Below are 137,261 nucleotides of genomic sequence, written 5' to 3' on the forward strand. Positions count from 1 at the left end.
CATTTCAGGCTAAAAACACTCAGAGTGAGAGCGAGGGGCTGAATTATGCACCAACCTGTGTACTTTCAAACCTCCCCATACATGTATAATTCAGAGAGATGTGAATCACGTTCCAGCTGCCATGGACTGACATACTGTTAATCATTCAGTGTATCTTCACCTCACGCCAGGTTTGCACACACACACAGTGCCATACATATGCACGCAACACACACACTAGAGTTGAATGGCAGGGACCCGGTTACCCAGATTTACAGGCCAAAACCACTCCCTTTTCCAGACCTAAATAACTGCAAGGAACCGGTAAATGATAATCTGATTTATATGAACAGCGTAGCGTGAAATGGAACTGTTAAATGATATGCAATGTCTAAATCTGGCTTCTCTGCGGCCTCTGCATGACGAATCAACAGCAGGGTGGGGACAGACCCATCTCAATATGAAGCACGGTTCACAATGCATGTAGACCTAGGTGGACCTCATCTCCTGGTGACTTTTTTTCTTGGTAGGCCCATAGTCTCACTCATAGTCCATAGTCGTATAAAGACTGAATGTGAGTCTTATTTGCCCAAATCCCCCTGGCTTTTGGGGTTCAGCTTGTTTTTTAATTGTACTTATTAAAAAAAGTTTATTGCTGCTGCAGAGTTTTAAAACAGCCTATCAAATCGTACACCGTTGCTTTAAATCAGTGCAAGCACAAGAGAGCGGTCTTTCTCTCTCTCCATCAACTCCATTCAAAATAGATCATCCTGTTCTAAATTGACATATAGCCCTATATATATATATATATATATATATATATATATATATATATATATATATGATGTTCTAGCTTGCCTTTTCCAGGTAATCAATTAAATTCAGTATTAGCCTCATTCATTATGGGTTATGCATAATAAGCATCTAACTTGTAACCTCTGTAGCTTCCAAAATACACAAGCATCTGTGCTCCAATGGCCTCTCCTTTTTAAAAACCCTCCTTGGCTATTGGAGTCCCATGCAGGAAAAACTAGACTAGGATAGCTTGCTGGACATCATTTTTGTTGTTGTTGTTGTTGCATTTCTTATACAAATAGACTATTCGAAGAGGAACGCAAGGTCTTTTGTTGCTGAATGTTAAATGCAGCAGCCAATAGAACTCACGGGAAGTTTGAAAGTAGAGTGAACACGCGATGGAGGTAGGCTATAGCAGTTATTTATCCAGACCCATAGCCCTTCAATCTTTGCGAAGAGAAGTGAAAGCCTTCTGCATCCAATTCTTATCGTATACTATTCAAGGATGCCATTAGAGTGATTAAGATAAGGACAACGAAACGTATTTAATCTAGCCTAACTGTCGAAAGCGAGGAAAGATTGAAGCAACAATAGAGAGAGAAAGAGGAGGTAGGCTAATAACATTAGGGGAAATATTATGAAAAGTATATATGCGTTGGCCTACTAATTATACAAACAGGCCCTATTATATGAAATTAAAATCCAATGTGGAGCCTATACTTGTACCTTTGTAGGCCGCATGTGCTGCACCAGAATCACATGTTTTCTTCTGTTGTTTCATGGTTTGAACGTGTAATTCCTATCCATATAATACAGTATGATACAAACAGTACAGTAATGCAGTTCACACTCAAAAAGATTAGCCTACTGGAGCTAGTTTCATTTATTTACCCAAGAGAGCATATAGCTAGCTACATCTTTGGGCTTTTATGTTTTTATTTTGTGCGTAATGTGAGGTAGCCTATATTAAATATCGATTGGATAATGGCACAATCATTTGGCCTTTTTTTGGGCTAGGGCTCATTAAATGTTGGTAATGTGGGGCTCATAAAATGTATTTAATGTAGGGCTCATCAAGCTCAGGTAGCATCAGGTTTGAATTGTCATGCTGATCAAAGCTCTAATCAAATCCAGACATGTACAGTACCAGACACAAGTTCGGACACACCTACTCATTCAAGGGTTTTTCTTTATTTGTACTATTTTCTACATTGTAAAATAAGACATCAAAACTATGAAATAACACATAATAACCAAAAAAGTGTTTATACAAATTATATTTTATATTTGAGATTCTTTAAAGTAGCCACCCTTTGCCTTGATTGACATCCTTGCACACTCTTGGCATTCTCTCAACCAGCTTCAACTGGAATGCTTTTCCAACCGTCTTGAAGGAGTTCCCACGTATGCTGAGCACTTGTTGGCTGCTTTTCCTTCACTCTGCGGTACAACTCATCCCAAAATATCTCAATTGGGTTGAGGTCGGGTGATTGCGGAGGCCAGGTCATCTGATGCAGCACTCCATCACTCTCCTTCTTAGTCAAATAGCCCTTACACAGCTTGGAGGTGTGTTGGGTCATTGTCCTGTTGAAAAACAAATGATAGTCCCACTAAGCGCAAACCAGATATGATGGCGTATCGCTGAAGAATACTGTGGTAGCCATGCTGGTTAAATGTGCCTTGAATTCTAAATAAATCACAGACAGTGTCACCAGCAAAGCACCCTCAAACCATCACATCTCCTCCTCCATGCCTCACCGTGGGAACCACACTTGGAGATTATCCGTTCATCTACTCTGCGTCTCACAAAAACACGGCGGTTGGAACCAAAAATCTCAAATTTCGACTCATCAGACCACAGACCAAAGGACAGATTTCCACCGGTCTAATGTACAATGCTCGTGTTTTTTGCCCCAAGCAAGTCTTTTCTTATTATTGGTGTCCTTTAGTAGTGGTTTCATTGCAGCAATTCGACAATGAAGGCCTGAATCACACAGTCTCCTCAGAACATTTGATGCTGAGATGTGTCTGCTACCTGATCTTATGGACATCCGGTTTTGAGATAAATATTGTATAGGGTTGTGTTCAGTAGAGCCTACTGCAGCAAAGGGTTTTGCAACAGAATTTATGATCCTCCAATCAAACAGTCCTCCACTGTAGGAGGTACTGCAATCACAAACTTTCATTGTGTGTGTGTGTGTGTGTGTGTGTGTGTGTGTGTGTGTGATATATATATATTTTTTTGCAATATATAATCACAGCTGGACCCTCAACTGAACAATCAGATTGTGTGGCTGGAACTAACCATTTAATAAGAATCAGCAGTAGACACTCAAACTGTATCACAACATGAATGTGTTCACCTCCTACAACCTGTACCTATGTCATTAAAAATGACCTCAATGAATATCATGTGTGCTTTTTAAACCAGTTCCTCTCATCCAAGGTGGCTCGTCCTGCACCCTCTACACACTCCACAACTCTCCAATCACAAGCCATATTAGGTTTCCTTGAAATATAATGATGTTCCTCAGAATTAAACATTCAGATGTGCACAGCCCAAATAAATTTCAGTATGATTTACTTTGGAATCCTTCCTAAATCTCAGTGGCACAGTGGCAGGCTGGCAGCACGAAGCACTGTGCATGAGCAATTTCACTTGACTTGTGCTGGTAGTGGTTAGGTCTCTGCAGTCCTGGATTCCTTGAGATATCCCTACCCCATTGAAGTTGAAATGCAAAATGGTTAAGGTAAGGGTTAAGGTGAGGGTTAGGTAAGGCCAGATTAAGGTTAGGGTTCGGGTAAGGGTTGGGACATCCAAGGATCTCGGATAGCACTGATCCTAGTGATTAGTAGTACATACAGTATCTATGAGGTGACACTGCCCCCTAGTGTTGGCACGTGACAGACAGTGGTGAGGGCAGACTATGATAAAATATTGAAACTGAATTTTAGCACACACAGACACACACGCACATGCACTCTCACAAACACACACACTCTCTCATACACACACACACACACACACACACACACACACACACACACACACACACACACACACACACACACACACACACACACACACACACACACACACACACACACACTGACTGGACTCTACAGCCTAATCTCATTGGCCCAGCAGCAAGAAGACCCATTTGGCTGCTAAATTAATCTCTTTAACATTCACAACTGATGAAGCACAACCTCTAGGTCTGGGAGGATGAAAGGGTTGAGGGACCTGCAGAAGACGGGTGGAACAAGGGAGGGAAGGAGAGAGTGACAGAAGGAGAGGGTGAGGGAGTTGTGTAGCGGGAACAGGAGTGTGTGCCAACGGTACACAGAGTCCCCACACAGCGAGCACCTGCCAGGGAGAAGGCATGCTGAAGTGTACCTGGGGAGTGTGTGTCTGTGTGTGTGTGTGTGCCTGTCTGTGTGCATGCGTAGGACGTCTACCGCAGGGTGACCTGCCAGAAACCTGAGTGTCACTAGTGTGTCCAATGGTGTATTACTGTGCTCTGAAAGGAAGACATTTTATTCTTTTTTTTTTACATGTTTTTTACTGGACACCAAAATGACTGGTTTCTTCAATCTCCACCACACAATTTGTAATTACAGAGAGCCAGCTACGGGCCTATATTTAACTGTGGTCCATGGCACTATATGGAATCGGAGATGGCGGATGATTGTAAAAAGGATTTTCTCAAATCACTGTTTTTCTCCAAACCCCTAGTATGAGGAACTAATATTTTTGTTACATCAATGTCACTACTACTGCAATTATCTGTATGCATTTGTTGACATAAGCCTTCATGAAATGAGCCATCCTCATTTGGTCGCCTGGAACGAGATAGTTATGAAATGCTCAAGTAGGCTACTGTCATGAATGCATAATGTATGGATTATGAATGTGTTAAGTAGGAATCCTTCAAATAAACCCTGTTTTATATGACCGTGGATGGGGCCATTTTGATAATTACAATTTCGGACCTAATTACACCTCGGACCTTTGTTTGGCAGCCATTCATATGTCAGTTCTCCATCAAGTCCATTGTTTGAAATAGCTTTGTCAGGTGCGCCACCGTGAAATGGCATGTCTAGCGAAGTCAGACCACCGTTGACTTGTCTCTCACTTGGCCTTATGAGAATTACTACTCGTTTTTTCCCCCCTATCACCAACATCCGACCTCTTCACGTGGAACCCATAAAGTGGCTACCTCTGTTTTCCTCCCTGTGGCGTCGCTAGCGACACTCGTCCCCAGGGAGTGCAAAGTTTCTCATCCTCTCTAGGCTCCGAGTGAGCGTTGAGAAAAAGACAGGCGGGAAAATGAGCGGCTGAGAGAGAAACAAAGCAGAAAAAGGGTTGTCTGTTACCTCCAACAAGGTGCTGAAAGGAAATTTCACGGCTGTTTATCCATTTGCTGAACTCCCATCTTCCATAGCCTGCGGCGGAATTGCCACAAGCCCCACAAATGACTAGAGACTGTAGTCAATTTCCCGAAGTAGAGCCCCATGAAGTCTGGTAATGCCGCAGTCCAGCACACCACGAGAGGAGTATTCTACTCACTCCAAAACATTAGCCCCTAGACTGCTTCTTACTTCTTTTATCGTCTGAACCCCTTTTTCTTCCCGAGGTAAATCTTTTTTCCAACTTGAGAGTATACAGCGCAGCACATCTTCAGTTGAACCTTAATTAGCTTTTGATTTGTGCTCTCTCGTCTATCTTGAAACAGAATTGGAAATGCAGGGCCCACAGACACAAAGTGATAGCTTTGTTTGAGCTGATTGAAGGTTGAATTAAATGTATTTCTGGAGTTTTTTTTTCTTTCATTGGACTCTCATTTGCAGAAGTGAATTTACAGTAACACAACATAAATCAAAAGCGTATGAAAAAGCATGGTTTATAGCTTGCTATGCTTATATAGCCCTTTTCCCAGACCCAGATTAAGCCTAGTCTTTTCAGTGGTGAATCTCCATTGAACATTATTTTTAGTCTAGGACTAGGCTTAATCTGTGTCCGGGAAACCAGCCCATAGAGTGTGTGGTTGAGGGTCCACCCTTGTGTTGCTGACCATTCTCTTTTTGGAAGGCTTGGTACTAACAGAGAGAGGGAGGCGACGCTTGGTTTCCACATCATTTCAACCAAAAAGGTCTACGTGAGGACGTTGAGTCAACGTGGGAAAATGATTGGATTTGGAAAAAAGCTAACGTCAGGGAATTCGCATTTTTTTTCACCCAACTCTTAACCTAAATTCAATGACATGGCAAATTGTTGTATTTGTTTCACGTTGAATTCACGTCAGTTGACAACTCAACCAAATGTAAGTCAAAAATAGACATTGAACTGTCCAAAATCTGTCCAAGTCAAAAATCTGACCCAGATGCAGACACAGGAGGCAGATGGTTGGAGTCTTAGATGTTTAATAATCCAAAAAGGAGTAGGCAAGAGAATGGTGGTGGACAGGCAAAAGGTCAAAACCAGATCAGAGTCCATGAGGTACAGAGTGGCAGGCAGGCAGAATGGCCAGGCAGGTTGGTACAGAGTCCAGAAACAGGCAAGGGTCAAAACCGAGAGGACTAGAAAAAGAAGAAATAGCAAAAGCGGGACAACCGGGGGGAAAAACACGCTGGTTGACTTGGACATACAAGACGAACTGGCACATAGAGACAGGACACCCTGGGATAATAACACCCGGGGAATACAAGCGACACCTGGGGGGGTGGAGACAATCACAAGGACAAGTGAAACAGATCAGGGTGTGACAGTACCCCCCCCTCCCCCCCACAGGCGCCACCTGGCTGAACGGGGTGTCGACGGTGAAAAATAGGCCATAACCCTCCCAGTCAACCAGGTACTGGAAACCCCTGCCCTGTGGTTGAACCCTCAGAGGTGGTGTCTCACCGTATACGCTGTTTGGCCCTCGATGACCCGGGGGGGAGGAATGGGCCTGAAAACAGAAGACAAAGGACTGTGAGACAAGGGCTTAATCCTAGACACAAGACGGACAGCGGTGGAACTCAGGACTCTGGAGATGGGAAAAGGATCAATGAAACAGGGAGACAGCTTGCGGGATTCCACTCTAAGGGGCAGATCCCGAGTGGAAAGCCATACCCTCTGCCCAATGTGATGGCGGGGAGCTGGGGTCCGGCGACAGCCAGCTTATCGACGATACCCTGGCTCTTCTCCAGGTATGTCGACAGCGGGGCCGAGGGAACGCTGACCCCCTGATAAATACACTGGGTAAAACAAGCAACACTTGGAGTGGATGGAGACAATAACAAGGACAGGTGAAACAGATCGGGGTGTGACAAGTTAAGCAGTGGCGATTTTAGCATGTACATCTTGGTGGGCCAAATTCCCAAAGAGTACAAGGTGGAGCTACTACCATATTGTGCGAATACTCCCACAGTTTTTTCAGATCTACAGAAAGTGCCTTTGATTTAGAGGCTAGGGGTTGTTTTTGGACTGGGCCATGTATCCATAGGGTGGGAAGCCCCGACCGCTCCTATATGGTTACTCAATAATCAGGTCAGAGGTTATGCCCATCTCAAATGACAAAAAATACCCCCCCCCCTCCCCCATCTAGTCAGGAGACGACATCACCGTGTCATTTGTAACTCAGTGGGCCCCTTGGGACCACGTTTTAAGAATCTTTTACTCTCTGCCGTCTCTCCAATGTCACCCACATCAAAGAGCACTCCAGGAGTTGGTACATCTGTACCGCAGTCGTAATCCCTGAGGAGCAGCCGTCAGCGGGGCCCAGTGACATTGACAACGTCAGCGGGGCCCATAGAGGAGCATAACTGCACGCCGTCACTTAACAGAGAGCCAGGGACACCTGCTTGGGCGCTGTCAGTCACTTTACCCCGAACCACCCCAGTCCTCGCAGGAAGGATTTGAGTGACATGGGAGAGAGAGGAAGGTGGTTGTGGGAGAGAGTAGACGGCACTTATGTTTGCAAGGCGGGCTGAACAGGAGTTGAGGGACTGTAGTGCTAATGGTTTGGGGGAAAGGAACGGAGGGAGAGGAGGGGGACAAGGAGGGAGAGAGAGAACGAGAGAACGAGAGAGAGGGAAGGGAGGGTTGCATGTCATTCCCTATCAATTGTGACGTCTCGTACTGTCTGTCGTTATCTGACGTGGGAGCACTCAGTCCTCAAGATGCTTTTTACTGAATAGCTGTTATTTTGGAACACCTCTGGTCAATCTCATCATTTTACAAAAGGGATTGCTTTCCTGGGCATTTAACTACTTACTGTGTGCATAGCCATCATCATAGGGTTCATAGTTTACTGTGGTGTGTGCTTGGGTACGTGTGTGTGTGCGCATGCGCGTGCTTGCACTTTGATATTAACTTTCAAAGGGTTTGTCATAGTTTACTGTCATAATCTCTTCACTTTTAGAAGTCAAACTAAAATGCCACTCAACCAAATTCCACTAACGTCTCTCTTCTCTCTGAAACACTATTTCCCAAACCAATTTTTTTGTTGTCCTTGTTTTGTGTCTTGGTCCCGTAAAGGGCGAAGAATTTTCCTTCACAGCTGAAAGGCAGCTAATGGGGCAGGAAGACTTGTTAGATAAAATGCATTTTAAGTACATGAAAAAGAGGCAAAGAACAGAAAGAGAAAATCACAGGGCTCAATTACAAAGAGATACGAGTCTGAGTCCAAAATGCACCCTATTCCCTTTGTAGTGCACTACTTTTGACCAGGGCCTATAGGGCTCTGGTCAAAAGTAGAGCATTATAAAGGGAATATGGTACATTTTGGGAAACAACCCATCTAAACATCCACAGAGAGCGCTTTCATTTGTGTGTTTGCTTGAAACAGATTTAATAGTTGTGTCAAAAACAGTCAAATCTAAACTGCGGTGACTTCTCAACAAGACTAACATTCGTGTTTGCAAATTGATTTGGTATTACTCGCTCCACCGACTCAAACTCGTCAAAACATTTTCAGAAGCAGCCATGTTTATTATCGAATGTTGTTATCGCTGCAATATCTGAATAATTTTTAAAAGTCTGGCATCTAGAGAACTTCCCCTACAATCTTACCAATTGAGAAATGTTAATGGAGTGTGATCCAATCGAAATGCCTAATTTCTTTCCAAACTATAGTGGAAGGGAGTGAGGGAAAGTAGAAGGCTGTGAGGGAATTTCACCATATTGCTTGCACCTGACATGTCCTTGCTGATTTTATTTGTCTTACTTAAAACTCTACCCAGTATAGCCAGAAGAAGACTGGCCAACCCTTGGATCCTGGTTTCTCTCTAGATTTCTTATAGCTCTGTGCCTTCCAGGGAGTTTTCCAAGCCACTGTGCATCTGCCTCTACATTGATTGCCCTTTGGGGTTTTAGGCTGGGTATCTGTAAAGAACTTTGACAACTGCTGATGTGAAAAGGGCTTTAAATAAAATACATTTGATTGATTGTAAATTGTAATATCAACTAACAAGGAGCCAATACAACTCCCTAAAATGACCATTTATCATCACTGAAAGCATTTAATTGACTTCAGAGTCTCTCCTCTTTGTGACTTTTAAGCTCTGAGAAACACAGCTGCCACAAAGGGCAGGTTGCACAAGCTTCTGTCTCATTAATTTTACTTCCTGACACTGTCATCCAATGATTTATTACCTCCCGTCACAGGCTTCCTGATTGGGCTATTCTTCCTTAATGGGGTGTCATTAGTAAAAACATTAGTTTGAGCGCACCCCTTTCTCGGGAGGTCGATATCTGCTATGGCTCACAGGTTGATTGTTTCAACGAAGACTCTGGGAGGAATTGGTGCAGGAATTTGACACAATGCCATGTACCTGCTAGCAGTCGGTGGAGTCAGTGTATAACTCTTCTGGCACATTGTGTGACGTTGAGCAGCACACATATGAGTGTTCGTTGACGTGGAATACATTTGTGTGTGTGCATTGGTCTGTGTTCATGCTCTCTTTCAGCCTCTCCGGGAGTCTTGGTGAATGAAAAAACAGAACCACGTCTGGGAAGTAATTTACAGTAATTTGCTGGTCAGGGACAGCAGACACACAGTCTATTAAGAGAAAAGCCAAACTCCAGTACCCCTCTGAGCCAGGAGACAGACAGTCAATCTCCCTCACACTCACACTGCCAGCCTTGGCCTGGACTCAGGTAGTTTACAGAGACACACTCTATGTGAGACTGTGCACATGGGCAATTAAGCTGCCCCTTGACTACGGCATGCATGTGTGTGTGTGTGAGTTGGGGTGATATTTTGAGTGTGTGCATTTGCAAGTTTAAGAGCACGTGTGTGTGTGTGTGTGTGTGTGTGTGTGTGTGTGTGTGTGTGTGTGTGTGTGTGTGTGTGTGTGTGTGTGTGTGTGTGTGTGTGTGTGTGTGTGTGTGTGTGTGTGTGTGTTTGTGATTGTCTCTGGCACACTTAGTCTAAAATGTTAGTAGAGGTGCTGACTGCTGACCAACAGTGAGTAAACTGTAGGCTATACAAATAAAGAGAGTCACACACTCTATATAAGCTTCCAGTAATTTATTGGGTAAACCACAAACGTTTTGGCATCAATGTACCTTCTTCAGGGTAATGTCATGAATGTTTGAACCAGGTTATGTAGACAAACAGTGAAATTGTATATATAGTGTGCGACTCTCTGTCACACCTAGTAACACATAATTAGTTACACACCAACTTTTAAATAGCACAAAAGAAAAACAAACTAGGCATTATTCCGAACGTGAACACGTTCAATGTATTTTTCCGAACACATACAATGTAATATATTCTCCAAACAATAGATGTCGCTCGTTTGTTAAGTGATATTCGTTATTACCTCGACGGGCACCGTACTCCCATGTTGTTTTCGTTTGTGTATGTTGTTAGCTAGTTTATCATAATCTGAAGATATGGCTGAATATTCAAAAGTGAAAACAACAAAACTTGTTTTGAAAGGACTGAACAATGGGTGCGTTTATTTCTCAACATCGAATTCAATATTTGTTTTATGTAGAATATGGCGAATCAAGCTGGCTAATAATGCTATCTAGCTAGCTATCATTCATTGACTGACCAGGCATTAACAGTTAGCTACTGGTTAATGATAGCTAGCTAACTCTTTGTTATTTTATTTTTTTCCCACGATTTCTAATTTGACCTTGCTAATGTTGATCCACAATTGTCTTGTAGAAAGAAGAAGAAGCACAAGGATAAGAAGAGAAAAAGAGATGATGCGCAAGATAAACCTGATATTGTTGGTATGTTGTTTGCTGGTCAATCTATGCAGCTAGCTAGCTAGATATGTAGCTAAATTGAAAAATGGTTATTATGATATTCCACAAAGTAGCAAACAACTATGTTTTATTTCTGCTTTTTAGGTGGATGGTGGTGTATCAGTGGCTTTGGGGAGATTTCAGGAACGGTTGCAATAGAGATGCAGACTAATTCCTACATCCATGCCCTGGATACTGGTCTGTTCACAGTTGGTGCACCACATCAAGGTAAGAAAAGAGTGTGTATTTAGCTAAATCTACCCACTATTTCCTTTATAGTGCACCACATCTCATTAGAGCCACGTAGAGCTCTGGCCAAACGTAGTGCACAATAATATAGGGAGTAGGGTGTCATGTGTTTTGTCATTAATGCATGATGATGATGCACACAATTTGCTGTGTGCTATACTAGGTTGTTATGCTACTTGATTGGACAGGGGGGAGTGTTTTGATTGTCATTTTGCTTTTTGATACACCACTGAGTCGACAGGGTTCATTTTGAAGTGTTGGTGGTGTGTGTGTGTGTGTGTGTGTGTGTGTGTGTGTGTGTGTGTGTGTGTGTGTGTGTGTGTGACGTGATCCTAAAATGTTATGCTTGACTAAGTGGTGTTTGGGAGCGTTGTACTGCCTCAACCCAGAGGCTTTTGTGGTACAGTCCGTTAGGCTTTCACCTCGGCACCGCTTGAGTTAGGGGTTTGAGTCCTTGTTACAGTTCTCACTCTCCTGCTCCACCTGTTACTAGGGAGCAGTGAGGGAGGTTTAACGTAGTGGAACTTTTGATTTGTTTACATACAGATTACTGTTTGAGACGTATGAAACACAATGAGTTGGAGAGATTGCAAACCACAGGTATCAAATAGTAGATGTCTGCACAATTCAAGACCTATGGGTAAATCCTTTTGAATTCACTCACTTTTTGACAGCACCCCGTTTGATTTGAACTAAACTTTCCATACCCATTTGCCCATTGTAGAAGTGCTCAGAAAGTGAACACAAATCTTTGGGGTAGGGTTACTCATCACAAGACATGAACACTGAGTAGCCTTTAGTTTGACATTATTCATTACAGAAAAACTGAAAGAAATGCAGAGAAAATAGCATAAGAAAACATTCACTTGGATACATAATACATGGCATAAACATACTGCAGAACACTTGGATACATACACTACATGAGCAGAAGTATGTGGACACCTGCTTGTCGAACATCTCATTCCAAAGTCATGGGCATTAATATGGAGTTGGTGCCCCTCTTTGCTTCTATAACAGCCTCCACTATTCTGGGAAGGCTTTCCACTAGATGTTGGAACATTGCTGAGGTCAGGCACTGATGTTGGGCGATTAGGCCTGGCTCACAGTCGGCTTTTTAATTAATCCCAAAGATGTTCGATGGGGTTGAGGTCAGGGCTCTCTGTGCAGGCCAGTCAAGTTCTTCCACACCGATCTCGACAAACCATTTCTGTATGGACCTCGGTTTGTGCATGGGGGCATTGTCATGCTGAAACAGGAAACTGCCTTCCCCAAACTGTTGCCACAAAGTTGGAAGCACAGAATTGTCTAGCATGTCAATTCTGTAGCGTTAATATTTCCCTTCACTGGTACAAGGGGCCTAGCCCGAACCATGAATAACAGCCCCAGATCATTATTCTTCATCCAGCAAACTTTACAGTTGGCACTATGCATTGGGACAGGTAGCATTCTCTTGGCATCTGCCAAAACCGAGAGAACACGTTTCCACTGCTCCAGAGTCCAATGGCACCACTCCAGCCGACTCTTGGCATTGCGCATGGCTGCTCGGCCATGGAAACCCATTTTATTAGGACTGACGGTTTTTACGCGCTACGTACTAGAGGTCGACCGATTTAATTAGGGACGATTTCAAGTTTTCATAACAATCGGTAATCGCCATTTTTGGACACAGATTATAGCCGATTCCATTGCACTCCACGAGGAGACTGCGTGGCAGGCTGACCACCTGTTACGTGAGTTCAGCAAGGAGCCAAGGTAAGTTGCTAGCTAGCATTAAACGTATCTTATAAAAACAATCAATCTTAACATAATCACTAGTTAACTACACATGGTTGATGATATTACTAGTTTAACTAGCTTGTCCTGCGTTGTGAATAATCAATGCGGTGCCCGTTAATTTATCATCGAATCACAGGCTACTTCACCAAATGGGTGATGATTTAATAAGCGCATTCGCGAAAAAAGCACTGCCGTTACACCAATGTACCTAACCATAAACATCAATGCCTTTTTTTCAATCAATACACAATTATATATTTTTTAAACCTGCATATTTAGTTTAAAGAAATTCATGTTAGCAGGCAATATTAACTAGGAAAATGGTGTCACTTCTCTTGCGTTCTGTGCAAGCAGTCAGGGTATGTGCAAGCAGTCAGGGTATATGCAGCAGTTTGGGCCGCCTGGCTCGTTGCGAACTGTGTGAAGACCATTTCTTCCTAAGAAAGACCGTAATTAATTTGCCAGAATTTTAAATAATTATTACAAAACATTGAAGGTTGTGCAATGTAACAAATTTAACGACTGAGACCGTCGCAGGAAGCTCCGGACTAGGGACCGTTGCCGGAAGCGCCGGACTGGGGACCGTAGCCGGAAGCTCCAGACTGGGGACTGTCGCCGGAATCTCCGGACTGGGGACCGTCGCCGGAAGCTCTGGACTGGTGATCGGCACAGAGCTGTGGAGCGTGGAGCTGGCACCGGTGGTGCCGGACTGGTGACACACACTTCAGGGCAAGTGCGAGGAGCAGGCACAGGACGTACCGGATTGGGGAGGCACACTGGAGGCCAGATACATGGAGCCGGCCCAGGTTTCACCGGACTGATGACATGTTTCTCCAAACGCCTGCGTTGCCGCATACTCCTAGCCAACTCCATTCTCCGGTATCCCTCCTCACACTGTTCCAACGATTCCCAGGCGGGCTCTGGTACTCTCCTTGGGTCGACCGACCACCTCTCTATCCCCTCCCAGGTGGTTTCTGGCTCTCTCTGTTCACTCTCCTCCAATTTCTCCATCTTCTCCCAGATTGGCTCTGGTTCCCTCCTCGGCTCTGCTGACCACCCTGTGTACCCACCCCAAATGTTCTGGGGGTGCTATCCTTTGGGCTTCCATTGTGGCAGCGAACACAGGCGTCGGCGCTGTCCTCCCTTCTCTCCTTGCATCTGCCTCCAAGGAAGGCGATCCTGTCCTGCCAGGATTTCCTCCCAAGTCCAGGATCCCTTCCCATCCAAGATCTCCTCCCAAGTCCAGGATACCTTCTCCTCCTGGGCACGCTGCTTGGTCCTGGTGTGGTGGGATCTTCTGTCACGATCGTCGAAATAACATTCGGACCAAGGCGCAGCGTGATATGGGTTCCAGATCTTTTTATTTGTGAAACGCAAAAAACAATAAAGAGCAAACGACACGTGAAGCTATGGAGTGCTCACAGGCAACTACACATAAACAAGATCCCACAAAAAAAACAGTGGGGAAATGGCTGTCTAAATATGATCCCCAATCAGAGACAATGCTAAACAGCTGCCTCTGATTGGGAACCATACCAGGCCAACATAGAAATAAAACAACCTAGATTACCCACCCTAGTCATACCCCGACCTAACCAAAATAGAGAATAAAAAGGCTCTCTATGGTCAGGGCGTGACACACCTTGTCACAACATAACTGATTGGCTCAAATGCATTAAGGACAGAATTTCCACAAATTAACGAGTCACACTTGTTCATTTAAATGCATTCCAGGTGACTACGTCATGAAGCTGGTTGAGAGAATGCCAAAGAGTATGCAAAGCTGTCATGAAGCTTGGAAAATTCCAGTAGAGACCAAAGGAATTTCCAGAGTTAACCATCCCTGAGACCAGGTGTGGTAACTCGCATGTCTGAAGTTTAGTAATGATGTTAGGTACGGTGGGACTTTTTGTAAAAGGGCTTTAAAAATGAAAACATAGTGATGTATCAACCTACGAGAGCCAACCAACTTTCTGGTAGAGAATGCAGTGTTGAGTCCTAAAATTGCGCTATGATAAACTGCATCTAACGACTTCAATAAAGTGTCAGTTGCATTCATACAGACGAAGTTGCCATATTCTAGGACCGATAGGAACGTCGACTGAATATTCTGCTTTCTACTATTTAGCGAGAGGCAGGACCTATTTCTATCGAAGCCCATTTTTATTCTCAGCTTCATAACTAACTCATCGATATGATTTTTAAAGACAGCTTTTCATCTATCGAGATGCACAGATATTTGTAAGCAGGGACACAATCAATATAGACACCATCCAAAGTACATATGCTTAATATTCAGAGTACTTTTTTTGCACTCTAGAGAACAAGATATACTTAGTTTTACCTGCATTCAATATTAATATTTCAGGTCAATAAAGTGTTTCTGTAATGCAATGAAGGCAGACTGTAGTTCAGGTAGAGCCTGGTCAACCGTGGGGCAATAGCATACACAACAGTATCATCGACATACAAGAGCAGACAAGTCGATATTGTTCAAAAGTACAGGACCCAACAATGGAAGCATAGGCTGAGAGCTCCTGTAAATATTGTACTTAGTTGATTTGTTTGGCTCGCTTGGCTAACTAGCTGACTGTTAGCAATCAAACAAAAGACCCATTATGGTCACAGCAGCATCGGCTTCTTCACCCAGCCGTGGCCGTGAGTGAACTGCCTTGTGTGGTGATGACAGAGGGCTCCCTCGTAGTAAGGAGATCATTATACTCTGGACTGGTGTGTGGTGTGCTTTTAATTAAGCTTTTGAGGTTTACTTTTAGCACCCATAAGGGCAGCAAAATAAGCATCACACAAGTGATTGCCACACATCGCTTGAGGAGGAGTCATCCAGTAGCTACAGTGGGGAGAACAAGTATTTGGCACACTGCCAGCATGTCCGGATTTCCAGACTTTTTCCCGGTCAGGAGCATGTTGTTGGATGTAGCCAACTCATCCAGCTGCTTTGCCTCCAAGCCCATGGAAGTGTCCTCCTGGATGCTGGTTAGTGGTATATGGCTTGGGACAGCCCCACATCATCAGCATACCCAGTGTCACTGAAGACAACTTTTCAGGTGGACATGTGAAGGAGAAACGGATGTGGTGAGACCACGCCCTCTTGTGGCACACCGGAAGTGGCCTCTGACCGGGGGCTAAATTCGCCGTCATCCTTTACCTTCTTCCGCTGGTGTAGCTGTGGAACCAGGCCAGTAACCATGGACACAGTTAAATGTCAGCCAGATGTTGCAGGATCTTTGAGAGGGTAGTTGTGCAAGCTAACGCCCAAACACTCCTTAATCCCCTAATTTCTTTAGAATCCCTAGGAACTCAGCTGCTGAAATCAACTGTGATTCAAGTGACTTGCACCAATGTTACCAACCAGGGTATCTCCAACTTGGGTGGTTTGCACAACTCAAAACAGGTTGGCCCACTAAACTAAAGGCATCTTCGTGCCTCAGAAAAACTAATTGGAGCGAAGTTTCAATTGGAACTTGATTTGGTTATAGTAAGGTTTGGTCTCTCAACTGGTAGCTTGAGCACACATTGTTTGAACTTAAATGGCTTAAGTCGAGGCGGTTCAACCATTTTAGATGGCAACGTCACTCAAGCTGTCAGAATAAGTCACTCTAAAATTACTGTAAATTCTTAAATGATTTCACTTTGTTAAGCCTTGCAATTCAAACTAACAAGAGGAGAGAGAAAAAAATGGTCCTGTTGATTGTTCCCTCTTATCAAGTCATTTTTTAAATGCAAGCCAGCCCAGCATGTCGCTTGCATTTACTTACATTGTCTGCATCGGGGCCTCTCGAGTGGCGCAGCGGTCGAAGGCAGTGCTAGAGGCGTCACTGCAGATCCAGGTTCGATCCCGGGCTGTGGCGCAGCCGGAGACCCATGAGGCAGCGCACAATTGGCCCAGTGTCATCTGGGTTAGGGGAGTGTTTGGCCGACAGGGATGTCCTGTGGCGGCTGGGCGCCTGCACGCTGACTTTGGTCGCCAGCTGTACGGTGTTTCCTCCTACACATTGGTGCGGTTGGCTTCCGGGTTAAGCGAGCAGTTTGTCAAGAAGCAGTGCGGTCCGTATGGGAGTTTCAGCGATGGGACAAGACTCTAACTACCAATTGGATATCACGAAATTGGGGAGAATTTTTTTTTTGTCTGCAACAGATTCTGTAATCCGGCATTATAGGCAGAGTAAATGGAGCTGGAAATTGTCAGGAATAAGTGAATCCCATAAGAGAATGGAAGAAGATCCTAGTTCTCTCATGTTCCATTCTATTCTAATATGAAGAGAGCAAACCTTAAGAGCTGTAATGGACATTGCGTTCCATTAGCGTGTATAGCCTGGCAAAGCGGCAGGCAATTTTTAGTGTCATTAATTTGTGGAAAATAAGGGGGGGAACTCCCTAATTGTTTCCTCCATTTTCTTGCTTTTTCGAAGACCGCCGCATTCGATGGCTGCCTGCGTGAAGTACCAAGCGTTTTGAAATCAAAACCAATTTTGTCCTAAACGGTATAAGATTTAGTGGCGTTTTCGTTCTAAATCAATTTGAAATCACACTCTGAGAGAGTGGACATGTAAAATGAAAGGGAGAACTGAACTACTATGTTGTTCCAGAAGCTATTAGGACATTCATTTCTGCACAGCTTGCTGGGTAATGGTTTAGAGAGGAAGCTGGAATTGCTCCTCCACACACACACACACACACACACACACACAGGCATTAATCCATTTCTTTGTCCTCTCAAGCATGTTATTGGATATCATCAATATGAATCCGGTGCTAGCTACGATTTATGGTGCCCATCCACTTGCAGACAATGAAATAATTTACATGGAGGAAATGTATTGCACAGCTCTGTGATGGGTTAGAATGCAACAAGGTAACAGGCAAAGATCCACATGAGTATCATTGAACTAATGTCATTGTGATTCCTTGCCTCTTAAATGGATAGTTTTGCAGCACAACTTTTAAATTGGTCACGTGTTTTCATACCACCAAATGGAATTGTGTCTGGGGTCCACGATAGATGGCATCTGTTGCGAGTATCCGGACCCACACGGTAGGCTAAGGTGAAAACGGTCATCTAAAATCTAAAATGAACGGGAAAGATCAGCACAAACCATTTCATTTCGATAGTATGTTTACCGTTCCAAGTTGGCGTGCATGACAAGTTAGAGGGACATTGCCAACGTGTGCTGGAATCACATCTTTGAATCAAAGGCTCACAGACGACATGCTTCATCGACATAGCCCCACTGACTAGCAGGCCAGAGCCCCATTACACCAGACCCTGAGCCGCAGGCAAAAGGACTTGACTTGGGGGTGGAGCACCTGACCTAACTAGCCAAGCTAGACTAAATGGGAGTTTCCAGGCAAAGATTTTCTGCCCTAAGGCGAGACATGTTTAAGAAATGTTCAATAAAAACCCCCATCCACCCTCCGAAGACAGAAACGCAGACCTGGGATTCAGCTCACGTTTTTTTTATTGAAGAGGGAGAAAGAGGGGAAAATGCGCCAGGAGATAAAAACATCAACCATTCCTATTCCCTTGGTGAGGCTCTAACTCGGGAGGCAGGCACATTTTAAATGAGATGAAAGAGAAATAGAGTTACAGGGAGAGCGAGAGAGAGAGATGATGCTTCTGCACTTTTATGGGATTTTCAGTAAGAAGGAAACCCATCTAGAATAGTTTAGCCCTCTCAAGCTGAGAAAAGCCCTAGAGGTGCTTAGTCACTGGATTCAGGAGACGTTGTGAATGCCCTCTGAGTAAACTCAAGGGTCACAGGGAGCTGTATGCCTGCTTTAGGGGATGAAATATGATTAGACTATAACCTGTCTGACTATTGTGGTCTGAGAAACATGGAGGTATGTGAGCCTAGGGATTTTATTCGCTATCCCAATGTCCAAATGATTGCACACAGCAGTGTGGTTTCCCAAAATGCATCAATCTGTCCTTGAAATTGACAGACTTTCCCCTCTTTAATTTTCCCTAACGTTGTGAAAACCTGTGACGGTCACATCCTTACGGAGTGTTTCTCTGTATGATTACCTAGCTTCCTTTCATCAGTGGCCACTGATCTAGCAGGGCTCCCAAGTGGCTCAGCGGTCTAAGGCACTGTCTCAGTGCAAGAGGCGTCACTATAGTACCTGGTTCGAATCCAGGCTGTATCACATCTGGCGGTGATTGGGAGTCCCATCGGGCGGCGCACAATTGGCCCAGCGTTGTCCAGGTTTGGCCGGAGTAGGCCGTCATTGTAAATAAGAATTTGTTCTTAACTGACTTGCCTAGTCAAATAAATAAAGGTTATATTTAGAGAAAAACATGATAGGTCAAAGCAATAGGGTAGAAATCCATCCAGAACTTTTATCTATCACTGATGAGAAAGGACACTAGGACATGAAGTTATATTGGGCAGTAATATTTGACATGTAAATATTCAGTATATTATACATCACATGCTAAGCAATTAGCCTATTAAAATGTTTCTGACTCCATAAAGATAATGAATATATATATATATATATATATATATATATATATACAAGCAAGCATTAGGCAATATTCCAAGCATATAGATCCTAAGGTAAACTTACAGGACAACGCATGAACAACGTTGGGCCTAGAAGTCTAGGAAATTAGAATTGATCATACAACCTTCCTCCATGGACTGGATACAGGATAAGAGGGAGAACAAAGGCATTTCATTCCATTTATAACATCTGAAGGTGTAACCTTTCAACCCAAAAACCAACCACCGTTAACCAATCAAACGATACCAAGTTACCAAGGATACCACACTCCCATGCCCAATCTCCACAGTGTCACGTTTAAAAAAAGGCTTGTGTGGGGGATGAGACCAACGTAAATAAGACAGAGGACCATAATCTTTTTGGATATAGTAATTCAGAGTTCACCTTATACAAGATACATCCATATAGTTAGCATCAGAGTTATCCTCAGTGAACAGGTTTCAGATAGATACCAAACATGGATATTAAAGCATTATTCTATCACTCATTTTATTGTCAGTCCTCTTGGATACTGTAACAGATATACATTTTGGCCCCTTAGAGGGAGAAGGGCTGACTTGTCCTTGAGAATTGTCCTTTGTTCCTGGACAATTTGACCATGCAGCTCCAGGTGACAGAGAACACAAATTAGGGCCAAGCCTACAAAGCCAGAGAAGAGTTTTGGAACTCAGGATAAGGATTGCCTGTCATTTTACATCGGTCAGGGTGGGTTTAATCTCGTGTGGATGGACTACGATGACTAACGAGCAATAGTAGTCCCGGTGCTTTGGTTTTCCGTCGCTGGTTATTTGGCCAGATCAGGATTGTGTGACGCCGGTGCTTAAATTGGGGCGGGGAATTTCAAGAAATGATTACAAGTGGAACCATTTCTGAAAGGGTGGATGGAGCCTTTAGCTGAGAGTTTCCGTTTAAGGGGTTGGAGACTTCTCTAGTCTTATAGTATCTGTTCTCATACATCTCACCCCAGAACCTAATCGAGCATCTGATGGAATTACGCAAGATTTGAGGTCTGGGTTTCTGAGATTAGGGTGGGTGTAGGTGATCAATAGCACCCAACAGCAACGTGGTGCAGCCCGAGGTTGTGTGTTTATAAATGACCAGGAAGCATTAGTAAAACATGAAGGCTCTACGTCAGTACGTCTCAAGGGTAGACCCGCTGCTTGAGGAAATTATGCAAATTGTCTGTTTTCAGAATGACACACCGTGATCAAAATGCATTGTATTGGCACCACTGCGACAGATTTTTGTTTTTCTTTCTCAAGATCACGAACCTGGCGAGAGAACGTGAGAAATGCTAATCGTACACAGCGTCTCGACACTCTGAATGTTAAGTCGGCAGAGCCAAGCTCCCAAATGTTTGAAGTGATAGTAAAGAGTCATCTTGTTTTTAATCCTCATTAAACCAAAACGAAGGCTCCTCTGGGATGATAAAGAGAGAATGCTCTGATTTTAGAATATCAAAAAGTGATTTGTGACTCTTTGATATTTGCAGACGACGAAGGGCCAGACCCCCCGGAGCAATTCACTGCCATCAAGTTGTCAGACTCTAGGTGCGTATGAAAGGAGTAAATATCACCTACGCACATTTTATGTTGACTTCCTCTCCCCCCAAATCTGAATGGAATGTATCCTGGTGAGTTATAATAGACTTTGGAAGAACACTTACAAAATTGTATACCTGCAGAGACTGTAAATACAAAATTGGATTTTAATTACAACGTTATAAAGGAGCTTTGCTTCTGTTGTTCAAATGATCTTTGAATAGACTTTGGAAAAGTTGTTAGACACTCAAATCAACTTGCCATTATCCAGGAATGAATTTTGTTCTCCTGTGTGTCCCCCCCCCCCCCCCCCCCCCCAGGGTAGCCCTGAAGTCTGGCTATGGGAAGTATCTAGGGATCACCTCGGAGGGGGTCGTGGTGGGGCGTTCCGACGCCATCGGCTCCCGGGAACAGTGGGAACCTGTTTTCCAGGAAGTGAGTGAGGCAACTGCCAGTCAAAAAAACATCAAAGTCAATGCATACAAAGACTGATATAATGCCATATCATATAGAATTTGTTGCATTGTAACCCTAGATATAGATAAGGCTCGTTTTCCTCACAGCTTGTTGCTTTGTTGATGCGTATCGGAGAGAAAGCTTGACGCTCTCTGCATATAATTGAGCTTTTACCTCGCAAATGGTGTATCAGCATGAGGTGAAACTCATCTGTCAACTAATCTCTTCATTTCATTTCTGTTTTGTCTTCCATTTTTTTTCCAAGGGCAAAATGGCTCTCATGGCAGCAAATAGCTGTTTCATCTCCTACAGTGAAAGTGGGGACATTGAGGCCAAGAGCAAGTTGGCGGGGGAAGACGAGATGGTTAAGGTGATGTATATATTTCACAAGGTCACTCCATAATCCCCCACCCCCCCCAAATCTATAATATAGAAATTACATCACCATCGGGGAGTCTGAAGTTGGTGACGGAATGAAAAAACAAAATGTCTCTGAACATTAGGGGGGAGCCAGGATATTGCAATTCAACATGCAACTGTTTTGTGTTTTCCCCCTCTCTCCTTCTGCCTCTCTAAATGGTGATGAACAGATCCGGTCATGCGCGGAGAGGGAGGTCAAGCGGAACGACGACATTGCCGACGAGGACAGGGGCAACGTGAAGAACTGCGAGCTCAACTACGTGTATGTACCGTCTGTCTACCTATGTCACAGTGGCAGCAACATTTGCAGCGGTAATCATACAAGGTGGTGATTCCATGCCCTCTAGTCTAGAGAGGTTGTAACCCCTGTTGTACGGCTGGTCTTGTCCAAATGAACTTAATTCATGGTAAAGGTTTAGGAAATGCAATGGCCTGTGCTATATCATGACACAATGTTTTATGCATTTATGAAAATCTTGAAGACAGACCTTTGTCAGATATGCCCAACAAGGATCAACACTGAACTGTAACCTAAATTACAGTGCAGTACTGAAATTATACCATATACCAGTTCAGTAATGCATGCATTACAGTTAAAGGAAAACTCCACCCAAAAACTATCTTTTGGTATTTGTTTCATTCGTCTATTGTTAATATAGTCCCAAAATCTTATCAGATTTAAGATATGTAACTTTCAAAATCAGAAATACAGCCGGTGTGATTCATTTTGCATCATATGATGCAAACTGCTTGATTCTGGCTGCACATAAACTTCATTTTCAGCAAACTTAACGTGCAAATATTTGTATGAACTTAAGATTCAACAAAGGGGGGGGGGGGGGGGATCAAAAGTAACAGTCAGTATCTGGTGTGGCCACCAGCTGCATTAAGTACTGCAGTGCATCTCTTCCTCATGTACTGCACCAGATTTGCCAGTTCTTGCTGTGAGATGTTACCCCAATCTTCCACCAAGAAACCTGCAAGTTCCCTGATATTTCTGGGGGGAATGGCCCTAGCCCTCACCCTCCGATCCAACAGGTCCCAGACGTGCTCAATGGGATTGAGATCCGGGCTCTTCGCTGGCCATGGCAGAACGCTGGCATTCCTGTCTTGCAGGAAATCATGCACAGAACAGGCAGTATGTCTGGTGGCATTGTCATGCTGGAGGGTCATGTCAGGATGAGCCTGCAGGAAGGGTACCACATGAGTGAGGAGGATGTCTTCCCTGTAATGCACAGCGTTGAGATTTCCTGCAATGACGACAAGCTCAGTCCGATGATGCTGTGACACACTGCCCCAGACCATGACGGACCCTCCACCTCCAAATTGATCCCGCTCCAGAGTACACGCCTCGGTGTAACGCTCATTCCTTCGACGATAAACGTGAATCCGACCATCGCCCCTGGTGAGACAAAACTGCGACTCGTCAGTGAAGAGCACTTTTTGCCAGTCCTGTCTGGTCCAGCGACAGTCGGTTTGTGCCCATAGGCGACATTGTTGCCGGTGAGGTCCTGCCTTACAACATGTCTACAAGCCCTCAGTCCAGCCTCTCTCAGCCTATTGCGGACAGTCTGAGCAATGATGGAGGGCTTGTGCGTTCCTGGTGTAACTCGGGTAGTTGTTGTTGCCATCCTGTAGCTGTCCCGCAGATGTGATGTTTGGATGTACCGATCCTGTCGGTACATAGTGTAGGCCTCCCGGGTGGCGCAGTGGTTAAGGGCGCTGTACTGCAGCGCCAGCTGTGCCACCAGAGACTCTGGGTTCGCGCCCAGGCTCTGACGCACAATTGGCATAGCGTCGTCCGGGTTAGGGAGGGTTTGGCCGGTAGGGTCTCATCGCGCACCAGCGACTCCTGTGGCGGGCCGGGCGCAGTGCACGCTAACCAGGTGCACGGTGTTTCCTCTGACACACTGGCTTCCGGGTTGGATGCGCGCTGTGTTAAGAAGCAGTGCGGCTTGGTTGGGTTGTGTATCGGAGGACGCATGACTTTCAACCTTCGTCTCTCCCGAGCCCGTACGGGAGTTGTATTGATGAAAACTGCGACTCGTCAGTCCTGTCTGGTCCAGCGACAGTCGGTTTGTGCCCATAGGCGACATTGTTGCCTCTCTCAGCCTATTGCGGACAGTCTGAGCAATGATGGAGGGCTTGAATGATGTCTGTGACATAACATAACTGTAACATTTTTTTTTAAAATCTTCAATAATGTTCCAATCAGAGAAATCCATTGTCTGTAGGAAATGTCCTACAGACAATGGATTTCTCTGATTGGAACATTATTGAAGATTTAAAAAAAAAATGTACCCCCTTTTTCTCCCCAATTTCGTGGCATCCAAACATCACATCTGCGGGACAGCTACAGGATGGCAACAATATATGAGTTATGTTATGTCACAGACATCATTCAAACAGTTTTAGAAACTTCAGTGTTTTCTATCCAATACTACTAATAATATGCATATATTAGCATCTGGGACAGAGTAGCAGGCAGTTTACTCTGGGCACGCTTTTCATCCAAGCTACTCAATACTGCCCCCCTGTCACCAAGAAGTTAACGACCAGTCCACAGGTGCATGTTCATTAACTGTTTATGGTTCATTGAACAAGCATGGGAAACAGTGTTTAAACCCTTTGCAATGAAGATCTGTGAAGTTATTTGGATTACAAATTATCTTTGAAAGACAGGGTACTGAAAAGGGGAAGGTATTTTTTATGTTTATGTATTTTTGACATGCAAAACATTTTGGGGTGGAATTTTCCTTTAAACTTCACCTACTAGTTCTCATAGTGGTGGGTGAAGTATTTTATGTTGGAAAGACAGACAGGAAGGTGGAGGGGTTGAACACTGTGACCTTCCGTAGACAGACAGTGATTTCCCTCCAGTTTTCACCTGACAACCTTCCGCTCCGGCAAGATTTTGACAACTAAATCACAGGCCCGGATGCGCGAGGAGAAGGTGGGGGAAGCATAGGGACGCCACTTCATCAATCCCACTCCCTTAAAAGGCTGATTGAAGGGCCAAAGCTGCGGGGATGGAAACGAGAACGGAACGCCGCTGCCGCTTTTACGGCCTGCGGCGGCCCATTAAGTTCTGAGGGCTAAGCGTGAACAAGGCTGTCATTGTGTTCCGTTTCTCCTCTTCCCCTTTCAACTTCGTTTTCTGTTTTTTTTCATCTTCCCCCCTCTCTCCATCGTTTTTTTTTTATTTTGGAGGAAAACACGGGGGAGATGGACTCATCATGTTGACGTGACGATAATGGCTGCTCTTGAGCCCGTCATCGTGATGTAGTGCTTAGCATCCCCGAGCGTGTTGCATGAACCGAGCACTGCCCGTGAATCATAAACCAATGACAGACTGTAACCACGGCTAGAGGGCCTAAATGTCGTTAGCGCGCCTTGCAAAAATCTAGGCGTTTGTTTGCGGCCCTGTTGCACTCTGTATGTATCTACTTTCAGGACTGTTTACAGTGCCTTGCGAAAGTATTCGGCCCCCTTGAACTTTGCGACCTTTTGCCACATTTCAGGCTTCAAACATAAAGATATAAAACTGGATTTTTTTGTGAAGAATCAACAACAAGTGGGACACAATCATGAAGTGGAACAACATTTATTGGATATTTCAAACTTTTTTAACAAATCAAAAACTGAAAAATTGGGCGTGCAAAATTATTCAGCCCCCTTAAGTTAATACTTTGTAGCGCCACCTTTTGCTGCGATTACAGCTGTAAGTCGCTTGAGGTATGTCTCTATCAGTTTTGCACATCGAGAGACTGACATTTTTTCCCATTCCTCCTTGCAAAACAGCTCGAGCTCAGTGAGGTTGGATGGAGAGCATTTGTGAACAGCAGTTTTCAGTTCTTTCCACAGATTCTCGATTGGATTCAGGTCTGGACTTTGACTTGGCCATTCTAACACCTGGATATGTTTATTTTTTAACCATTCCATTGTAGATTTTGCTTTATGTTTTGCATCATTGTCTTGTTGGAAGACAAATCTCCGTCCCAGTCTCAGGTCTTTTGCAGACTGCATCAGGTTTTCTTCCAGAATGGTCCTGTATTTTGCTCCATCCATCTTCCCATCAATTTTAACCATCTTCCCTGTCCCTGCAGAAGAAAAGCAGGCCCAAACCATGATGCTGCCACCACCATGTTTGACAGTGGGGATGGTGTGTTCAGCTGTGTTGCTTTTACGCCAAACATAACGTTTTGCATTGTTGCCAAAAAGTTCAATTTTGGTTTCATCTGACCAGAGCACCTTCTTCCACATGTTTGGTGTGTCTCCCAGGTGGCTTGTGGCAAACTTTAAACAACACTTTTTATGGATATCTTTAAGAAATGGCTTTCTTCTTGCCACTCTTCCATAAAGGCCAGATTTGTGCAATATACGACTGATTGTTGTCCTATGGACAGAGTCTCCCACCTCAGCTGTAGATCTCTGCAGTTCATCCAGAGTGATCATGGGCCTCTTGGCTGCATCTCTGATCAGTCTTCTCCTTGTATGAGCTGAAAGTTTAGAGGGACGGCCAGGTCTTGGTAGATTTGCAGTGGTCTGATACTCCTTCCATTTCAATATTATCGCTTGCACAGTGCTCCTTGGGATGTTTAAAGCTTGGGAAATCTTTTTGTATCCAAATCCGGCTTTAAACTTCTTCACAACAGTATCTCGGACCTGCCTGGTGTGTTCCTTGTTCTTCATGATGCTCTCTGCGCTTTTAACGGACCTCTGAGACTATCACAGTGCAGGTGCATTTATACGGAGACTTGATTACACACAGATGGATTGTATTTATAATCATTAGTCATTTAGGTCAACATTGGATCATTCAGAGATCCTCACTGAACTTCTGGAGAGAGTTTGCTGCACTGAAAGTAAAGGGGCTGAATAATTTTGCACGCCCAATTTTTCAGTTTTTGATTTGTTAAAAAAGTTTGAAATATCCAATAAATGTCGTTCCACTTCATGATTGTGTCCCACTTGTTGTTGATTCTTCACAAAAAATCCAGTTTTATATCTTTATGTTTGAAGTCTGAAATGTGGCAAAAGGTCGCAAAGTTCAAGGGGGCCGAATACTTTCGCAAGGCACTGTACTTCAATGGAAATAGCACGGTACTTAAGTCGCTATATACACATTTGTCATTGATATTTGTAGTCGGGTTTATGCCCCAGAGAGTGCAATGTTGTTTATATTCTCTGACATTGCTCGTTCTAATATTTCTTAATTCTTTTATTTGGGGGATTTGAGTGTTTTTTTTGTTTTGTATCGTTATGTATTACTGTACTGTTGGAGCTAGGAACATAAGCATTTCACTACACTTGCGATTACATCTGTACGCGACCAATAACATTTTATTTGATTTTTGTTCACTGACGCTATTCTTTGTGTTTGATAGTGGTGTGACTGGTCCTTCCGTGTCTTATCATGAGACTTTGTATGATAACTGCGTGTGCAATAAGTCTCACTGAACACGGATTTCTGATATTACAGAAAGAAGTTCCAGAGTTTCCAGGACAGGCGGCTGAGGGTGAACGAGGAGGACAGCACCACACTGAAGATGGCCCGAAAAGACGGGAAGTTCCACGAAGAGCTGTTAGACAGGTGGGAGAACATCTTCATAAAGAGGCAAATCCTAAACTCATTTTCATTCAGTCTCCCATTGACATCAATATATGAATAACATTTTATTTCAGTGGCTGCCCCAAACGAAACAACAACAAACAAACTGGTTTTAATGATCAACACATTCAAATTTCCTTTCCAAGAAAATCACTCTGGAACTGGTCCAAATGACTGTTGACTTGTCACATGATAGCTATTTACATTGTCTGGTGGATAGTGGTGATGTAAGGACTAAAAATAACCACTTGTGACTTTTTTTCATTTTTTTCACAGGAGAGCCAAGATGAAAGCAGACCGATACTGCAAGTGAAGATACAAGAGTTTATGGACTGTCCACTCGTCTTTGAATTCCTTGTGTTAAAATCAAAAAGGGTTTCATTTTTTATCATGAATAAATGTTATTTGGGTAAGAGAAAGTCATTTGTGGGATTGTGTAATTTCAATCCCTAAACCCTTTCCCTAGCTGGCTGCTCAGAAGACCGATTAGCTTGTTTCACTGGGTTTCCCTGTGTGTTATCTCTCAGATAATAAACTGCAGTTGTGGTTACGGTGAGCTGGATTGTATTTCCTGTAAATCATTGCCAACATGCCTACCACCACTATCTTTGTTTTGCCCAGATCAGCAGACCTGTCAGATGTTTGGGACAGTCCATTGATGTTTGTTTATTAGGGAATACTGTAGGAAAGAGGGGGAAGCCCTAAGTTGAGCCAGTCTTTGCTTACAGCATCACTCCGTCAAGGGAAATATAGTATTCTTTCTAGCAAAGAAATCTACATATTTCAGGATGTTGTGTATCCCTGGAAATAATCCAAATTCATGTGACCATTTAGTTTTGAAAACAGCTTGGCAAAACTTACCACTGGTATGTGGTAAACTGAGCCGCAGGGCAAGATAAGTTAACCTCTATGGAATCGGTATCCCCCGCGTCCAATTTACAGTAGCTATTACAGTGAAATAATACCATGCTATTGTTTGAGGAGAGTGCACAATTATGAATTTAAGTGTATTAATAAACCAATTAGGCATATTTTGGGCAGTCTTGATACATTTAACAGATATGCACTGGTTATATTGGATCAGTCATCTAAAACTTTGCACATACACTGCTGCCATCTAGTTGCCAAAATCTATATTGTGCCTGGGCTGGAATAATAGATTCTAGCCTTTCTCTTTCAAAGATGATGGTACAAAAAAAAAAATGCATGCTTTTTTCTTTATCTTTTAGCAGATCAAATGTGTTATTCTCCTACATTAATTTCACATTTCCACAAACGGTATCAAGAATATACACATTCTTTCTTCAGGTCCTGAGCTACAGGCAGTTAGATTTGGGTATGTCATTTTAAGGTGAACACTTAAAAAAAGGGTTGGATCCTTTAAGCTGCTTGCAAATGTCTACTGAATGAAATATCACCACTACCATTTTAAAACCATGTCTATCTTTATTTCCCAAACACAATTCAACACAATTTCTTTGTCTTTTAATCATTTGAAGTATCTTTTAACACAGTCTTACAAACATGTTGTACTTTTAACATAAGCCAGGCAGGCCCTGTTACCTCATCCCAGCCATAATGCCTTGCATTTCACCTGGGAAGAAAACAAACTTTAATTTTCTCAATTTGCCATTGGCTCAATTTATCCCAAGACAAACATTTTTACTATATTAACCCACACAGCTACAAGGATGTACCTTAATGCTAATGTTATGTCCTCATATTGAAGCTTATAGGAGACACCAACTGATGTGTAGAACAATGATTTACTTTGGTTTCGATAAAAGCATCATGAAACCTCTAACACATTCATTTGACTTGTTACACTTTTTGGGACCTAACTTGCTTACTACTTTTTCCATGTGGTTTCTTCCTTCACAGACTCCATGAAATGATGACCTCTTTCTACATATTTGGTCAAATTTAGAATTTTGTGTTCGGCTCAACTTACCCCACGCTCCCCTACAGCGTCAACGTGTGAATATGACAAGGCTCCTCAGCTTTTCCTCATCTTTTTCAAACTGTTTTAAAACAGGATTTGTTGACAAGCGAATTAGCTTTAAAAAGTCATTTTGTCGCAACCCATTAAATGTGCTTTCAGTTGTTTTATGAGTAACCTGTGCCCAATTGTAACTACAATAATCCCATTCTATTGATATTTAATTGCCAGTCATGTGTGCACTTGTTTTCACTTCAGTATAACAATCAGGAATGTACCAGTATCGTGTGGGAGGACATATCATTCTACATAAGTAGAATCCTATTTATACACTTACATTTGTACATGCAATACGTGACATAAACAAAACTAATGTATCTGAATCAGAGAAAAATGTAAGTATAAAATATGTTGTAGCCGCCCGCACGCTCCCTCTCAAATCACGAGGAAAGAATACACTTCCGTATTTTGAAGCTGACCAGAAATCCGAAGAAGCTTTACACACAAACAACGGGACACAAGATGGATAGGTTGTGTTGTCTTTTGGTGTCCTTATCTGCAGTATCGGCACAGTTTGTGCCACCGGTAAGTGATCCAAATAATGAATATTCTGTAATCGTAAACTGTCTGCCAAATATTAGTTAGTCTGAGTTCTAGCTAGAAAGTGCATTTTCACCTGAACAAAGCTTTGGTTTCTTAACAGTATACCGAAGAATGCCAGACGGGCATGTACCCTCCCAAAGGTCCAACGTAAGTATTTGTCATTAGCTAGCATACTGTGACTAACTAAGTTAGCTAGTTGTCCAAGGTGCTGTCAAATGTCCGTAACATCTAAACAACTTGCATAAGTTTTGTAATACCCGGCCGGTCCCAGATCATGGCTCATGCGTGAGGCGGCACACTTATGCCAGGTTAACAAGAAGTGTTTGTATTGTGTATAACCAGGTGCATTTAGTCATTAGCTACCTGCCTCTGTCCATTGTAATTAGACTGGGGCAACTTTTGACTACTGTAGTGACTACTGTAGCCTTAAAATGAATCTCACATGACACTATTGTGTAATACCATTTGCAGGGGATAGTAAAGTGACCTCAATGTCATTATGCATCCATCTAACATCTCTCATGTCACGATTTTGATCAGATTCAAAGGGCCTGTCACCTGGTACACAATAGACCTGGATTTGCCCCCCAGCGAAAGATGGAAGCTAATCATCACTGACAAGAAAGCTGAGGTGAGAGTTTTACATGTCTTGTTCGTATCAATTATGTAAATGTATTTACTGTAGGATCAATACTCGTACTGTTTTCTTATTCACTATTTGTCTGGTTTTCTTCAGTTGGTCAACATGATCCAGGCTATCAAGGATTTGGCCAACGCATTTGTTCCTAGTGGGAAACTGATAGATTTGGTCGACAAGGACTTGGTGAGAGAGTTTGATCATTTCACTGGAAAACTATTACACCTCATCTCATAAAATAATTTCAGTGATGATTTAATTTGATAATGTAACCGTTTCTAATCCATTACTAATGGTCTTGTGTGTTCTGCAGCCTTTGATAGTGAATACCCTACCCTACCCATTCAATGAGGAAATAAAAGGAGTCGCGACTGCCTCGGGTGTTCCCCTTGGTAATATACAGTAACCCACAATTGCTTATTCCAACCCCTGACCACAACGGCACTATCATTCAGTTTCTAGTTTCTCACCTCCCTCTATTCTGATTCTATTACACTTGGTTTCACTCCAGGCGAGGTTGTCCTCTACAACATCTTCTATGAGATCTTTACAGTGTGCACTTCTCTAGTGGCAGAGGACTCAAATGGTAAGTAGCTCATGTTATGTTATGACATCTGAATCAATACTTTAGTTATGTACATGTCATCATGGTAGGACGTGACGCTTGAAATGTTCATGCACACACAGCATTTTGGTTTCTCTCCTTGCATTGTCATAGGTAACCTTATCCATGGGCGGAATATGGACTTTGGACTATTCATGGGGTAAGAATGTCACTGCTACAGTTTAGTGACAAAGGGATATCAAGGGTCCTACCATGCATTGTTTTGTGCTCCATTGTGTTAATAGGACACTGTAGCTATTACAAACCCAAATTACTAGTCAGTCAATTTGGGTGAACAATACCTTTTAACCTATTTTTAATTATTTTTGCTGGTTTTCTGTAAACGTTTTTCCAGTTGCTACACCTTTAATTCTTTACTGAAAATAAACCCCCTTATTGTTTCTTTCTCTACCAGTTGGGACATGAAGAACAGGTCCTGGTTGATAACAGAGAAACTCAAGCCTATGGTGGTCAACATTGACTTCCAGAGAGGCAACAAGACGGTCTTCAAGTCCACTAACTTCGCCGGCTACGTGGGCATGTTGACCGGTATCAAACCGGTGAGCTCTGGGCTGCATTCAGCAGGCACAAATGGAAGCAAGCAACATTTTCAAATGGGAAAAACAAATCCCTTTTGAACGTGTCCCTGATGTGGTGTCTTTTTTAGCCAATGATGACAAACATCTGTTTTAACATCATGGTAGTTGTGAAAGTGTAATTTGACGAAAACATTTATCATTTTCTTTGAAGCATGCTTTCACTCTGACCATGAATGAGCGCTTCAGCCTCGATGGAGGATACATCGGTGAGCTACCCAACTCTCCCGGTCTCTCAAATCAGTACATTTATAGACCTGTTATGAATGCGGAGGGGGGAATATTAAGTGTGTCTGTTCTCTCAGGGATCGTGGAGTGGATCCTGGGGAAAAGAGATGGGATGTGGATGAGCTTCCTCACTCGCTCTGTCTTAGAGAATGCTACCAGGTATCTTTCTACTTTCATAGAAGAATCAAATGACAATGTCATTTAACTACAGTTGACATGTTTTGTTATTGAAGGCAATAATACACATTCTTGCTTGAATGAGGGCTGTATTATGGAGGAAAACCTGAGCACATTCAAGACCAGCATTATGAAACTGACATTTCTTTGGTCTCGTGAAAACACACCCTTTATTTAACCCTGTGTGTGTCCAGCTACGAGGCGGCAAAGAACCTTCTGGCCCAGACCAAGCTGCTGGCCCCGGCCTACTTCATCCTGGGAGGGAACCAGACGGGCCAGGGCTGTGTCATCACCCGCTCCAGAGTCCTCAGCCTCGACATCTGGGAGTGAGTGGCTAAAACATATTACTATCCAATTTCAACTACTGAAATTAAATACTAAACACACTACTAGTACAGCAGGGGTCTCTAACTTGTGTCATGGTGAAATACTAGCTGTGCAGGGTTCTGTTCCAGCTCAGCACTAGCATACCTGATTTGAAAAGGTGCTGGGGTGGAACAAGATCACCTTGCATCACACTGGTCATACAAATCATACTGTTTAACATTCAGGGATGTGATCCAGACTACAAAAACAGGGAAATCTGAAATGTCCAGCCAGCAGGTACATTTCTATTACATAAGGATACATGTCACAAAATGGGTAAAACAAATCAAATTGGTAGTTAGTCTTGTCCCATCAATGCAACTCCCGTACGGACTCAGGAGAGGCGACGGTCGAGAGCAATGCGTCCTCCGAAACACAACCATGCCAAGCCGCACTTCTTCTTGACACACTGCTCACTTAACCCGGAAGCCAGCTGCACCAATGTGTAGGAGGAAACCAAAGTCAGCGTGCATGCGCCACTAGAGCACGATGGGACAAGGACATCCCAGCCGGCCAAATGTAGACAACGCTGGGCTAATTGTGCGCCGCCTCATGTTTCCTGGTCGCGGCCGGCATCGAACCCGGATCTGTAGTGACACTTCTAGCACAGCGCAACGCAGGAGGCCTAGATATTCCTGATTTAATCAGGAAGCATCACATTCCTAAACACTGTACTCCTGTTGTGAAGGATTGAGCTGAAGCTGGGCCGCTGGTACGTTCTGGAAACCAACTACGATCACTGGAAGGAGCCTCTGTTCTTGGACAACCGCAGGACTCCAGCCATGAAGTGTATGAACCAGACCACGCAGGCAGTGAGTACTACAACCACAGATAAGCCATATAGATGTAGTTGGGCAGACACCAACCATTCCATGGCTGAATAAAAAGTCAACTATAATTTGGCTCTGCTCCTTAATTTGATGTTTCAATTCCCTGTACAAATTCAAAGGAATCTTTGTGCTAAACAAAGTGGTAAGATTCTTTTCCCCTATCCTTTCTCCTCAGAACATCTCACTGAAGACCGTGTACGACGTGCTGTCGACAAAACCAGTCTTGAACAAGGTGAGCCCTTATTTACCGTTTTATCATTATGAACCATTCAAGGCATTTCTAGCGATTCAATAAATCTGTCTAATGCGAAAGTCCTGTTAGCATTTCTCAAAAGACCGCCCGAGTGACTGACTTGTCATTGCAGTTGACCACATACACCACGTTGATGGACGTGAACAAGGGCAAACTGGAATCCTACATCCGTGACTGCCCCAACCCCTGTATGCCCTGGTGAAGCCTCCAAATGGGTTTCTAACAGAACGGTGGTGGGGAGATGGGCTTAACTGATTCAGAAACAACTGGAGAATCCTGTTGTACATATTTCAAGTCTTTGCGCTGTAACTAAAGGCTCCAATCGAAATATTGCCTCAACATTGCTTAACCCTCATACATGGGTTGAAAATGGCAGATTTGGGCACTGTTAAGCACCAAAATTGGAACAGTCTATACAGTGCCAAATGTTTATGATCACGGCTTGATGTACAGTTAAGATGTAATGTCATACCCTTGGTTTTCCTGAAAAAATTGAGCCCATTTGAATTTGTTTTGCTGCCGACTCCTTTCTATGCGCAGCAAAATTACAATGTCTGAATTGCCTTGTGAAAGTGTAACATGTCTTCCCACTGGATGTATCTGGAGTTATTTGTATTACCAAAATCTACACACATCAAATGCAAATCATGTGTAAAATTTGGATTCAGTTGAACTTGTGTACTCCCTTTGGTCTAATAAATTCCACACAGTTCCCTTTCAATTACCATGTTCATGCATATGCCCTTGTGAGAAACATTTCAATAGGCCAATTCCCACAAGTGTAAAGGGTTAAATGGCAACTCAATATTTTGAAAACATTTTGCCATACATGTTCATTTGGAACAAAGTGTGAATTAGCCTGTAATTTATATTAACGATAGAGCCTTTCTACCGCTGGTAGGGGATGATTGGTGAGGAAACGCCTCCATTTACAGGTCACAGAGTAGAGGACAGATTTTTACACAATTGAGAAAGTGCCCAGGACACATGTCAGCACCAGGTATAAACTGGGCTCATGAAAGCATTGATCAATCAGTTTATATCTTTTGCATTCAAGTAATCTGATTTTAGGTCTTGTCTACAGCCTTCCAGTAAACTACACTTGTTAAACACAAAGACAAGCCACCGCTTTGAAAAGTTCCATCATTTTATTCTTAAAACTACATACAGTAGTTATCTTTAATTACATGGAAAACTGCCCAGAGAAAACAAAAAGGAAGGTAACATTAAGAGTGCAGTAAAAGGTGACGACACCCCCATGACATAAGGGAAAAGATGTTAGGTGTCAATGTAGTCTTTACAGCCAAAGGTGAGGAAATGACTCGCAAGCAGCCTGAATCAAGTTTGAAGTCGTACTTGTAGTTCATTAGTGTTGTAGTTAAGAGTTCAAAAGGTCAGATGCTTGAAAAGCATGGGAGCTAGCGAGAGAGAATAAGACAAGGCCAAGAAGATGAACAAATAAAATTATTCAAAATGACAAACCGATTCCAAACTGATCCCATATCCGCAGAAAACAGAACTAAGGCAATTTTCAACAAGTTTGCTAGACTAGAGGATTCAAACGAGGCTTGTAAAACTTTATACGTAACACAGCAGCAGAGTGAGAGAGAGACCCCACCCTAAATCCCCAAATCAAAGAACACATTCAGTAATCAGGGGCTGTATGTATCAAGTGTTTCAGAGAATGGGTACTGATCTAGGATCAGGTCCAACTTGTCCAAACAATCAGTATGTATGATGATCAAAAATACCAAACTGATCTTAGATCATCCGCACTCCTACTCTGATGTGCTTAATAGATACAGCCTCAGGAGTAGAAATAAACAAAACAGTGTTGATTACATTACAGTTGTAGTTGTTTTGAACCATTGTAGTTGGTCAAACGGTTTCGAGCTAAGCTTAGTCACTGGCACGACATTGTCTCGCCAACCCTTGCGACCATCCAATCATTAAGTACCAATAGGAGTCTGAACATCTTTAGGATTATTCTGTAGTGGTTCATTCGACAACGTTTGTACAAGACGGTCTTTTTATGCACTTTGTGCACCTATCGTTTCTGTAAGAAAGATGAGAGAAAAAAAGTAGACGAATCATTGTCTTCCTAGAGATATTGCAAACACAGATGGATACAATCATATTAAATAGTACATAGCCAACATTTACATGTCTACACGGCAGACTAATATCGGTTCTGCAACATACATTTATTTCCCTGGACATTCTGTGAAGTTGCGCTCTACCAGTTTCATGAAACAATTTTGAAATGAAAACTGTGCCAGACAGTGAATCATTTCACTAGATATTGTATGTACCTACCTGGTTCTTTGAGCGTGTGTCCATTGCCCACGAGTCCACTAGTGTCAGTGTTCCCATTGAGGATCTCAACAGACCGATTATTATTCTGCTGTTCCTCAACTACCCTCTTCTGGAGCGCCTCCTGTTCGTCACACACACACACACACAGAGAGAGAACATTACTAGATTTCACAAGACCAATGATCAGACAGTTTGTAAGAAGAGGGGGAAAAAAAGTGGACATATTGATAACAGGGGAAATGGAGTCATTCTGGCTCGTCCCACCTCACATATGACACTCAGCTGCATGGGTAAATCCTCCACTTTCACAAAGTCTTCCTCGTCTGACTTTTGGCTCATGTTTCCTGATCCCACCTCCTGCATGAATTAAATGAAAGCATATACATTATAAAGGGTTTGGAGAAGTAATAAAGACATTGGAATACACATAAATAAATTAAACTATTAAAGAATTTTGTAGTTTAAAAAGGATCATAGGTCTATGTAGTGGTGTTACATCTATGTTGAGCATGACAGGTGACTCGGTGTCAGGGCTGCCGCTGCTGTTTGAGCCCTCCTGGTTGTTGGTGGTGGCTGAGGCTGCACCTCCCTCCCCCTCCGGCCTCCCATTCTCCACACCCTCTTCCTCTGGGGAGTCCACCACATCGATGGACTCAGACTTACTGCTCTTGACTGGGGGTGGGGGCGATAAGCAAGCAGAGAAGTTTAGGATAGAGAGAAGGAAAAAGGAGGGAGAGACAGTATGGGGGGGGGGGTTTATAGGGAATCAGAGGGGCTGAAAACACAGGCATCCATCAGACCAAACATTGCTATAATGAAAACATCTGGCAACCATTTACAAAAATGTGGACTATGTACACAGCAAAAAGTAGATGAAAAACAGGTACTATTTTGGCTGCCTAAAAGCCAAGAGACAGAAAAACAACCGTGAGCGTTCTTACCATCGTTACTCTCAGAGCTTTCTTGGTCAGACTTCATCTCTCGGTTTCCATTTGATGGTGCTTCATTTGCTGCTACCTGAAATACAGGAGAAGACGGTAACTAGACAGTCTAACGGAAGTGTGCGTACTGAGTGTGTGTGTGTCCTAACCCGTTGCTCTCCACCATCATTGCTAACCTGCAGGGAGGTCTGGACGTCCTGGGGCTCAGCTTCAAACTCCTCCATCTCCACCTCGTTCTCATCCTCCCCACTGCCGTAGTTAGTCAGGGCCTGGGTCTCCGCCTTGGACAGACCTGGCAAAGAACACAAAACAACGAAGGGTTAGCACTAGGAGAACAAGTCAAAGGTGTGGCACTCGTCATAATCGTAGTAGGAGTTTACTTTGTTGGAAATAGGTTGGCGACAGTTGTAATGACGTGACCCTAAAGATTCACAACAAAATCCTCCATTGTGAACCTGCAGAACACTCGATCACAAGCTTCCTCTAGTAGCTACGGTCACTAGCAAGGTTGTCCGTGGTTGAACTAACTCACTTTACAGAGTAGCTTTTAGGCTAATTGAGGCGCCTCGCATTGTGTTCACTCACTAATAGAGTGAAGCAGTCCCTCTCTAGCCCCCTCTTCCTCCTCCATCTCAGAGGCCTCGCTGCTCCTGCTGTCTTTCCCCTCTCCTCCGTGCTGCTCCCCCTCGGTCTCTTTCTGCTCCGTCTCATCTTCATCCTGGCACACAGAGTGAGATGTAAAAAGTTAAGACATTTACACGCCTTAATCCCAACCTTTAGACTACACCAGGGGTGTCAAAAAAATAAATATATATTTATATACTCAGCAAAAAATAAATGTCCCTTTTTCAGGACCATGTCTTTCAAAGATATTTGGATTTTTATTAATTAACTTCATTGTAAAGGGTTCAATGAACCATACACAATTAATGAACATGCAACTGTGGCACGAGCTTTAAGAAACTAACAGCTTACAGACCGTAGGCAATTAAGGTCACAGTTATGAAAACTTAGGACACTAAAAAGGCCTTTCTACAGACTCTGAAAAACACCAAAAGAAAGATGCCCAGGGTCCCTGCTCATCTGCGTGAACGTGCCTTAGGCATGCTGCAAGGAGGCATGAGGACTGCAGATGTGGCCAGGGCAATAAATTGCAATATTTGTACTGTGAGATGCCTAAGACAGTGCTACAGGGAGAAAGGACGGACAGATGATTGACCTCGCAGTGGCAGACCACGTGTAACACCCGCACAGGATCGGTACATCTGAACATCACACCTGCGGGACAGGTACAGGATGGCAACAACCGCCCGAGTTACACCAGGAAAGCACAATCCCTCCATCAGTGCTCAGACTGTCCGCAATAGACTGGACTGGGGGCTTGTAGGCCTGTTGTAAGGCAGGTCCTCAGACATCATCGGCAACAACGTCGCCTATGGGCACAAACCCACCGTCGCAGGACCAGACAGGACTGGCAAAAAGTGCTCTTCACTGACGAGTTGCGTTTTTTTCTCACCAGAGGTGATGGTCGGATTCGCGTTTATCGTCGAAGGAATGAGAGTTACACTGAGGCCTGTACTCTGGAGCGGGATCGATTTGGATGTGGAGGGTCTGTCATGGTATCATCAGTATCATCAGACTGAGCTTCTTGTCATTGTCCGTGGTTGAACTAACTCACTTTACAGAGTACCCTTCCTGCAGTCCCATCCTGACATGACCCTCCAGCATGACAACGCCACCAGCCATACTGCTCATTCTGTGTGTGATTTCCTGCAGGACATGAATGTCAGTGTTCTGCCATGGCCAGCGAAGAGCCTGGATCTCAATCCCATTGAGCACGTCTGGGACCTGTTAGATCGGAGGGTGAGGGCTAGGGCCATTCACCCCAGAAATATCAGGGAACTTGCAGGTGCCTTGGTGGAAGAGTGGGGTAACATCTCACAGCAAGAACTGGCAAATCTGGTGCAGTCCACGAGGAGGAGATGCATTGCATTACTTAATGCAGCTGGTGGCCACACCAGATACGGACTAACTTTTGATCCCCCCCCTTTGTTCAGGGACACATTATTACATTTCTGTTAATCACGTCTGTGGAACTTGTTCAGTTTATGTCTCAGTTGTTGAATCTTATATTCATACATGTTAAGTTTGCTGAAAATAAACGCAGTTGACAGTGAGAGGCCGTTTCTTTTTTTTTTGCTGAGTACATACACACACACTTTAAAATGACTAAACCAAATTGAAACTGTAGAAATTATAATGGACGTACATTCATACAATGTCCAGCTTGCTAATAAAATCACTGAAATGAAAGCTAGACAGTTTGGGAGCGTCGACAGCAAAGATATAACACATTTTCTGAGTTTGACACCCCTGGACTACACTAAGTGTAGTCTAAAGAGACATCTGGCTTGAAACCACACAAGAAAATCAGATGTTGAATGTTGATTTCCTCACTTTGTCTTCATCGAGATATGCTGGGGGAAAGGACTTCTCGACCTCCGGAGACTTGTTCTCCTGAAAGTAGTCAAATGTTCACCAGTCTTGAAATGTATTCGCTCATTTCATATTAGAGTGAATGACACACACAAATCCAATATGAAAACACTCACCCACACCCCTATCCCCTCCACCTACCTCATTATTCCTGTGTTCCTGCTTGACTTGGTTATTATTAGGTCTCTTGTGGTTCTTGTGCCTGGCCTGGGAGTTAGCTATAGTAGCAGTACTACTGCTGTTGCTGTCCAGGTCTTGCATGAGTCTGAAGAAGGCCAGCTCGTTAAACAGGATCTCAGAGATCTCCACAAGCAAGTCCTCGCCACAGTCCTTTAGAGTACGTCCTGCAAACTTACTCAGAGAGTCCTTAGGGGGAGGGAAAAACTTAGGACTCCATTTTGAAAATGATAAGCTAAAAACAGTACTAGATAGAATAGGTGTTGAGAAAATCTGTCTAAGAAAGCTGCACACATACTTATTTAAAAAAATGGCTGAATCAATAGATTCACAAGCTCGTGCTTGGCTCTTGCCCCCTCCTTGCTTGTTCTGCCCACTATAGCTCATTTGTTCCCATGGAAACGACAGGCTGTGGTCTATCTTGGCTTAGTTAAAAAAAATTAGCTGATACTAATTTTAAAATGGCTGAACCAATATTTCTGGATATAAATTCTTATGTTAGTCTGCACTTTGTTAACTTGTTTGAGTGGACGTTTTCAGCTCTTACACCAAAATAAAAGTTACCGGACTAATCTGATGTTTGAGTCACAGTGGGGAAAACCTCTAAATTTGCTATATCATCATAAGGCTTTTCATACCTGCAGTATTCCTCCCAGCTGTCGGTGGAAGAAGCGGACAAACTCCTTGCTCTCGTCGTTCTGCTGGGTGAGGGTGAGCACCATGTGCCGTACCGACGTCAGCAGCTGGTAGGAACACACCTCGTCCATGTGCTCCTGACAGACCACAAGAACAAAAACAACCTCTTTCAGTTCTTTGCCTTTAACAAAGTATATTGCTAGCCTGGGTACCTGACTGTTTCTGGATTCAAATCATGCTAGTTTGCCAAATTATTTGTCAAAACAAAAACCAGGGCTTTTCCATTGCCAATAGTGTAAAATTGCTCAAGTCAGTCACAATATTCTTATGTTATCGCACTCCAAATGTAGCATGAGTCTGCACATCTGTAATTATCAGGGATCCCAAATTAGCCGCTGTCAACTCTTCCCGGGGTCCAAACGCATAAAGGCACTTACATCACACATAAAACCAAAGATAAAACAGTACATCATAACATTATTACACCACTACAATACAAAATGTATAATACCACCATACAACAATATTATAACGTACGTGTGTGTGTAGAGTGGGTGTGCTAGCGTGTGTGTGTGCGTATGAGTGTCTGTTCCTGAGTGTCTCTTCAGTCCCCGATGTTCCAGAAGGTGTATTTTTATCCGATTCCACTGCTTGCATCAGTTACCTGATGTGGATTAGAGTTCCATGTAGTCATGGCTCTCTATAGTACTGTGTGCCTCCCATAGTCTGTTCTTGACTTGACAAAGCCAATACCTCATTTGTCAGCCTTTCCTTCCAGTTCTCTGCTGCCAATGACTGAAACTAATTGCAAAAATCCCTTTAGCTGGAGACCTATATCTCCCTCTCTAACTTTAAGCATCAGCTGTCAGAGCAGCTTACCAATCACTGTACACAGCCAATCTGTAAATAGCACACCCAACTGCCTCATCCCCATATTGTTATTTATCTTTTTGCTATTTTGCACCCCAGTATCTCTACTTGCACATCATCGTCTGCACATACAGTGCCTTGCGAAAGTATTCGGCCCCCTTGAACTTTGCGACCTTTTGCCACATTTCAGGCTTCAAACATATAAAGATATAAAACTATTTTTTTGTGAAGAATCAACAACAAGTGGGACACAATCATGAAGTGGAACGACATTTATTGGATATTTCAAACTTTTTTAACAAATCAAAAACTGAAAAAATGGGCGTGCAAAATTATTCAGCCCCCTTAAGTTAATACTTTGTAGCGCCACCTTTTGCTGCGATTACAGCTGTAAGTCGCTTGGGGTATGTCTCTATCAGTTTTGCACATCGAGAGACTGAAATTTTTTCCCATTCCTCCTTGCAAAACAGCTCGAGCTCAGTGAGGAATAGCTGTAGGATCAACAGAGGCATTCAGGGCAATTAGAGGGACACAAATTAAGTTACTTACATTGTGTCTGCCAACGCTGAAGCATTGGGACAACTCTGCTACACAATGGTAGGGATTATCTGAGCTAGGCTTGGGCACATCCAGACCAGTAGCTTTCCAGAATGAGGATTGACCACCCCTAGTATAAATGAAGGACAGGAGACAAAAGGGAGACCACTATAGGGTATTGAGGCAGGTCCTGGGTTCCTACCTTGAGGAAGGGGATGACTTCGGTCATTATGGCCTTAATCTGTCTGTCCAGCTGCTGGGTGTCGATCTGGGGACAGTGGACATCACCTGACCAGACTCCCGCACCTTTACACACACACACACACACACATGTATTATTATCTCCCATCTGAGGTGTGTTTTGTAAGCTGGCACCAAGAGAAATCGAAACAGCTCAGCACACCATTGCCACATCCCACTTTTTCTTTACTAAGTGCGTGAGGGCGCGACTGCACACTTCAAGGACTCTACATGAGACCGCAGACAGCCAAAGTGCTTTGCACTTGGAAACACGTGTGTGGGAGTGTTCACACCCGCCGACCACAACACTGTAGAGTGGGACGAAGCACATGGCTTTGGGGAGCAAGCGTTACGCATTTCTACCAGAGAGAGATGTAGAACAGAGAGAAGTGTACCTTCCAGCAGCTGAGCAGCGCTAGCAGAAGAGTTAGCAGAGGCCTCAGAGGCGGTAGCAGCGGTGGTGTTGGGGCTAAACTCAGCCTTGAGCTTCATGCGCTCGTACTCTCTCATCCTGGCTAGAGCCTTGTCTAAGTGGATCACTGTGTTACCTGGCAGCACAGCATTGCAAGTGGCAGGAGAGGGGAGGGAGAGAGAGCGAGAGAACACAAGAGAAGGATATTAGAAGAGCAACGCGGGACAATAAACTCAACTCAACTAAAAAATTATACCTAAGTCATCGTTAGCGAACGGCTCCAGGTTGGAGGTGGTGGACAGGGTGCTCTCGTTGTCTACCGATTCTGCGTCGTTCCGCCTCTTACTCGGGACATGATGCTTGATGACCCGGATGTTCTTCTCCGACACATCCTGAGAGAGAGGTAAAAAGGGAATTCAATCACACACCACTCACCCATTGGGGGCTAACAAACAATTTAGAAAGAAAAAAAATCCTAAACGAGAACCCATTCATCATTCATTGTTCGAATGAGGAAGAGAGAACAAAAGAAAAACGTTGATTCATTGCAGAGACCGCTCTGCTAAACTCCCTTGACCGATTTTGCGTCTGTTACATCTCGGGATGCAATAGACTAAAAACAATGGGCTGCGCATCTGCCCTTGTATCCTTTTCTCCAAACATATGGGGGGGGGGAGAAAAATCAGGCATCTCATCCATCACTGGGGAACAAAGGAGTGATTTACAAAGACAAAAGGGATTGTTATAATTTAGCAAAACATCCGGGGACCTGGGCTAGAACAAAGACCTGCACAACCACACACATCTAATCTGTCCGGCAGGCAGCAACCGCAACGCTTCGCTCAGAGTGACGGATGGGCCTCAAGGCACAGCCTTACTGACAACGGGAGCACTGGATTTCAAAGACGAGGGGGGGAACAAAGGAGGTAGGGGGAGAGAGAAAAAGAGATGGACGGAGTGTTTAAGATGGATGAGAGTGAAATAAAAATAGATGGACAGTGTTTAAGATGGATGGCTGGAAAGAGCGAGAGATGTTGAGAGAAAGTGAGAGGTGTCAGGAATGAGACATGAGCTAGAGAAAAGAGCGAGAGATAGGGAAAGCTTGAGAAGAGAAAAGAGGGAGTGGGAGATATGACAGGCAAGTGATTTAATGAAGAGGCAGGTGTGTGTGTAAATCCGTCTGTCTCACCCCGTCGCTGGTTGCCAGGCTTTCACTGGGGGTGAGCTCTGACTGGGAGCCGGCTGCCCAGGCCACAGGGCCCAGGGTGGAGGCCTGGTCCTCGGCCGCACTCTTCTCCGTCAGGTGCCTGGTCACTATGTCCTGGAGGTCAACAGCAAAAAGACATGGTTAAACATTAGAATCCAACAGCAAGGAAGAGGGTTACAATCATGAGCTGTACATTTAGAAGAAAGAATCCAGTGTTTTTTTCTATGCTCCTACGGGATTTATCAACAACATTTTGGCACCTCAAGTCTTTATCAGCAGCTCCTTGTGGCTTGAATCCATTCCTATGAGGTTTACCCATGGATTGTATGAAATACTATTTGCAGTCTCAGAGTAGGAGTGCTGGTCTAGGATCAGCAGTAAATCCTCATTCGGACGTGTTTACCTGTAGGGTGTAGAGTGCCCTCTGGCGCAGGTAGTCGGTGTTGAGCAGCTGCAGCTCGTGGAAGAGCTCGATGAGGAAGTGGGGCCGCGACTCGTTCTGGGAAATGAGCGTGGCCACCTCCGAGTAGATAGTCTCTCTCAGGGCCTCGAACAGGGAGAAGTCACTGCTGGCATCTGGAGGTGTTAAAACGCAAGACAGACACTCAAGAAGATGTTGTCGCAAGTATAAGAAGCAGTCATATGTGGCAGTCTATTGGGGAGATATATCTATATATATCCATCCAGTATTGCACAGGTGGCGGTGTAGTCTTTGGCTCCAGCTCTGCTGAAACATACCTTCATCAGGACCTTGATTCGCTGAATCTGATGTGTTAAAGTAGAGTTGGAGGGAAAGCCTGCGCACCTAGTAGTTCTAAGAGTAATGTATCGAAGGAAATGATACTGTACAATGGAACACATTCTAACAAATTCCTAAATGCAAAAGATAAAGCAATTGCATTAAAAAAAAAAAAAAAAAAAAAAGCCAATCAGAATGCCAAACATATTACTCTGATTCAGAGGGGTTGGGTTAAATGCGGAAGACACATTTCAGTTGAATACATTCAGTTGGACAACGGACTAGGTATCCCCTTTTCTCTTTCAATTGTTCGCCAAGTCCATTAGATCAAGCGAGAGACTCGAAGGTTACACTAAGGTTGGGATCTAGTTTGAGTCCGTTAAAAGTTTAACTATTACATGCATGAGGTGCTTGAATGACCGATATTACACAAAGGTTGTGGGAAAAAAACACCTCAAACTTCAAATCAGTGACAATCAGTGTTAGCTGGTGCTTAGCTGTGTGCTAGGGGTGAGTTTACCTGGCGCTTCAGTGCATGCAATTCTGTTAGAGAGGAAAGGTGTTCTCCAAGCATAGGCTGTGAGGAAAATCAAAAATGCAACGACATAAATAAACAAAAAAGTAAAACGTGGTCACGTTACAAAAAGGTGAGGACATAAAACCAATTCAACTCAAATAACAATAATAATGAAACTGAAGATGTGCGTGGACACGGTGTAGTGTGATCGGGTCAAGGTTTTGTACCGGAGGACAGGTCGTTGGGCTTGTTGCCCGTCTTGGTCTTGGTGTCCAGTTTCTCCTGGGTCAGTTTGTCTAGCAGGCTCTGGTTCTGGTCCCGCTGGCGATGGGGCTGCGGCACCCTCTTCTGGACAAAGTCGGCCGTGCTGGACACACTGTCACTCTCCACTCCTGGAGATACACAAGCAAGGAAAGAGAAACACACAAAACAAATAGAGCACAAAAAAATTATCATTTACACACATCGTATGTTTAAAAAAATACCCTATTTGTGCATTCGTCTTTTGAATAGATAGTGTTGACCAAGTTGCCTTGAGCAATACTGTTTCAGTTGTGTCTCCGAAATATTGAGAGGTCTTCAAATCTCTAGTCTTATGATCTTGTAAATGTATCAACAGGCAGGTGCTACAGTGGTGGTGGTTGGAGCGAGTTACCTCCCGGGCCTTCCTAACTGAGCTGCTGGAGAGGAAGGAAATGTCAAGTTCTAGAGAAAAAGCACTCAATATAAATCATTACAGGTACAGTATCCCATGTCGTACCAGTGTTCTTGTGGTGTCCCTTGACCAGCCGGGTCCTCCTCTTGGAGTTGGGCGTCTTGTCGCGGGAGGCCAGGCTTGCCTGGGCAGAGGCCTTACGTCCTGCCCTGAAGGCCTTGGTGATGATGGTGGGGTCAGCCGGGTCCGGCATGCTGCTGAAGCTCTCCTGGGAGGCCTGGTCGAAGGCCTGGGGCCGGGTGTTGTTAGCCCCTCTATGGGGTAGAGGGGAGGGGGATTCAGTGATAGGAGCTGGAGGCTGGGAGACGTTGAGCCAGCCAGATTCATGGCCACGACTGCCGGTTCCTTCATTCTGCCTCTGGGGCCTGGTGGGATGGATACAGAGAAAGACGGTTGGACTAAAGTAGGAAAAAAATGTGTGAGTAAGAGAGAACTAAGTAGCAATGAAGTATGCCTTTCATTCTTTGCACACACACACACACACACACACAGGCCTGGGAATTGCAAGGGACATCACGATACTTAGGTGCCAATACGATATGTATTGCGATTCTATATGTATTGTGATTCGACACAGATTGTATTGCGATTCGATGTTCCAAACATATTGCTCACTATATATGTCTGCTGCAGGCTATATATATATATATATATATATATATATATATATATATATATATATATATATATATATATATATATATATATGTCTGCTGCAGGCTATATATATATATATGTCTGCTGCAGGCTATATATATATATATATATATATATATATATATATATATATATATATATGTCTGCTGCAGGCTATATATATATATATATATATATATATATATATATGTCTGCTGCAGGCTATATATATATATATATGTCTGCTGCAGGCTATATATATATATGTCTGCTGCAGGCTATATATATGTCTGCTGCAGATGGGCAAGAGAAAATGTGTTTTGATCAGTCAGGGAAATATAAGTACTGAAAGCATGTTGGCTCACTATTTAAAAAAGACGGAGAACATGCTATAGGATGAATAAATACTGGAGTTTTGGCACAGGTACAGCCGACTAGCGCTAGCTAACGCTGCCTACATCGATTTTACAAATCGATACTTGGAGTCAAACGTCAGTAATAATCAATACAATATCATCCAAAAATAATATCACGATATGCAACTACTTGATTTTTGCCAATCAATCACTAACACACACCTTTTGTCTACAGTGTTGAGTGGGGAGCATTGTAGGGGCGGAGGGAAGCTCAAGTACTCTGTCTTGACTGAGGTGTTGGGATCCAGCTGCTGCTGGTGGTTGTCTGGGCTGACTTGGCCACCAGCACTCTGAGGGAACTCCCCCATAGCAGAAGGGAACATGGGGTTGAAATTAAACCCTGTGGAGGAGAAAAATAAATTAAGTGAGCACACAGAGGTATATTGTGCAGGTTAGAGGTTTTTCCATCATGAATCTGGTTCTGGAGGCAAATCTGCAGCATGGTCACTAGCTGGCACAGCCACAAAGTCATAAAATCTGATTTTAAACCTAACCCCGCTTGCTAACCCTAATCTTAAACTAAGACTAAAAAGCTTTTACATTTTATGAATTTTTACAAAAGACAATTTTGACTGGCTTATTTAAGGGGAAATTGTTCAGTTCTGCCTCCAGGACAAGACTGATGACAATAAACGTCAAACTGCGTATATTGTGATCTGGAAAACACTTGGTTACAAAAATATCAAATCAGGAATTTCTCCTACTATTCCAGTATGCCCTCTATTCCTCAATAACACTCATATGTGCCAGAGCTTCTCAATTTCTAAAGCTAATCTCTGAATTGAACTGGGTCAAGGTGACAAGTATTTAAAGAAGAGTGCCTTCCATGACATTATTACAAAAGCAATTGATACATTTTTGCACACACAGTCCCTGAAAGAGACATTATTTGAACACTAACTATACAAAAACATTAAGAACACCTGCTTTTTCCATGACAGACTGATGAGGGGAAAGCTTTAAAGAGACAGGTTAAAGGATTTTTAAGCCTTGAGACATGGATTTTGTATGTGTGCCATTCAGAGGGTGAATGGGCAAGAATTTAAGTGCCTTTGAACGGCAAATGGTAGTAGGTGCCAAGCACACAGGTTGGTGTCAAGAAGTGCATTGCTAATGTTTTTTTTTTTTACACGCTCAACAGTTTCCCGTGTGTATCAAAAATGGTCCACCACCCAAAAGGACACCCAACCAACTTGACAACTGTGGGACACATTGGAGTTGACATGGGCGCCAGCATCCCTGTAGAACACTTGACAACTTAAGAGTCCATGCCCTGACGAACTGAGGCTGTTCTGAGGGGGTGTTCCTAATGTTTGGTATACATTCTTGGATTTTTCGTTCCTTTGAGAACTTTCACTCATACAAAATATATGTCATAACATCAACAAGGAAGGGTCGAAAAACAATGGATGGAAGATGTATGTATAAAGGGGTGTTGGAAGGCGTACCGGAGGAGAGGGGTGTGAATCCGGCCAGGCCAGGAGGCAGGTTGAGGGCCTGGTTGACTGAGGGGGGAATGGAGGAGATGAAGGGGAGAAAGAGACTGGTGGGGGAGAAGGGGGGACAGGCACTGCCGGAGTCCCGGGACGTGGAGCCCTGGTTCTGGGCCTGCTGACCTGAGGACGAGGAGGGCGGCTGCTGTTGTTGTTGACGAAGCAGGTCGCTCAGCACCAGTTTCAGTCTGGGGACAAACGGGATAAATACAGGCAAGTCGAGTGTTAAAACCTAACCACATTCTTGTATTCACAAGTCATGTTTAAACCTGATGTCATGTTCACATATACTGCAGATAGTCATTTAACCATGATTGGCTATGCACTTAGAGCTATAAACTAATGTAGACATGACATGGGTGTGAACCTAACAAACGAAAGCTGCAATGAATAAATGTTCAACGGAATTGTAAGGTCTGGAAAACAGACACTGATCATTTCCCTCATGCCATACATTGAGCCAGTGACATTAACATATCAGTAAACTAGTAAAGTATCTGGGGACTTCAGATGAGAATTAGCTACAGTATATAGCTAAAATATGGTGCAATGTTTGTTGTACATTATCTGTGCAAATGGGTCCTGTGTGGCTCAGGTGGTAGAGCATGGCGCTTGCAACGCTAGAATTGTGAGTTCGATTCCCACGGTTGGACCAGTACGAAAAAGTATGCACACACACTACTAAGTCACTCTGCTAAATGACAAAAATGAAAATAAACCAATAGATTCTAGTTGATTTTTTTTGTGTGTTTGTTCTACCTTTCGGCGTTGTTCTGCTGCCAGGCCAGCTGTGTGTAACACTGGCTGAGCTGGTGCATGACCAGGTGGACCTGGGGGGAGGACAGGTTGTTGGGCAGCGCATTGTACGGTCCTGTGAGCAGGGTCTGGAGCATGTAGGACAACATCTGGAGAGGGGGAGGGGAGAACAGGTAGGGACAAGGAAAACAGGTAGAAGAGTGAGAGATGTAGAAAGAGTGTGTGTGTGTGTGTGTGGAGAAAGAAAGTTTGAAAGAGATAGAAAGAAGAGAACAAAATGGTATTCATGAACCTGTCTGTCATTTGGTTTCCCCATACAGGTTCTGACACCCAGTCAAATAGGATCTCAAGCCAAAGGCTGATTTCTATAAAAGGAATAGCAGTGTTTGCATTTCCATCAGGACGACGCACACTGAATAAATTCAAATTCAACACCATGCTCTATAGGTTAAGTGTCACCGTGCTATATCAATGACAATGCGGCGAAAATCCATTTAGGCACCTCTAACACAAGACTGGCATGAGTAATACATTTCTTTATTAACTTACTTTATCGACCCTTAGTGAAATGTAATAGACATTGAACAGAAAGGAAAGTGAGCAGAAATGCCAAACATTATTTGGCAGTGTGCCTAAAGCCTTAGGTTGCTGCTACCTTTTCTGTAGGTTGGGTGAAACCGATGTCCTGACTCAAAATCAGATAAGCTTTGCAATAAATAACTTAAGCCGGACCCCCTCTCACACACAGAGGGGAGAGAATATACTTAAATGCCCTATATTAAGCAAACCAGACAGCACCATTTTCTTGTTTTGTTTTACTTACGGAGAGCCAGAGGTACATTCCAACATAACATAGTTGTAACAAGCCGCCATATTATGTTAGTCCACTCGGGACCTTTTGCTAATGTATTAAGTGTGTATGTTTATCCTGTGTTACCATTTAGTTAGCTAGTAAATAATTAAACTAATTTGTGTAGCACTGAATCATAAGTAAGGCTGGGGTTTTTGCAGATGCAAGGGGTTACAACTGTTCAGAATGATATGATAGAAGGTTATCATTAATACGTTGACCATTTATGAATATGATTGGTAAAGACCCTTAAAGTTTAATTCAGGAGATGGTAACTCTTTCAAGAACCGCTCTCTTGGTGCCCCAATTCCTAATGAGTTAATTGTTAATGAGAATTTAAATTGGGTAACATTTAAACAGTTATTTGATTAGATAAATAACAGTCATCAGATTAATGAAAGTAACGTCACGACACAGACCAGGCGTGAATGCACAATATTCAGAATATTTGAAATACTTGAGGTGTACTTTATTTGGCTTAGCTGGTCATGTACAATGGAAACAAACTCCTCATGTCAGGCAAGCTAAATTAACCTCAAATACCTCCTTTGGTTCGGTGAATTCAGACATGGTTCGATACGTATTCCAAACATTTGAAATACTTGGAGGCACTTAATTTAGATTGGAAGGTACAAAGAAAACAATGGAATAGTCTGAATTGCGCGTAAATCCCTCATGCCAGTCAAGCTAAAATCAATACATTCCAAAACGTTGACATGCGCGGTACCCTTGATATAGCTTCGCTTCTCAGGTACATAGAAATCAAACTCCTCATGCCTGCTTGCCTCATACCTGACAAGCTAAATCAGGCACGCCTCAACCATGTCAAATGTTTTAGATAAGCCTATGTATTGGTGTGAGGTGACTGAACTGCTATACCAACCTGCTGGTCCTGCAGTAGGGTCTGACACATGCTGGTGCTGAAGTCCAGCTGCCTCTGTAGTGTGCCCACCTGCTCCTGCCAGTGGTGTGATGCTAACGCAGACCCAGTGCCAGAACCCTCCTTGAAGGACAGCTCAGCCGCCCAACGCAGGTTCTCCTGGCGCCTCGCACCCGCGATGCCGCCATGGGCTTGGGACTGTTGTTGTTTGGCTCGAGAGGGTCGTCCACTAGCTACAGATGCAAATTGTTGGGGCGGCTTCAGAACGTTGCTGGAGAAAGAAGGGGGAGTGATATATTTGTATTATTGGGTGTCCAACGAGTTGTGGGTGCTGCTGTGAATGCATGACCCAATTTTCCCTCAGAACTTTCATGATGCCAAGATTCAAGATGTATTAGTCTTATAAAAACAGGCTACGTATGGTCAACATCATCCAACAAAGTGCTTACTTGCAGGTTCCTTCTCAACAATGCAACAATAAGAAAATACAAACCAAGTAAATGGAAGAACAATACCGTATGTAACCATATATCAATAGAAACCTATGGGGTGGAACAAAAGCCTGCACACCCAGTATCTCTCTAGGACTGGAGTTGGGTTAGGATTAACCCTAACCCCTCATAACTACTACAACTGATTAATCAAATAAAATATTGTTTGTCACATGCGCCGAATACAACAGGTACAGTGAAATTACTTAGTTACAAGCCCTTAACCAACAATGCAGTTAAGAAAAAAAGGGGGAAAAAAAGCAGTAAATAAGAATAGCGGGGCAATATACAGGGGGTACCAGAACAGAGTCAGTGTGCGGGGGCACCGGTGTCGAGGTAATTGAGTTAATATATACAAGTAGGTAGAGTTATTAAAGTGACTATGCATAGATAATAAGAATGTAGCAGCAGTGTAGAAGAGGGGGGGGGGGGCAATGCAAATAGTCTGGGTAGCCATTTGATTAACCTGTTAGATCTCTAGGGGCGCTATTTCATTTTTTGATAAAAAACGTTCCAGTTTTAAGCGCGATATTTTGTCACGAAAAGATGCTCGACTATGCATATTCTTGACAGTTTTGGAAAGAAAACTCTGAAGTTTCAGAATCTGCAAAGATTTTGTCTGTAAGTGCCCCAGAACTCATTCTACAGGCGAAACCAAGATGATGCATCAACCAGGAATTAGCAGAATTTCTGAAGCTCTGTTTTCCATTGTCTCCTTATATGGCTGTGATTGCGCAAGGAATGAGCCTACACTTTCTGTCGTTCGTCCAAGGTCTTAGCAGCATTGTGACGTATTTGTAGGCATATCATTGGAAGATTGACCATAAGAGACTACATTTTCCAAGTGTCCGCCTGGTGTCCTGCGTGGAATTCGGTGCGCAATTGCCAGCTGCTTGTACTTTTCCATTTGATATAGGGGAGAAACCATGTGTCCAAGAACGATGTATCAATGAAAAGATATGTGAAAAACACCTTGATGATTGATTCTAAACAACGTTTGCCATGTTTTCAGTCGGTATTATGGAGTTAATTTGGAAAAAAGTTCGCGTTTTGAGGACTGAATTTTCGGATTTTTTTTGGTAGCCAAATGTGATGTATAAAACGGAGCTAATTCTAATACACAAATAATCTTTTTGGAAAAACTGAGCATCTGCTATCTAACTGAGAGTATCCTCATTGAAAACATCAGAAGTTCTTCAAAGGTAAATTATGTTATTTGAAGGCTTTTATGTTTTTGTTGAAATGTTGCTAACGCTAAATGCTAACGCTAGCTAGCTACTTTTACACAAATGATTGTTTTCCTATGGTTGAGAAGCATATTTTGAAAATCTGAGATGACAGTGTTGTTTACAAAAGGCTAAGCTTGAGAGATGGCATATTTATTTCATTTCATTTGCGATTTTCATGAATAGTTAACGTTGTGTTATGCTAATGAGCTTGCTGATAGATTTACACAATCCTGGATACAGGGGTTTTTTCATAGCTAAACGTGACGCAGAAAATGGAGCGATTTGTCCTAAACAAATAATCTTTCAGGAAAAACTGAACATTTGCTATCTGAGAGTCTCCTCATTGGAAACATCTGAAGTTCTTCAAAGGTAAATGATTTTATTTGAATGCTTTTCTGTTTTTTTGTGTAAATGTTGCCAGCTGAATGCTAATGCTAAATGCTACGTTAGCCATCAATACTGTTACACAAATGCTTGTTTTGCAATGGTTGAGAAGCATATTTTGAAAATCTGAGATGACAGTGTTGTTAACAAAAGGCTAAGCTTGAGAGCTAGCATATTTATTTCATTTCATTTGCGATTTTCATGAATAGTTAACGTTGCGTTATGGTAATGAGCTTGAGTCTGTATTCACGATCCCGGATCCGGGATGGGGAGATCAGAAAGGTTAACTGTTCAGGAGTCCTATGGCTTGGGGGGGTAGAAGCCTCTTGGACCTAGACTTGACACTCCGGTACCGCTTGCCTTACGGTAGCAGAGAGAACAGTTTATGACTAGATGCCTGGAGTCTGACCAATTTTTAGGGCCTTCCTATGACAACGCCTGGTATAGACGTCATGGATGGCAGGAAGCTTGGCCCCGGTGATATACTGGGCCGTTCGCACTACCCTCTGTAGTGCCTTGCGGTCGGAGGCCGAGCAGTTGCCATACCAGGCAGTGATGCAACCTGTCCGGATGCTCTCAATGGTACAGCTGTAGAACTCTTGAGGATCTGAGGACCCATGCCAAATCTCCTGAGGGGGAATAGGTTTTGTCATGACCTCTTCACGACTGTCTTGGTGTGCTTGGAGCATGTTAGTTTGTTGGTGATGGGGACGCCAAGAAACTTGAAGCTCTCAACCTGCAGCCCTGTCGACGGGAATGTGGGCGTGCTCGGTCCTCCTTTTCCTGTAGTCCACAATCATATCCTTAGTCTTGATCACGTTGAGGGAGTGGTTAATGTCCTTGTAACACACGGTCAGGTCTCTGACCTCCTCCCTATAGGCTGTCTCATCATTGTCGGTGATCAGGCTTACCACTGTTGTGTCATCAGCAAACTTAATGGTGTTGTAGTCGTGCCTGGCCGTGCTGTCACGTTTGAACAGGGAGTACAGGAGGGGACTGAGCACACACCCGAGTGGCCCCCTTTTTGAGGATCAGCGTGGTGGATGTGTTGTTAACAACCATTATCACCTGGGGGCGGCCCATCAGGAGGTCCAGCTTTGAGGGCACTCTGGTGTTAAACGCTGAGCTGTAGTCAATGAATAGCATTCTCACATAGGTGTTATTTTTGTCCAGGTGGGAAAGGGCAGTGTGGAGTGCAATAGAGATCTGCGGATCTGTTGGTGCGGTATGCAAATTAGAGTGAGTCTAGGGTTTCTGGAATAATGGTGTTGATGATATGAATCATGACCAGCCTTTCAAAGCATTTCATGGCTACAAATGTGAGTGCTACGGGTCAGTAGTCATTTAGGAAGGTTATCTTCGTGTTCTTGGGCACAGGGACTATGGTGGTCTCCTTAAAACATGTTGGTTTTACTCGGACAGGGAGAGGTTGAAAATGTCATTGAAAACACTTGCCAGCTCGTCAGCACGTGCTCACAGTACACGTCCTGGTAATCAGTCTGGCCCTGCGGTCTTGTGAATGTCGACCTGTTTAAAGCTCTTACTCACAGCTGATGCTCTCATGCATGTTTCAGTGTTACTTGCCTCGAAGCGAGCAAAGAAATGGTTTAGCTCATCTGGTAGGCTCGTGTCACTGAGCAGCTCTCGGCTGTGCTTCCCTTTGTAGGCTGTAGTTTGTAGTTTGTAAGCCCTGCCACATCCGACGAGCGTCGGAGCAGTACGATTCGCTCTTAGTCCTGTATTGACGCTTTACCTGTTTGATGGTTCGTCAGAGGGCATAGCAGGATTTCTTATAAGCTTCCGGGTTAGAGTCCCGGTCCTTGAAAGCAGCAGCTCGATCCTTTAGCTCAGTGCGAATGTTGCCTGTAATCCATGGCTTCTGGTTGGGGTATGTATGTATAGTCACCGTGGGGACGACGTCCTTGATGCACTTCTTGATAAAGCCAGTAACTGATGTGGTGTACTCCTCAATGCCATCGGTAGAATTCCGGAGCATATTCCAGTCTGCGCTAGCTAAACAGTCCTGTAGTTTAGCATCTGCTTCATCAGACCAATTTTTTATAGTCACTGGTGCTTCCTGCGTTAATTTTAGCTTGTAAGCCGGAATCAGGAGGATAGAATTATGGTCAGATTTGCCAAATTGAGGTGCGAGGGAGAGCTTTGTACGCCTCTGTGTGGAGTAAAGGTGGTCTAGAATGTTTTTCCCCTCTGGTTGCACATTTTACATGCTGATAGAAATGAGATAAAACTGATTTAAGTTTCCCTGCATTAAAGTCCCCGGCCACTAGGAGTGCATCCTCTGGATGAGCGTTTTCCTGTTTGCTTATGGTGGTGTACAGCTCATTGAGTGCGGTTTTAGTGCCAACATCGGTCTTTGGTATGTAGACAGCTATGAAAAATACAGATGAACTCTCTAGGTAGATAGTGTGATCTACAGCTTATCATGAGATACTCTACCTCAGGCGAGCAAAACCTTCCTTAGATATCATGCACCAGCTGTTGTTTACATATATGCATAGGCCCCCGCCCCGTGTCTTACCAGAGGCTGCTGTTCTATCCTGCCGATAGTGTATAACCCGCCAGCTGTATGTTCTTAATGTAGTCGTTCAGCCACGACTTCGTGAAACACAAGACATTACAGATTTTAATGTTGAAAAAGTCTGTAGCGTCGGAACAGTTAGGCCTACAAAACTACTACGACTAATGGAAAGATGCGACTCTTACGATGGTTTTCTCCATTTTGCTATACAAGTGTCACGGGACTCGTCTGAAGGTAACCCATGCAAACAAATAGAAGTATGGAGGTAGTTTAGTAGCAACAAAAATAAGGGGTTAAATATGTGTCCAAAAATAACAAAAACATTTCCTGATCTTTCTTAAAAATCTCCTAACTGTATATATTTTTTTATTACCCAAAGTGGTCCTAAAATTCTAAATCAAATAGCTAAATGAGCCATGGTATGACCATCTTAAAACAATTCCATATGTAGCCTAGTCCCCTCCCACGGCTTAGACTTTTAGAGGTTACGACTATTGTGCCCTGTATCTTTATCCTGAATAGGAAAAAAAATGGCTATCCTTGTATGAATTTTTCAGACCTGCCCAGTGTCTTCCTATTGCTGTAGGATCTCTGCTTCCTAGTGGAGTAGAGATGCAGGTCATCACTGGAGCTGGACTCTGCTCCGTCCTCTTCTTCCTCCTCCTCCTCCTCAGCACCCATCTCAGAGGGGTAGCCGTCCTCGTCTAGCTGACAGGGGGTGGAGCCGCCCCACGTGGCCATGGTCCTGAGGAGGAGGGAAACAAGTCAATTAAGGCCCCACTCAAAGACTAAACCGATCTCTCAAGGCACATCATGCAGATATGAAAGCACACAAAGGCTAAAAGCGTCATTCTACTTGTATCTGCAACATTCAGAATATTTCACATCATGGAACTCCCCCAGATTATTTAGGGGTAACGCTTCGCCCACCTCTCGTCCCTGCTAAGTGGCTGTGAGGCGGCGTGTCCCTCTGGGTCCTCCATCTTGTAGGGGGAGTCGCTGAGGCCGCTCCTCCTCTGGTGCTCGGCCATCAGGGATTCCAGGTGCTTCCTCCGCTGGCGCAGCTCCTCCCGCAGGATCTGGTGGCGCCGCATCTCACACCACAGCTGCTGGAGAACCACGAAGGTAAATGAGCGTGTCATTTTCATGGTTACATCAGCAAAATAACCCACACTACTATACAGCTCCCTGACATCCAGCCATGGCTAACTCGGTTACGCTAACCCTTACCAGTTAACCCTCAAGAAAAGCCTTGCACTGAGCGGGTGATAGAAGTGTTCCATTTGATTTTGGCAAGCAAGCACTTTAAGTCTGTGGGATGAGCATACTATCCTTGATGTTACAGTAAACTGGCCCTGTCAAATCAAAATAAAGAACCCACCTCGTTGTCGGTGACAGAGTCATTAGTAGCGGCCTGGGCTGTGGGTTTGAGCACAGCGGTTGCAGCAGGAGAAGCGTTGGCTTTGGGGGCTGCAGCCGGAGCAGGGGGAGGGGCCGGGGTGGAAGTTGCAGCTGGGGGCTTCCTCATCAGAGCCTGTTGGCTCACTGTGCTGCTGGACACTGACGACTGGAGAGAAGATGGGAGGGAGAGTGTGTGTGAGAGGTTGCCTCAAATAATACCCCATTACCAATATAGAACACTACAGTTAAGAGGGGTCAGAAAGAAGTTCTGACTCCAAAGCCTTTCAACACAATCAATCAGGAAATAGGGTGGTGTGTGCTCAGTTCTCAGTGTCTGTGCGTGCACGTGTTACCTGCAGATCGGGGCAGGCCCACTGCAGGTCCTGGATCTTGTCCTGGATCTCCATCAGCCGCTGGCGTTCCTCGTGAAGCTGCTGCAACTCCTGCTGCTGCTGACAAAGCTTCTCCTCATACAGCTTCTCCCTGAGACACATACAAAATATTTTAGATTCACAAACAGAATCACCAGGTGTGTAATTCACATGCTTAAAAGCACTCACTTAAATATAGACACAGGTACTTTCATACACTTATTATGGTTAGTCTCCTACCTGGCCTTGTCTGTGAGGGTGAGGTCTCTGGGGCTCTTGCAGGAGCCAGCAGCAGCACCTCTGGTGTTGTTGGGCTGCTGGTGGAGACCCTCGTCGGCTGTGGTGGCATCTGTATCGTCACTCTGGGAGGCAGGAAGTCACACGGTTACTATTCCATAAAGCTATCGCCCATAAATGACTCAAATTCCAGCTCTATTTTCTTGGACTGCAAAAGGGTCCTCTTCCACTCTGAACTGTCTAGACCACTCAGCTGCACCATGGTCATTTTAGATTCTTTAGCATGTGTTCTATTTTGTATTATTGGCTTATATGTGTGTGTTGATATGTTTTTACTCCATTTTCTGCTTTTGCATATTTGTTTTATACTGAATGTTATCAGATCTTCAACCAAAACCTAATATGAGATAGAGAACAAATAACAATGACATACTAATTTAATTTATTTCATAAACAAAGTTATCAAACACCCAATGCCTGTGTGAAAAAGTTACTGTCCCCTTGCACTCAATAACAGGTTGTGCCACCTTCAGCTGCAAAGACTGCAACCAAACGCTGCCTGCAGTCTCACATCACTGTGGACGAATTCTGGCACACTCTTCCATGCAGAACTGCTTTAACTTAGCAACATTTGTGGGTTTTCAAGCATGAACTGCTCATTTCAAGTCCTGCACTTCAGCTTCCAGACAGATGGCCTGACAGTTCCCTGTAGAATTCTCTGATACAGAACAGAATTCATGGTTCCTTCCATTAAGGCAAGTCATCCAGTTCTTGAGGCTGCAAAGTATTCCTAAACCATCACACTACCACCACCATGCTTGACCGATGGTATAAGGTTCTTACTTTGGAATGCATTGTTTGGTTTGCGCAAGGAATAAAATGGGACCCATATCATCCAAAAAGTTATACTTCTGAATCATCTGCCCATAGAACATTCTTCCAAGAGTCTTGATGATCATCCAGGTGCTTTTTGGCAAACTTGAGTCAACTTTTTGGACGAGATTGGTCCCATTATTGACTTGCACTATGGGGCCTACAATTTATTTCAGATTCTAGATCTCTCTCATATGCTATGTTTCTCTGTTTCTAGTCAGTCCTCTCACCTGCACCATGGCCACCAGCTCCTGGAGCTGCCGTAGTTTCTGCTTGGCGGTCTGCAGCCGGTGGACTTTGTGGGCGAAGTCCGCGTCCTCGTTCTCCAGGCTGCTCCTTCTGCTCGACCCTGAGCCATCGCTGTCCCGGGCCCCGGCCCCCCGCACCTCCTCTTCATCCTCCAGGGCATCGTCATCATCGTCGTCCTTGACCTGGTTGTAGGGGCGGTTGTACTGGCACTCTGGTGGAGACAGAAACAATGAGGGTTAGTGAGATGAGTGGATTGTGTGTGTGTGTGTGTGTGTGTGTGTGTATATACAGGTTGCACACATGTAATGTGCGTATGTGTGTCACGCTACCAATGGCTGATGGGATGTTGAGGCTGCGGAGGTTGGCTGCTGCAGAGCGGTTGTTGATCTCACACTCGTTGAGCCTCCCGTCAACGTGGTTGTTGGTGCTGCCGCCTCCTCGGCCGTTGGTCAGACTGTTCATTTCTGTCCAGTTCCCAGAATGCTGTGGGTTTCTGACCAGGGGAAAGAAAGATGGAGAAAAGGGGTCAGGTCTCAATTTCACTCCCCGGCGTGATTTGCCCTTGGGAATTATATTATCTAAACCTTTAACATTTCTTATCCAGGAAAGTTATTGAGAACAAACTATATTTTAAATTAACCTGGTAATTTGGGGTACATGAAAGGAACAGATTATATGCTTGGCTCGAAACTAACCAGTTACTGTCCGTGGTTGCCGGTTCAAATCCCAGGTCTGTGATGCTTAGAATCAGAATTGGACATGGTCCACTAATAAACAGATCTAATGAGAAATAATAACGACTGCACCCTACTCCGTCCGTGTCCTTCAAGTACCTGATGTTGGTGATGGGGGGCCGGCGGTTCTCCTGCTCCGAGTCGAACATGGTCTCCAGTATGGAGCCGTCCTCCTCAGTCTCCTCCTCCTCCTCTTCCTCCTTCACGTTCTCATTGACTGTGTCCACCATCATGTCTGATGTCTGCTCATAGTACTGCACCAGCTCACGCAGCTCGTTCAGACGCTTGTGCACCTCCTTCAGCTTGCTGTGGTGGGCGGGGGAGAGAGAGACTTAGGCCTGATTCTGTTTTAAAATGTCTCCACCTCAAGGACTTAAAAGCACCGTAAGTGAGACCTCAAGCAGTCTATTCCTTTTGAGTCACATTTCAGAGAGAGTGTAGAGGAATGAATGGGGAGACATGGAATGGGGGAAAGAGACTAAGGTTGATACATGGACAACTGATTCAATGAAGGAGAGACACTTGACTAATTGGATCTATTGTTCATTCACCAGACGAATGAATGAATAAGAGGGATAAGGGTGATGGATGGTAGAGCTTGTCTGAAGGAACAGTACAGCATGGATATTCAGCTGCCGGTACCAGAGAGATAAAGGGTGCATGCTAATAGACTGAGTTGGTTCCCTCTACTCGTCTCCTTTGCTTCATCGGCAATGGGTTGTATTCATTAAGTCCAGGTAGTCCCAATAGAAAATTGAACACTGGTCACTGGAATAATGTTTACATACCGTTTTAATCATTCCATATACTGTATTTGAGTCAATGCCATCCTATTCAACTATTGCTGAATATATACCCTATTCTACAGACACACTAAAATATTCTATCCACAAACTCAGCAAAAAAAACAAAACGTCACTTTTTCAGGACCCTGTCTTTCAAAGATAATTCGTAAAAATCCAAATAACATTGTAAAGGGTTTAAACACGTTTCCCATGCTTGTTCAATGAACCATAAACAATTAATGTGCATGCACCTGTGGACTGGTCATAAAGACACAAACAGCTTACAGGCAATTAAGGTCACAGTTATGAAAACTTAGGACACTAAAGAGGCCTTTCTACTGACTTTGAAAAACACCAAAAGAAAGATGCCCAGGGTCCCTGCTCATCTGCGTGAACGTGCCTTAGGTATGCTGCAAGGAGGCATGAGGACTACAGATGTGGCCAGGGCAATATATTGCAATGTCCGTACTGTGAGACGCCTAAGACAGCACTACAGAGAGACAGGACGGACAGCTGATCGTTCTCGCAGTGACAGACCATGTGTAACAACACCTGCACAGGATCGGTACAATCGGAACATCACACCAGCGGGACAGGTACAGGACAGCAAAAACAACTGCCGAGTTACACCATGAACGCACAATCCCTCAGGCAAAATGTGGAAAAAGTCAAAGGGTCTGAACACTTTCCGAATGCACTGTATACATGCACACATACATATTCATTAGCCGGACTCAGACATTGCTCGCCCTAATATTTCTTAATTCCATTATTTTAGAGTTGTGTGTATTGTTTGACATTTTTAGATATTACTGCAATGTTTGAGCTAGGAACACAAGCATGTCGCTACATTTCGCTACACCCGCAATAACATCTGCTAAATATGTGTATGCAACCAATAAAATGTGATTTGGGCAAGTACAGGAAGTTCCTCTGCATTTCATTCAGTTTTCTACCATTTGGCTCCTTAGGAATACAACTGTGGTGTGATGTGCACCGACCGATTGTAATAATTGTTTAAGTTTAGTACCGGAGTTTGTCTGCTGGAGCGTCCTCATGCTGGGGTTGCTGGGTGTGTGTGGAGGGGTGGTAGGTGGAGGGGTCCCGTCTCATGGCTGAGGCCCCGTTGGGTTCCCGGTACGGGGCAGAGGGGCGGTCCGAGGGGCCCGCGCCCAGAGCCAGTCTACGCTGAGAGGACAGGGACACACTGCCACCACGACCTGACAGAACACACATTACTCACACATGCACGGCAGCAAACTTACAAGCTTCTATCATATGCACCAGGCTTCCACCGCAAATAACGTAAGATGGGAGCTGCACAAAAAAAAAATACAAATAAATAAATACAAGTTTGTCATCATTAAAGGCAATGTTTTGAAGGAAATGGCATTTGTAGGCGTTTAAATAACCCCCCCCCCCCGACAGTGTTATCCTACTTCTAGTCAGTTACCGAGACAAACCATAACTTACAGGAGTTGTTGTTGAGGGTCTGGTCGCGGAGTGAGTGCAGCTCCTGCAGGATCTTGTCCATGGTCTGCTTCTTGTCCTGCAGCTCCTGCAACTTGGTCAGCTTGGCGCTCGCCGCCGAGGCCGACGTCGGGGTGATGGAGGTCAGGGAAGTGAGAGGGCTGGGATGGAGGAAGGAGGAGGCAGAGCGGGAAGGAGGGGAAGGCTGGGAGGAGCGAGAGCGGCAGACTTCCCGGGAGAGGGAGAGGCTCGCGGCTTGTCTGCGGTTGTCCGGGACTGCTGCCTTGGTCTGAGGAAGGAAAGGCAGACAGGATGTTAGTAAGTGTTAGTAGTTGAACAAACATTCAACTCATCATTTATTACTTTGATGGGTAGCACTTTACATTACCACACAGGATAAAGTGGTAATAACATGGAAACAAGTTCTAATTACTCAACATGAAGACTTCATTTTGCCCAGTTATCCCTTCATTTAAATGTAAGTATTATAGTTACAGGGTTATACACCACGTCTGTAATAGAGGGGTAAACAATACCATGTTATTATAACTTATGACATTTGCCAGGATTGTATTCATTAGGCATCAGGCAGAAGAAAGCGCTAATACTTTTGACTATGGTGTGCCCTAATTAATACGACCCAGTATTGTATGATGCTGGTACCTGGGAGTCGTGCAGCTGGTTGTGGAAGCGTTGAATGAGGTCGTTCAGCTCATCGTTCAGCTCCGAGGTGATGCTCAGCCCTGACACACTGCCTGTGGTCTCTGTCGGCACTGAAACACACACACCAAATGAAATAAGGTTATGTGTGTGTAGCTACCAGCTCTGCATGTGTGCTTGTGTGTCCAGTGTGCGTTTACTCCTCTGCATACGCGCTCTCTTTCTATGTGGCCCGTGTCTCACCAGTGTCAGCCATGGTTTGTGTGGCTTGCTGGGAGCTGTGCTGCATGGTCAGTAGTGCTGCCTGACGGCCCTGTAGAGCCCTGAGCTGCTCCTGCTGCTCCAGCATCTTCTTCAGGAGCTCATGCTGCTTCTTCAAGTTCTCCAGCTCCTCCTTCTGGTCACTGTGGCCTGCAATGCGGCCCTGTTGGAGACACGCACATAAGAAAAATCGCCAGCACAAGCAGAACTGGTTGTGCCTCAGATGCTGACAGTGCAGACTTCCTGGTGTTACACCGGCAAAGGAAGGGATGGAGAGAAGGGGAGAAGGAGGGATGGAGTGGGATGAGAGGGAGGGATGGCAGCAATACAATTAGCCTTGGTCTACTTGGGTGACGAATTCTAGAAGTGTCTTACTATCTGGTAGAGATTGTAATGCGTATCCCTATGCACATATCAGATGATCTCGTTTGTGACCAATCCAAACTCCTCTATAAAACAAAAAACTAGCGGGGGGGTTCGTTGTCAGAACTAGAGGAACGGCTACTTACGGTGGCATTGGAGGCGTCCGAGAAGCGCACCTCCATGTTCAGGGTGGTGCTCCATGGCAACGAGCCTGAACCCAAGGCCGAGTCCAGTGTTCCCACCTCGTCCTCCTCATTCTCCCTCGCCTACAGAAGAGGCAGCGGTCAGTAAAATATTAGGCACGGACTGCAAGCACGGTCACCCTCTTCGGCCCGAACTATGGTACCATTCACACGGAGGGTGTAGTGGCTATGGGAACTCGGGTCTTCCCTTTCTCCACCCCACTTTCAATGTAATACTTGAACAGTGGTTGGTGAAAAAGTTGGTATACAACAATGGAAATAGTCATAACTACTCGCACATAAATGCCGGAGGGGGGTAACCTATGTAATATTGATAGCAAGATGCGCTGACAGCAAGATCAAATGACACGTGCCATCCAGCAGTTCAGAAGAAATGTGTGTCATGTCCTAGATTTGTCTGCCAAATGGAACAAGATACACGACTGTCTTGCCAGCGTTTCAGACGCCTTGGCATTAAAAATACATGACCAGGGTGCAGTGAAAAGTTCCCCCAAGCACAACACCTTGAACTATCAACAGCAATGTGAGAAAAAAAGCAGTGGACTTCAGGCTTCTTTAACAGGGAAAAGCCCAAGGCTGCCGTAGCTTGTTTTTACTATAAATACCATAGAGTGAATTCAAACTAAAAGTCTCTCGAAAGCAGCCACTTTCATCCTCAAATGACAGAAGGATGGAAAGAGAAAAATAAAGACATACAGATCAAGCCAAAGAGAGAGAAAGGAGAAAAACAGAGAGAGAGACAGTGAGAAAGCCTCGATAAGCCAGCGTACTGTACTGACCAGCATCTTCTGCAGGAAGCGGAGGTAGGACCTCTCCTGCTCCTTGAGGTGGGCGATGAGGTGGGTGAGGCGCTCCACGTTGGCCGGGATGTCGTTCTTCTCCACCAGGTCATCCCTCATGGAGCTGGCTTTGCCGATATACTCCCGGATCTGAACCAACTTGCTCACCACCTGATAGGGACACCAGAGAGTGTAAGGGTGTGTGAGAGACAGGGTGTGTGAGAGTGTGTGAGAGTGTGTATGAGATAGTGGCACAGCAGAGAGAAAGCATGTGTGCATGCATGTCTGTGAGTGTAAATGATAGAGAGAGCGAGACAGAGGAATGGTGTGTGAGAGCGCGGATACCAGTCCGCTCACTGCAGACCGAGCTAAACGAGGGCAGAACTCACTTGGGAACCTGCGGTGGTGGCATATTTTTAAATTGCCCTAAATAAGCACTGGTTTCATCATCATCTTGCCTGCCTAGTCTCCCATCCTTGTTCTACCATTTATTTTCTTACAAGATTGAGAGCACAGCATGCCATGTGACGGTTTGCAGACAGTACAATCCGTTCAGGGCAAGCACAGACTTGAGTGGTGAAAATGCTGTTCCAAGGTATGCTATTTATAGATTTGTCCAAAATGGGTTACTGAGTAAGTTTTTCCTCTATGTACCCACAACTAAACTAACTTTATTGTAAGCATGTCCTATGGTTTGTTCTATTTTAATTAAGTATTGAAACTACAAACTTCAATCATTTGCATTGTGAAATAAGTGGCTGATCAAACAAAACAGACTACATACAGAGTATAAAATGCAAGTGCTGAAAAGCCCTAATCCAGTAAACCAAAGTGCCTAGACGTTACCTACCTGGCTACTGTCGATGCTGAGCTCTCCTCTCCCATCCTCCCTAGAGTGAAGGAGCCCTCTCTCGGCCCTTCTACCTAGCCTGGGGGTGTCATTGCTGGGCAGGGAGGGGTTGAACGCTTCCCTGAGACCAAGACCCAGGCCAGGGCTCTGTTTCTTGGCTGTGGCGGCGACGGAGGGGGTTGTGGGGGCCGAGGCCGAGGGTGCCTCCCGGCTCTTGTTGGTGTTGACGTGCAGCGGCAGGAATTTGAAGGGCTTTTTGTTTTCCGCCGCCAGCTCTCGCTGATTGTTGGCTGCTGTGACACGACCCTGGGAGTCGCTGCCCACGCTCCTCTGGGAAAAGAGAGAGCGAGGGATGTGTCATAACCTGGCTTCCAGTCTAAATTACAGTACTCTGAAACAGAACAATGCAGCAGAACCTCTGCGATATAAAAAGCTGGAAAGAAGGTCCTTTGGAACATTGAATAGTTTAAAACTTTCACATTTGTAAAGACAACACACCAAGAAATGTGTGCGTTTTTACATGAACAGTACCCTTCCACAACATCTTCGGTGAACTTTACACATTTCTGGATTAACTATGACCCCCTCCAGATACCAACAATCAGACAAATACTCAAAGAAGAAATGCTTAGTTAAGAAAGCTCTAGGGAGAATCCTCTCACCTCGTCTAGATCAGTGAAGTTGATCCTCTGCCGGAGACGGTCCAGCTCGGCCTGGTCGGGCACCGACATCTGGGTGGTGTACTTGACGTGGGGGAAGGAGTGAGGGGTGTTTGTCCTTCTCCGCCCCGTGCCAGGTGTGGACTCCGGGGAGATGTCATTGGTCAGCCGGCTCTCCGCCACGCCGCCGGCTGAGAATTTCTTCCTGTTCTTCTCCGTCGAGCGGTTGGCCTTCTTCTGCTGGATGCCCCAGTCCTGAGAGGGGACAGGAAGCTTTGAAAAAGGAGTGTTGGGTGAAGTTATCCCTAAACACTGATCTTGGGTCAGTTTTGCATTTCCCCACCACAAATGGTTCAGGTTGGGATTTGGGGTGGGGAAGCTGATCCTTGAAATTTACCTTGGGGAAACTTCACTCTTTAAAAAAAGGACAGAAGGTCATATCCACATATGCATGTGTTTTATGTAATACCATGTACTGTATAATGCTGTACTTGCTTGATGATAAGCACATCGTGGTTCCCCAAAAGGGACACATTACAATAAATTTGTAATACACCATTTCAAATCCATGTCTCGCTTTGGTCAGCATTGTAGGTAGACGGACAGACTCTAGAGCTAGACAGTGAGGGGGCTGAATCCTTACTAAAGCTATAGAGTACCACAGCAAGAGTCATAATACCCATAAAACCTAGCAGTCAAACAGGGAAATGGTTCCAATAGGTTTTTCCACCATTCATTTTTCCCCATAAGGGATTTTAGAAACACTTCATATAAGGGCTGTGTATTGTGTAGATGAATGGTGGAAAAATTATTGAAACCATTTCCCTGATCTCTAGGTTTTATAACACCTCCACCGTGGGGCTATATGCACAAACAACTCATGCAATCAAAGATTTTAATTACTTTCGCAAAACCTTTTAGTGTCCATTCTCAATGGTCCCAAATGTCACCCCATTCCAGTAGTGCACTACTTTCGACCAGGACCCATAGGGCTCTGGTCAAAAGTAGTGCATTGCACTACATAGGGAATAGGGTTCCGTTTGGGACGCAACCATTGTCTCTCTCGTCTCCTCTGTACCATGTTGTTGAGCCTGTCCTCTAGGCTGCTGCCGTTGGTAACGGTCCAGTTGTGCAGCTCCTGCTCGTCTGCGCAGTCATCAAAGGGAGTGCCCCCTGTCGCCATGTCCTCCTCCGCGCCTGTTGGGTTGTTGACATGCAGTCAGTCAACACTCAAGAACGGCTTTGGACTGGAGACAAAAGCATGTACACACACACAGTAGGTCTATTTCAGACTGGAATAGTGTGCACAACTCATTCACGCACACACACCATGGTTTCCGTTTGCAGGTAATTTCCGGCTTTTGGACATATCAAAATGAAAAGCCGATAAAATTGTCAGTCAAATTGACCAGAAAAAAAAACAAAAAATAAACTCCCAGGGCAAAAGAATGCTTTTATTAATTGATGGGAATACAGTTGTCACCAACCGGTCACCAACAAACCTCCAATACATTCCTAGTCAATCGCTAAAACATTTCTGTAAAAAACCCAATGATAAAGCAATTTGTTCCTATTTATTTATAGGTCTCGGGCTGTCGGTGGTAGGTGCACCCAATTCACCTACCCTACGCGCCGGGTAGGCAAACTGTTGCCATTTTGTGTGTCTGAAGCTACAGCAAAGTAGATACTGTGAGATTAAAACTTAAAACCCCAACTAGAGAAACTGTCAACGAATACAGCAGAGCTGCTATTTATATGTATGAGTTCATTTTAAAGTTCTTACTCAGCACTTTTATAGGCCATGAAATGCAGGTTCCCATTTCCACTCAGCGCTACAACAAGCAGTGCAGCAGTAATGAATGAGTAGGAAAGTGGATCTATAGATATGCGTCATTATTAGCAGCTTGGGTCTTTTTTAATACAGAGGAATATTTCACTCTCTCAGTCCATAGGAGTAACATGAATTTGTGCACGAGGCAGAAATAATGTGGTGCGACTCGAGTTTCACCATCAGCCGGAAGACGGTATCTATTTTATGGTCAGTGTCAGTGGAGGAAAGGGAGAGCGGAAGGATGTTGAGGCGGAAGGATCCCTCTGCTGAGACTGACCATCAGATGCAGGCAGCATCAGCCCAGTAGAATTCAAATTACATCAGTAATACATCAACGGCTCCATTACCGGTGTGATCATATAGCCTACCTCAAATTTTGAAATATTTATATTTTTTCAAATGGCCCAAACAATGCGTTGACAGAGCAATTCAAGCAAAGCTAATATGCAGTGACAATGTTTTGGGCCTATAGTTTACTGCACAAACCTAATTGTTCGAGTTTTTCCCTGTTAATACTAACAACGTTTCCCTTTACTGTGGGAAATTGTGATTGAATCAACGCAATATTATCCATTTTCAATGCAACATAACAAAGCAAAAAACTATGCAAGAGATTGTTGTAGGCAGAACGCGTCGGATTAGGATTCTATTGCATTGACACACTACTCTGCCCGTACCTGGGGCGGCAGGTAGCTTAGTGGTTAGAGCGTTAGACCAGTAACCAAAAGGTTACTAGATCGAATCCCCGAGCTGAGAAGGGAAAAAAAATCTGTCGTTCTGCCACTGAACAAGGCAGTTAACCCACTCTTCCTAGCCCTTCTCTACATCTTTTTTTCTTAACTGACTTGACTAGTTAAATAAAACTCTATACAGACTTGTGCGGCATAAACAGTGTGAGCTACAGTAGACCTACATGCAAATAAACCATTGCCATATACGAATCTGTGCCATTTACTTTGAACTGGATTGTGTTTACAGCGGTTGTGAGTAGATGTGCTTGTTTTGAGATCAAAGCAAGAGCTGCATGCAGCCACGTGTGCACATTGTGTTCATATCCTTTGCTAGTTAGTTATTAGTCCAGTTAAAGATAATTAGTAGTCAGTAATAGCTCATTTCTAGTCAGCAATGGGTGAGTGATTGCATCCGCCAAGAGCACAAAACTTGTACATTTCCAGACATCTTTGAAAAGCAAGTCAGTTAAAGAGCTTTGTCTTAAAAAAGGGCAGTGTTGTATTGAGACAGGCTTGAATAAGCTAAGTAGCCAATAGGCAGTGGGTAGCATAATATCTGATGCTCTGTAATAATGGTATGACAATAATGTATTTTATTTTGTAAAGTGGTTTCTTAGATCAAACAGCATTTTCAGTCACCTTGTCTGAAGGACAAGTTGATGAACAGGTTATAGTCAAGCCCTGCATGTTTTTTTCAAAAGTCTCATGGAATGTAAACCTACATTGAACACCACACATTGGTTGCTACTGTAGGCTGAAAGATGGAAAAAGCGGTTCTATGTTACAATGTTATGCGTTGCATTTTCTTCATTGTTTTTGATGGTAGGCCACTCGTAGGTCTACATTATGATCAAATAGCCACAGTAGCCTACATACGTGGCGTGGCCACTGTTCAAACTAACTTAAAGCAGGTACAGCCTCAGTTTTCAGAGTAAACGCACACAGGAAGTTGCACAGAATTTTTACAACTTTCAAGTTCAAGCTCAGCAGACCTGAAATTTGCTCAGTGACGGAAAAAAATAGAAGGAACCTGGGTCGTAATGTATAATTTCTTACCTGCGCACATAGCCTATTTTGAGCGGAATATTGCTCGTCAGACAATGCTGCGCAGCAGCTCCTCAGCTCATTGCTACTGAAGTAAAACATGTACTTTTATAACACCACTCAGTGGGCAACAATTCTGAAAGCAGTCACCTGAAAACAGTTTTGATGGCCACAATTACAAAGAGATACTGTTTTTATTTCTCAACTGGCAATTGAAAAATACTTCCCAATCAAGTGCAAAGGTAGGCATGCTATCAGCACGTCACCCACCACTTTGCAATGTGAGCTGGCAGCAGTATGCATTTTGAAAACATATACTTCTTTATTGTCCAGAAGCAAAAGGCACAATCCCAGTTACATTAGCAACCTAAGTTTCTAACAGAGATTTCTCTCTGTCACATATGGAACCTCTGGCATCAGGTGCGATGTTTGGAATGGTGTTGTTTGACCACAAATTGCATTTTGGCAAATGTTTGAAAATAATGCTTTAGGGTCTGCTTCATTACAGGCGTTGGATGTTATGTTAAAATGAATACCATAATCTAAATGTCTGTCATTCTTAGCACCGTAGGTGGATGTTGTAATGGGTCATGCACACAATGCATAACATTATGGGTCAGGTAAATTTTACAAATTGACAGCTAATTAAAATATTTAGGGTCACGTTGTCTGGCACCACACTTTCCTAATAGAAACCCTGACACACACACTTCTAAACAAACAAGGAAACCAATATACAGAGATGTGTTTCCAAAGTATCTACATCGTTATGACATTAACAGAGTGCATGATTCTAGAGGTGTTTGTTCCTGTCAGAAACGGGGCCTTGTTTGGAGGAATGTTCCTGCAACTAAGCAACAGTCAACATTCACAGACCTTTCCCTAAGTATGACAAGTATTACAGTAAACTAAACCATAACATGAGGCATAACGTTAATCATCCAAAACACCATAGCTAGCTACAAACCATTGTAGGACTTATTTATGACATAGATAATACAACTGTACCGATATCAATAACGTTACCTATCGATTACACGTACCTGTGCGGTGTATTCAGTTACCCACTAATCATTTGTTGTTTTGCTTTTGGAGAGATCGTGGACTGAGTAAGGATTTCTTGCTGACTAACAGTAGTTAGCTAACTTCCCAACAAAAGGCACTGTTTAGTCAAGAGGGATTCACGTTAAACCAGCGTTGTAGACCGCTAGAATTCCCGGTAAAGTTTCCGAAATTCCCTCCACTTCAGCAAGTTCGATGGAGCCAACTGTCACTAGCAACAACTAACAACTAATGTTAACCCCCCTCTGAGAACTTCTAGCTAACGTAAAAATAAGAATGGGGACAAAAACCGTCATCAATATACACTCCAATGGCCTATCGATGAGGTGTATTCATCATTTGGGATACCAATGTGGCAATGCAAATCTAAACTAGTTTACATTTGGCTTTGTCACTGTTTGGCAACATGAAGTTGCACGCCATGGTAACGCATGAGCCCCCCCCCCTACCTTCCCCGCGAAAACTGGGGGTAAAATTCCGACAATGGAAAATGCATTGAAGACCCAACTAACGTTACAATTGTTGCTTTCACTGCCCTTTGAAAGTTTGAAAAATAGATGTACAAAACAAAAGCTCATGTTAAATTCGGAGAGGAAAGTACTGTCACTATCTAGTAGGAATTACAGTACCTCGCAGACACTTGCATAGGCAACGTCAACTTGCTAGTAATGTTAGCTAACGTGACCTATCTGGCTAGCTGGCTAACTAAAAACAAACAGGATTTCACGGCCTGACAAGATTGCATGCCTAGATAGTTATTGTTGGCTATAACAGTTTCAAAATAAGTACACGTAGCTGGTTAAATACATTAGCTAATGTCTACTCGAAAATACAGCACCAACCTAGTTTTGTTTTGGGTAGGAAGGTAGCTAGCGAACTGCGTGATGATGCTACGTTAGCTAGCTGGTGGTGAACTAGCCACTTGCCTTGGCTAACAAAAGTAGTGGAAATAAATGAATTACCTCAGTGAGTGTTTTTTGAGAAATTATCGTAACACTTTATGGTCAACGGCTCATTCTAAGAGCCAGGAGAAGACTGTGTCTCAATAAGTACAAATAAGTCGTTTCGGTGTTGTTGATGAATCCCCTCAGTCAATGTACACTTATCGGCCCAGTGTCAGCCATTATATTCCCTGTTTCACGGAGGCGGAATGATATAAAATAGTGCGACTCGCACAAGAGCCCTCATCATCAATACTGTCATGTTTTTCCTCAAATACACACACACACACACACACACACACACACACACACACACACATGTAAATAGTATATCAACGTGACTAATTGTGTACAATATTTTTTTACAAAATGTACAGGCAGTGGCACCCTTATTGAATAAGGTACTATTTGGGCTCTCGGATGGTTAACTAAACGTAACGTTGCAATAATGTCAGTGTTTTGCCTAAAAGTTGCCTTTTGAACATATCAAGTTTATTTCAATTTAATCAAATTGGCCAACGACTTACAGTATTCACTCACACTAGTGTCATGGAAATGTGTAAATATTCCAACTGTTACTAGCTCTAATTATATGATAAACAAACAGGCCCCTTTGTGAATCAATAGAACCTCCTACCCTTATCACCTGAGCTGAAAGTTTGCAACGCACAGACACATACAAACACAATAAATCCCTATAAGCTATATTAATAATACATTGAGACTGGAGAGAAGTATAAAAAAAACACCGCAAGATCTGCTTAAGTTTACAGAATGATGTGCCCGACCACCAATTCACAACTGCACTCTTTGCTACAACTCCATCCAGCTAGAGGCTCGCCACATCCGATGAAAAACACAAAAGAAGACGACGCAGAAATATAATTGGAGGCGAGCATACATCAGTGGTTGGCGAGTTTATTTTGATGTTGAATATTCGTTGTTGCGACGAAAGCAAACCAGACGGCATTATTTACTTGTTTTTATTTTATTTGCGGATAGCCAGGGGTATGCTCCAACACTCAGACATCATTTACAAACGAGCAGTAGGGATGACAAGGGATGTTCTCTTGATAAATGTGTGAATTAGACTATTTTCCTGTCCTGCTGAGCATTCAAAATGCGTACCTTTGGGTCTCCGGGAAAAAAACATTTTCTTTGGGAATGTAGTGAAGTTAAAAATATAAATTGTAAAGTAAGATACAGAGACCCCCAAAAACTACTTAAGTAGTATTTTCAAGTATTTTTACTTAAATTCTTTACACAAGTTGTAGTGACTGTTTAAAGAAAACTGAACCATGGATTACAGTTTCTCTTGGCCCATAGACTAGTTTCAGGGTGAGGAACCATCTAACATCAAGTTGTAAAATAGTGAGTACAGAATGACACAGTAGCATCTTCTCTATGTTATTTTATGCCCAATAAAATTGCTTGTATTTCAACGGTAGCTGCACAGCCTTGTCAATCATCTGAACTATTACTATATACTGGAAATATATTATTATATTGATTCCGTTTACATCACACTCACAATAAAACCCTTCAAATTTGCTTTTGTATCTAGCCCAGCTCAAAACATCATCCAGCGGGCGGCGCTGTTGTCTATTTCTGGGCTCGCCACCAGCTGAAAACACAAAAGAAGAAGGCAGTGCAAACAATTCTGCAAGTCGATGTAAGTTTGTTTTGAATTGAATGTCGACCTATCAGTCCTCTGAAAATGGCCACAGTACAGTCTTTGAGTGTGTTTGCTAGTGAGCGTTTAACAGTGGCTGCAGTAGAGATTTTGGGAGTAATAGAGAAAGTGGTAGCGAGATACAAGGAGGTGATTTCCCAGTTTAAAGAGGAGAATGACCGGCTGGGAGACTGCTGCGGATCACACCCGAAATAAAACGATGTAGAATAGACCCCGTCCAGTTCTCTCTCACTGTCTCTGAGGAAGAAGACCCCCCCCCCCCCCTCAGGACCAGTCAGGATGTAGGGCAGCTTCAGGGACTCGAGGCTGACGTCATAGAGTTAATATAAACTCTTCCCTGTGTAAAACAATTAATGTGATCAGGAGGATCAACTTCAGTCCTTGACTCTTTCCCCAAATGGTGGAGTACAGAGAGAGTGACTCTAAACCAGTGAATCTCAAACCTTTTGTCACTGTGTCCCACCTTGACAATCCCTGGGACCCTCCAGATCAAGACAATGCCTCCAGCCACAGATCAGCCGCAAGCAGCGATCCAGTAGGACTTGACATCCACCGACAATTGGATCCCAACACACCATTGAAGAAACTTCTAAAAAAAACACACTGGGAAAAGGTTGAGTTGCAAGGGGACCTTGAACAGGCACATACAGACTCATACAGGAGAGAAACTCTTTAGCTGTGGTGACTGTGAGCAGAGCTTCAATCGCAAGGGGACCTTAAATTAGCATATAAAGACTCATACAGGAGATAAACCATTTAGCTGTGATGTCTGAGGGAAGAGCTATCAGACACAAGAAGAACCTAACTGAGCATATCCGGAGTCACACCGGAGTGAAACCATTTAGCTGTGGTGACTGTGGGACAAGCTTCAATCAAAAGGTTTCTCTTAACAGGCATGTACTGACTCACACAGGGGAGAAATAATTTGTTTGTGGTGACTGCGGGAAAAGCTTCAGGCAGAAGGTTAGCCTTACCAGGCATATATGGATTCATACAGGAGAGAAACCATGTAGCGGTGGTAACTGTGGGAAAAGCTTCAAGCATAAGGTAGAGACCTAACCAGACATACTCTGATTCACACAGGAAAGAAGCCATTTAGCTGTGATGACTGTGGGAAGAGTTTTAACAAGAAGGGGAACCTAGCTGTAGATTTACTGATAGACACAGGAGAAAAAACATTTAAATGTGGTGACTGCGGGAAAAGCTTCACACTCAAGGAAAACCTACCTGCGCTTATGCATACTCAAAGGTACTGGAGAGAAACCATTTCGCTGTGATGACTGTGGGATAAGCTTCAGACACTAACTGAACATGGACAGTAATAAACTCAGCAAAAAAAGAAACGGCCTCTCACTGTCAACTGTGTTTATTTTCAGCAAACTTAACATGTGTAAATATTTGCATGAACATAACAAGATTCAACAACTGAGACATAAACTGAAAAAGCTCCACAGACATGTGACTAGCAGAAATTGAATAATGTGTTCCTGAACAAGAGGCGGGGGGGGTCAAAATCAAAGTAACAGTCAGTATCTGGTGTGGCCACCAGCTGCATTACGTACTGCAGTGCATCGCCTCCTCATTGACTTCACCAGATTTGCCAATTCTTGCTGTGAGATGTTACCCCACTCTTCCACCAAGGCATCTGCAAGTTCCCGGACATTTCTGGGGTGGAATGGCCCTAGCCCTCACCCTCCAATCCAACAGGTCCCAGACGTGCTCAATGGGATTGAGATCCGGGCTCTTCGCTAGCCATGGCAGAACACTGGCATTCCTGTCTTGCAGGAAATCATGCACAGAACGAGCAGTATGGCTGGTGGTGTTGTCATGCTGGAGGGTCATGTCAGGATGAGCCTGCAGGAAGGATACCACATGAGGGAGGAGGATGTCTTCCCTTTAACGCACAACATTGAGATTGCCTGCAATGACAACAAGCTCAGTCCGATGATGCTGTGACACACTGCCCCAGACCATGACGGACCCTCCACCTCCAAATTGATCCCGCTCCAGAGTACAGGTCTTGGTGTAACGCTCATTCCTTTGATGATAAATATCGAATCCGACCATCACCCCTGGTGAGACAAAACCGCGAGTTGTCAGTGAAGAGCACTTTTTGCCAGTCCTGTCTGGTCCAGCGACAATGGGTTTGTGCCCATAGGCGACGTTGTTGCCGGTGATGTCTGGTGAGGACACTAAAGAGGATGGAGGTGAGGACGCGAGGAGTCAAGCACAACCAATTGAGATTCTCCCGTTGTTTGCGTCTCAATTCTCCACACTTCTCCCAAAGTGTGCACTTGAACAATGCCTGACAGCAGGTGCCTTACAACAGGCCTACAAGCTGTCAGTCCTGCCTCTCTCAGCATATTGCGGACAATCTGAGCACTGATGGAAGGATTGTGTGTTCCTGGTGTATCTCGGGCAGTTGTTGTTGCCATCCTGTACCTGTCCCGCAGGTGTGATGTTCGGCTGTACCGATCCTGGGCAAGTGTTGTTACACGTGGTCTGCGAGGACGATCAGCTGTCCGTCCTGTCTCCCTGTAGCGCTGTCTTAGGTGTCTCACAGTACGAACATTGCAATTTATTGCCCTTGCCACATCTGCAGTCCTCATGCCTCCTTGCAGCATGCATAAGGCACGTTCATGCAGATGAGCAGGGACCCTGGGCATCTTTCTTTTTGTGTTTTTCAGAGTCAGTAGAAAGGCCTCTTTAGTGTCCTAAGTTTTCATAACTGTGACCTTAATTTCCTACCGTCTTTAAGCTGTTAGTGTCTTTATGACCATTCCACAGGTGCATGTTCATTCATTGTTTATGGTTCATTGAACACGCATGGGAAACAGTGTTTAAATCCTTTACAATGAAGATCTGTGAAGTTATTTTGATTTTACGAATTATCTTTGAAAGACAGGGTTCATATAGAACATCCACAAAGAAAGAAAACAACAAATTTGGAAAAAATAAAGAAATTAAGACAGAGATCAGGAGATGGGCAACTCTTAGAAAAGCAACTCTGGATCATTCATGTTGTAGGTTTAAGATAAATATACTGTATGTGTGGTTCATTTACTTTTGTAAAATGCGTTTGATTTAATTTCATGATCAAAGAGTACAGTGTATTGTAGGAACAACCAGTCCTGGTCTGTGAGGAAACGCACACTGCTGTTCAAAGTATGTTGATGTTTTCACCTTATTAGAAACAGGAATTCCTGGTTGTTTTTTGTCTCTCATGGCTATGAGAGAATGGCAAAACTGATGTTATCAATACATTAAACATGTTAGAATTTTCAGGGTGAAAAAAGGGGAAATGAACTAATTAACCAATCGTTGATTAAATTACCTGATTACAAACAGCTGTGATAGTGCTGGGCTCAAACAAAAATGTTCACTCCCTGGTGGTCAACCGGGAATGGAGTGAAGAACACTGTTCTATTATGTTCTCTCGGGTCCTGATGGATATGATAATGATGGAAACTCCCTCCAGCCAATGCTAACACCAACCCAATGCTTTGAAATCTATTACGGGCATTGTTCAAGTGCACACTTTGGGAGAAGTGTGGAGAATTGAGACGCAAACAACGGGAGAATCTCAATTGGTTGTGCTTGACTCCTCGCGTCCTCACCTCCATCCTCTCTTCGCCTCCATTTAAGAAAAGGTTATCGAGGAGAGGCAAATTACGTTTACATAGGAGGAATCCCAAAAATGTGTAGAGTGATCCAAACAAATGTAGCTCGTAGTGCAATACATTTTATAGATAAAATGACAAATAGCGTTTTTTAAATGTGTGCATGCTTTTCTACTTAGAAAAACAACAGCTGATTCTAAGGGGGTGTGGCAGATTTTAAAACACTTCCACTCTAGCCACTGGGAGGATACTCAGTAATTTTGGCGGGGGGAGGCTATTGAGTGGAGGACCCTCTTCCGTTTGCCTACTAATGAATTGACACGGGCCTTTTCCTGTTTGGACAAAAGTCTGTCTTTCGCCCTCTCTCCTCAGTGACCTGGAAACCGATGAGTGGTCAAGGAGTGTCAATTTGCTAGTAGGCAAACAGAAGAAGGTCCTCACCTCCTCTACAGCCTCCTTTTGGAGAGGAAGCACGTGTATCCTGAAATCTGAAACACCCCCTTTGAATTAGGTATTTTTGTCTTGAATGAGAAAAGCTTGCAAACATTTAAACAATATCCTTTTATCTCTAAAATATTTAGCTAAGTTAGTTTTTTATCACTTTATACATTTATTTTGGGATTCCATTCTGTAAACAATTTGCCTGATTCCGTTCTGATGGGGGTCTCATTTCATACAAGCACATTTTCGTCCACTTTCTCCCTCCTCACCGCTTCTCCTTGATGACCTTTTTCAAAAGGATGCCAGAGAGGACGGAGGAGAGACGATGCAGGAGTTGAGCAAATCTTATGGTGAAAAAAGCAGATAAAGCATAATATATATATAAAGCAATCAGTTGCACATAATTTTATGGTTTTCCGTGCCAATATAACACTAGTGCCAATATGTCCTCCAAACACCGGCTTCTTGGGCATTGTCACTTTTATACAATGGATACAAACATTTTCAAATAATATTTGCATTAAATGTTACTTTGATTAATTTATTCATATTCATTTATCCCTCCACAAGATATCGCCCCGATACAAACCTAGGGTTGCTACCCAAGCCGGCTGGTCGTTCGTTCTATCGGTTTGGTTGCTAGAAACATGACCCAGTCGTTTAGTCTATTCTGTATCTATGGACCCAGTCGTTCTCTCTAAATGTTCCATTGACATACTGGCTGGCAATATTCTTATCCTGTGCTTGCTAGCTAGCCAACTACGTTTAATTTACAGTCGTCTCAAAACGTGCAGCCAGAATAACAGCAAAGTAGCTGCCTTTGCATTTGTTTAATCAAATCAAATTTATTTATACAGCCCTTCGTACGTCAGCTGATATCTCAAAGTGCTGTACAGAAACACAGCCTAAAACCCCAAACAGCAAGCAATGCAGGTGGAGAAGCACGGTGGCTAGAAAAAACTCCCTAGAAAGGCCAAAACCTAGGAAGAAACCTAGAGAGGAACCAGGCTATGAGGGGTGGCCAGTCCTCTTCTGGCTGTGCCGGGTGGAGATTATAACAGAACATGGCCAAGATGTTCAAATGTTCATAAATGAGCAGCATGGTCAAATAATAATAATCACAGTAGTTGTCGAGGGTGCAGCAAGTCAAAACCTCAGGAGTAAATGTCAGTTGGCTTTTCATAGCCGATCATTAAGAGTATCTCTACCACTCCTGCTGTCTCTAGAGAGTTGAAAACAGCAGGTCTGGGACAGGTAGCACGTCCGGTGAACAGGTCAGGATTACATAGCGCAGGCAGAACAGTTGAAACTGGAGCAGCAGCACGGCCAGGTGGACTGGGGACAGCAAGGAGTCATCATGCCAGGTAGTCCTGAGGCATGGTCCTAGGGCTCAGGTCCTCCGAGAGAGAGAAAGAAAGAGAGAATTAGAGAGAGAGAGAGAGAGCATACTTAAATTCACACAGGACACCGGATAAGACAGGAGAAGTACTCCAGATATAACAAACTGACCCTAGCCCCCCCTACTGCAGCATAAATACTGGAAGCTGAGACAGGAGGGGTCAGGAGACACTGTGGCCCCATCCGATGATCCCCCCGGACAGGGCCAAACAGGAAGGATATAACCCCACCCACTTTGCCAAAGCATAGCCCCCACACCACTAGAGTGATATCTTAAACCACCAACTTACCATCCTGAGACAAGGCCGAGTATAGCCCACAAAGATCTCCGCCACGGCACAACCCGGGGGGGGGAGATCACATCAGTGACTCAACCCACTCAAGTGACGCACCCCTCCTAGGAACGGCATGAAAGAGCACCTGTAAGCCAGTGACTCAGCCCCTGTAATAGGGTTAGAGAATCCCAGTGGAAAGAGGGGAACCGGCCAGGCAGAGACAGCAAGGGCGGTTCGTTGCTCCAGAGCCTTTCCGTTCACCTTCACACTCCTGGGCTAGACTACACTCAATCATGTGACCCACTGAAGAGATGAGTCTTCAATAAAGACTTAAAGGTTGAGACCGAGTCTGCGTCTCTCACATGGGTAGGCAGACCATTCCATAAAAATGGAGCTCTGTTTGCTTAGAAATTCTAGGGACAATTAGGAGGCCTGGGTCTTGTGACCATAGCGTACGTGTAGGTATGTACGGCAGGACCAAATCAGAGAGATAGGTAGAAGCAAGCCCATGTAATGCTTTGTAGGTTAACAGTAAAACCTTGGAATCAGCCCTTGCCTTAACAGGAAGCCTGTGTCGAGAGGCTAGCACTGGAGTAATATGATCATTTTTTTTGGTTCTAGTCAGGATTCTAGCAGCCGTATTTAGCACTAACTGAAGTTTATTTAGTGCTTTATCCAGGTAACCGGAAAGTAGAGCATTGCAGTAGTCTAACCTAGAAGTAACAAAAGCATGGATTAAGCTATTTCTAGTGACATCCATAACAATGAGATAATGAGGTGCAATTTTGTCTGTTATTGTACATTTCAGATGGTCATACATAGAGTTCAGATAGTCATACAGAACTCCCTTCTATAACGGGTCACTCAGGCAAACAGCCGTTAGCTTCAAGTGAGTAAACACCTCCCGGCACCATGCCTCTGACCTAAAACTATTTTGACCTACAATTTTTAGGCCTATGTATGCAGTATATGAATATGTGTAGCCTGGCATATATGATGAGTATCTTCAACCCTTGCCCATGTAGTGAGTGATTCATGCGTTCCCAAGTTTACTGACGAGTATAGTCAACTCTAGCTGAAAGCCTATTGGCTTATTTTTTTTTTTTTAAATAAAGTGCACCACTCCTAAATTGTAGTGAGAACATTATGTAATATGTTTAAGGGGTATTTCATGATTGTGAATCCAAAACCAAAATGGCAAAATGTTTCAGTGCTTAGGAAATATAATGGTTCAAATACACCTACGCTTTCTCTGAAGAACTAAAACTCCCTGTTTCACATTTTTTTTTAAAATGTATTTAACAAGACAACAGTTAAGAGCAAATTCTTATTTACGATGACGGTCTACACCGGCTAAACCCAGATGACGCTGGGCCAATTGTGCGCCGCCCTATGGGACTTCCAATCACGGCCGGTTGTGATACAGCCTGGAATCAAACCAGGGTGTCTGTAGTGACGCCTCAAACACTAAGATGCAGTGCCTTAGACCGCTGCATCACGTCCAACGGCGGCTACCAAAAAAGGCGCTGAAATTGTAGTTCTAACCGCTTCTGTGGTTTGTTTAGAATAATTATATCACATTTACTTTTGATACTTAAGTATATTTAATACCAAATACTTTTAGACTTTTACTCAAGTAGTATTTTACTGGGTGACGTTCCCTTTTACTTGAGTCATTTTCTATTACCGTATCTTTACCTTTTGCTCAAATATGACAATTGGGTACTTTTTCCACCACTGGCTATTTTATGCCCAATATTTTGTATTTGAACGGTATCTCTATCTTAGCCTTATGTTTAAATTTATATTACTGTATAACGGACATATCATATTTTACATGAGCATACTCACATTTCAGTTGAATGCATTCAGCAAGGTAACCTTCCAACCAAATGTTTGTTCTTATCTATCCCAGCTCACAACTGCTGGGGGCGCTGTTATCTGTTTTGAGACTCAACCGCTGACAAACTTAACGAAGAAGACAACACGGAAGTATAATTGATAATTGTTTTGTTTTGTAGAAGGCACCTGGCGTAGACGCATTGAACTGAATACGAACTCTCAGTCCTCACAAAATGTCTAAACTACAGTCTTTGAGTGTTTTTATTAGTGAGCGCTTAATGGTGGCTGCAGTGGAGATTTTTGACGTAGTAGAGAAAGTGATAAAGGAGTATCGGGAAGAGATTTCCCGATCTCAACAGGAGAATGACCGGCTTCAGAGACTTCTGCGGATCGCACCCGAGATAAAACTATGTGGAACAGACTCCCACAAGTTCTTGCTCGCTGTCTCTGGGGAGGAGGTTACCCCTGAGCAGCAGCACTGTGAGCAGGAGAGCCCCAGTCTGGGACAGGAGGACCCAGAGCCCACACAGATTAAAGAGGAACAGGGGGAAATCAGGACCAGTCAGCATGTAGGGCAGCTTCAAGGGCTGAAGGCTGACATCATAGAGTTTATATTCACTCCTCCCGGTGTGAAAAGTGAATGTGATCAGGTGGATCAACTTCAGTCTTTGACTCTTTCCCAAACGTTGGAGTACAGAGAGAGTGACTCGAAACCAATGAATCTAAAACCTTTTGTTAGTGTAACCCACCTTGACAATCCCTGTGACCCTCCAGATAGTCAAGACAATGCATCCAGCCACAGCTCAGCCGCAAGCAGCAATCCAGTAGGACTTTACGTCAGCCCACCATTGGATACCAACACACCATTGAAGAAACCCAGCACCACATCTAAAAAACACAAGGGGACCCTAAATGAGCATATAAAGACTCATACTGGAGAGAAACCATTTAGCTGTGGACATTGCGGTATAATCTTCAATCACAAGGGGACTTTTCACAGGCATATTCTGACTCATACACGAGAGACATTATTTAACTGTGGTGACTGTGGGAAAAGTTTCAAGGAGAAGGGAGACCTAACCAAACATCTAATGATTCACACAGAAGAGAAACCTTTAAGCTGTGGCGATTGTGGAAAATGCTTCCGACACAGGGGACATCTGAACAGGCACATACAGACTCACACACGAGAAACATTATTTAACTGTGGTGACTGCGGGAAAAACTTCAATCGCATAGAGCACTTGAACGTGCATACATTGACTCACACAGGAGAGAAACCATTTAGCTGTGGTGACTGTGGAGAAAGCTTCCGACACAAATATAGGCTTAAAAAGCATATACTGACTCACACAGGAGAGACTTTATTTAATAGTTCTGGCTGTGGGAAAAGCTTCAGACATAAAGTGAACCTGGATAGTCATATACTGGTAGTCCATAAAGAAAGAAATCAGGATGAAAGTGGAAAGAAAATTAAGACTTAAGACATATTCTGTCAGGTGATGGGAATGAAGGTAGTGGGGGCGTTGGGGTGGTGATGGGTTGGGTCGGAGGGCCGGGGGTCATAGTCTCTGCTTTCCCAGGGGGTGGGGTGGCTCTTTTTTTATATCCCTTTATCCCTTTCATGCTTTAATCTAATAATATCTGGGAATTGATTTGTAATCAAAACAAACAAAAAATAATAATTCCCATAATAAAGTTTGATTTTTTTTAAGAAACCAGAATTATGCTTTATTTTGGAATGTCTTTCAGGGTGATGAGATAATGGTGATACTGATGTTATTGGTGTAAAATATTGTATACTTTAGGCAAAAATAAAGACATTTAAAAATATATATATTAAAAAAATAACCAATCATCAAGTCCTTGATGTTAAACAGGTCTAGTGCTTGGCTAAAACAAAAATGTGCACTCATGTATCTCTGTTGATTTACAAAGAAATAACCATGAAACGGCCAATATCAATTACTTTTCCTCCTGGTGATGGTGCTGTGTTGTCCCCTTGTCCTAGAGAGCCTACACCAAACACAGCCCTTCTTTTAACTGTTTCTAAAATTCCCTATGGGGAAAAAAATGAATGGTCGAAAACGATTGGAACCATTTCACTGTTTGATCGCTAGGATTATGGGTATTAGGACACCTCCATTGTGGGGCTCTATGCAGTCATTGAATCACACTCACCATATCACCTATTGCAGCCCAGAACTCCATCCAGCTGGCGGCGCTGTATTCCGTTTCTGCGCTCGGCACCCGCTGAAACAAGTAAAAGAAAACACGGAAATCGGTTTGGAAGCGAGTTTGTTTTGATTTCCTATAGTCATTGTGTGGACCAAGGAAGACACGAAACTTAAAACGGAATTTTCAGTTTTCTGAGAATGGCTAAACTACAGTCTTTGAGTGTATTTGTTAATGAGCGTTTAACAGTGGCTGCTGTGGAGATTTTTGACGTTGTAGAGAAAGTGGTAGCCGAGTACCTGGAGGAAATTTCCCGTTCTAAAGAGGAGAATGACCGGCTACGGAGACTTCTGCGGATCACAACAGAGATAAAAGAGGAGGAAACCCCTGAGCAGGAGTGGAGCCCCAGTCTGAGGCAGGAGAAACCAGAGCCCACACAGATTAAAGAGGAACAGGAGGAAATCTGGACCAGTCAGGAGGTAGAGCAGCTCCAAGGCCTGGAATCTGACACCATTGAGTTCGTATTCACCCCTTGTGTGAAAAGTGAATGTGATCTTCCCCAAACCCAGACTGTGGATGGCAGAGGGAGTGACTTTAAACTGTTGGATCACATAAAGGGTCTCGACATTTCGTGTGACCCTCCGGATAATGAAGGCAACACCTCCATCCACAGCTCAGCCGTAAGCAGCGTCCCATTAGGACATGACAGCAGCTCACCATTGAGAGAACCGACAAAAAGCAGCACCGTGTCTAAAAAACCTCATTGCTGCCTTGACTGTGGCAAATGCTTCACTCAGATTGGCCGACTGAAGATGCACTCGAGGATTCATTCAGAGGCCAAACCATTTTGCTGTGGAGACTGTGGGAACCGATTTCAGCTGAAAGGAGAACTAACCAACCATATAGTGATTCACACTGGAGAGAAACCATTTAACTGTGGTGACTGTGGGAAAAGCTTCAATCGCAAGCTTACTCTTAACAGGCATATACTGCTTGTCCACAAAGAAGGGACACAGTACGAAAATGGAACGACGAAAGGAGAGAAACCATTTTGCTGTGGTGACTGCGGGAAAAGTTTCACTCGTAGGCAGACCCTGAACAGACATAAAATGATTCACACAGGAGAAAAACCATTTCATTGTGGGTACTGTGGGAAAGGCTTCAATCGCAAGGAGACCCTCATTGATCATATCCAGAATCATACAGGAGAAAAACCATTTAGCTGTGGCAACTGCGGGAAAAGCTTCAATAGGAAGAGGAACCTAACTTCTCATTTACTGACTCACACAGAAGAGAAACCATTTAGCTGTGTTGACTGTGGGAAAAGCTTCAAGCAAAAGAGTGACTTAACCAAACATATAATGATTCACATGGAAGAGAAACCATTTAAATGTGGAGAATGTGGAAAAAGCTTCAATTACAAGGTTAACCTCAACAGGCATATACTGTTCATCCACAAAGAAAGAAAATAGGAAGATGGTGAAAAGAAGAAAGAAAAGTAAGACAGATCTTCTGTCAGGAGATGAGAAGCAGGATGTGGACAAAACTGGTTAGCGAAACAACTCTAAATCATTCATCTTGTAGGTTTCAAATACATGGATATGTGATTCATTCACTTTTGTAAAATGTTCCATGTAAATAAAGTTAGATTTTATTTGAATAATGATCAAACAGTACAGTACATGCTATTGTTCAAAGAATGGTATGGATGTTTTCATGTTGTTAGAAACAGGAGTTTCCCGGTCTCTCGGGTGATGAGAAAATGGTGAGACTAATGTTATTGATACATTCAACATTTTTGTTTTTAAACTACTAATGAACTAATAAAGTATTGTATTAGAAACATGTATTATAATGCTGCACTAAAACAAAAATGTGCACTCCCTGTGGGTCCCCTGGGAATGACTTTAGGACCACTGTTCTATTATGTTCTCAAGTCTAGATTTAAAGGCCCAATGTAGCTGTTTTCATCTCAATATCAAATAATTTTAGGGTAACAAAGTAAGTACCTTACTGTGATTGTTTTCAATTAAAATGGTCAAAGAAACAAAAATAACTTCCAAGCAAAGAGCAATTTCTCATGCAAGAATTTAGCTGGGACTGTTTGGGAGTGATCTGAGTGGGTACACTAGGCCTTTAACAATATACGTCAGAGTCTAGGATGGTAGTTTTACCATAGGAATCTGCCAGCAATCCACAGTATCTCTATTGACTTGAAAAAACCATGAAACATATCACCGTTAATTTGTCTCATGGGTCTGTGGAATAGCATCGTCCCTCCAGCTGAGCGTTGAATGGAGTAGGATAAAATTATCCCCAAATGCTGATTTAAGATCAGTTTTTTTTTAAAAGAGCATAAACCGTTACAAATTATATCTGGTTCTCTCTTACACCTATCAGAACACACACAAAAAAAAAACATTAACTGTGGCAGGATGTCAAAGATCTGAAAACAAGACCCTTTATCAAAATTTCCCACATTTTTTTCATAACCATGCCTATTATCAATTTTTAACAAGAAAAAAAAACATTAATTTTAAAGATCTTGAATTTGACCATCGGATATTAGTCTCAAAATAAATTAAGTGTACTGATGCCTCTGTCTTTATGACCTTGGCCTGAGGAGAAAGTCTTAAGAGGATCCAGTCTGCTCCAGGAGTTAATCCAGCTCCAGGTTAGTAAGGGTGGGTCGGTTGTACTCATGGATAGGACAGTTTATGTACATGAGTGTCATAGACAGCTGCTTGACAACACCTTTTACAAGAAACTCAGAAGTGACCCCACTTCCCAATTTCAGAATACTATCTTTACTGTCCTAGATGGGTATTTAAGTTCTGGTCAGATAACCAAAAAAAGAACATGCTTTTTTGGCTATTCAACACCCTAAAATTGTCACTTTCTATACTTTGCCGAAATTACACAAGAATGTTACACAACCTCCAGTGCGCCCTATTGTAGCGGGCATTGATGCAGTAACTGCTCCTCTATCTACTTTTGTTGACTTTTTTATTAGACCACTAGCAGAACAGCTCCCCTCCTTTGTAAAGGACACCAGCAGTATGATCTCTATCATTGAATCGCTTGATCCTCTCCCTGAGAATACCTTGTTAGTTACTTTTGATGTTGAGTCATTATACACTAATATTCCACACGAGGGCGGTATTGAAGCTATGGAACATTTTCTTCTGCAACGTGACCCTAATGAACTACCTTCCAGTGCATGCATTGTAACATTGGCTGAAATACTACTCACGCATAACTATTTCATGTTTCTGAATTATTTCTTTATTCAGACGAAAGGTACTGCTATGGGATCCCCCATGGCTCCTAACTATGCTCATTTGTATGTGGGTTACATGGAGAAACAGTCTATTTTCAATCCTCTCAAAAATGTTTTCTTGCCTCACATCATTATTTGGAAACGGTATATTGATGATATTTTTGTTCTATGGAGGGGTGATGCAAAACAGCTCCAGGCGTTCCATGCTTTTCTAGGGTCAGTTTGTTATATCTGGAGTACTTCTCCTGTCCTATTCGGTGTCCTGTGTGAATCTAAGTGTGCGTTCTCTAATTCTCTCCTTCTCTCTTTCTCTCTCTCGGAGGACCTGAGCCCTAGGACCATGCCCCAGGACTACCTGACATGATGACTCCTTGCTGTCCCCAGTCCACCTGGCTGTGCTGCTGCTCCAGTTTCAACTGTTCTGCCTTATTATTATTCAACCATGCTGATCATTTATGAACATTTGAACATCTTGGCCATGTTCTGTTATAATCTCCACCCGGCACAGCCAGAAGAGGACTGGCCATCCCACATATGCTCTCTCTAATTCTCTCTTTCTTTCTCTCTCTCGGAGGACCTGAGCCCTAGGACCATGCCCCAGGAATACCTGACATGATGACTCTTTGCTGTCCCCAGTCCACCTGACTGTGCTGCTGCTCCAGTTTCAACTATTCTGCCTTATTATTATTCGACCATGCTGATCATTTATGAACATTTGAACATCTTGACCATGTTTTGTTATAATCTCCACCCGGCACAGCCAGAAGAGGACTGGCCACCCCACATAGCCTGGTTCCTCTCTAGGTTTCTTCCTAGGTTTTGGCCTTTCTAGGGAGTTTTTCCTAGCCACCGTGCTTCTTCACCTGCATTGCTTGCTGTTTGGGGTTTTAGGCTGGGTTTCTGTACAGCACTTTGAGATATCAGCTGATGTACGAAGGGCTATATAAAATAAATTTGACTTGATTTGATTTGATGATTTTCTTAAGTCCTGTTCTGAGCATCTGAGATGTACTATGCAATCTGATAGACGTCAAATCAGTTTTCTTGATCTTCTGATCTTGTGTGAAGATAATGTTCTATACACTGATCTTTACAGGAAGCCTACTGATCGTAACAGTTTGTTGAGGGCTGATAGTTGTCACCCACTTCACTTGAAAAATAGTTTGCCCTACATCCAATTCTGTCGAATCAAAAGAATTTGCAAAAAACAATCCGATTTCGACAGAAATATGGCTGAGACGCAAAGAAAGTTCAAGGAGAGGGGCTACAAGAATGATCAGATTAATAATGCCATTAAGAAAATTCAAAACGAGACATTACCTTTTTCAAGGTCAGTGGTATCCGAGGGCCACTCTGTGGTATCCGAGGGCTTGGCCGCTGAATGGCACCAATGGACCATGTTAGGACTACAGGAGGGCGTAAAGTACACCATGCAGAGCGCAAGGGCACCGGCTATAACCGTGGCATACCAGTTGCGCTGCCGTTTGTTCTGTTCTTGGTGCACTGGTATTGCGTTGTGGCCGAGTCATGTGGGGTGCAGTAAGTCCTCCAATACCTGCATTCTCACTTGGATGAGGGCTCTGCAGCCTCTACACTGAGAGGGTATTTGTCCGCTATATATGCCTGCCATGTGGGGTGGATGGACAGGCCAGTGGGGTGCCATCCCTTGGTTTCCAGGTTTATGAAGGTGGTTTGTAAACTGCGTCCAGCTAGGACCCGCTCAATAGCGAGCTGGAATCTGGATGTGGTCTTGGCAGCTTTGGAAAAGCCGCCTTTCGAGTCGTTGGAGTCTGCTTCCCTGAAACACCTCTCTATGAAGGTGGCTTTTTTGGTAGGGATTACTTCCATGAAGAGGGTGGGTGAGCTCCATGCTCTTTCGGTAAGCTCCGAGTGCTACCGGATTGACCTCGGTGGGAGGAGTACATCTCTCCGCCCCAACCCTTCATTCCTCCCGAAGGTTCTGTCAAACAGGCATGTGAACATCTCTTTTATCCTTTCCGCTTATGATCTGGGCCTCCCCCCGGCATGCTGTGCGGGCACTGGCTGCCTATGTGGAGAGGACATGGTCAGTGAGAACAACATACCAGCTCTTTGTCTGCTATGGTGAGAGATCCTGGGGGATCAAAGCAGAGGATCTCTCACGTAATCGTGTCCACGATCAGGACAGCATACCGCCTGGCTGACAGGCCAGTGCTGGGATCTGTGGTGGCACAATCAACACGAGGTGTGGCTGCTCCTGGGTTCTACTGAGAGGAGTGCCCCACACTGATATCTGTATTGCGGCCAGCTGGGCTTCCTCTTGCACCTTTTGCTAGGTACAATCGGGTAAATGTGGCCCCTGGCTCTGCGGTTGGTTCATCGGTCCTGGGCGCCGCCTCCCCTTCCAGGGACTGTGCCGGGAACCCCCTTCCACATTGACGGCCCCTGCGTCTCGGTCCTGCGCTGGGACTTCGCCGCTGGCTGGCCATGTCCCTCTAGCACCGCCTAAATCTGGTACGGGTATACGAATGTGTTGGAGTATCCAATATAGTGAAACATAACGAAGGTTACGTATGGAACCACGGTTACGTGAGCTATATGGATCACTCCAATCCTCTATGGTGCTAGAGGCACCTCCAAAAATGATGTAGAGAACGTGTGTCGAGGCCATGGGGTCTATACATGGGGCGGACCCCAGCCGTGATACAGGTGTACACGGGAGTAAATCTCTAAATCCTCACCTGGGGTGTATCCCTCCGCTTCAGAGTGCTACCAATATATTAGTCATTGTGTCTTGTGTGGTTTTTGTTGACAATCTGGCAGGTTCTCAGACTTCTGGTTCATTCAGATTGCCCACCTCTTAGTACGGTAAACCCTGGTCTAGGAGCAGTTGGTAACATTGGCCATCACCGTCCTCTATGTTGTTGAAGAAGCAGTGGGAGCAAAACACCTTCATCGTGAGGTTTCGCGCTGTCTATAAACGCAACATGCAACTATTTAAAGATTTCACTGAGTTACAGTTCATATAAGGATATCAGTCAATTTAAATAACTAAATGAGACCCTAATCTGCGGATTTCACATGACTGGTAATACAGATATGCATCTGTTAGTCACAGATACCTTAAAAATAAGGTAAGGGCGTTGATCAGAAATCCAGTCAGCATCTGGTGTGAACACCATTTGCCTCATGCAGAGCGACACATCTCCTTCGCATAGAGTTGATCAGGCTGTTGATTTTGGCTTGTGGAATGTTGTCCCACTCTTCTTCAATGGCTATGTGAAGTTGCTATTGGCGGGAATTGGAACACGCTCAATGGGTGAAATGTCTGGTGAGTATGCAGGTCCTGGAAGAACTATTTTCAGCTTCCAGGAATTGTGTACAGATCTTTGTGATATCGGGCCGTGCATTATCATGCTGAAACATGAGGTGATAGCAGAGGATGAATGGCACAACAATGGGCCTCAGGATCTCATCACGGTATCTCTGTGCATTCAAATTTCCATTGATAAAATGCTATTGTGTTCGTTGTCCGTAGCTTATGCCTGCCCATACCATAACCCCACCGCCACCATGGGGCACTCTGTTCATCAGCAAACCGCTCGCTCCCACGACGCCATACACGTGGTCTTCGATTGTGAGGCCGGTTGGACATACTGCCAAGTTCTTTAAAACCACATTGGAGGTAGCTTATGGTCGAGAAATGAGAATACAATTCTCTGGCAACAGCTCTTGTGGACATTCCTGCAGTCAGCATGCCAATTGCACGCTCCCACAAAACTTGAGACATCTGTGGCATTGTGTTGTGTGAAAAAACTGCACATTTTAGAGTGGCCTTTTATTGTCCCCAGCACAAGGTCATGCTGTTTAGTCAGCTTCTAGATATGTCACACCTGTCAGGTGGATGGATTATCTTGGCAAAGGAGAAATGCTCACAAACAGGGATGTAACAGGGATATAGGGACATTTCTGGAACATTTCTGTGATCTTTTATTTCAGCTCAAAAAACACGAGACCAACACTTTACATGTTGTGTTTATAGTTTTGTTCAATGTTGTGGGAGAACAGGAGATGTGAAGGAGATGAAGGCTTGTGTGGGCCAGGGTCTACCAAAGCCAGACGCCTGGCGATATCCCATTTAGTTCAGTGTCTCCATAGTTATGATTAACCCTAGAAAGGAGGAAAGACAAAGAGGAAAAGATGGAGAGTGTGAATTTGCTTGTCAAAAAATGGTTAGAATGTGGATACAGCAAAACTTGTATTTATTTCTTGTCCAAGAGGAAGAGGACACACATTTCTGGTCCTTGAGAAAATGGTTTACGTTCTCTTCTCAAAACGACAAACTTACACTACCTAAAGGTGGACTTCACCCTCATCCCTTTGGGGCGATTCCAGACCAGAGGGAGCGGAAAATATTTAGGGTATCAGATGTTGCTGTCAATTCTCACAAAGAAACTTCAAAAACGTTTCTGAAAATCATGATGAAAGTGGGCATTTTAGGCTCTTTTTAGACCTACAGCATACTGCACATGCCTCCTGTAAGAGTTTATGATCTGTGAATCGTACATAATACAGACAATATCTTGGTGTCATTATACACCTTATAATGTGCTCAAACATATGGCGGATGTCTAGATTCAGAAATATACATTTTCAAATAAATTTATTCAACATTAAATATATTAACCATCCAGGCAATGTCAGGACATGTAGGCAGAGCAACAAAGGGACCAGTCAAGGTGTTTCGACCCTGGGCCCCCTCTCCCTCCTCTCTCTCTCTCGACCTCTCTCGACCTCTGAATGCTCGAACTGGGAGGATTGACTCCTAGTGAGTTGGCATGGCTCCAGCAGAATCAAATTGACACAGTACCTTAACAGCTGGAGATGGCTCCCAGGTTAGATAAGATTCAGGGGACCGTTGCTCTGAAGAAGGCCTATAAGGTATCCAGAGCATGAGGAAAGCTGCGCCCCTGAGGTGAGGCTGGGTGGCTTCCCCGGTGTGAGGCGCATCCATGGCAGGTGGCAGACCCCCCCCCCCCCCCCCATAGCTGAGGACAGCAGGCCCACCGGGTCAGGAAGTGGTGGGTACCCCAAGTCAGGTGGCTGAGAATCTAGCTGGGTGGGAGTCCTAGGGCCTTACATGGCAGGGGACTCAAAGCAGCTGCTAGTAAGGCCACAAACTGCGACTTGGAACCTAACTGGGCATGAGACATACGGTAGTGCCTCGGACTAGAACAGGACACTACGGGTCAACTGAAGCTGACACTGCTAACAGACTGTGGACCCATGGCACAGACTAGTGGGACAGGAGGCTGGTCAAGATACAGGGTGAGATGTTTTTCATCACCAATAAAATATCTGGAATTGGGGTTATGGTAATCTGTTCCAAGATCTGTGGTTAAGGGAAACTGCTACCCAGAAAGAGCCAGAAAACACCAGGGGTGTATTCATTATGCCGATTATGTTGCAAAAGGGTTCTTAAGTGGAAGCAAAAGGAAAAAAGCTAGGCGGGACCTTCCCGAATTTGTCCAATGGAAACTCTAGTTTTGCTTCTGTTTGGTTCTAAAAACGGTTAACGGTTTCCGTAAGGAATTCACCCCTGTACGCCCCACCCAGTGTTCCACCCAATGACTGTGTTTGAAGGTTCCACCAGAGTTGAGAAATATTACATGAGTTCCTTAAAAAAAAAAAAAAAATCATAAGGTTTCTGACGATGATTCTTATTTTTGTGTTCACGTTTTGAAGCGAGTGTACTTTGTTGAACGTCTCTGGCCGCACACAGGTGGTACCAGTGAGTGGACTAGTTCTTTTTGCATGGACCGGTTCCCCAGGTGGGTGGATATTTAATTTAGGGCCCAATGAAATCTACAATGTGCACACCCCGCCCATTGATACAAGGTAAACGTTAGGTGGGAAGATTTGTAAAAAATAATAATAATAAAATGTTAACAAAAAACTGTGAAATCAATTGTGTTCCTGACATTTAATGCTAAGAACTTTGATTGGGAAGGTTGTGGCTTGATAGCTACGTTTGTTATGCTACTTTCATTTTTTTAAGCAAAAGTAAATGTCCAGTCGGATGTTGAAGTTGTCAAGGTATAGTAGCCCAAGGAAATTGCGTCAGTTTTTCCTCGACATATTGATACAGGTTGGTTGATTGTATGGCTCATTAATTTACTAGCTATACGAGCATAATAAAGTGTATTTTTATTTGCAAAACTTAAGTTGATAAGCTGCTCAAGGCATCGACTCTCGGTCGACGGTCGTTAGCGCCGAGGTGGATCCGCCTGTCATTGTCGTGAGTGCGGTGTGTGATGCTGCACTTTAGCGCCAGGCTGTGCTGTGTTGTTAGGCCGCTAGTAGCTTATTGTTGATTTTGCACTGACAGTGCTAAATGTGTAAAGTGTATAGTCATTGCAAATTGTGTAGTAGTAACTAATATCCCTCTAGCTTCGTGCCAAAGTTTGGATGGAAACGTTATTGCTCTTCATGCTCTCGACAAGACTGGCTATGCCGTTAACGTTAGCTACTGTAACTAGTTTAGCCTATCTAGCGCGACGTTTGCAGGCTAGCTAGGAAGATAAGTCTTGTTAAAATCACTAGCAGCAGTTGGTCTCCAACAACTTATCCAGCTTAGCTAGCTAAGTTTCTGATATGACTTGCTATATCAATTTACGCAATATGATACTGTTAACCAAAGCCAGACAGTTGACACTGACAGGTAGGCTAGTGTCACTGATTGTTGCCCAAAGGCCGGTAGATGGCGATATCGAAATTACTCAATATCGTCATCTGCCGGCCTTTGGGTTATGCTGATTTGTAGTGACTGTCGAAACTGTTCTGACTTGACACTGACAGCATACGTGGTCTTCTAGTATGTATCCCAAGTATGTATGGATTAGTTGGCTAGTAAATAGTCTGTAGATTTTCCCATGCCATTTCCAGGTTGTCTTACTGTTTTTCACCTCCCTAGGCTCCAATCTACTAGCCTACTGTGGAGGCTCAGACTGTCGTAATGTCGGAGCCCAAGGCACTCACCCCGACTCCGGCTGGAGACACATACAAAGGATGGCTATTCAAATGGACAAATTACATCAAGGGCTACCAGCGACGATGGTTTGTCTTGAGCAACGGTTTACTATCCTACTACAGGTAAGAACGGGGCGAGATGGGGTGGCATGATATAGTACCTCTTCGCATCCTCTGTAACAGATAAGACTAACAGTTACCAGAAATCTTTGCTGCCTGTAATTGAGGGCCGTTCCTGCTTGTGGGCATTCCTGCATCTGCAGGAACCCCTCTTTATACTTCTATTGGTACATTTTTAAGCTAGGACTCCAGTACACAGGCAGGAGGTAGGGTGCTCCAGTACAGTAGGTGGCGGTAATGCACCTTAACATTGGATGCCAACCGCCAATAAACCCCACAGAAGAGGAGGCGGGGGGTGACAACGTCGGTAGCTAGCTAGGACAAAGGTAGTCTGTGTTCTTCGCCTCTGCTTGTCTGGCACTGTTTTCCCGCAGTTCTGTAAACAACGGTGAGGCCAGGTGTTTGACAAGTGGGAGTGAAGGACACTGTTCTAGCTAGTTAGTTAGCTAGCTAGGAATCCGGTACAGCAGGCGGGATAAGTAGCTAGCTAGCACACCAGTAGACAGTGTACTGCACCCCGCCTGTTAGGCACTGCTTTCCAGCAGTTCTGTTAACAAGGGCAGGTGTTTGTGCCAGTGGGAGTGAAGGACAATGTGCAAGCTAGCTTGTTAGCTAGGAGGAATCTGGTACACAGCAGGCGGGGGCGACACCGGTAGCTAGGTCATAGGATACCGGTAGACAGTGTCCTTAGCCCTTGACGAACTTTGATAATACTTTTATTTTTTATTTGACCCACATTTTAATCGCCTTGACAATCAATAGAAATCCCAAATAACAAAAGTGTAACGGAAGCATGACGATGTCGTGCTTGAGGTGGGGGCATTCCTGCAGATGCCGTAATGCCCCCATGCAGATACATCCTGAATTGCGGGCCGCAATCACATGCTATTGGAAAAATCTAGAAGAATGTCATTGTTATCCAGGGATATGGCTAGGGTCATTTTTCCACTGTCAATGTATAGACAGTTACATTATAGCTGTGATTTGCTCTGTGTTGTGTTGACATTTGTCCTGCACTATAAGGTGAATACAACTTGCTCCTTTTATATGCCTATCATGAGTTTTGACTATGGCGCACAGTATCATAAAGAAATTGAAGCTAGAGGTCATCGTGGAGTCCCTGTTTAACTCTTTGCCATTTAATGGTGTCACAATATTGCATGACTCATCTTCGTTTTGCTTGCAACAAAGACGTGTGTCTGAATGCTTGGCCTGTTTTCGGCCCTGTGGAGGAGTCATCATGTCTTCACTGGGCTGTGTAATATGAGTCGTGTTTGTTTAATGAGTTTTGGAGACACATGTCGCTGTGTACCATTCACCTCCCACTCCAAGCACGCTGTGTGTTGTGAACAGTACTGTTTGCCTAACCATTTAGAATCCGGTGATAAGCACGTTCACACACTTCATGGTCCTCTCTCTGAGTCTTGTTTTCTCTCAAATAACTTGCCAAGAGTGCATTTAGCGAGACATTTGCTCAAAGGTTTTTGCAATCATGCAAAATTGCCAAACCAGAAATATGAAATGTTTTTCCAACGCTAGGCTAGATTGTCCCTGAGATAGCATAGCTGTATTGGACAGATTCCTTTGTTCCATATGAACAAATTAGTTAGGCAACAATAGCCAATATTCCAGACTGGACCATCAGAGTCAGCTGGTTTCTATTGCAACACTTCCCTGTAATCTGAGTATTGGGTCCCCACTCCTCTTTTCTGGTGTAATCATAATGGTTCCTGGTTAAACTGGCTGTAATCAGAGACTTTTACATAATGGAATGTAAAATAAAGCAATGTGGAACAGAGAGCATTGTTGTCCAAAATTAGTTTACTCAATTTTGCTCCAACTAGCCTAGCTTCCTCAGTCTGAACATATTCCCTAACCTCTTTCCCTGTTTCTGGTGTTAGTTAGGCATAATTTAAGTGATGTCTTCATCTTGGCTTCCAGTAGGGTTAGAGAAGCTTCTGCCGTATTGCTTCCTATATGGTTCCTTCAGATGAGCAAACACTGAAGAGGATCAGGTTAGGGGGCTAGGAGTTGTTTTCGGACCAGCCATACAAGCAGGAGTTGGAGCTGGTTCAGGAGTTGGATCTGGGTAAACCTACCCTTCTCTCTCACTCTGTTTCTCCCCAGGACCCAGGCAGAGATGGGCCACACATGCCGGGGCACCATCAACCTGGCCACGGCCAACATCGCGGTGGAGGACTCGTGCAACTTTGTCATCTCTAACGGCGGGGCGCAAACCTACCACCTGAAGGCCAGCTCTGAGGTGGAGCGGCAGCGCTGGATCACCGCCCTGGAGCTGGCCAAGGCCAAGGCTGTCCGCAATCAGGCCGAGTCTGGTGAGGGAGGGAGGAGAGGAAAAAGGAGGAGGGAGAGGAAGGGATTTGTCTGGGTAGAACGGTCTGTGATGGGTACAGAGAGGGAAAGGGAACAAGGGTTGAGGGGGGTGTCTGAGTGGAGTGTATACTGTATGTGTTTGTTCATGTTCCTTTGAGAAAGAGGTGGTTATGGAGAGAGAACATGTTTTTTTATTCTCAAGAATTTCGGTTTACTGTATAACCCCCAGTTAGAGTGAGGGGGTGGGGCTATCATTCTGACATAATCTATTTTTTTTATTCATATACTGTACCAGTCAAAAGTTTGGACACCTACTCATTCCAGGGTTTTTCTTTATTTTTACTATTTTCTACATTGTAGATAACATGGAATCATGTAGTATCCAAAAATATTTTAGATTCTTCAAAGTAGCCACCCTTTGCCTTGACGACGGCTTTGCACACTCTTGGTATTCTCTAAACCAGCTTCTTGAGGTAGTCACCTGGAATGCATTTCAATTAACAGGTTTGCCTTGTTTAAATTTTAATTTGTGGAATTTCTTTCCTTAATGCGTTTGAGCCAATCAATTGTGTTATGACAAGGTAGGGCTATCTTCTGAACACCACCACTATTTGGTAAAAGACCAAGTCCATATTATGGCAAGAACAGCTCAGAAAAGCAAAGAGAAACGACAGTCCATCATTACTTTAAGACATGAAGGTCAGTCAATCCGAAAAATATCAGTGCAGTCGCAATAACCATCAATCACTATGATGAAACTGGCTCTCATGAGGACCGTCACAGGAAAGGCAGACCCAGAGTTACCTCTGCTGCAGAAGGTAAGTTCATTAGAGATACCAGCCTCAGAAATTGCAGCCCAAATAAATGCTTCACAGAGTTCAAGTAACAGACAGATCTCAACATCAACTGTTCAGAGGAGACTGCGTGAATCATGCCTTCGTGGTCAAATTGCTGCAAAGAATCCACTACTAAAGGACACCAATAATAAGAAGAGACTTGCTTGGGCCAAGAAACACGAGCAATGAACATTAGAGCGAAGGAAATCTGTCCTTTGGTCTGATGAGTCCAGATTTTTGGTTCCAACCGCCGTGTCTTTGTGAGCCGCGGAGTAGGTGAACAGATCTCTGCGTATGTGGTTCCCACCGTGAAGTATGGAGGAGGTGTGGGGCGACTTTGCGTATGACATTGTCTGATTTATTTAGAATTCAAGGCACACTTAATCAGCATGGCTACCACAGCATTCTGCAGCGATACGCCATCCTATCTGATTTGCACTTAGTGTGACTGTCATTTGTTTTTCAACAGGACAATGACCCAACAAAGAGTCCTTCAAGACTGTTGGAAAAGCATTCCAGTTGAAGCTGGTTGAGAGAATGCCAAGAGTGCAAAGCTGTCATCAAGGCAAAGGGTGGCTACTTTGAAGAGTCTAAATATTTGTATTTGTTTAAGACATTTTTGGTTACTACATGATTCCCATGTGTTTTTTGTAGTTTTGATGTCGTAACTATTATTCTAAAATGTAGAAAAAGAAAGAACCCCTGGAATGAGCAGGTGTCCGAACTTTTGACTGGTACTGTATATTATAGTGTGTGTGTGTGTGTGTGTGTCAATCCCTTTCCTTTCTTTTCTTCTTCTCCAGACGACTCTGGTGATGAGTGTCCCACGTCACCCCCTACCTCGGGACAGGGCGGAGGGGCTCGTAACTCTAACTCAGAGGTACAGTCCACACTACGCACTCTGGGCAGCAAGGTGGAAGACCTGAGCACCTGCAATGACCTCATCGCCAAGCACGGCTCTGCCCTCCAAAGGTCAGAGGTCAACCCATCACGCTCACACAAACCTTACAATAAACAACTGGTTGAATCCCCATGTATAGACACCGATGGTAATACAACAAGATAACTTTGCCCACATCCATAGAACACATCAATGGATGCAAAAAGCTATTGTTTTGTTCTATCCTTACAAGCACATAGTAACTGGTTGGCCAACTAAGGGCTAAGATTTTGTTATGGACCAGATATGTGTCTTGGTTGCAGAGTCGTCTGAGTGAATAAACAAATTACAAACACTACATACAAAAGGGATGGGCTGAGGGGATGGGTTGAAGGCACTGGTTGACTCTCCTTAGCTGTGCCTCTGTCCTAGGTCCCTGTCAGAGCTGGAGGGGGTGCGGCTGGGAGGCGACACGGATGGCAAGATCCGGCAGGTGACGGAGAGAGCAACGTTGTTCCGCATCACCTCCAACGCCATGATCAACGTACGTGTTGTTATTGTTTTTGTAGAGTGCGAAGGACGACACTGGTTTACAAAGCGTCGTACATAGAATACAGTCGAGGTCTAATAAATCAGTGTAATAATTTAGTAAAGACCTCGTTCTAGCTGAAGCCCACCGTACGAGCCATCTGTATCTTGACTGTTACACAACCATTTACAAGGCTTTGTAGTATATTCTGAATGTTCTAAAAGCGTTTCTGTGACGTTTCCCTAACGTACCCCCCCCCCCCCCGGGCGTGCAGAGTCTCCCTGGCCCAGACCCACCGTACTGTTTTTGGTGTTTTTATAAAATGTTCCTCTAACCTTTCCCTAATGTTTCTCCCCCCCAGGCGTGCAGAGACTTCCTGTCCCTGGCCCAGGCCCACAGTAAGCGGTGGCAGAAAGCCTTGCATTCGGAGCGGGACCAGAGGATAAGGCTGGAGGAAACATTGGAGCAGCTAGCCAAGCAGCACAACCACCTGGAGAGGGCCTTTAGAGGGGCCACCGTACTGCCCCTCTCCCAGAGCAACCCCGCCTTGGACAGCAAGAGTAAGGCATCACCTCTGACCCACGAACGATCTGTTACATTAAACTCTTTGAACCCCTGAACCTCAACGCCAATCTGGCTGTTAGCCTGCTAGTTAAGTCAACCGCTGAATCGACGACCTGCTCTCATTCATAGTATTTTGTTTTCTCCCCCTCTCTCAGGTTCGGGCTCAGTAAAGGGTGACGCGAGCGACGAGGATGATGAGAACGAGTTCTTTGACGCTATGGAGGACCCGGCGGGGTTCATTACTGTACCGGCCGACCCCAAGTATCATAGGTCAGCACGCCTCTACCTCTTTTTTTTTCTTCTTTTTGTTCTCTTTTCTTTCTTTTTCTCTCGCTCAACCTCCTTTTTAACAATACAAATGGCATGGCATTTAATGAGCGATTTTTAAACTGAGCTTTTAGAAGGCAAACTGTAATTGGTAAGATGCATTTATTTTTCTCTTATATATATCTCTGTTTCTTTCTCCTCCACCCAGAAGGTCAGGAAGTAACGTCAGTTGTCTCAGCACTGAGACTGGGATTGATGACCAATCAGTGAGTGTGTAAATGTGTTTAGAAATGTATTATTTTAATTTTTATTACTTGCTTTATAGGATGTCCCTTGAAAAAAAAAAAAAAAAATTTGTGTGTGTTCTGCCCTCTTCTTTGGCCGCCCACAGCTTTGTGACGAGCAGTCGTTGGGGTCCAATCCGGAGTCGCCGCAGTCCCTGGAGGTTGAGCCAGTGAGGAAGAGGCGGACCAAAATCCCAGACAAGCCCAACTATTCTCTGAACCTCTGGAGCATCATGAAGAACTGCATCGGCAAGGAGCTCTCCAAGATCCCCATGCCTGTAAGAAACACGTGTAGTTGTGTGTGTGTGTGACTATAGACTACTGCAGCACACTCTAAGCATTGCTTTCAGCTCTGTGTATTGTATTGAACGAGGGCAATCGGGAGAGAACATCTTTCTGGAATGAAATGCATCGACAGGTAACTGCCAGAAATAAAGGAAACACTCTACTTGAGTGGATACAGAGTATATTGAAAGCAGGTGCTTCCACACAGCATGGTTCCTGAGTTTATTAAGCGGTTAAGGAGCATAGGGGGTTTAAAGTGTGTGTGAGACAACGTTTTCCATCAACAAAACACCGACTGTTGGAATGTTTCATGGAACAATGGTGTTGCATCCTTCCAATAGAGTTCCAGACATTTGCAGAATCAATGCTAAGGCGCATTGACACTTCATGTCAGTGTTTCCTTTATTTTGGCAGTTACCTGTATTTTTCCCTAACTTGTCCATTCCAAGTTTCCTTTCTCTCCCCCTTTTCTCCCCTTCTCAGGTGAACTTCAACGAACCAATTTCCATGCTCCAGCGTCTATCCGAGGACTTGGAGTACTATGAGCTCCTAGACAAGGCAGCTAAATGCCAGAGCTCCCTGGAGCAGCTGTGCTACGTGGCTGCCTTCACTGTATCATCCTACTCCACTACGGTCCACCGCACAGGGAAACCCTTCAACCCCCTACTGGGGGAGACCTACGAACTGGACCGGCTGAGGGAGAGCGGCTACCGCTCACTGTGTGAACAGGTAAAAAAGGGAGGGAGGGGGGGCAAGGGAAAGACTGGTAGGAAAGAGAGGAAATTGGAAAAACAGAAGGGGGAGTGAGGGCTACAGGTTCAAATGGCTAAGAGGGAGGGGGCAGAGAGGGGGAGTATTAGAAAATAAGCTTTGCATCTACAGTGGCTATATGTTTTTAAAACCAATACACATTCAATAAACCACAAATTGACATCGCAACAATTTTGATCGTATCAATCTGGTTTATTGCAACGAGGAGACGCCTTCAGAACAAAAGCAGAGAAGGCCCTTAAGCATTAATCTCACAGCATCAAATGTTCTGTAAACACCAGCCCGAAAGGCTTGCAGGAAGTCGCTGCTACAGTGTCACAGATACATTATCGCTGTCCTAGAATCCAGTCTGGCGTCAAACATTAACCATAACATTCAACACTGGCAGACATTCGATACTGGCAGTTAAACAGGTCAAATGTAAGAAGATAAGTACTTGGTTACAACAGATAAATATAAACTAACAAGTGACAACTACTTAATTAGATATATTACTTCAACATACAGTACCAGACAAAGGTTTGGACACCTACTCATTCAAGGCTTTTTCTTTATTTTGACTATTTTCTACATTGTAGAATAATAGTAAAGAAATCAACACTATGAAATAACACATGGAATCATGTCGTTACCAACAAAGTATTAAACAAAACTAAATATATTTGAGATTCTTCAACGTATCCACCCTTTGTCTTGATGACAGCTTTGCACACTCTTGGTATCTTCTCAACCAGCTTCACAGGGAATGCTTTTCCAACAGTCTTGAAGGAGTTCCCACATATGCTGAGCACTTGTTGGCTGCTTTTCCTTCACTCTGCGGTCCAACTCATCCCAAACCATCTCAATTGGGTTGAAGTTGGGAGATTGTGGAGGCCAGGTCATCTGATGCAGCACTCCATCACTCTCCTCCTTGGTCAAATAGCCCTGACACAGCCTGGAGGTGTGTTGGGTAATTGTCCTGTTTGCAGCAATTCAACCATGAAGGCCTGATCCACACAGTCTTCTCTGAACTGTTGTGTCTGTTCCTTGAACTCTGAAGCATTTATCTGGGCTGCAATTTCTGTGGCTGGTCATTTTAATGAACTTATCCTCTGCAGCAGAGGTAACTCTGGGTCTTCTTTTTCTGTGATGGTCCTCATGAGAGGTAGTTTCATCATAGCACTTCATGGTTTTTTTTGCGACTGCACTTGAGTAGATTTTCAAAGTTCTTGAAATTTTCCAGATTGACTGACCTTCATGTCTTAAAGTAATGATGGACTTATTTGCTTATATGAGCTGTTTTGGTCTTTTACCAAATAGGGCTATATTCTGTATACTTTTTTAGCAAGGCACACCTGTTAATTGTAATGCATTCAAGGTGACTACCTCGTGAAGCTGGTTGAGAAAATGCAAAGCTGTCAAGGCGAAGGGTGGCTACTTTAAAGAATCTCAAATATATAAAATATATTTTGATTTGTTTAACTTTTTTGCTTACTACATGATTCCATATGTGTTATTTCATAGTTTTAGATGTCTTCATTATTATTCTACAAAGTAAAAATGAAGAAAACCCTGCAATGAGTAGGTGTCCAAACATTTCACTAGTACTGTACATGGTTAATTCCTGTTTCCCTTCCCCAAGGGAATGCATCTTTCTGTGTCTCCTCGCACATACAATTATGTTTATTACATATCAATCCATATCAACAGTAAATCAAATACAGGAAAAGAATGACTCAAATCATTTCCCATTACAATTCTCACAGTACATTTACAGGGAAGGCATCGATGGGTAGTGGTACCTCTAGAAACAGCCAGTTAGTCAGAGAACTGTCAAGAGTTCCAGCACTGTCCATCACCTGTGGTGCTGAAACGTTCCCTTCTGCTGTAGCACATACCAACAGTACGCCACATAATACCCATAAAACCACGGAAATGGTTCCAATGGTTTTTCCACCATTCATTTTACACATTGTGTGTTTTACAAAAGAAATTGAATTAACTGTGTTTGGTGTCGGCTTACCTTTTGCGTGATGTTTTTGATAGCCGTGAGTTTTATCAATATATTTGCCTCAATTGACAAAAAAAATATTGCTACGCTAATTATTGATGAAGTTACCTTGTCCAAGACATTTGCGCGGTTATCAACACATCACGCCAGGGTAAGCCTACACAAAACACAAACCTTATGAATTAGTTCTAAAATCCCAATGGAAAAATTAATGTAAAAAAACCCAGACCCACCATTTCCGGGTTTCATGACTCATACTCTGGTACTCAATTCCCTGGGAGGGAAAGAGAGGAAAACGGAGAGGAATACACCCTAGTGTCAGCTGTGAGAAACAACGTATCTCTTTATTCACACACTTACACTTTACATACATTTTTACATGTGGTTGTGCTGGGCTAAAACAACACATCTGACTCAAATAATCGGCTAATCATCAAGCCATTAATTAGTCGAATCAGGTGTTTTTAGTGCAAAGTTAAAAATAAAAATGGTACTCTGTGGGTCCCCAGGACCGGAGTTGCAAAACACTGTGCTTAGTGACTCAATTGTAATATCACCCTACCCAATCCTCCTCCATCCAGGTGAGTCACCACCCTCCTGCAGCGGCTCATCATGCCATCTCAGAGAGAGGCTGGACCCTCCGGCAGGAGATCTCCCTCGCCAGCAAGTTCAGGGGAAAATACCTCTCCATCATGCCTCTGGGTAAGGCAGTGTGTGAGGACTGATAGTTGCAGCCAATGTTTTCATCACGCTCAATCTTTGTTTGTTTAGTTGGCATTTGACATGTTTACTGTGGTGTAACTGTCTTCCACAGGCTCTATCCAATGTATGTTTGAGAAGAGCAACAATCACTACTCGTGGAAGAAAGTTACTACAACAGTACACAACATCATTGTGGGCAAATTGTGGATCGACCAGGTAAGAAAAATATCACACACGATGGCTATATCTGTTAAAGTGACATTATCATGCCACAATCTTTGGAATAGACATATGCAGAACCAACTGTGGGTGTTAGGAGATTTTAGACATTCAAGATGTATTTTGTTGATCTACACACACACAGAATTCCATTTTCTCTCTCTGTTTTTCTCAGTCGGGCGAGATAGACGTGGTGAACCACCGGACCGGCGACCGCTGCCATCTCAAGTTTGCCCCGTACAGCTACTTCTCCAGAGACGTGGCCAGGAAGGTGACTGGTGTGGTGGCAGACAAGGAGGGTAAGGCCCACTATGTGCTGTCAGGGACGTGGGATGAGAAGATGGAGTTCTCCAGGGTGATGCAGAGTAATAAGGGCGAGAACGGCACCGAGGGCAAACAGAAGACCGTCTACCAGACGCTCAAAGCCAAGGAGCTCTGGAAGAAGAACCCACTACCGTGAGTAGAGGGTGGGGGTGGGTGAGGGTGTGTTTTTTACATTTTATTTAGATTTATTTTTTGCTGAAGTGCAGCAAACGAGAAAGACATTTGGTGTGTCAAAGAACACAGCTTTTTCAATCATCTCACCTCTGTTGTTTGGTCTCTCTCGCTCTCTCATTTCCCTTCTTTATTTCCCATCCTCTCATCTGCAGTGAGGGTGCGGAGACCATGTACTACTTCTCGTCGCTGGCGCTGACGCTCAACGAGCCCGAGGAGGGTGTGGCGCCCACCGACAGCCGGCGACGGCCCGACCAGCAGCTGATGGAGGCGGGCCGGTGGGACGAGGCCAACGCCGAGAAGCAACGGCTGGAGGAGAAGCAGAGGAGCGTCCGCCGCGAGAGGGAGCGAGAGGCCCAGCAGGCAGCCAACCTGCCTGAGGAGGGGGCAGAGGGGGTGGAAGTAGCGGAGGACGGTGAGAAAGAGGGAGGGGGGCGAGGGAAGGAGGTGCAAGAAGGGCTATATCCCAGTTTATCTCCTTCCTTCCAAGGTGTTCACTTTCCTGTACTTATTTGAAAGGAAATGACTGGTATAAGAAACATGGTGGAGACACCCACTAACCTATGTCTCACCAATCCAATATTTGAAGTAGTAAACAAGTGCACAATTGAGGATATTATTGGGACATTCCCAAGATGGGAGCAAGATCCATTTCTTGTGCTTGTAAGCAAGTACTCACCATTAACTTGAATGAGGAGTCTGGTCTCTTTGGCTTCTATTGTAGTTAGAGAGAGGAAAAGGAGATGGAGGCAGGTTGGAGGAAAGACAAAGTGAGTGTGTCGTCCCAGAGCTGTCTGTGTTCATAGTCTACCTGTCTGTCCCTTTCTCCTCTTGTATATATCTCTGTCTTTCACACGTTTGTCTGTCTCTCTGTCCCCCAAGCTGTCATTGAGGACTCTTTCATCACTGACTCGCCTTTGAAAAGCAAGTACTCCTCTCTTCCCCCTATTGTCTCACTACCTTTACTATCACACACACACACAATCCGTTCCACTTTTCACACGGTAGGTGTATGTAATAACTCTGACGAGCCATCATATCCCACTTTCTTTATTCATCTATCCATCCTTGGTTTGTGCTGTGTTCAGCCGATGCAGTGGAGATTGGTACAGAAGCGAGCCAGGCTTCGGACGAAAGCAAGTACCACAAACTCCCGCCCTTCCTCCGTCCATCTGTGTCCTTATAGCACACTCCCTCGTTTTCTCCACCCTTTCGCTCTCTTATTCCCTCTCCTGACACTTGATCCTGCTATCACTGTCCGTTTAGTGTGTGTATACAAAGGTAGTTGGCTAGCTTTTTTTGTGTCGCAAATATGCTTTTCAATCAATACTGTGTTCATTAGTGCACACTGTAACAAAATGTTTTGCAACAACTCTTATTTGACAAGTTCAGGTAGTCCCTTCTTGTTTTGGAATGTTTGTCTACCTAAGATGTCTAGTGAATATGACCCAGATTTCCAGGCTATGCCTAGAAATGACTTATCATTGGTGCTGTGAAATTCACCTTTGAATTCTAATACTCGAGGAATGTTTAAATTGATATGCAGCAATGTCCTGTGGTAGCAAACAGCTCAGTAGCGTAGTTAAAATAGGCTAGCTTTAATTTTTCACATCACACCAGTAAGTATCATAGTATATGAAATACATGTATTTGGTTAGGTTGCAGGTTCGCCCCCCCCCCCCTTCCCCTCTTCTTTTCATAATTTCATTCCTTTGTCAATTTTTCATGTTCCTCTCTCCCCCTTCAGCGGACCCCGATGATTCTCCACCTCACACTCCAAGCAAGTAGCCCTCTACTCTTTTCCTCTCTATATCACTGTTTTTCTATCCACACACTCACATACTCATCTGTCAGTCTTCCCTTTTGCAGCCTCACGTGGTCCGCCCCTCTCAGAGTATCAAAGCAAGTATTCATTGTTCGGGACACACACAACCATGATTTAATTCTCGTACCTTTTTAGATACAATTTCCACATCAGCCATCATTCCACCATCCCTCATATTTCCATTCCCCCCCCCCCCCCCCCCCCCCCCCCCCCCAGTCGATGACATGGAAGGTCATTATGGAGCTGCTGTCAAAAGCAAGTAGCACCAGTGCTGTTCTTTCTCTCTCCTTCTGTCTCTTTCTCTGTTGTTGTTTGTCTGTAGTATGTCTCCTTCCTCTTAGAAGCTCTAGTAGTTGCAGTATAACTTGGTTGAGAAATACTAGTTCCCAAAGTCTTGCGGTGGTCGTATGTCAAATCTTGTAGCACTAGAAATGATAACTCTGGTAACTATTGTAGCTAGACACCACCATACTGCTGCAATGTTGTCCTTGTCATCCTATTGTTCTAATGTTCTGCTTCTCCAGGATCATACCAAAGAGGGATGAGCCAATACTGTCATAATCATTGCCCAAGCAGTGACCGAAAAACTCCTTACCTCATCCTTCTTTTATATGGTCTTGATGCAGAAGTCCCTGTCCCAAAGCTTCCATGGCAGGTCCTCAACATCTATGGTTATTTCAATGGATTAAATGGCTTTCTTTTTCTCTTATTCCCGTCAGGCGTCCACCAGGACAACTATGAGGCGATGTGGTTCGAGCGGACTGAGGACGCCGTCACGGGAGAGTCCATGCACGTCTACAAGGGGGGCTACTGGGAAGCGAAGGACCACGGCAGCTGGGACGTGTGCCCCGATATATATTGACCCCCCCCCCCATCAGCGAATAGTACTAACCCAGGCATTTGGAATATGGAAGGCCACAAGCTGCCCCTTTTCCCCAATTGAAGAAGGGGCAACCTGGGTATCGACCCTGTTTAACCCCAACCCTCCCTCTTTCAGGATAGATTTTGGGTTGTAATGCCCCCAACCTCTCCCCTATCACTCTCTGTGGGGATGGTGTGCACAGGGGCAGTGTGACCCTGCAGGACAGTGCAAACGGACAGGGGGACAGACCTGTTTTCTTCTGCCTTCATCTTCTGTGTAGGGTCCGTTTCTCCTAGATGCTGATCTGGGGTCCGTTTTGCATTTCCCACCATTGGGGGAGCCGAAGCTGATCCTAGATCTGTAGCTAGGGAAAACGTCACCCCCGATGCTTCAGCTTCACTCCAATGATTAGATATCTCCCTGTAGAGCCACTGGCTAGGCCTTTGTCTTTCTCTGTCTCTTCCTTTGCCGCTCTCTTTCTCTCACACTTCATCTCTTGCTATGTTAGTCTGGAAAAGACTGGGGGCAGATTCTAGCGATTTAACACTAACTCTACCTTGTTCCTCTTCCTAAGGATATGGACAGTTTTGTATGAGTATGTGAAGAGAGGATGGGGGGTTATAATAGCAATGGGTTGGTGCTTATGTCTGTTTTGAGGCTGCCAGATTTTCAAAGTTTCACAAATGCTGTAAAGAGGTGTGTGTGTGTGTGTGTGTCCTCCAGAACTTGGTGACATCACATTAGCTCCTCTGCTGCTTGGCACAAGGATAATTTGGGCTTGGAGCCTGTTTTCCATCTCAAAGCAGCGTAATGGTCTAAATGAAGGATGTATCGCCATAATACTATTTAAACAGTTCCTACTACGCCCTACATCCCAAAGATAACTTCCACCTCTTCCAACAGCAAAGCAATCTAGCGTAGCTGTAGTTTTTTAAAAATAGGATTAGTGTGTGGAGCAGACTTGATCGTAACATATTGGAATAGTGGCCTAGTACTTTACTGGGATGTGTGTCCAAAATAGCACCCTATTCCCTATATAGTGCACTTCTTTTGACACCTTATAGGCCGTGTTCAAAAGTTGTGCACTATAAATTAATAGGGATTCAGGGTGTGTGAGGCCACTCTTCGTCTACATAAATTAAAGTGTGTGTGCAGTGCTAGTACACAATGTGAGCTTGAGTGCAAGGTTTGAGTTCCAAAAATAAATCTTATTTTCAAGTGTACTTAATGTTTGAGTGTGAGGAAAAACTAAAACAGATTGCTAATATTTGTATATATATATCAAATGAAGTAATAATTAGTGTGTTTAAGGTCAGAGAGAACATGAGTTTCTCCTAAAACTGGATTGTCAATTTGTTTGATCACTTCTGTGTTGTCCTAACCCCTGGCCCTGTACAACATGACTGAACAGTTGTGACCCAAGTTTGTTTGCACATACACTGCTGTGAAGACCAATGGTTGTGAAAAAATAAAGTGCAAATACAAAAATTGCTTCACAAAAATATCAGTATCAAAACCATTCATGCGTTGTACCAGAGTTTATACTGCCATATTGGTTGTCTTTTTATTTTCAATAATTCCATCCTGTTTCTCCATTCATCATACTTTCCTATCTTTTTATGCCCATTCATTCTCTTATGGATCTTGGTCAGTGCACTGTGGTGCTCTGAGTGTAACAGCATCGCAGGGTGATTGTAATAAAGCCTGACTGGAGAAGTACACACTTGCTTTATAACATTATTCCTCTAATGCAACACACTAAAGTGGGCAAAAAGCATAATCTAATGACCCCCACAAAGGTTGGGATGTGGTATAAATGGTTTGTTTAATGGAACATTGAATTACAAGTTAAGAATTCTTCCAGCTCACATTTGGATTTCCACAAAAGAGACAGGAGGCACTTTGTGCATCGGCAATGCTCCACAGCTGGATAATTGTTTTTAAAGGGTTTGCTGCTCATGCTCCCCAGTCCCAACAGCCTCACACAGTTAGCATAGCCATGTCAGCCCTAGGCACATCCGAAAGATTAAGTAATATGGTAAATTCCACCACCTTTTTATCCCGGCGGAACTGCAACACCGGGTCATTGCATGTAGCAGATGACCAGTTCTCTCATATCTACATGGGGTGCTTCTGAATGTCCCATCAGTCAACTTGAGCACTCCCTCTACTTGTCCCCTTTCTGTGCAACTTTTGGGTTCCTGGGCCGTGATTTCTGCAGCATGGCGAGTGTGTCCCTCTTCTCAATCTTCCTCAGCTGTTTCTTCTTCATCCTCTTGATCTTCGTTGTGTTCCGGATCTGGGATGGAGACGTCACAAAAAATAAGATGTAGCTTTTAGCCTGGGGCCATATGTATCAAGCGTCAGGACTGATTTAGGATAATTTTTGCCTTTTAGATCAAGAATGATAACATGTACATGGGGGAACCTGATCATAGAACGTGACAATTGACACATATAGCCCCTGAAGTCAGCAATAGAGATCTGCCTGGCTCACGTAGGTTACAGTGAGAAACAAAGACACCATCATTTGGGATCACGTGGGGCTGCGTGTGTTGACTTACCACTTGCACAACTTCGGCCTTCCTCTCATTCTCAGCTCGCCTTTTCAAGTTCTCCTCATGCCGCTTCCTCTTTTCCTGTATGGGATGAAAGATACCCAAACAGTTACATCATTAGGGGATGCCTAAATAATCAGTTGCACTGCCAACCTCTTAAAGAACTGGGAACTCAAAAATACGAGATCGGGTCACTGTGTCAGTGCTCTAGAAAGAGGCCAGAGTTCAAAACACACCCACCCCCCAAGTTACCAGTTGTCTTGAACGCACTTAAGTCTGAGATAGCAGAGTTTCCAGTTTTGAACGCAGTTTAATCACTACTTCTTAAGATGTTAGTGCACTCATGTGAACAGGTGACAGACCTCTTTCTCCCTGGCTTTGTCCCCCTTGAGTTGCAGGGAATATTTCTTCACCAGCTCCTTCTCTCGCTTGGCTGCCATCTTCTTCTCCCAGGAGGAGCACAGTGGCTTGTCTCTTACAAGAGCAGAGAACCTGAAAAACAAGGTACATAAAAAGGCACATTTAATAATTTATGGACACCATAGGCACAGTGTTTGCATTGGCTGGGCTGACTAGTAATAGCATATGCAAGCAGTTAATATATTGTAGGCTATTGCCCCTACTGACCTTTGCTTGTTGCGGTCCTTCCATACACGTCCGGATTTCGGTTTCCCCAAAGGTATCAGGTCAAGTTTCTCATTTGACTCTGAACGAGTCCTCTTTTTGGCCGTTTTATTTGGGCGGTCCGGAACCGTCTCCATTGGTACGGGACCAACCTTGTTTTCCTTCTCGGTGCAATGTTGTGACACAGCTTGAATAAATGTACCTAATGATTTCCCTACAGGTTTGTCTGATTTGACTGGTTTTGGGTATGCCTCAGCTGTTGCCAATGCATTTGATTTGGACTTCCTGCTTTGAAGTTTTTTCGAAAGAGCCTCTTCGGCAACGGGTTCCACGACTACAACCGCTGGTTTGGGTTCCGTCTGGTTCTCTGCATTCTCATTCGGTAACTCTTGAATGACAGATTTCCTTGTTCGGCGTGTTGGAGTCTTCGGTACTTCAGAGTCAAGATACACAGCTGGGGTCCGTACTCTGCGCCCGCTACGAGTCCGAGTCCCAACGGGAGGAGGCAACTCGTCCTCTTCGGCATCCAGTCCTTCGTTTGGTGTTATTTTCTCACTTGTCGACATGTTGTCAAAATTATATGATGGCGTGACCACAACTAATCAAATACATATGTTGTTATTTACAGAACTTTTAGAGACGACAACATGAGCAGAGTTCGGAAGCCCACGTGTGTGTGTGTTTATGATACTTACTACCACCGAGGGAGAAGAGATGACAGGAAGTATGAGCATACAGTTTGCCTTGGGCATTCCATGAGACTGCCGCCTACCGGTAAGGCGTTGGTACTGCCATAACACATCGTCACATGACTTCGTCAACTTCCGCATCTCATTTGTTGACGTCAAGTAAGGCAGTCAGTCAGTCATTCATTCAGTGCATCATGACATTCAAATATGGCTTGCTCATGCCGGGTTGGAGATGTCCTATTTTGTTCCCAAGCACACTTACATAGTTCATTTCGTAGTAGCTTAGTCTGAATTAGTTGGAGAAAAAAAACAGACACATACAGCAAGCTAACGTTACCTAATCAGAATTCAAGCCAGCTTTTGGAATGCACTTAACTTGAATGATGTTTAGATTAGCCTATAACTTCAACTAATCGCATGTTCCTTGAACAATTTTTACCCGCTAGTGCACTGATTTAGCATATCTGGATTGATTGCTTTCAAAGTATAGTAGCAAGCTAGCAACATTTCAAACTCTGCTTAGCTGGCATTACCTATCACAGTTGATCTACTGCAAGCTATAGAAATTAATAACCTAAATGTACATTACAATGACCTATTTCCCACTCTGTATCTGTATTCATTTTAATCGAGAAGTAGGCCTTTTCAACGTTGGCATAGCGTCAAGTAATATAAATACTATAAATTGCTCTCATGATGCGGTCCCTCTGACAACTCTCTCTCTAAAGTCAGTTTGATGTAACCATAAAACAAACAGCACACTGACTCCATGGTTCCCCCAGATTTAAAACTACTATATGTAACTCTTACGTTGTAGAAATCTCTGTCAGCTTGGAGTGCAGCAGACCTTCAGTGTGGAATACAATAATGACTACTTCCTTAAGGATGGCGAAGAGTTCCTCTACATTTCCGGTAGCATCCACTACAACAGGATCCCCAGGGCCTACTGGAAAGACAGGCTAGTCGATATGGCCGGACTGAACGCCATTCAGGTGTATGTAGACTTAGCCTGACGACTCACACTAAGTTATTCTGCTGCTCCGTCGTTCGCTATATACTTTACTCTGAGATTGCCATCATTGAAGTCGTTTGTTGTGATGAGGGGCATTGTGAAATAAAAAACAATGGCATCAGCAATTGGATCGTCTCTAACCAATCAGAGTATCAAAGCCAATGACGATTTTTCAAACCGCCTCTTTACCCATGTGTGTTCTGGCTCTGGCACAACCCATCGGTTTCTGGACCAATGAGACGGCCCAGAATGTGTTCGGATTCGGTGAAGGGTCGGGAGGTATACTCCGATCCAGACTCATTGTGTAGAAGAAACTTAAGTCCGTAAGCTTGGCGTAGCATTTAGCGAGGAGCCTGGGTAGCCAGGCAAATGTAGACTGGCCACTATGTCATAAATACACTGAATGCCAACCAGTTAGATTAGTGTCTTCAATGGTCCTTCTAGTTTTCAGTTAGTAATTTCAGTGGCCAATTTGGACATAGAATTAACGTTGATCAAAGTAATTCAAAGAAAGAGCCATTTAATCAAATCACCTCCAAATATTGATAACCAGACAGAATTCCTTCATCGGGCCTTAAACCTCAGACAGAGCTATGATTTACCATCTGGTGGTATGGACTTAAATACTACTTCATTGTCCATTTTGGTTGAAAAATTACATTTGACATTCCAGGTACATCCCCTGCAATTTCCATGAGCTCTCCCCGGATCGGTACAACTTCAGTGGGGACAGGGACCTAGAACACTTCCTGCAATTGGCCCAAGACATTGGTCTGCTGGTTGTACTGAGGCCTGGGCCCTATATCTGTGGAGAGTGGGATATGGTGAGAGAATGACTGTAAACAATTGTTTTATGATAAATATACCTGTTGATGATATGATGTGTAATAATGTTGCCAAATTGTGCCTGTATTCCTAGTTGTTTTCAGAAGACGATAAGTCACAATGTTGTAACGACACTTCTACATCAGCTGTGTATTTCTTGACAGACTGTGTGATAATTTGCCAATTTCATGACTTGATCTTTAGGGGTGCTTGCCTGCCTAGCTGCTCCACAAGAAAGACATTGTCCTGCATTCCTCAGACTCAGATGTGTATTGACCGTTAGATGAGAATGTAATGGATTCTATTAGTATTACAATATAAGAATTGTGTTTTTATGACACCTAAATCCATTTGTTTCAGATTACATTGCGGCTGCTGACAAGTGGTGTCGTGGAAATTTCCTCTATTTACCAAATCATGAGAGCAAACCACACACACGTCAGAGTTAGTTATCACAAAGTCCATTTTTAATTATATGAGCTCTATCACAACCCTGTGACTCTCAGATCAATTCAGTGTCTATCAATGAATTCTCTGAGAGCCCCTTCCACATTTCAACTGAGATCCTTTATAGCAAAGACACACAGGATAAGACAGCATCGTCATAATTCATCGTTCAGCTTTGTCTCCTTTCTCAAACTCAGAACCATAAACCAATCCTCCATATCAACAGGCATATATCAAATCCATCCTATCTTGACAAGATCACAGAGACACACTGACTGGCACACAGACATTGTGGAGCCAAGAGATACACGCTTGACCTCTCCCCTCTCTCCGGCCCAAACAACTTAGTCTTGACATAGAACAGATACTGCAACCCCGCCACAGTATTATACAAACATAACATTTTGATGAGAAGTAACTATAAAACATCTTACCTATGTTCCCAACCAATTCTGATTATTCCCCAACAGTGGATGGGCAAACTACTGCCAATGTTAAAGCGTTCCTTTATCAGAACAGTGGACCAATCATTACTGTTCAGGTGAGCCATGTTGATATTCAATGATTAATACAAATTTTAAATGGGGAATCAATAGCAAAAGTTTGGATAACTTCATATTGTGCCTTAATTAACTCTACAATTCAATAGAATATTGTTTGTCAAACATTGCCTCTCATCACCTTAACAAGAGACCATCTCTCTCCTCCTCTCTCCTCTCCCCCTTCTCTCTCTCAGGTGGAGAATGAGTATGGCAGCTACTTTGCCTGTGACTACAACTACCTGAGTCACCTGACCAGTCTTCAGGTTCTTCAAAAAAGGAATATGTATGTTGCAATTCAATATGGTCTGTCACCAGGTTGCTGCTGGAATCCTAGAGCGGGATTAGGCCCTGACCATCAACGTGACTGGGAAGGCTGAGAGTCATGTGGACATACTGGTGGAGAATATGGGCTGAGTCAACAATGGGAAAGACATCAACGACTTTAAGGCAAGATGTTATTTCAAGCTGGCTCTCCATGGTAGACATTTAACCACCATTAATAAAGCACCCTTCCATTAGCTACTTGATTTTACATAACCTTATTCTCTCTCTCTCATTTATTTATATATATATATGAGACACACAGAAGGCCTGGTGTCTAACCTGACATTGGGGGCCGACATCCACACCGGCTGGTTCGTCTTCAGCATCGACAGGGCTGTTAGCCAGGGTCTTCTCTGGGAGATGGGCTCCAGGGAGGCTGGCCTCCCACCACCCTCTCCCCTCTCTGTCCCCTCCTTCTATGGGGGCACCTTCGTCATCCCAGACCTGCCCCAGGATACCTACACCCAGTTCCTTGACTGGAGAAAGGTGGGGTTTTACCTTTAAGAAGATTTTGATTGTTGAATGGCTGTACTGTGTGTTGTTCCTGAGCAGGCACCACAACTACAAATGACCTTCTAGATAATGTGACTGACTAGTCAACTGCAAATGACCTTCTAGATAATGTGACTGACTAGTCCACTGCAAATGACCTTATAGATAATGTGACTGACTAGTCCACTGCAAATGACCTTATAGATAATGTGACTGACTAGTCCACTGCAAATGACCTTATAGATAATGTGACTGACTAGTCAACTGCAAATGACCTCATAGCTAATATCACTGACCTGTGTCATCTGTGCGTTGACAAGACTGGTGTTAGGCTTCTGAGCTAAAAGCCTAGGCATTAGCCTTAGACACACCTCTTCAGATCTCAGGCAAGGTTACTCATCACACAAGCGTGGTTTACTGAACCATGTTATTTTCATATACCCTGGTGGAACATACTTGTTCATGGTCCCTGACATTACTGAATCCTGAACACATCCGGAATCCTGTTGGTTTTTATCACTAGGGCCAGGTGTGGATCAACGGTTTCAACCTGGGCTGCTACTGGCCCGCTCGCGGCCCACAAATCACCTTGTACGTGCCCGCTAGCATCCTGAGCACATGACCGTCCTGGAACTGGAGGGGGCCCATGCACCCCCGGGCTCTGTACTGTGGAGGTCACCAAAACACTAGTCCTGAACGCCACGGTTGTCTGACCACAAACACCAGACGGCGCTGTTCCATAAAGAGGATCTCTCATGAGCACTGATGAAAAATGCACTTACTGTATGCGATCTATTTGCAATGACCTTTTTTTAAAATCAAAAAGTAATGTTTATAAATGAATCACGGGTGGCTGTACCTCTTACCTCTATTTGACAATTCAGGGTCTTAAAACCCTACGTGATTTTGTTTACACAAGCATCTGTATTCAAAGGTGAATTAAGTATGTGTCATTTGAACAGTATGTATGTTTGGAAATTGAATCAAGTTCACTAAGGAAAATTAGTCACTTAGAAGGGCTATGAACTTGAGGTCAGTGGTGCTCAAATCATGACCCTGGAGGTCCATAGTACTGCTGGTTTTCTTTTTATGCCAGTGCTCTATGCAGCTGACAATGCCCCTTTTTAAAGGCATTTTCCCCGATGTTCACAGAGATCACATTCATGGTAAACGCTGGCATGTCTGCTCAAGTGTAAATTACCTTTAAAAGTTTCTTATAGTGCGCTGCGCTATAGAGCGCCTTCCATTAAATCTTGCCCTCTATTGTGAAAATGTGAGCCAAATGATCTGTGCCTTATTGTGTGCCACCTAACTGGGATATTATGCTTTCATAGGTTTCTGTAATGAACCATTTTGGGTGTCTTGTAAATGAATAGTGATTGCGTTCAACTGGAAACCTCATCTGCTTCTTTTGCTCAATTTGATTATTTCAAATACTTTGGGATTTCTTGGTTGTTGTGATTTTTGTTAATGTGTTGTTTAATGTGCAGGCACGAACCATTCTGTACTTTTTGATTTATAAATGTTTTTAATAAAATGTGAATGCTATATGATTACACACAAATGACACAGTGCCGCACAGATGAAGTTAAGATTTGAAATACAGCCCTACATTAAAACAATCCAAATCTTAAACCCAACTATGGAACAATGAAAAGATGAACACAGGAGAGGAGTGTAAAACAGAGCAGCAACATTATACACCCTTATTCATTCCAGAAGCCTCTGTTGTGGCTCTGTAAGCTGGCTCTGTGGTGTCTCTTTGAAGGGGTATATGGGAAGCTGCAACAGAGAGTGACAGGTCGGTGCCTCTGGGAAATGCTTTTGGGAGGAGTTGAGAAGGGTTTGGACCCTCTTCCTGCTCTGGTTCATACCCAGGATGGGCACACGATCACAGGTGGTAAAAGAGGGGAGGGCAGTAAATGACATAATATAACTTCAATTCTCAGTAGCCTACTTATGTGTTCATCTGTTATAATGAAAATGTTGCACACTTACACATGAAAGCTTTCTTTTAATCCCCTGTCAGTTCCTCAAACACCTCCCAGAGTGGGATGATGTTGGGATGCCCATAATATGGTGAAGCAATAGACACTTGACACGATTCAAATCATTTGTCAAATCAATGTATTAAAAACAACATTTTAGCCAGGTTGCAGAACGTGTTACAGAGAACATGTTCACCATGAATCTCAAATCAACCCCAAGGACACTTGTTTTTCTTTAGGCTCCATCTTGCCCTCTGATAGGCTAGGTGACATTTTCACCATATCTTATATGTTTCTACTTGTCTAATGCTCTCAGATGAAGACAAATGGCTAGGGGCAGAGTTGGGACTGAGCTTCAGTCATGTAGTAACAACACATGGTTCTGACCTGTTTCAGCGTTTCCCAGTCGACGTTCTCCTTCCCCAACACTCCCCTCAGTTCCTCTGGCTGGTAGAACTCCACCACGTCCATGTCACACACCTTGAAGAAGCCTTTCCTGAACTCTTCAAACACCTTCTCTATTGACTGGTTGAAGATGTACTTCACATAGGTGTCAACAAACTCCTTCCTGTCAAAAGAATGACAGACCGAGTCAGCGATCCATTGAGTTGTAGCTAGTATAGGTTGGTGTCAATTCCAGTTGGTGTCAATTCAAGGAATGAGAAGACCTATTTACTTTCAATTATGGTTTTTCCATTCATACAATTACATTTCAGGTTGAGATGATTTTTGCCAACTACCCTGGTAGCTGTAGCAATGGAAAAATGTGTCATACTGCAAACCTTGTATTTTGTCAGTTGTAAATATTGCTATAATCTTGCTTGTTAGCACTTGTGATGAGGTCCACCACTATGTCACCCCACATCACCTATAAATAGTGAGTAATGAAAATAGTGAGGTAAATGAACAATGACAACACTGCAGACTGAGGGTATGGACAAATAGATGGGAGTGATCTGGGAGAGACACACTGAAATAATATAATTGATCTTATGTTCAGTTATTCATACCGCTTCACTTCAATTACCTACAGATGTAGGATCTTAATTTGAGCCAATTTGATACAGCAGGAAAATAATCCTGCAGCAACAGGAAATGTGAATTATTATGTGTATTATATTAATGGACATTTTTTGTATGGGTTTCGTAAGGACAAATCAAGTCTGTCATTTTAAAGTGGAAATGACTAACTTTAGAAGCCTTGTAATTACTTTTTTATTTTTTAACCTTTATTTAACTAGGCAAGTCAGTTAATTAAGAACAAATTATTATTTACAACAGTGGGTTAACTGCCTTGTTCAGGGGCAGAATTACAGATTTTTACCTTGTCAGCTCGGGGATTCAATCCAGCAACCTTTCGGTTACTGGCCCAACGCTCTAACCACTAGGCTACCTCTAACCACTAGGCCCCAGACCTTTAAAACCTAGAATACACTACAAGTTTGCATTTCCTGCTGTGAGGGAAAATTGTCAACAACAAAATAGTGATCAAATTAAGATCCTACATCTGTATTATGTTACATATTATTTGTTCATTGATCAAACTGTTTAAATGCAATACATACTGAGACAGTCATGTCCATATTTTCGACATCATCATCAGAATAATCCAAGATGTACTGCAAAGTCATTAAAAAGCATTGAAAATAATATGTGACAATAGATGTGACAATTATCAATGGGCAATCAATAAATAATGATGCATTAATCAATAAAAAACGATTTATCTAAATAAGTCATCATTGTTTATCCACACAGAGCAAGAGCCATGCCCCTGAGATGCAATAAAATGCCTCGAGATGCAATTTCTTAATCTGTCCTTGGTGTCCTTATAACAAATACAACTGCCTGTAATATAATACATTACTGACTAAAGGATAAAAATACGTTATGGTATAAACTTACCCTGCTTCAATGGGGCTAAACTCTCTCAAGTCCTTTAAAGAGGGCTTGATGTTCACCAGCTTCTTGAAGAATGCCATGGTGAAGGGGAAGTGCACCATGTTGTTGTTTTACAGGGACATCCCACTGAGAAACCCAAACAGGAAATCATGCTTCTCCTCTACTCTAGGCTGTTAGTGAGGATGGGTTGGACAAGAGACAAGAAATACGCCATGAGGGAAAGTATAGGACATGCTGTTGATAACCTGATAACCTGCTTGATATGCAGTAAAGGGAAGGTAATGTGGGTTCTAGAATACAGTAGTAGGCTAGTAATACAGTAGTAATTCTGTAGTAGTTCCTCTCTAGGAACATAACATTACAGTGTTTCACTACCAGCACCTTTGAAGCTATTTGAAAGTCCAATGATTATTGATAATCATAAAATAATGTGGTGAGGCGTGGACAACCTCATAATCCATGTGTGATTTCCCTAAACGTGCCGTCACCTTTGCAGGGAACCAGGCCAGCGTCTTGGTGTCGCTGTACATGAACATCCCAGACTCGGGTACCAACAGCCTATCAGACAAATGGAGGAAGAAGTCCCTTTTGTAGACGTCTGTCAACCTCGCATCCTCGTCGAAATACACCTGAGAGGGGTAAGCACTACGTTTCGGCGTAGCCCTTCTCTGTTCAAAACATTGTCTCATCATTGGAAAGCTATCATTCCTAAATGGAAAGTGTGTTCGATGAGTGATGCTCTCCTCAGCCTCAGCTCAAAGAACGGAGCAGGGGGATTCTGCAATTGCATACAGTACAATATTAAGTCTTCAGTCAGTGCTCTTCTAGTACAAGACAGGTATTCATTTCAACCAGTTTCTCCCATCAAAAAGGTTAAGAAATATGGTTGGTTTCTTCAGTAGTGGCGGTCAACATTCTGGAGCTGCTTGGAATGCAGGCTTTTGCTCCGGCCCTGTTCTAACGCACCTGATTCAGCTAATCAAGGTCCTGGTGAGCAGCTGATTAGTGGAACCAGGTGTGTTAGAGCAGGGCAAGAGCAAAAGCCTGCATACACAGTCAGTTGGTCTCCAGTAGGGGGTTTAGCCACCCTGATTTATACTATCTGCTGTATATTAAAATAATATATATTGAGAAGCAAGTTTCATTACGCTTGTGAGTGCGGCATTGAAATGCGTTAAAAAATGTTTTTCTTGCTGTGCAGATTCATCGAGAATGGGTAATGACGAAAGATGGCAGGTGTCTGATCCACATCTTGAAAGTGATGGAAAAGAAAGTGTACAATGCATCTCAATTAAGGAGCTTCTTCGTCTAATTACGTTGATCTGCACTGAAATTAACTTTAGCAGGTGAGAAAGATTCTCTAGTAGGAAAGCAAAATGTTTCCTTCACTCTCTCTTTCCAGATAAGTTCAGTTAAAGGAAATCTCAAGCCTCTATTGAGATGCAGCCTAGGACACTTTCTAAGACCCAAACAACAAACATCAAAACACCTCAAGACTGACAGCAAATAGCATAGTTAGCAATCAGTGACTGATACAAAATATATGTTTTTACCTTCTTTGAACATAAACACCAAAGCTTTACACCCTCCCCTAGAAATATGTGTTTGAAGTGAACATCAAAGGCAAACCAAAAATCTGGAGAGATCCAGAACGTTCCAGACAGTACCTTTTGATGGATACAAAAGGTACTGTCTGGAACGTTCTGAGTCTCTCCAGCTTTTTGGTTTGCCTTTGAAATATAGAAAAGTAAAATACATTTTGACAATCAATACAAAATTATTAGCAAGTATTAGCAAAATATTTTCCATGTGAGTCAGCAAAATATTATTTAATCAAGTCTCAGTTAGGTCTCATCAGTTCTAAATAGGTTGCATTGAAACAGCTGCCACCCTGGCACCAGATTGGTCCCGGAAGTTGACTGGTTAAAATGGGAAATCAGCTTTATAAATGGATTGACAGTACGAGCAGAGAAGCATGGACACGGACTCTGTGGAGATGGCGTTGGTGCGTTGAATATGTTTACTTTTCACCAACAGGGCCTTCTTCCACACCCCAATGTGCTTGGTCATGACAAAGGGCTTCAATGAGTCGGTCACATCCAGGACATGATAGCACACAGATTGGCCGAGGGATAATGGCACCGGAGGGGATGGCTGCAGTTTTACGTGCTCCTAACCAAATGTGATATTTTGTTTGGTTTTTTTGCGTTGTTTGTAACTTATTTTCATACTTATTTTGTACATAATGTGCTGCTACATTCTCTTATGACCAAAAATAACATCTGGACATCAGAACAGCGATTACTCACCTCGAACTGGACAAAGAATTTTCCTTTAACGAGTCCGATGCGAAGGATATACTGCTTTCTCGATAACGGGCACAAATCCCCATCATTTGCATGAAGAAAAGACGGAGAAAAAGGTTGGGCTGCCTTCTGAGAATTTGTAGGCGAGTAAGTAAACCTCCACTGCCATCCGTTCTATTGGCCAGCGTGCAATCATTGGAAAACAAAATGGATGATCTACGTTCAAGATTATCCTACCAAAAGAACATTAAAAACTGCAATATCTTATGTTTCACAGAGTCGTGGCTGAACGACGACACTGATAATATAGAGCTTGTGGGATTTTCCATGCATCAGCAGAACAGAGAAGCTATGTCTGGTAAGGTGGGGTGTGTGTCTATTTGTCAATAACAGCTGGTGCGCAATGTGAAGTCTCGAGGTATTGCTCACCTGAGTTAGAGTACCTTGATGATAAGCTGTAGACCACGCTATCTACCGAAAGAGTTCTCATCTATATTAATCGTAGCTGTCTATTTACCATCACAAACCGATGCTGGCACTAAGACCGCACTCAACGAGCTGTATAAGGCCACCTTTACTCCACACACAGAGACGCATACAAAGCTCTCCCTTGCCTTCCATTTGGAAAATCTGACCATAGTTATATCCTCCTGATTCCTGCTTACAAGTAAAAACTAAAGCAGGAAGTACCAGTCCCTCGTTCAATATGGAAGTGATCAGATGACGTGGATGCTACACCATAGGACTGTTTTGCTACCACAGACTGGAATATGTTCCGGGATTCATCCAATGGCATTGAAGAGTATACCACCTCAGTCATCGGCTTCATCAATAAGTAAATCAACAACGTCGTCCCCACAGTGACAGTACCTACATATCCCAACCAGAAACCATGGATTACAGGCAACATCCGCATTGAGCTAGAGATGTGGCTTTCAAGGAGCGGCACACTAACCCAGATGCTTTAAGAAATCCCGCTACACCCTCAGACAAACCAACAAACAGGCAAAGCGTCAATACAGGATTAAGAATGAATCCTACTACATGACTCTGATGCTCGTCGGATGTGGCAGGGCTTGAAAACTATTACAGACTACAAACCCAGACGCGAGCTGCCCAGTGAAGCGAGCTTACCAGACGAGCGAAATGCCTTTCACTGAAGCATGCATGAGAGCACCAGCTGTTCCTGACGACTGTGTGATAACTCTCTCGGTAGCCAATTTGAGCAAGACCTTTAATTAAACAGGTCAACATTCAAAGCCACGGGGCCAGACGGATTACCAGGACGTGTACTCAAAGCATGCACGGACCAACTGGCAAGGATCCTCACTGCCATTTTCAACCTCTCCCTGACCGAGTCTTTAATACCTACATGTTTCAAGCAGACTGCCGTAGTCCCTGTGCCCAAGGAAGCAAAGGTAACCTGCCTAAATGATTACCGCCCTGTAGCACTCACTTCGGTAGCCATCAACAGCATCATCCCGGACACCCTAGACCAACTCCAATTTACATTCTGCCACAACAGATACACAGATGATGGAATCTCAATCACACTCCACCCTGCCCTTTCCCATCTGGACAAAAGGAACACCTATGTGAGAATACTGTTCATTGACTACAGCTCAGCGTTCAACACCATAGTGCCCACAAAGCTCATTACTAAGCTAAGGACCCTGGGACTAAACACCTCCCTCTGCAACTGGATCATCGACTTCCAGACGGGCCGTCGCCATCATTAAGTTTGCTGGCTACACAACAGTCGTAGGCCTGATCCCCGACAACAATGAGACAGCCTATATGCAGGAAGTCAGAGACCTCACAGTGTGGTGCCAGGACAACAGCCTCTCCCTCAATGTGAGCAAGACACAGGAGCTGATCATGGACTACAGGAAAAGGCGGCCCGAACAAGCCCCCATTAACATCGACGGGGCTGTAGTGGAGCGGGTCGAGAGTTTCAAGTTCCTTGGTGTCCACATCACCAACAAACTATCATGGTCCAAACACACCAAGAGAGTCGTGAAGAGGGCACGACAACACTTTTTCCCCTTCAGGAGACTGAAAAGATTTGGCATGGGTCCTCAGATCGACAAAGTTCTATAGCTGCACCATCGAGAGCATCCTGACCGGTTGCATCACCACATGGTATGGCAACTCCTCGGCATCTGACCATAAGGTGCTATAGAGGGTAGTGCGTACAGTCCGGTACATCACTGGGGCCAAGCTTCCTGCCATCCAGGATCTATATACTAGGCGGAGTCAGAGGAAAGACCAAAAAAATAGTCAAAAACTCCAGTCACCCAAGTCATAGACTATTCAATCTGCTACCGCACGGCAAGCGTTACCGGAGCGTCGAGTCTAGGACCAAAAGGCTCCTTAACAGCTTCTACCCCCAAGCCATAAGATTGCTGAACAATTAATCAAATGGCCACCCGGACTAATTGCATTGACACCCCCCCCCCCCCCCTTTGTTTTTACACAGCTGCTACTTACTGTTTATTATCTATGCATAGTCACTTCACCCATACCTACATGTACAAATTACTTCAACTAACCTGTGCCCCCTCACATTGACTCGGTAACGGTACTGTATATAGCCTTGTTTTATTTTATTTCCTTTCTCAAACTATTTCTCAAACAACTGATCAATCTTTACTCCATTTCCCAGCTGCCCTTGCTTTCCATGCCCAAATGAGTAGATCTTATTGGAGGGCCCCACAAATGCTAAAATATTTCTCAACAGTTAATTCTAAAAAGGTCTTATGCTAAGATGAAAATAACCAAACAGATATTAGATATATCAGGGGCCTCCAGCTACAGCCTGAGGGAGCTACTGGGTGTGAAGGCTTTTGTTTAAACATAGCACACGTGTTTCAAACAATGTACTGTTCATGGTCTTCGGTCCGGACCTTGATTACTTAAATATATTTAACTACAGACAACATATACATTGTATAATGTATACTGTACCTGTTGTGTCCCCTAGTCCCAGTCGCCCGGCGGTGTTCTTGCTCCAGCTGAGCACAGCTCCAGAAAGGGACAGAGCAAAGTGAGAACATTGTACAGGATTACACTTGTTGAAAGGTTAGACCATTTTGATTAAGTCGTATTGTGAAACTCGAGCGATTAGCGGTGTGTTCATGGTCATTTACCCTGTGTTAGTGAAATTGAATGCTGGTCTCCACATGCAAGTTACCTGTCGGTTACATACGTTATCCAATGGTCTGATAGAAAAAAATAATTAAAGAAAGAAACTGATGAATCAGATTAGAGTTGGCCCATTTGAATTAAATGATGAATAAATAGTTGTTATACTTTAGCTATTTGAATGTGGGGGTGGCTAAAAGGTCAATCAAAACATTGACACTGAATTACTATAAGGTTTTTTAGGGTAAGCTATGTATAAATGCATCATTATATGGAATGGAACCCAACTGGGAATATTTTTGTCCAAGCAGAGAACCCGGCCCTCTTCAGACAGTAAACCGGTATGAGAATCTCCGCAACTCAGAGCCCGAATCATCTCCTTACTACAGTTCACAATCTCTAAAGCACATAAAACATATGATTCCGCAACTCAGAAAAATATGTTATAAAAATTGATTGGAAAGGAGATTAGACCTACTCAGTTTCCCTGTGATTATTATCCCATCTTGGTCCTCTTGAATCCGCGCGACTGACACGTCTCCCATTATTTCTGATAAACGAGACCACACTGTTACCTGAGGACAGATCCTGAATTTTCGATTTTAGATTGAGGTGTATAAAATCAATGCAACTAATATCAGTTTTGGTCGTATCTAAACCATTCGGCTTCACTAAACCAAATCCAGAATGACTATCCTCTCCCCATGAAATCATTGTTGTGTAATATTTTTAAACTAGCCCATATAGTTTCTAACACTTGAAGGACAGCACTTTGCGATGCTCCTTCTCAATGATGGGTATGTGATCAATATCATGCCAAATGTATTCACAAATGTAAATCACCAATCCACAAATGTAAATCACTTTCCACAAATGTAAATTAAGCATTTCACTGTAAGGTCTACCTACACCTGTTGTATTCGGCACACGTAAACTTTGATTTGAATCACCAATCTACAAATGTAAATCACCAATCCACAAATGTAAATCACTTTCCACAAATGTAAATCACTTTCCACAAATGTAAATCACCAATCCACAAATGTAAATCACTAATCCACAAATGTAAATCACATTCCACAAATGTAAATCGCTATCAACAAATGCAATACACTATCCACAAACAAACCCCTTTTGATTTGTATTTGTAAATCGATATATTGCATTTGAATTATTTTACAAATGCAGATATACAGGTCATTTCCAAAGGCCTTCTCACGTGTAGAAAAAAAGTAGAAAGCGATTTGTATTCTTTGAAAAAAACGTTTGTAGCCATTGAAAGCGATTTAAATGGCTCCTGCAGGAATTATAGTATGGTAAATATGTTAACCATATGTGTAACCATAGTATGTCCAATTTAAATAATCGAAACCCGAGCACTAGATTACTATATATTTGCAAACCAAAATTGCGGTGTACACTCGTTCATCACCCAAATAGTTGAATTAGCTGGCTAGTGTGATAGCACCACTAAATGTGAAGGATATGTCATACATTGTAAATTATTATAATCCATCCGCTGTCTCATGTTGCACAGACGATGAGCATTAAGGAGACATTAATAACGCTTGAAACATTACCACCTAGTCGATACCTATTACCTACATGCATTTCAACTGGCTGCTTCACCTTCTTTATGCATTTCAACTGGCTGCTTCACCTTCTTTTTAAATGCTGATCTGAAAATTGTTTCTGTTACGTATACGCTGGGAGTCGGGAAGCAAGTTCAGGAAGTGACTTTTAATAATAAATAACACAAGGCACAAAACAAGAAACACGAGTAGCGTACAGGCATGAAACAACGGAACAGAAACAATAAGGCCTAGGGAGAGTGCCGAAGGGAGTGACATATATAGCGAAGGTAATCAGGCAGATGACTGAGTCCAGGTGAGTCCCGGAGAGGGAGTATACGTTATACGTGACAGTTTCGGAGTTTGAAAAGAACCATGCCTCAGAGACGTCCTTCAGATTTGCCGTGTTTTTGTGTGTGTTTTTTTTCAGATGTTATAATAATTACCAAACTTCCTTTTTAAGCTCACGTTTATCATGATTATTTCTAAAAAAAGATCTGTCAGCAGTGTTTTGCAGAGGGTGTACGTACACTGACTGGACCAGGCAAAGGGTAAAGAAAATACTAAAATTGCTTACATTTTTGGGGTTATTCTACTTTATACCAGTGTGGCAGTTGTACTAAACTTCTAAGGCATAAAAGTTCTTAAAACATCCATGTGCATAATTAATTAAAATGACAATTGAACAGGTGAAGAGGTATATGATAACCTATGCAGAAAATAGGGATGGGAGATTGAAATTATTTTATTATTCGAATAGTATCATACATTTTATTTTCTTATATCTGGACATGTGTTTTTTTTTTAAACATACGTTTAAAAGGGAGAAGGGAGAAGCTGGCACTTTATTGTTGCAGCTGGAAAGAACAGGCCAAGCGAGAGTTCGGAGGGAGAGAGAGACGCCAAGGGAATTCGGCTACAGCCAAGACCAGCTAGCTAATTTGCAGCAGCAACGATATTATTTATTATCATTCTATATAACAGTGCCTGTCTTGACTGGAGTAGCCTATTGGATTCGACAACACTTCCTGTAGCTACTCACCCCAACGCTAGAATCCAATGGGCTGCTATAGCATGCTGACGAAAATACCAGTCATTAAAAACTAGCACTATTTCAATCTTCTCGATTTGACAGTTGGGCCGTATCTCATCCCTCAATTGAGGTTTCTGAGACATATCTGTCGCAGGCTCGGCGCTGTCTTGATCATGGCATAGCCGCCTTCCGACTAGAGAGAGAATGTAATAAACGCCCAGTCGGATTCTGGCTAGGCTACAATGCCTTCAGAAAGTATTCATACCTTCTGACTTATTCCACATTTAGTTGTGTTACAACCTGAATTCAAAATTCAATAGATATTTGTTTTCTCTTACCCATCTACACACAATGACCCTTAATGACAAAGTGAAAACATGTTTTTAGAATTTTATTGCACATTTATTGAAAATTATATACAGAAATATTTAATTGACTTAAGTATTCACACCCCTCAGTCAATACTTTGCAGAATCACCTTTGGCAGCGATTACAGCTGTGAGTCTTTCTGGGTAAATCTCTTAAGAGTTTTCCACACCTGGATTATGTAACATTTGCCCATTATTCTTTAAAGAATTCTTCAAGCTCTGTCAAGTTGGTTGTTGATCATTGCAAGACCACAATTTTAAGGTATTGCCATAGATTTTCAAGTAGATTTAAGTCTAAACTGTAACTTGGCCCCTCAGGAATATTCACTGTCTTCTTGGTAAGAAACTCCAGTGTAGATTTGGCATTGTGTTTTAGCTTATTGTCCTGCTGAAAGGTGAATTAATCTCCCAGTGTCTGGTGGAAAGCAGACTGAACCAGGTTTTCCTCTAGGATTTTACCTTTGCTAAGCTCCATCCCATTTATTTTTCATCCTGAAAAACCCCCAAGTCCTTGATGATTACAAGTATACCCATAACATGATGCAGCCGCCACTTAAAAATATGGAGAGTGGTACTTACCAATGTGTTGTAATGGATTTGCGGATTTGCATTCAGGAAAAAAATTGTAATTGCTTTGCCACATTTTTTGAAGTATTGCTTTAGTACCTTGTTGCCAACATGATACATGTTTTGGAATTTTTAAAATTCTGTACTGGCTTTTCACTGTCAATTAGGTAGTATTGTGGCGTACCTACAATGTTGTTGATTCATCCTCAGTTTTCTCCTATCACATCCATTAAACTATGTAACTGTTTTAAAGTCACCATTGGCCTCATGGTGAAATCTTCCTGGTTTCCTTCCTCTATGGCATCTGAGTTAGGAAGGACACCTGTATCTTTGTAGTGACTGGGTGTATAGATACACCATCCAAAGTGTAATTAATAACTTCACCATGCTCAAATGGATATTCATTGTCTGCTTCTTTAAATTTTTATCCATCTACCAATTGGTGTCCTTCTTTGCAAGGCATTGGAAAACCTCCTTGGTCTTTGTGGTTGAATCTGTGTTTGAAATTCCCTGCTTCAACTGAGGGACCTTAAAGATGATTGCATGTTTGGGATACAGAGATGAGGGAGTAATTCAAAAGTCATGTTAAACACTATTATTGCACACATAGTGAGTCGATACGACTTATTATGTGATTTATTAAGGACATTTTTTTACCTCTGAACTTATTTAGGCATGCCATAACAAAGGGGTTGAATATTTATTTTTTAATTTTTTATGAATTTATTTAAAAAATCATAGAACGCAATTCCACATTTACATTATGGGGTATTGTGTGTAGTCTAGTGACCAAAAATCTAAATTTAATACATTTTAAATGTAGGCTGTAACACAACAACATTTGGAAAAAGTCAAAGGGTGTGAACAATTCTGAAGGCACCGTAATTGAGGCCACATGATGCGGTTCAGATAAATTCAGATAAAACGACAGCCTACCAGTTGGTTGCTCGTTGTAGCCTACTCCTCATTTCATCAACTTTTCTTCTAATATATATATATTTATTTTTTACATAGAATTAAGCATAAAGATTATGGCTCAAGATTGCAAAAAAAGGAATGTGTGTATGTGAGAGAGAGAGATTATGTACAGTATCTAATAGAGAGGAAGAGGACGAGAGTAAGAGGAAGTGTTATACAGTCCTCTGAGGAAGTGAGACCATTCAAAGGACTGTTAAACAAGTTCAGAAGGTGAGATTGAAAATCTAACAAATAATTATTTGGATATTCAATTTCTTATGGGTATTTCCGAATCAATGGAATAGCGCAAAGTTCTCTGTATCGAGCATAGCAAAAGCTTTCTCAAACAAGGAAATTAAATAGGCTAGTGGCAACTTAAGAAACAATATTAATGTGTCATGCAATCAAGGTATGCACTTAAGGAAATATACTGCTAAAGTATCTGCTGACAAATTAACAATATGTTTGCAGTGTACATGATTATTCTGTAGCATAATTAACTGTACAGCAACATTATATTTTAGCAACATTTGACCAGAAATAAGAAGCAGGAAGTAAAGTTCTAGATGTGGGGAGACTACAGTAAAGAGGAACTATAATGTTTCAGGAACTTGGGTGGTTTTCTTAACCTGATTTGAGTTGATTCTAGTGACTAATTGTGACCTTATACAGTCATAATGTAAGGTAACATTGTAATATACAGTGGGGAGAACAAGTATTTGATGCACTGCCGATTTTGCAGGTTTTCCTACTTACAAAGCATGTAGAGGTCTGTAATTGTTTTATCATAGGTACACTTCAACTGTGAGAGACGGAATCTAAAACAAAAATCCATAAAATCACATTGTATGATTTTTAGGTAATTAATTAGCATTTTATTGCATGACATAAGTATTTGATACATCAGAAAAGCAGAACTTAATATTTGGTACAGAAACCTTTGTTTGCAATTACAGAGATCATACGTTTCCCGTAGTTCTTGACCAGGTTTGCACACACTGCAGCAGGGATTTTGGCCCACTCCTCCATGCAGACCTTCTCCAGATCCTTCAGGTTTCGGGGCTGTTGCTGGGCAATACTTTCAGCTCCCTCCAAAGATATTCCATTGGGTTTAGGTCTGGAGACTGGCTAGGCCACTCCAGGACCTTGAGATGCTTCTTACGGAGCCACTCCTTAGTTGCCCTGGCTGTGTGTTTTGGGTCGTTGTCATGCTTCTTCAATGCTCTTACTGAGGGAAGGAGGTTGTTGGCCAAGATCTCGCGATACATGGCCCCATCCATCCTCCCCTCAATACGGTGCAGTCGTCCTGATGTTTCCACCACCATGCTTCACGGTTGGGATGGTGTTCTTGGGGTTGTGCTCTTCCTTCTTCTTCCTCCAAACACGGCGGGTGGAGTTTAGACCAAAAAGCTCTATTTTTGGCTCATCAGACCACATGACCTTCTCCCATTCCTCCTCTGGATCATCCATATGGTCATTGGCAAACTTCAGATGGGCCTGGACATGCGCTGGCTTGCACCTTGTTTGCACTGCAGGATTTTAATCCATGACGGCGTAGTGTGTTACTAATGATTTTCTTTGAGACTGTGGTCCCAGCTCTCTTCAGGTCATTGACCAGGTCCTACCGTGTAGTTCTGGGCTGATCCCTCCCCTTCCTCATGATCATTGATTCCCCACAAGGTGAGATCTTGCATGGAGCCCCAGACCGAGCGTGACTGACCGTCATCTTGAACTTCTTCCATTTTCTAATATTCAACAATGAGCGGTTTGGAAGGAATCAGTGGCTAACTGCAAGCATTGCAAAGCAATCATCAGCCTGCTATTCAGTGGAGTGGCTGTGTTGTACCAAGTCTAAGATTAAGGGTCTCTTTTCCTAGTTTAAAATGATAAACATTCAACATTTGTGCCACGCTCAAAACAACTGTTAACTCGGAACTGCAAAATCTGACTTTAGTGAGTTCAAGACAACTGGGAACTCGGGAAAAACAAGCCACGACTTTCGAACTTTCATCCAACTCGGAATTGTAAATCCGGGACTTGGGCCTCTTTCTAGAGCTACAACCTGAAGATCACTGACTTCATCATGATTTGGCCTTTTTTTCTTCTAGTTCCCAGTTCTTTTGAAAACACCATAAATCCAGAGAATGGCAGACTTTGATGACAAAGTTTGATGACAAAATTTGCCCACAAAGGACTGCCGCGCCACATTCCTGTTCAAGTGAGCACAACAAGGTGAGTCCAAACATGTATTGTATGCTGCTGCATAAATTATGTAATATGCCAGAGAGATATGTATACTGTAGCTAATAAAGTAATACTAAGTGTATGTTGTGTAGTAAGCTGTTAGTAGCCCATGTGCCTCACCCAAATAATTTGGTATTTTTTCACCTCTTAATTTCGCCTATGGTTCTGACTTGGTGGTGCACATGTAGCCTATAACCTGTTTTTGAGAAATGTAATCATCGAATATTGTAAGAACTTTAATTGTCTGCTTATATGCCCCCTTTATTTCTCCTGCGCTTCTGACTTTGTGTACAGGGAGAATAATGTAAGAACAGCCCACGTTCTAAATTCTGTCTGTCTGTACATTTCAAAAGTGCTGAACAAATAGTTATATTGACTACGTCCTTCCTAGCTCATTCATTGTCTTAATCGAAGTTACGGATTGCCTCTTATCCGCTTGTCATTCCCTTATTTCATAGTTTGTACATCACAATTGTCTGTAAAAACCACATTTGTTTAAGCAAGTCAGCCATATCAGCTATGTTTTTTGAAAAGGCAGTAAATGAGGCTGAATTAACTGTTTCGCTGTCAGACAAGGCTCCGCTGATAGCCAGGTGTAGCAGTGGTAAGGTGTTGGGACTGCTGTTGGAACTCGTAAAACAGTGCCCACAGTAACATGTTTGGATTCAGGTGGATTGCAGTGTCCTCACCTTTGTTCTGATCATTTCCTCATAGTCTCCAAAGTGTTCCGTTTCAGTTTTTAGTATGGATATGCGTAGGCATCTCATATTTCTTCAGTTAAAAACAATTTAATTCGGCTCTCTCCATATAGGCCAATTCCCATGAGTGTAAAGGGTTAAAATCATTGAAAGAAAAAATGTGTTACAAGGCTAAGAAGTGATTTTTTTCACCCCCCCCCCCCCCCCCCCCCAAAAAAAAAACGGTCATGGAAAATATTGATAAAAGGTCAGATCGCACAAAATTGCAAAATTAGATTGTTGTCATGAAAAGTTGGGTCCCACATGTGTAGTTTGTCAGTTTCCCTGGGTTTATATAATATGTTCAACTGCTCTCTACTCTTTAGATTACTGCTGTGGTAAAGCAGCTGGACATTGCTCCTAATGTAGTGGATGACCAGTATATTCAATGTCGAGAGCAGATGCTAAAGAAGGGTGTTTATTGAAAGCAGAGTTGAATGCCATTATGGAATATCATGCTGCATGGGAGGCAAAGCAATGTACAATGTTAATCCCAGGAAGTGTCAAGGAACACACGGCTGCTTGGTGGCTTACGGACATGGGGAAAGGATTTACGAAAGACTTTCAACGATGCAGTGGAGACTCAGGGTGGGAGTGTCAATCTCTACAACAGTGACTTCCGGTTATAATCCCTCCATTTCCTGCTGATGGATTCCATGAGGCTTTTGAGGACAGAGAACCTCAAACTGTATTTTGTATTTCGCAATTACATACAATACAACAATACATAACACAACACATTATTACACGCTACTCTACCATAACACATCTACAATACAAAATCAATAATACAGCAAAATGACAATATTAAAATGTATGTGTGCACAGTGTTCAGTCATCAGCATACATAGACACACAGGCTTCACTCAGTGCCAGTGGCAAGTGTGTTAGCGTGTGTTTGAGAATGCCGTGTGTGTGCCATTGTGTGTCTCTTCGTAGTCCGCGCTGTTCCATCAGAATCCATCTGATTTTACTGCTTGACTGAGTTACGTGATGTAGTCATGGCTCGATGTAGTACTGCGCATTTCCCGTAGTCTGTTCTGGTGGCACATCTTGTGGGGCATGTATGGGTGTCTGAGCTGTGTGTTAGTCATTTAAACAGACAGCTCGGGGATTTCAACATGTCAATACCTCTCACAAAGACAAGCAGTGACGCAGTCAATCGTTCTTACACCCTGAGCCAGGAGAGATTGACATGCATATTATCAATGTTGGCTCTCCGTGTACATCGAAGGGCCAGACATGCTGCACTCTTCTGGGCTAATTGTAATTTGCATGTTCCTCTTTGTGGCACTTGACCATATGTGTTTTTGAAAAGGCAGTAAAGGAGGCTGAATGAACTGTTTCGCTGCCAGACAAGGCTCCGCTGATAGCCAGGTGTAGCAGTGGTAACGATTTACTCCATCGTGCTGAAACGAAAGCTCTGCTGTTGGGACAGCTTTATGTAGGCCCTAGCAGTTTGTGGGCACCGTTTGTCACCGTTATAGTGCAACTAATGTGATGTTTAGTGTCGTGTAGTGTAGTGGCTTTGCTGGCATGCATCCTCCATTTTTTTTTTTTTCCCCCCCACCAAGAATCACATTCTAAAATGCGCCAGTGCATAACACACGTTTTTCCAGCAGCAGGTTATGATCGATAATGTCAAAAGCTGCACTGAAGTCTAACAAAACAGCTGCCACAATCATCTTATTATCAATTTATTTTCTCCGAGTGCCGTACATGTTGAATGCCCTTCCCTATAAGCGTACTGAAAGTTTGTTGTTATACTGAACAAAAATATATACGCAACATCCAAAGTGTTGGTCCCATGTTTCGTGTTTCATGTATGGTAGCCAGTAAAGGGTGCTGTTGTTGGCAGAGAGGTTTACAACTCTCTTTGTTATTGGTCTATTCACTTATTTACCACCTGGTGAAGGAAATTACGTGAACGTGTCTTGTCATTTTTGGCAATGCAGACTGCTGAAACAATGAGATGAAATGTCATTCTAAGCAGAACATTAGTTATATCCAGGTTTCCAGGAAGTGTCTTGTTCGTATGTGCAGTTTGTCTGTAGACGATTGCCTGGTATTTATTTGAAAATGACGTGGGAAGAATAGTTGCTTTCTGGTACCTCAGAGAACAACTACCTGGTTCCAAACGATGCCCAGTGGTGCTTGTTTAAATTAATTTAAAGAGTAATTGATGACTAAATATGATGTAATAACCACTTCAGAATGTAATTTCTTAGTAAATATCAGGTAAACAGTGTAACTGATTAATCAATTCCTTGCAGGGGTAACAAATCAAATTTTAAAAAGTTAAATTACATGCACCAGCTTTAAGTTGCTGGGACCTCCTAATAACGTTGTATTCTATTTGATATCTCGATAAAAGCAACGGCTTCACCCTGCCTCTTGTTATTATTGGTTGCGTGTGTGTATGTGTGCGTGCGTGTTGGTGTTGTGTATGTGTGTGTGTGGTATTTTCCGAAGAAGAAGACAAGAGAATGGATGCAGTGAGTCCGAGAGCAGTTCTGGTGTTTCCTCAACAGTCTTTTTTTTAACTTGCTACATCAACAAAATGAGTGAGTCAGGATCATAATGCAGCTGTTTTTCATATCAATAATTAGATGATTGAAGTAACAATTAAGTAGCCTACCTTACTGTAATAGTTTTCTATTAAAATGGTCAACAGAAACAAAAAAATTATTTTAGCAACAACCAAAAATCTCACCAACATTTAAACAAAAATGGATTGCAACAATAACAATGTTACACATTAATACAGGGACATACCTGTGAATACAATGAAGAAATTAAATAATAGAACCCCCCCCCCCCCAAAAAAAAAAAGAATAATTCAGGACATAATTTATATGTGACAAGGCAATGAGACATTTAACAGACATTCAGAGACATGACTTCTAATAATTGTTCGAACTTTTTAAGTTTCACAAATAAAATTGTACAAAAGAAGGAATTATTCCACCCCATTTACATATAAGTATTCCTGTCACGTCTGCTCTCGCTTCCCCTCGAGCGCCAGGCTGCCCTTCATTATGCACACCTGTCACCATCATTATGCGCATCTGCACTCATTGGACTCACCTGGACTCCTTCAAGTTTTGATTGCCTTCCCTTTATCTGTCTGTTTCCTCTGTTTCATCCCCGTGTCAGCATTATTGTCATTTTGTTTTCCCCTGTCAAGACGCTGTCCATATTCTGTTCCTGTCCGTGTTTCATTAAATTTTTCACTCCCTGTACTTGCTTCTCGTCTCCAGCGTCTGTCCTTACAATACCCAACATCAGGCTGTAATCATGGATGACACACTGACACTCTATAGTGGTTTATTCGTGTAGGGGAGAGCTTGTTGGGGGCCACTATAGCGTGAGCAATGATTACAGGGGAGAGCGTGTTGAGGGCCACTAGAGCATGAGCAATGATTGTCAACTGTATAGACTGGTGTGTGACATTGTGTTGAAATACAGTAGCCTTGCCTTTGCACTTAATTAAGAGCTTCTCGAAGCAGATCTCAATAACTAGTAGTTCTTCATAGTCCAAATGGACCTCTCAGATATGTCATTTGGAGCAGTTTGGAGAAACATCATCACCCACGTTCCTGTCTTTTCTTGAACAGTGAATAAATCAAGTGAACGATGAACACCTGAAAAATGAGGAAGTGCAACTTTTTAAAGTAGGGATTGAAGATAGTGTTAAATCACAAGCATTGGACAACAAACACCTTTATTCAATCAATGCATACTCACACAGTATCCAGCATAGGCAAATAGACTAGAGGCATTCTGTAATGAAAAAATTGCAGTTTTAACAATTATTTGCACAATTTATATACTTGGGTACATTCATGAATATGCACGCTAGCATGAGTTTTACATCAAGTGTCTGTGTATGAAAAATACATTGATTGGTGCTAAATGACAATTTTGAGAAAATACAATATTATCCAAATGCTGTTGTGCCTCTTTAAATAAATGTAAACATTGCAATATGCACACTGCCTTAAAAAGCCGGTAAACACTATATGATTGAACTCTGCACCCATCAAAGCTGCACAACATAAACTTGAACATTTCTGACAAAGCATTACAGTAGCTGAACCTAAAATATTCACTATAATGGAGGTAAACACATTTTCTTTTCAAATAACCTTGAAAAGAAAGTATTTGAGATGTTACGTTTGGAAAATACATGCACAATTTTTTATTTTTTTTGTAGCATTACTTTACAATCATACGTGTAGAGAGCGAGAGAGAATCAGAGACAGGAATGTGAGGAAGATGGAGAAAGAACCTGCTTGTTGAGCATCTCATTCCAAAATCATGGGCATAGGCCTCCCTAGTGGTGCGGTAGTCTAAGGCACCGCATCACAGTGCTAGCTGTGCCACTAGAGATTCTGGGTTCGCGACCCGGGAGACCCATGGAGCGGTGCACAGTTGGCCCAGCGTCGTCCGGGTTAGGGGAGGGTTTAGCCGCTAGGAATATGTTCTTGTCCTATCGCGCACTAGCGACTCATGTGGCGGGCTGGGCGCAGTGCATGCTGACACGGTCGCCAGGTGCACAGCGTTTCCTCCGACACATTGGTGCGGCTGGCTTCCGGGTTAAGTGGGCATTGTGTCAAGAAGCAGTGTGGCTTGGTTGGGTTGTGTTTCGGAGGACACACGGCTCTCGACTTTCGCCTCTCCCGAGTTCGTACGGGTGTTGCAGCAATGAGTCAAGCCTGTAACTACCAATTGGATACCAAGAAATTGGGAAGAAAAAGGGCTAAAAATAACAACAACAAAAAACATTTCTGTATGGACCTCACTTTATGCACAGGGGCATTGTCATGCTGAAACAGGAAAGGGCCTCCCACAAACTTTTGCCACAAAGTTGGAAGCACGGAATCATCTAGAATGTCATTGTGTGCTGTAGCGTTAAGATTTCCCTTCACTGGAACTAAAGGGCCTAGCCCGAAGCATGAAAAACAGCCCCAGACCATTATTCCTCCTTCACCAAACTTTACAGTTGCAACTATGCATTGGGGCAGGCAGCGTTCTCCTGGCATCCGCCAAACCCAGATTCATCCACCAGACAGCCAGATGGTGAAGCGTGATTCATCACTTTAGAGAACATTTCTACTGTTCCAGAGTCCAATGGCGGCAAGCTTTACACCACTCCAGCCGACGCTTGGCATTGCACATGGTGATCTTAGGCTTGTGTGTGGCTGCTCGGCCATGGAAACCCATTTCATGGGTTTGGAACTTGGTAGTGAGTGTTGCAACCGAGGACAGAGGAGTTTTACGCGATACGCTCTTCAGCACTCTGCGTTCCTGTTCTGTGAGCTTGTGTGGCTCACCACTTCGCAGCTGAGCCGTTGTTGCTCCTATAACTTTCCACTTCACAATAACAGCCCTTACAGTTGACCGGGGCAGCTCTAGCAGGGCAAGAATTTGATGAACTGACTTGTTGGAATCCTATGACTGTGCCACGTTAAAAGGCCATTCTATGCAAATGTTTCTCTATGGAGATTGCATGGCTGTGTGCTCGATTTTATACACCTGTCAGCAACGGGTGTGGCTGACATAGCCGAATCCACTAATTTGAAGGGGTTTTGTGTAATATATAGTGTACACAAAAAAGTAGGGGCGTGGATCAGAAAACCACCATCAATCTCATGCAGCGCATCTCATTCGCACATCTCCTTCACATAGAGTTGATCGGGCAGTTGATTGTGGCCTGTGGAATGTTTTCCTGCTCCTCTTCGATGGCTGTGCGAAATTTTGAATATTGGCGGGAAATGGAACACTGTCATACACGTCAATCCAGAGCATGCCAGACATGCTCAATGGGTGACATGTCTAGTGAGTATGCAGGCCATGGAACAACTAGAACATTTTCAGCTTCCAGGAATTGTGTATGGGGCTGTGCATTATCATGTTGAAACATGAGGTGATGGTGGCGGATGTCAGAAAACCGCTCGCTCACACAACGCCATACACGTGGTCTGCGTTTGTGAGGCCGGTTGGACGTACTGCCAAATTCTATAAAATGACCTTGAAGGTGGCTTTTGGTAGAGATTGGAACATTGAAATATCTGGCAACACCTCTAGTGGACATTCCTGCAGTCAGCAAGCCAATTGCATGCTCCCTCAAAACTTGAGTCATCTGTGGCATTGTGTGATGTGACAAAGCTGCACATTTTATTGTGGCCTTTTATTGGGTTCAACTCATTTGGTAGGTGAACCTAATATTTGGTGTAATCAGTGTATCAGTGGAGGCTGCTGAGGGGAATAAGGCTCATACTAATAACTGGAACAGAGTGAATAAAATGGCATGTATTTGATGCCATTTCACTTATTCCTCTCCAGCCATTACCACGAGCCCATCCTCCCCAATTAAGGTGCCACCAACCTCCTGTGCAGTGTACTTGTATGACTTGACTAGTACTTTTTCTGTTAGACTCTGCAATCATAACCGGTCAACCCTTTAATACGTAACACTGCAGGTTATGCATGACCGATAACTAGCAGTATTTTGTAGTACTACGCCAGAAGGACCTATATTGCCAATTGACATTACAGTGATAATCCCACTACACAATAAATAACTGCAGTATACTTTCACTGGCATTTGTGTGTGTGTGTGTGTGTGTGTGTGTGTGTGTGTGTGTGTGTGTGTGTGTGTGTGTGTGTGTGTGTGTGTGTGTGTGTGTGTGTGTGTGTGTGTGTGTGGGTGTGGGTGTGTGTGCGCTTGCCCATGCCAGTCTGTGCATGCGACCACTTGCGTGTGCATGTGAGTGTCCATGTGTGTGCGACTGTGCGTGTGTGTGTGTGTTTACAAGGTGATGAGATGCTTATCAGAGAGAGGGAGAGCGAGTGCTGGCATGTTTATGTAAGAGCCCAGAGCTCTGGATTAAATGTCTTCATGGAATCAAAGAGATGGAAGGGTGGATTTTTATCAAATTCTCAGATTGTGTTTTAATACTGCACTATTTCCCATGATGATTAGTTTTAGTACACAGTGCACAGTACTTCACAGTACGTCCTCATGAAATACTTTCATGTTGATGGCTAAATGTGTGTGTGTGTGTGTGTGTGTGTGTGTGTGTGTGTGTGTGTGTGTGTGTGTGTGTGTGTGTGCGTCCATGTGTCTGTGCATGTCTGAGTGTGTGCATGTGTGTGTCTGCGTTTATCCCTCAGTGATTACAGTGCTAAAAATTGCCTTACCCACAGTAAGTATACACCACTGTACAGTGGGGAGAACAAGTATTTGATACACTGCCGATTTTGCAGGTTTTCCTACTTACAAATCATGTAGAGGTCTGTAATTTTTATCATAGGTACACTTCAACTGTGAGAGACAGAATCTAAAAAATCCAGAAAATCACAAAAATCCAGAAAATCACATAGTATGATTTTTAAGTAATTAATTAGCATTT

At 43.5% G+C, this 137,261-nt stretch overlaps 6 protein-coding genes, 2 long non-coding RNA genes and 1 pseudogene across 52 annotated transcripts; 6 read left to right on the forward strand and 3 right to left on the reverse strand.

Annotated features, from left to right (window-relative positions):
• Positions 1–1,985: 1,985 nt before the first annotated feature.
• LOC149975155 (uncharacterized) lies at positions 1,986–5,512 on the reverse strand. The gene is made up of 2 exons (XR_016488861.1): positions 5,152–5,512; positions 1,986–2,358 (listed from the first exon to the last, which is right to left on the reverse strand). It is a non-coding gene; the product is annotated as an uncharacterized LOC149975155 (long non-coding RNA).
• A 4,909-nt stretch (positions 5,513–10,421) lies between these two features.
• On the forward strand, positions 10,422–28,160 carry LOC110497463 (protein FRG1). Its single transcript, XM_036954396.2, has 9 exons — positions 10,422–10,719; positions 10,941–11,008; positions 11,129–11,251; positions 21,069–21,126; positions 21,438–21,552; positions 21,839–21,943; positions 22,164–22,255; positions 27,476–27,586; positions 27,881–28,160. Exons 1-9 carry the CDS (start codon positions 10,661–10,663, stop codon positions 27,915–27,917), a joined length of 768 nt encoding a protein of 255 aa, XP_036810291.1. The 5' UTR covers positions 10,422–10,660; the 3' UTR covers positions 27,918–28,160.
• Positions 28,161–29,755: 1,595 nt separating this feature from the next.
• On the forward strand, positions 29,756–34,558 carry LOC110497461 (acid ceramidase). The gene is made up of 14 exons (XM_021573571.3): positions 29,756–30,128; positions 30,247–30,293; positions 30,687–30,777; positions 30,883–30,969; positions 31,097–31,175; positions 31,295–31,369; positions 31,502–31,547; positions 31,803–31,947; positions 32,138–32,192; positions 32,289–32,370; positions 32,583–32,714; positions 33,443–33,566; positions 33,760–33,816; positions 33,950–34,558. The coding sequence occupies exons 1-14, from the start codon at positions 30,066–30,068 to the stop codon at positions 34,037–34,039; spliced, it is 1,173 nt and encodes a 390-aa protein (XP_021429246.2). The 5' UTR covers positions 29,756–30,065; the 3' UTR covers positions 34,040–34,558.
• Positions 34,559–34,966: 408 nt separating this feature from the next.
• Positions 34,967–71,034, reverse strand: LOC110497460 (pericentriolar material 1 protein). Of its 11 annotated transcripts, none has more exons than XM_036954395.2 (40): positions 70,840–71,034; positions 66,288–66,406; positions 65,213–65,464; positions 64,551–64,880; positions 63,701–63,871; positions 62,865–62,984; positions 62,338–62,518; positions 62,098–62,207; positions 61,438–61,723; positions 60,995–61,184; positions 59,279–59,485; positions 58,775–58,938; positions 58,427–58,656; positions 57,327–57,448; positions 57,069–57,198; positions 56,696–56,881; positions 56,245–56,420; positions 55,874–56,059; positions 50,675–50,942; positions 48,945–49,090; positions 48,141–48,373; positions 46,855–47,032; positions 45,686–46,005; positions 45,153–45,317; positions 44,929–44,985; positions 44,073–44,245; positions 43,652–43,783; positions 42,719–42,854; positions 42,446–42,598; positions 42,013–42,116; positions 40,406–40,540; positions 39,732–39,956; positions 39,552–39,611; positions 37,680–37,812; positions 37,271–37,386; positions 37,095–37,170; positions 36,650–36,825; positions 36,418–36,510; positions 36,154–36,274; positions 34,967–35,893 (listed from the first exon to the last, which is right to left on the reverse strand). In XM_036954395.2, the coding sequence occupies exons 2-40, from the start codon at positions 66,390–66,392 to the stop codon at positions 35,868–35,870; spliced, it is 6,372 nt and encodes a 2,123-aa protein (XP_036810290.2). In that variant the 5' UTR covers positions 66,393–66,406; positions 70,840–71,034; the 3' UTR covers positions 34,967–35,867. The 11 variants fall into 11 exon arrangements, with proteins under 11 accessions (XP_036810290.2, XP_036810286.2, XP_090066799.1 ...); XM_036954391.2 differs by having other exon boundaries at positions 56,245–56,423; XM_090210673.1 differs by having other exon boundaries at positions 69,859–71,029.
• A 9,185-nt stretch (positions 71,035–80,219) lies between these two features.
• LOC110497464 (uncharacterized) lies at positions 80,220–83,856 on the forward strand. The gene is made up of 2 exons (XM_090210681.1): positions 80,220–80,803; positions 82,442–83,856. The coding sequence occupies exons 1-2, from the start codon at positions 80,321–80,323 to the stop codon at positions 83,732–83,734; spliced, it is 1,776 nt and encodes a 591-aa protein (XP_090066807.1). The 5' UTR covers positions 80,220–80,320; the 3' UTR covers positions 83,735–83,856.
• Positions 83,857–83,988: 132 nt separating this feature from the next.
• LOC149975156 (uncharacterized) lies at positions 83,989–86,510 on the forward strand. Its single transcript, XR_016488862.1, has 2 exons — positions 83,989–84,027; positions 85,865–86,510. It is a non-coding gene; the product is annotated as an uncharacterized LOC149975156 (long non-coding RNA).
• A 4,612-nt stretch (positions 86,511–91,122) lies between these two features.
• On the forward strand, positions 91,123–107,232 carry LOC110497465 (oxysterol-binding protein 1). 33 transcript variants are annotated; one of them, XM_090210708.1, is made up of 19 exons: positions 91,429–91,669; positions 92,495–92,673; positions 94,798–95,006; positions 96,644–96,812; positions 97,153–97,264; positions 97,611–97,809; positions 97,969–98,083; positions 98,289–98,346; positions 98,472–98,642; positions 99,133–99,378; positions 101,992–102,112; positions 102,225–102,328; positions 102,507–102,787; positions 102,982–103,241; positions 103,709–103,750; positions 104,574–104,606; positions 104,696–104,728; positions 104,868–104,906; positions 105,371–107,001. In XM_090210708.1, exons 2-19 carry the CDS (start codon positions 92,537–92,539, stop codon positions 105,511–105,513), a joined length of 2,472 nt encoding a protein of 823 aa, XP_090066834.1. In that variant the 5' UTR covers positions 91,429–91,669; positions 92,495–92,536; the 3' UTR covers positions 105,514–107,001. The 33 variants fall into 33 exon arrangements, with proteins under 33 accessions (XP_090066815.1, XP_090066814.1, XP_090066827.1 ...); XM_090210689.1 differs by lacking the exons at positions 91,429–91,669; positions 103,709–103,750; positions 104,574–104,606; positions 104,696–104,728; positions 104,868–104,906 and adding an exon at positions 91,123–91,419 and having other exon boundaries at positions 105,371–107,232; XM_090210688.1 differs by lacking the exons at positions 91,429–91,669; positions 103,709–103,750; positions 104,574–104,606; positions 104,696–104,728; positions 104,868–104,906 and adding an exon at positions 91,123–91,352 and having other exon boundaries at positions 105,371–107,232.
• On the reverse strand, positions 107,052–115,582 carry LOC110497466 (coiled-coil domain-containing protein 86). 2 transcript variants are annotated; one of them, XM_021573585.3, is made up of 4 exons: positions 108,699–112,130; positions 108,434–108,563; positions 108,078–108,152; positions 107,052–107,812 (listed from the first exon to the last, which is right to left on the reverse strand). In XM_021573585.3, the coding sequence occupies exons 1-4, from the start codon at positions 109,259–109,261 to the stop codon at positions 107,681–107,683; spliced, it is 900 nt and encodes a 299-aa protein (XP_021429260.2). In that variant the 5' UTR covers positions 109,262–112,130; the 3' UTR covers positions 107,052–107,680. The 2 variants fall into 2 exon arrangements, with proteins under 2 accessions (XP_021429260.2, XP_036810299.1); XM_036954404.2 differs by lacking the exon at positions 108,699–112,130 and adding an exon at positions 115,402–115,582 and having other exon boundaries at positions 107,320–107,812.
• Positions 112,649–113,899, forward strand: LOC110497468 (beta-galactosidase-like; annotated as a pseudogene). The gene is made up of 2 exons (XR_016488863.1): positions 112,649–113,020; positions 113,550–113,899. The product of XR_016488863.1 is annotated as a beta-galactosidase-like (transcript).
• Positions 115,583–137,261: the final 21,679 nt, after the last annotated feature.

Source organism: Oncorhynchus mykiss, chromosome 19 (genome assembly GCF_057628025.1).
Source record: "Oncorhynchus mykiss isolate SJ-2025 chromosome 19, ASM5762802v1, whole genome shotgun sequence".
In the NCBI taxonomy this organism is placed as follows: Eukaryota; Metazoa; Chordata; class Actinopteri; order Salmoniformes; family Salmonidae; genus Oncorhynchus; species Oncorhynchus mykiss.

Excerpts from the sequence above, each read along its gene's own strand:
- LOC110497463 (XM_036954396.2), top strand. The coding sequence starts at position 10,661 with ATGGCTGAATATTCAAAAGTGAAAACAACAAAACTTGTTTTGAAAGGA. Across the intron at positions 11,252-21,068 it reads AGTTGGTGCACCACATCAAG|ACGACGAAGGGCCAGACCCC; the intron begins GTAAGAAAAGAG and ends TGATATTTGCAG. Across the intron at positions 21,127-21,437 it reads ATCAAGTTGTCAGACTCTAG|GGTAGCCCTGAAGTCTGGCT; the intron begins GTGCGTATGAAA and ends CCCCCCCCCCAG.
- LOC110497461 (XM_021573571.3), top strand. The coding sequence starts at position 30,066 with ATGGATAGGTTGTGTTGTCTTTTGGTGTCCTTATCTGCAGTATCGGCA. Across the intron at positions 30,778-30,882 it reads TCACTGACAAGAAAGCTGAG|TTGGTCAACATGATCCAGGC; the intron begins GTGAGAGTTTTA and ends GGTTTTCTTCAG. Across the intron at positions 31,176-31,294 it reads TGCCTCGGGTGTTCCCCTTG|GCGAGGTTGTCCTCTACAAC; the intron begins GTAATATACAGT and ends GTTTCACTCCAG.
- LOC110497460 (XM_090210680.1), bottom strand. The coding sequence starts at position 66,392 with ATGGCGACAGGGGGCACTCCCTTTGATGACTGCGCAGACGAGCAGGAG. Across the intron at positions 48,374-48,944 it reads CAGCAGAACAACGCCGAAAG|ACTGAAACTGGTGCTGAGCG; the intron begins GTAGAACAAACA and ends GTTTGTCCCCAG. Across the intron at positions 45,318-45,685 it reads GGGACACCACAAGAACACTG|GAGTGGAGAGTGACAGTGTG; the intron begins GTACGACATGGG and ends GTGTATCTCCAG.
- LOC110497464 (XM_090210681.1), top strand. The coding sequence starts at position 80,321 with ATGTCTAAACTACAGTCTTTGAGTGTTTTTATTAGTGAGCGCTTAATG. Across the intron at positions 80,804-82,441 it reads GAGAGAGTGACTCGAAACCA|GGAATTTTCAGTTTTCTGAG; the intron begins ATGAATCTAAAA and ends GAAACTTAAAAC.
- LOC110497465 (XM_036954398.2), top strand. The coding sequence starts at position 92,537 with ATGTCGGAGCCCAAGGCACTCACCCCGACTCCGGCTGGAGACACATAC. Across the intron at positions 97,810-97,968 it reads CCCCGCCTTGGACAGCAAGA|GTTCGGGCTCAGTAAAGGGT; the intron begins GTAAGGCATCAC and ends CCCCTCTCTCAG. Across the intron at positions 102,113-102,224 it reads CCTCTCCATCATGCCTCTGG|GCTCTATCCAATGTATGTTT; the intron begins GTAAGGCAGTGT and ends TGTCTTCCACAG.
- LOC110497466 (XM_021573585.3), bottom strand. The coding sequence starts at position 109,261 with ATGTCGACAAGTGAGAAAATAACACCAAACGAAGGACTGGATGCCGAA. Across the intron at positions 108,564-108,698 it reads AAGGACCGCAACAAGCAAAG|GTTCTCTGCTCTTGTAAGAG; the intron begins GTCAGTAGGGGC and ends CTTGTTTTTCAG. Across the intron at positions 107,813-108,077 it reads AGGCCGAAGTTGTGCAAGTG|ATCCGGAACACAACGAAGAT; the intron begins GTAAGTCAACAC and ends TCTCCATCCCAG.